Here is a 144,179-nt window from a genome sequence, read left to right as displayed (position 1 = left end):
ATTCAAATAAATGTATATAAAAATCAAACTTTCATTAAATCACACATGTAAGATACTCAATTAAAGCTACACTCGTTGTGAATCCAGCCAACATGTCAGATTTTAAAAAGGCTTTTCGGTGAAAGCATAAGAAGCTATAACTCCAATACCTTGACTTTGTTGTCCTTAAGCCATTTTGCCACAACTTTGGAAGTATGCTTCTAAATGCTAACCTTGTAGTTGGGTGAATTTTGGCCCATTCCTCCTGAGAGAGCTGGTGTAACTGAGTCAGTCTTTTAGGCCTCTTTTCTCTCACACGCCTTTTCAGTTCTGTCCATAAATATTCTATGGGATTGAGGTCAGGGCGTTGTGATGACCACTCCAATACCTTGACTTTGTTGTCCTTAAGCCATTTTGCCACAGCTTTGGAAGTATGCTTGGGGTCATTGTCCATTTGGAAGATCCATTTGCGACCAAGCTTTAACTTCTTGACTGATGTCTTCAGATGTTGCTTCAATATATCCACATAATATTCCTCCTCATGATGCCATCTATTTTGTGAAGTGCACCAGTCTTTCCTGCAGCAAAGCACCCCCACAACATGATGCTGCCACCTCCATGCTTCACGGTTGGGATGGGGTTCTCCAGCTTGTAAGCTTCCACCTTTTTCCTCCAAACATGATGATGGTCATTATGGCCAAACTGTTCTATTTTTGTTTCATCAGACCAGAGGACATTTGTCCCCATGTTCATTTGCAAACCATAATTTGGCTTTTTTATGGTGGTTTTGGAGCAGTGACCCCCTGGATTTGTGATCCATTTTTGGTTGATGATATTACTAGATATTATCTAGCGTGTCCTGCATTGCATATAATCTAACTGAGCATTCAAGTATCTAAGTATCTGCAGGGGTTCCTCCAACAGCACTTTTGTGCGTTTTGCCAGCAGCTCTTCGTTGTGCGTCAAGCATTGCGCTGTTTATGTCTTCAAGCCTATCAACTCCCGAGATGAGGCTGGTGTATCCGAAGTGAAATGGCTAGCTAGTTAGCGCGCGCTAATAGCGTTTCAAACGTCACTCGCTCTGAGCCTTCTAGTAGTTGTTTTCCTTGCTCTGTATGGGTAACGCTGCTTCGAGGGCGGCTGTTGTCGTGTTGCTGGTTCGAGCCCAGGGAAGAGCGAGGAGAGGGACGGAAGCTATACTGTTACACTGACAATACTAAAGTGCCTATAAGAACATGTAATAGTCAAAGGTTAATGAAATACAAATGGTATAGAGGGAAATAGTACTATAATTCCTATAATAACTACAACCTAAAATGTCTTACCTGGGAACATTTAAGACTCATATTAAAAGGAACCACTAGCTTTCATATGTTCTCATGTTCTGAGCAAGGAACTGAAACATTAGCTTTCTTACATAGCACATATTGCACTTTTACTTTCTTCTCCAACACTTTGTTTTTTCCTTATTTAAACCAAATTGAACATGTTTCATTATTGACTTGAGGCTAAATTAATTTTATTGATGTATTATATTAAGTTAAAATAAGTTCAGTATTGTTGTAATTGTCATTATTACAAATATTGTTTTAAATCGGCCGATTAATCGGTGTCGGCTTTTTTGGTCCTCCAATAATCGGTATCGGTATCAGCGTTAAAAAATCGTAATCGGTCGACCTCTACTACACGGGAATATAAAAGTTATATATTTTTGTGATCCAATACATAATATAGCAAGTAAAAAATAATCAAGCTTGCAACACGCATCTGATTATTCATTATGAATAGGTTTTATTTCTTCGTTTTAACCAAAATGTCACAAATTATTGAACACAACATGAGCAGATTAACTTGGTCAAAAGAGTTCAAACATTTCTTTATTAAAGACTATCAGAAAGAATGTTGGTACTTACTTAATTTGATCCAAAGCCATGAATAAGTGAGTCACTCAACTTTATGCTGATAAATTAGAGGTCGGACGATTAATCGGAATGGACGATTAATTAGGGCCGATTTCAAGTTTTCATAACATTCGGAAATCGGTATTTTTGGGCGCCGATTTCGTTGATAAAAAAAAGAAGTAATTTTTTTTTTTTTATACCTTTATTTAACTAGACAAGTCAGTTAAGTACATATTATTATTTTCAGTGACGGCCTAGGAACGGTAGGTTAACTGCCTTGTTCAGAGGCAGAATGACAGAATGAAAGCACAATCATTGGATGACTGTACCTAACCATAAACACCAATGCCTTTCTTAAAATCCATACACAGAAGTATATATTTTTAAACTTGCATATTTCACTAAAAGAAATCCAGGTTAGCAGGCAATATTAACCAGGTGAAATTGTGTCATTTCTCTTGCGTTCATTGCACGCAGAGTCAGGGTATATGCAACAGTTTGCGCAGTCTGGCTCATTGCAAACTAATTTGCCAGAATTTTAAATAATTATGACATAACATTGAAGGTTGTGCAATGTAACAAGAATATATAGACTTAGGGATGCCACCGTTAGATAAAATACCGAACGGTTCTGTATTTCACTAAAATAATAAACGTTTTGTTTTCTAAATGATAGTTTCCGGATTCGACTATATTAATGACCAAAGGCTCGTATTTCTGTGTGTTATTATGTTGTAATTAAGTCTATGATTTGATAGACCAGTCTGACTGAGCGATGGTAGGCAGCAGCAGGCTCGTAAGCATTCATTCAAACAGCACTTTCGTGCGTTTTGTCAGCAGCTCTTCGCAAGCACAGCGCTGTTTATGACTTCAAGCCTATCAGCCTAATGGCTGGTGTAACCGATGTGAAATGGCTAGCTAGTTAGCTGGGTGTGCGGTAATAGCGTTTCAAACGTCACTCGCTCTGAGACTTGGAGTAGTTATTCCCCTTGCTCTGCAAGGGCCGTGGCTTTTGTGGAGCGATGGGTAACGCTGCTTTGAGGGTGGCTGTTGTCGATGTGTACTTGAGGCTAAATTAATTTTATTGATGTATTATATCAAGTTCAAATAAGTGTTCATTCAGTATTGTTGTAATTGTCATTATTACAAATATTGTTTTAAATCGGCCGATTAATCGGTATCGGCTATTTTGGGCCTCCAATAATCGGTATCGGTATCGGCGTTGAAAAATCATAATTGGTCGACCTCTATGACAAATCCTCACTGGACTCTCTTTCATTCCGTTTCTTCTTCACATCAGTAAAGGACTCCGTGTGTCAGAAACTCACTTCATATAGAGGAGCTATCACTCTTTCACACACTTAAATAAATCCAGTTTGTTATTTAGAATGATTTATTTCATTTTTTCGAGGGAGAGAAACCAAAACACCACAGTGCCTATTTTTAGAAAATCGTCAGTCCACATGTCAAGTGTAATTCCTCTATTGTATTTACCCAAGTCTCTCTCAACTCCAGGACCACCTGATGCAGGACTCTAGTGCCAGAGAAGAGAGACTCTCGGACTGAAAACACTCCATTAATTTACGAAAAGATAGTCCAGTTTAGACTACCAATAGATCAGTGTTCTAACTCTCCCTTGTGATAATGTGGTGCAATGACAGAACAATGCAATCTGCCACCATCTACCACAAACGGTCGCAGCATAAGCTCAAAACTTTTAAAGGAAGAACCACTGTACTTTTGACCAGAGCTTTTGACCAGAGCACTATGGACCCTGGTCAAAACTAGTGCACTATACAGGGAATAGGGTACCATTTGGAATACACCCAGACAGACAGCTTACATAAGCTTCTGAGTCAATGCAATATTCAACACAGCAAAAGCAACATGTACTTGCTCCTATGCAAATATATTATGAATTCATGATTCTCAAAAGAACTTTTCCTTTGAAAGTTTGAGCCATTTCTACCAAGATACTTCATAAGATGTCAATGCGCATTTCATGGGGCATCTTCTATTATACATTTTCTATTATGAATCAAACTAATTCAAACAAATGAATCATTATAAAAATACAGATACGCTTAGATGCGCTGGGAATCAAATAGGAATATTTTGAAGATAAATACACAACGCCGTGGACGAGAGGACTAGAGTTAACGCTCAATAGGAGTTCTTTTTCAGTTCAACATCTGTTGAGAATCTGTGGAATGTCACTCCTGAACACTCATGAGCTACGTGTGCTATGTGTGCTATGTACATTTAGTCGGGAGCAAGAAACTTGTTATTTGGCCATTGGCCAGTTGTACTGCAAGGACTTCTGATTGGTCAACCCCAGGCTAGGGTGAGGGGTTATAAATGGCATCTTATTCCTTTGTTCGGTGGAGAAAAGCTGAAGAGAGGGGAGACTGAACATCTACCTCCCAGCGTAACATCTTGATTTGCCCTTCTCAAATAAACCTATTTTTCTCCCTCTGATTTGCTCTGGATTTTGTGTTATTGAAGAATAACATCAATTGCTAACAGAGGGGAAGTGGGTTCCATACCGTCTTTAGACTTTCTACGAACGTTAAAACATGAAATAACAAACAGTACACCAAGTCTCTTCCCTGGGTTATTTATTTAACCTTTATTTAACTAGGCAAGTCAGTTAAGAACAAATTCTTATTTACAATGACAACCTAGGAACAGTGAGTTAAAACCTCCCGAAGCTAGGGGGCACTATTTTTATTTTTGGAAGGATAACGTTCCCAAAGTAAACGGCCTATTTCTCAGGACCAGGTGCTAGAATATGCATATAATTGACAGCTTAGGTTAGAAAACACTCTAAAGTTTCCAAAACTGTAAAAAATATTTGAGTCTGTGAGTATAACAGAACTGATATTGCAGGCGAAAGCCTGAGAAAAATCCAATCAGGAAGTGACTCTTATTTTGAAAGCTCTGTGTTCCTATGCATCCCTATTGACCATTGAATGGGATATCAACCAGATTCCTTTTTCTATGGCTTCCCTAAGGTGTCTACAGCCTTTAGACATAGTTTCAGGCCTTTATTTTGAAGAATGAGCGTGAACGACCACATTACGTAAGTGGTCAGGTGGGGGCTCTCAGAGTGATTTTTGCTCAAAAGAGAGAGTCGGCCATTGTTCTCCCGGTCCTCGTGAAAAGCCAACTGTCTTGGCGATATATTATCGAATAGATATTTGTAAAACACCTTGAGGATTGATTATAAAAAACGTTTGCCATGTTTCTGTCGACATTATGGATATAATTTGGAATTTTTGTCTGCATTATCGTGACCACTATTTCCGGTGGATTCCTGGGCATAACGCACCAAACTAACGGAGGCATTTGGATATAAAAAATATATATTTTTGGAACAAAAGGAACATTTGCTGTCTAACTGGGAGTTTCGTGAGTGAAAACATCTGAAGTTCATCAAAGGTTAACGGTTAATTTGATTGCTTTTCTGATTTTTGTGACCAAGCTTCCTGATGCTAAGTGTACATAATGCTATGCTAGGCTATCGATAAACTTACACAAACTCTTGTATTGCTTTCGCTGTAAAGCATACTTAAAAAATCTGAGATGACAGGGTGATTAACAAAAGTTTAAACTGTTTCGCTATATTTCACGAATATTAATATTTTCTAACCGTTGCGCTATGCTGTTCAGCATTGCTGATGACAAATATACCGGATCTGGGATGGGTAGTTCTAAGATTAACTGCCTTGTTCAGGGGCAGAACAACAGACTTGTAATTTGTCAGCACAGGGATTTGATCTTGCAACCTTTTGGTTGCTAGTCCAATGCTCTAACCACTAGGCTAAGCTGCTGCCCCAGCTTTGAACCTCATCCCTAGAGACAAATAAATCACTATTTAGACTCTTGCTGAGGAAATATTGTGTCTTGTTTACTCTGTCAGATGAGCTCCTTATCAAGTAAACCCCCCCCCCCCACACACACACACACACACACACACACACACACACACACACACACACACACGCACCTTCTCTCCCACTTTCCCTCCATCCCCCAATCTCATCTCTTGACTGAGGTGTTCAAACACTACATTGTTTTATGTTTTATGAGTATGTTCCTGGCTGTGATAATTTGGGGCCAATAAAATATATCCTATATCCTAAGTCTAAACTTCTACTTTTGCTGTAAAATTTTAAGATAAGGGAGAATTACTGCTTGACCTCTATTCCAAGCATGTCAGTTAATCCTTACCCTAATGTTAACCCTTTAACCTAACTCATAGCCCTAAACTTAACCGCTAACCATAACCCCTAGCCTAGCTAACAAACATTAGCCACAAGCCAATCCTGCTTGAACCAGCAGCAGATCCTATAGTCTGATAATGTACAGGTTGCATTTTATTATTTGGGATGCTATGGAATTGCAAAGCAGATAAAAGTAGTAATAGTTGCAAAGTTGCTAATTAGCAAAAAACGCTAAAGTTGTCCATGATGAGATTCAAAACACGCAACCTTTGGGTTGCTAGATGTTCTTGTCATACGCCCGACCAACCACCTTACTTTTGTTTTTACCTTAAGTAACCTTCGTTCTTATGTAACCATACCAAATGTAACATATCATACTACTTTGCAATTACTATCTTACATCTAGTCTATGAGACAAGGTTGGCTGGTTAGGCATATTCTAAATGATCAAGGATACAAACAAAAAACCAAAGCTGTGTATGGGACAGGTATTTATACTGGGTGTAAGGATGTAACAGAACTCAAGAGTGTATTAGAAATCTCCTGGCTGTTTCAGCAGATTATCACAGTTTGTTGTTGGTGTAGTAGCAATTATGAACACTGGAATAATGGATACAGATGATAAGATCAGACTAAAGTAGTTATACTAATCAAATACATTCTTTGTGAATAATATAGACGTTCACCTCACAATATTCAGACAAAACATTTATCCAGACTAAACATTATGTGGTAACCGATTAAGCTACACAATTTTATGTGCATGTACTTTATGGTTTGGAAAGCAGTCATAACAAATGACAATCAAAAACATGAAGATAAAGTTATCTTGAAATCTCTGGGATCACCAAAATGATCATCATTCTTCCTCCAAACTGTCCCCATGTCTCCCTGCTCTGACTCAACAGTGGCCTACAGAATACCTTTTTTTTTAAACGTTGCTATAAATACACTGCTATTAATTTTCTCTGCATCATAATCTTGTTCACGGTGCGAGAGATTATGGCTGAAGGTGACTAATTAAACTTAAATCATATCTCTATTCAATTTTCTCTGTGTGCTCCAATTATTTATTCCTCCTCCAGTTGTTTTATAATTGAGTAAAGGAAATTGGGGATACGGAAGACACGGATGGCCGCCTCCATATTTGTCACACCGTGGGATTATGCAAATTAGTTGTGGTGTGATGGTGTCATTCAGAAGTCAGACAGACAGACAGACAGACAGATTAATCAATAAAAAGGAAACCTACACACTCTTACAGAGGTGAACATTAGTAAGATATACTGTAAGTAAGAGAAGTCCATTGGCCATTCGAATGTCCCGTTTCAACCATGCAAATTTCTCTCCAACTTTGACATGCCTTCAGAATTCATGACTGATAGCCCTCATTTTGTCTGTACAACATCCAGTCTTACAGTTTTTGTCAGTATAGGAGCACCACGGCAAAAAGAAAGACTCGCCAATAGGTTCTACCTCCCCTCCCCCCACTGTGCCCTGTAATTACATCTGTAACCCTGTACATGTGACCATTAAACTCTCTATTCTCTAATCGAATCTCAATCAATCTGACAAAATGGAGCTCAGAAGGTGAAGCAGATGGTCAAAGGACTGGTTGGATTAATACCACTATAGCAAAAGATTTTAGGACATGATTATGTCTTACAGAAATAAACCTGCCCAAACCATCTTCTATCCTTTCAATATCTTTCTTTTGACACACACACACACACACACACACACACACACACACACACACACACACACACACACACACACACACACACACACACACACACACACACACACACACACACACACACACACACACACACACACACACACACACACACACACACACACACACACACACACACACACACACACGGCAACACTACAATAACAAACCCTCCAAAACAAAAATGGCCTTAATATATACTACAGCTTTTCTACATTTTGTTAATGATTTTGATAACTTCTTCTCATCTTTCTGTCGCTTATATGATATAATACAAAAACACTCTAATGCCAGATCCAGACCATTGGACTTCAGTGGAAGACTGCCAGTGAGTGTGTGGGAGCTAATCACTACCCCTTATTTTCTGTCTGGGTTTCTCCATTGATCCTCTGAGTCATTAGAGAAGGTAAATCTGGGGAAACAAAGTGTGTGTTTGAGATTAACTACATTGCAGTCCGGCTTCCCAAGGAGTGCTCAGAATCACGTGATCTACAAATCACATTGCATCCCAAGGAACTACTCATTATGTGATTAAGATCACCTTACTCAAACTGATCTCTTCAAACACACTAAAAGGGAGGCCTACAGGTGGCCATCTATTCCCAGGAGTGGCTGGACAGATGATTAAACCAATAAGGCACAGTAAGTGGGTTTCTGGGTTAGGTAGTCCACATTGTAAAACCAAACCACTGTCTATTTGAGGCATTGTCTTAGACTACAATTCAGATGAAAAAGGGAGTTATGTGGGTATCGAGGAAGCTGATTGCGTATGAAACTCTTCGTACTACAAAGTAGAAGTCTTTCTCTGTTGTCAGATGTGTAACTTTAGGCAGCATCTTGTTACCTGTCTTGTCCAAAATCTTCAGCATCCACTTTGAACACATTGCTATACTGTACCTTGTGTACTATAGTCATTATTTAAAATGTTGATATGAAAATATAGCAATAAAGGCTGGTCTGGGGCTCGACAGTAATATCAAGTAATCTGTGTATTGGCTTCGAGACCGAGTGAAGACTGAAAACAACGTTATCCAAGTCTGAAACAATAAAAAAGAAGTCTCAAGACCAGATTTGTGACTGAGACCAGTCTTAAGTACTCCAACACTACTATAGTGCATACAATACAACAACCTAGTGAGGTACATGAAAGCATCTCTCTGATTTCACAATCATTAACAGTGTCACTTTTGAATCTACTTCATTTATTTTACCTTTATTTAACTAGGCAAGTCAGTTAAGAACAAATTCTTATTTTCAATGACGGCCTAGGAAAAGTGGGTTAACTGCCTGTTCAGGGGCAGAACAACAGAATTGTACCTTGTCAGCTCGGGGGTTTGAACTTGCAACCTTCCGGTTTCTAGTCCAATGCTCTAACCACTAGGCTACCCTGCCGTCCCAAAGTGTCGTTAGTGTCTTCTCATCATGTTAAGTCTATCAAAACATATATAAAACCCAGAAAATGTATTAACTATGGAGCTCAAAGACATACTGTATCTTGCAAATGATGCTGAGGCAGACAGAATCTGAGTTCTCTTTAATGCAACTTGGTCATTCATGTACTTTCTTATAGAGTGTACAATCTGACGGAATAAGGAAATTATTAATGAAATGGGATATTTTATTGAGGGTCCCTAGAATATACTGTAATTGTAACACACGAGGAAGGATTGATTGCATAACTCATTAAGAGTAGGGGTGTTAACCCCGGTGTCCTGGCTAAATTCCCAATCTGGCCCTCAAACCATCACGGTCACCTAAGAATCCCCAGTTTACAATTGGCTCATTCATCCCCCTCCTCTCCCCTGAAACTATTCCCCAGGTTGTTGCTGTAAGTGAGAACGTGTTCTCAGTCAGCTTACCTGGTAAAATAACGGATACATTTTATTTATTTATTTAAATTCACAAATCATACACATGGACAGCCTACATTGATCTACATAAATGCTGTCATGGAAATGTTGATTCCAGATCTCATTTTTTTTTAAGTACTGGCAAATCTTAAGGAAATAGGATTCCAGATCTCATTAAAAGAAAGTACCAGCAAATCTCAGTGTGAATAGTTGAATCACATATCTCTCTATGGAACCTGCAGTACTGTACCAATGTCCTCTAGCGCATAGCCCCGATAGCAGCATCAACACCTGCAATCTCATTTTTATTCCAGGCTTCATGCTATAGACTTCCAACACGGCAGTATCTAACAAATCCCAGAGCTTAGAATCCATCCCTTAATCACAGCCTGGGAGTCTGAGACAAAGCGTTTCAGAATGGAGAGATTCAATTCTGGAAGATTTGCTCTGTCATTTTGCATTCAAAAGGTCTAATGTACAGCAAAAAGCTATATAGAAGCTATAACTTGTAAGCAGCATCCCAAATGGCATCCTATTCCCTACTTTTGATCAGGGCCCAAAGGGGCTATAGGGAATTATATAGGGAAATATATAGAGAATAAGGTACCATTTGGGACATACAGTGCATTCAGAAAGTATTCACACCCCTTTTTCCATGTTTTGTTGTGTTACAGCCTGAATTAAATGTAGATTTTTTTTGTCACTGGCCTACACTCAATACCCCATAATGTCAAAGTGGCATTATGCATTTCGATTTATTTTAACAAACTAATTCAAAATGAAAAGATGAAATGTCTTGAGTCAATAAATATTCAACACCTTTCTTATGGCAAGCCTAAATAATTTCAGGCGTAAAGTTGCATGGAATTACTCTGTGTGCAATAATAGTGATTAACATTATTTATTAATAACTACCTCATCTCTGTACCCCACACATACAATTATCTGTAAGGTCCCTCAGTCGAGCAGTCAATTTCAAACATAGATTCAACCACAAAGACCAGGGAGGTTTTCCAATGCCTCACAAAGAAGGGGACCAATTGGTAGAGGTGTAAAAAAAAGCAGACAATGAATTTTCCTTTGAGCATGGCAAAGTTCTTAATTACACCTTGGATGGTGTATCAATGGTCACTGTGGATGGTCAGTTTAATGGCTATGAGAGGAGAAAACTGAGGATGGATCATCAACATTATAGTTACTCTACAATACTAGCCTGACAGAGTGAAAAGAAGAAAGCCTGTACAGAATAAAAAATATTATAAAACATGCATCCTGTTCGCAACAAGGCACTAAAGTAATACTGTAACAAAATGTTGCAAAGCAATTCACTTTTTGTCCTGACTACAAAGTGTTATGTTTGGGGCAAGTCTAACACAACACATTACTGAGTACCACTCTCCATATTTGCAAGGATAGTGGTGGCTGCATCATGTTATGGATATGCTTGTAATTGTTAAGGACTGGTGAGTTTTTCAGGATAAAAAATAAATGGAATAGAGCTAAACATATTAAAAATCAGTCTACTTTCCACCAGACACTGGGAGATTAAATCCACTTTCAGCAGGACAATAATTTAGAAGGTAAAGCAAAATCTACATTGGAGTTGCTTACCAAGAAGACAGGGAATGTTCCTAAGTGGCCGAGTTACAGTTTTGACTTGAATCTACTTGAAAATCTATGGCAAGACCTGAAAATGGTTATCTAGCAATGATCAACAACCAATTTGACAGAGGTTGAAGAACTTTGAAAAGAATAACGGGCAAATGTTGCACAATCTAGGTGTGGAAAGCTCTTAGAGACTTACCAAGAAAGACTCACAGCTTTAATCGCTGCCAAAGGTGCTTCTACAAAGTATTGACTCAGCGGTGTGAATACTTATGTAAACTGGATATTTCTGTATTTGATTTTCAATCCATTTGCAAAAATGTCTAAAACCATGTTTCCACTTTGTCATTATGGGGTATTGTGTGTAAATGGGCAAGAAAAACAAATATTTAATACATTTTGAATTCAGGCTGTAACACAACAAAATGTCAAAATGTGAATACTTACTGAAGGCACTGTAGTCATAAGATCTAGCCTAATGTAACTAATACGAGAGCTCTCAAGTCCCACATATAATTCTATAGTAACTGTAGTATACTGTAGAATACTATACTAGACACTGTACTACCACTTGATCATGTGTAGTACTTAACATAGAATGTATTTAATTAGCATTTAGCCCTTCTCATTCTCCTAACCCACCCTCCAACCATAAGTGAAAACCTACAGTACATGCCAAGTATAGACCCTACAGGTTATAGAAAAGAGCAGAAGCTCTGAACTATCCGTTCAGACCTCATTTCTGCCTACCTTCTGAAGGAGAAAGGCTCCACTTCTATGTTAAATATAATAAATCAAAAACACTACAGTAAATACTTCAGTAATGTCTTTAGAAACACTATAGTAAATACTACAGTATAATACAGCCTGCAAAAACACTGCAGTATATACTACAGTTTTCTTTTACAACATTATTTATACTAGCGTTAAATGTGAATATTACAGTATTCTACAGTATACTACAATAAATCAAGTACATTTGTATTTGTCACAAGAGCTGAATATATTCAGCAGAGAAAACAGTCTATGACTTGGGTGGCTGGAGTCTTTAACAATTTGTAAGGCCTTCCTCTGAAACCGCCTGGTGTAGAGGTCCTGGATAGCAGAGAGCTCGGGCCCCAGTGATGTACTGGCCTTTATACATTACCCTCTGTAGTGCCTTGCGGTCAGATGCCAAGCAGTTGCCATACAAAGTGGTGATGCAACCAGTCAAGATGATCTCAATGGTGCAGCTGTATAACTCTTTGAGGATCTGAGGGCCCATGCAAAATATTTTCAGCTTCATGAGGGGGAAGTGGCATTGTCGTGCCCTCTTCACGACTGTGAATTGCAATTGATAAAATGCAATTGTGTTAGTTGTCCGTAGCTTATGCCTTCCCATACCAGAACCCCACCGCCACCATAGGGCACTCTTTTCATAACGTTGACATCAGCAAACATCTCACCGACACAACGCCATACACGCTGTCTGCCATACAGTTGAAACTAGGATTCCTCAGTGAAAAGCACAATTCTACATCGTGCCAGTGGCCATCGAAGGTGAGCATTTGCCTACTAAAGTCGGTTACGACGCCAAACTGCAATCAGGTCAAGACCCTAGTGAGGACGACGAGCACTCAGATGAGCTTCCCAGTGACGGTTTCTGACAGTTTGTGTAGAAATTCTTTGGTTGTGCAAACCCACAGTTTCATAGCTGTCCGGGTGGCTGGTCTCAGACGATCCCGCAGATGAAGAAGCCAGATGTGGAGGTCCTGGGCTGGCATGGTTACACATGGTCTGTGGCTGTGAGGCCGGTTGGAAATACTGCCAAATTCTTTAAAAAGACCTTGGAGGCGGCTTATGGTAGAGAAATTAACATTACATTCTCTGGCAACAGCTCTGGTGGACATTCCTGCAGTTAGCATGCCTGCACATTTTAGAGTGGCCTTTTATTGTCCCCGGCACAAGGTGCACCTGTGTAATAATCATGCTGTTTAATCAGCTTCTTGATACACCTGTCAGATGGATTGATTATCTTGGCAAAGGAGAAATGCTCACTAACAGGGATGTAAACACATTTTAGGGAAATACATGTTTTGTGTGTATGGATCATTTCTGAGATCTTTTATTTCAGCTCATGAAATATGGGACCAACACTTTACATGTTGCGTTTATATTTTTGTTCAGTATAGAATGAGAGACCCGAGAGAGGTGACGTGTTGAGAGCACAAATGAAAAACATCATATCACAAAGAAACTGGCTCTAAATCATCAAGCCTATTGAGAGTTAAGAAAAGTGGGGATATTCATTGGGAAAGATAAGTCAAATCCATTGACAGAATGAGAGAAGGGAACACACAGAACAGGGAAACACAGTGAATTGAGATAAGCATCAAAAACAAAGGTTTGATTCCATCCCCTTTGTTCCATTGTTAACAGGTGGTGACTGTCTAGCCCGGCTATGATGGAACACTGAATTCTACTAACTGAGCCTCTAGTATTGGTATCTAGAATTTTTGCTCGAATAACCCCTTTTAATGGCACCGTATAACCAGATTTTATTTTTAAATATACGTTAATGCTCATCTAGGGACAAGCACGGGAAATTAGTGTGGGTGAAAATGTGTGACTGTTGTGTATTCAATGTGTCAATTGGTGTCATTGTATCTGTCTTTATTCAAAATAACATTTTAATTAAATGACATTTCAAAATGGCTTCTTCAGTTTGATCAAAATATTCAACTCTGACACAGAAAGCGGTGATTGGCCTAGGCCCGAGACAGATGAGGAAGGGACGCTGTTGAGGTTACCATAGAGATAACGGGAGGGGGAAGCAGAGAGGAACTGAAAACACCTGATGTTTACTTGAGAGGGGAAAAACAAGGTGCCCAGGGCAATAGCTCAGACCAAGACAAATACCCCAGGCCCTTGTACCCATGTGTGTGGTTTAAATGAATGCTTAATGATACTACGCACCCTCTTAATAAAAAAAAGTGTTTTGTATTTCCAAGGCCAATCCTAAACAGTTAACAAATATTAACGTTCATCTAACTCACAGAGCAAATATGTAATATGAATCCTGAAGATTTACTTTATTGAAACTTGAAACCTGATACGGTTTGTGTTTGAAGTATATCGTGATTGCGAGTTATACAGACTTTTTACAAGTCTCATTATTCTCCTTCTGATGCATATTGTGGCTTGTGTGTAATCCGTCAGTGTTGTAGATAATGACATTGCATTTTCCACTCCTGAACTTTACAGCGCTCTGACCTTTTCCATATCCATGACAGTGCAGCACGCGAAGTGAAGAGGATAAAATGTTTCAGCGACATCCTTTCAGAATCACATCAGAATCAGAATCACATTCCAAATCAAATCCGAGGAAGTTGGGGGGTTTTCTGCAATAAGCATGGGTAAACAGAACCTTTTACAACAATCTAAGCTGTAACACTTTCATAGACATGATTTAAGAAAACAGAATTGTAGAACATAAAGTAGATCCCAACTTCCCACTCTTTTTTATTATCCTGCCCCTGCTCCCAAACAAATCAATCAAGCCTCCTCCAAGACCCTTTCTGCTATAAGATGTAGTTTTTCCCCGCTGGTCCCAGTATCCATGGTAACAAGGGTGATACCAACCCACCCCCTTGACCAGACCCGGGGAGGGGAGCACCTTTTTTTTTCTTGGACATTGTTCCCTTCACTTGAATGGATTGCCTCTAATTCATCTCAGCATGGCATACAAAGGCCAAGGAAGAGTAAGGGTCTTGGGATTAGACCAGAGGTGGGCAAACTTTTTGACTCGCGGGCCACAATGGGTTCTAAAATTTGACAGAGGGGCCGGGCCAGGAGCATTTGGAGGGAGTGTTTGGGCCGGATATACTAAAGCATTAAATGTAGTGTGTGCAAACCTCATAGCACAGTAAGAACACTACAACCCAATTTATTAACTGTCTTTCAAATGTGAAAAATAGCCCTTATCAGTTAATAAATTTGTCTCAAGGAATATGCAAGATATGGCATTTACATACTATTTCGGAGATACTGGGAGGAGGAAATGTAAATAGATTAAAATAACATACGCACTGTGATTTATCAAGATTGCGTCTGTTTTTAATAAGTTTCAATCGAAGGTGCAAAGTTAAAGAAATCAACATTTATTGAAAAATGGAATCACTTTCAACATTCAAAACATATTATTACACAACGAAATACTCAAGCTCAATAATATCTACTTGTGTTAAACTCCGCAAAATCATGGATGGATTGTCCTGACCGCTCGCTCTACAAACTCGCCACGGACGCCCTCGCCTTCACGCGCAAACAGTACACGTGTATCGTTGCCAAGCACACAGACATAGGCTGTATTAAATATCGGCTGAAAATTTAAATTTAAATTAAGAGCGATGTGCGGCGTGTTAATTAAGCTACTGTACCGCTGCTGTGCGTAAATGCGCATTGCTCTTAATTAAAAGACGCACTTCCAAACTTTCCATATGCATTTTTTCATAACACAGCAGAAAAACTCACCATTTCAGTGGGAACAGTGTTGTTGGTCTCCCTTTTTGCCAGTGCATCAAAGTCTGGAGTTAGTTTTGTTGTGGCAATTCTCAGGACAGATCTGAGGTGTTGGTCAGTTAACTTGGATCTGTGATGGGCTTTGTTGATTTTCATGACGCTAAACGTCTGCTCACACACGTAGGTCGAGCCAAACAACACCAGCATCTTCTGCGCGGTCCTCCGGAGGTTTGGAAACGCGGTCTCGTTAAGTGAAGCGTAAAAGTCATTCAGTTTAAGAGACTTGAACTTCTCCTTTGAGACGGAGTCAGACTGAAGATCGATCAGTTCCAATTGCAGCTCCTGCGGTGCTGATTCGGGGTCTTGTGACAGGGGACAGGACACCAGTTGAAGTGACTTGTCAATTTTTTCAAAATCACAGAACCGACGGCAAAATTCTCTGTGCAGATCGTCCAGTGATTTGCAGTATTTCTTCGCATTTCGGGCGGCCTCTTTCTGCACGGCTAGTGTGGGGAAATGTGCGAAAGATTTGTTTGACATTTGCTATCCTTATTAAACACTCGGCATTCGCTGTCCACTTTCCTTCTCTTTGGTCCGCTCATTTACACAGAAGGGCTTAATGGTGACGTGAAACGAAGTGAAAATTAAAGTGAAATAAAGAGAAATACGCGCCACTTCAACAACGGTCAATGTGTTTTGAGTGCGCCATCTATTGGGGAAACGTGGGCATTGCAGGGAAAGGGGAAAAAATGAGGTTTTTACTATAATTTGGACAAGTTCGGCGGGCCGGATTAAAAAGCCTAACGGGCCGTATGTGGCCCGCGGGCCGTAGTTTGCCCATGTCTGGATTAGACCAACGCAGGCAGAGCGCAAAGCCTTACAAGTAGCCTCGTAGGTTGAGGGGTCACAGAGCTACTAGTTGACTTGCGAACATCCACAATAACATTGGAATTGCTTTTGAAGAAGTTCACTCTTGTTTTAAGACGAATGGGTAAACTTCAACATTCAACATTGTTGCCAAATGCAAACATACTGTACGTATGTATGTATACCGCAATTAATGTGTTTTCAGAGAGATTTGGCAGGTGTTTTAGTGAAAAAAAATAGAGTTGTTTTTGTATGGTAATACTATTTTCACACAAAACAATACCGTAAATCTTAGATGGGCTCATGTAGTTTAGTAGACTTTACACAATTTACAATAAATTCAAAGCAAGCCAACAAAATCCATTGATGGCATTTGGTAAACTTACATTATCAATTGGTGGCAAGGCGGAGTCAATTAGAACGTTGAATAATCACTGTTAATTGTATTCAATTAAGGACATGTGAATTAATTATGTCATGTGCAAGCCAAATACAAGCATATGGATTATTTTAACAGGTAGATATTTGGAAAAAATGTAACCACCTGTATTATTTTCTGACAACAAATAAATTAATATATAATATGGTATGCTCACACATGACATGAAATGTGCATTGTTAGCTAAGATACTAAGCTACAATATCTATATCCTGTGACATGTCCTATCCATAGAATTAGGAATCAGTGTTGGATGGAATGGCCTATGCTGTACCATTCACATAGTAGGCTACAACATGTTATAAAATAACCCTAAGAACGACTGAACGAATTTAGGCTGGCAAGTACAATGAAGGCTAAAACAACCTTATGCACAGACATCTATACAAAGAGCGAATAAACGTTGCATAAGAATAACTGTTTAGAAGCACTGACTTGCATGAATGATGCCATTTCACACATCTTCACAGTTGCATTGAGTTACCTACTTAATTGCAGACTAAATAAGCAAATAATAGACTGATGAACCACTTACCCGAGAGAGACAGGAGGGTAAAATGCATACTAGGCCATCTGCACGGATAACGTTTCAGGTAGTTAGTCGTACTTTTCAGAGACAGAAAAGATGTGTAATTGTTCTTATTTGGTTGTTAGAGCAGCGACGGATTCCTCTGTTCGCTACGTCGCGTCGAGGGAAGAGAATCTATTGAAGGGCGGCAGAGGCGACAGCAGTAGCAGCCGCCGGGCAGCAAAGCGACAGCATGCACAATCTCAAACGTGATTGGCTCAGGTGAACACGGTGTGTCCTCCCGTATCTTGCTCCGTGAGGCGCGCGACACACACGGCCGGTGAGAAATGTTATTACAATTTGGTGCAACGAGTCTTGTTGCGGTTATTGATGTTTTATTACGATGTAATAAGCATATTTTGAACGTCAACATTTTGACACCGTATTTGTTAGCGATGCACTTTTGTTTTCCAAACGACGTATATGTAGTTTGCAAACAGGAATCTGCAATTGTATTAGTCAGATTTTCTTGAAGAAAATCACCACATGTAGGGCAAACATATTATAGGCTAGCTACTAATGTCTTTGAAGGTGACTATTTTGGTGGAGGCCACGAAGATGAAGGGAGTGCCTGTCTGGAGATGGAGAGGAAGAGAGTGGACCTGAAGAGAAAGAGGATGCTTGGGAGCATTTAAGGTCAGGAGTAGAACATTTCTATAACTATTAGTCTTTCAATTCTGACCCTGAACCCTTGGAATGGGGAATATTTAAGATTAATAAAGTTGTTATTCAATTTAGAGGGATTAACACAATGCTTAGCATATTTATATGTTTTCTCTTTCTATAGTACACATTATTTCCAGTGTTCTGGTTGTGCAAGGTATGGGTTGATGGACTTGATGCTGTATGTTATGAATTAAACTCATGCTGCATCTGTTGATAGTGATTGACGCCAGACTGGTGTTTGAAGGACCAAGGACACTGATTTTGTTGTATTCTGTGAAACACTGTGATTCTGTAGCAGCTGACGAAGTTGTTGACTTCCAAGCCTCCCAGGCTGTTGTTTATAGGACATTTGGTGCTATGTAATTAGGATATAAGGGCCTTCTCTGCTAAGGCCAAATTAGACATTTTCTCTGCTCCTGTGCTGGGGGTGTCACCCTGTTGCAACCTGTAATTAAAACGAGATGATTTTGATTGATTTGACTGCTCTCCTTTTTGTTCACCTGGAAATTTCCATTGGACCCCTCACCTTTGACCCGAAGATGAACCTTATCTCCCCAACTGTATGTCCGTTTTTTTTTCTTCCCAATGACTATGGGCTGTCACTGGACCTCTGTTTGGTCCCTAAGGGTAAGCCACCTTGAAGGCTGGACCTCCAATTTTAAGTTCCAAGGAAAAAGGTAGGCTACACCATACATCCAATTATTTATATATACAGTGGGGCAAAAAAGTATTTAGTCAGCCACCAATTGTGCAAGTTCTCCCAATTAAAAAGATGAGAGAGGCCTGTAATTTTCATCATAGGTACACTTCAACTATGACAGACAAAATGAGAAAAAAAATCCAGAAAATCACATTGTAGGATTTTGAATGAATTTATTTGAAAATGATGGTGGAAAATAAGAATTTGGTCAATAACAAAAGTTTATCGCAATACTCAATACTGTAATATACCCTTTATATACCCTTTGTTGGCAATGACAGAGGTCAAATGTTTTCTGTAAGTCTTCACAAGGTTTTCACACACTGTTGCTGGTATTTTGGCCCATTCCTCCATGCAGATCTCCTCTAGAGATGTTTTGGGGCTGTTGCTAGGCAACACGGACTTTCAACTCCCTCCAAAGATTTTCTATGGGGTTGAGATCTGGAGACTGGCAAGGCCACTCCAGGACCTTGAAATGCTTCTTACGAAGCCTCTCCTTCGTTGCCCGGGCGGTGTGTTTGGGATCATTGTCATGCTGAAAGACCCAGCCACGTTTCATCTTCAATGCCCTTGCTGATGGAAGGAGGATTTCACTCAAAATCTCACGATACATGGCCCCATTCATTCTTTCCTTTACACAAATCAAATCAAATTTTATTTGTCACATACACATGGTTAGCAGATGTTAATGCGAGTGTAGCGAAATGCTTGTGCTTCCAGTTCCGACAATGCAGTAATAACCAACAAGTAATCTAACTAACAATTCCAAAACTAATATCTTATACACAGTGTAAGGGGATAAAGAATATGTACATAAAGATATGAATGAGTGATGGAGCAGAGCAGCATAGGCAAGAGGATGTAGTAGATGATATAGTACAGTATATACGTATACATATGAGATGAATAATGTAGGGTATGTAAACATTATATTAGGTAGCATTGTTCAAAGTGGCTAGTGATATATTTTACATCCTTTCCCATCAATTCCCATTATTGAAGTGGCTGGAGTTGAGTCAGTGTGTTGGCAGCAACCACTCAATGTTAGTGGTTGCTGTTTAACAGTCTGATGGCCTTGAGATAGAAGCTGTTTTTCAGTCTCTCGGTCCCAGCTTTGATGCACCTGTACTGACCTCGCCTTCTGGATGATAGCGGGGTGAACAGGCAGTGGCTCGGGTGGGTGTTGTCCTTGATGATCTTTATGGCCTTCCTGTAACATCGGGTGATGTAGGTGTCCTGGAGGGCAGGTAGTTTGCCCCCGGTGATACGTTGTGCAGACCTCACTACCCTCTGGAGAGCCTTACGGTTGTGGGCGGAGCAGTTGTCGTACCAGGCGGTGATACAGCCCGCCAGGATGCTCTCGATTGTGCATCTGTAGAAGTTTGTGAGTGTTTTTGGTGACAAGCCGAATTTCTTCAGCCTCCTGAGGTTGAAGAGGCGCTGCTGCGCCTTCTTCACGATGCTGTCTGTGTGAGTGGACCAATTTAGTTTGTCTGTGATGTGTATGCCGAGGAACTTAAAACTTACTACCCTCTCCACTACTGTTCCATCGATGTGGATAGGGGGGTGTTCCCTCTGCTGTTTCCTGAAGTCCACAATCATCTCCTTAGTTTTGTTGACGTTGAGTGTGAGGTTATTTTCCTGACACCACACTCCGAGGGCCCTCACCTCCTCCCTGTAGGCCGTCTCGTCGTTGTTGGTAATCAAGCCTACCACTGTTGTGTCGTCCGCACACTTGATGATTGAGTTGGAGGCGTGCGTTGCCGCGCAGTCGTGGGTGAACAGGGAGTACAGGAGAGGGCTCAGAACGCACCCTTGTGGGGCCCCAGTGTTGTTGTTGCCTACCCTCACCACCTGCTGGGCTGCCCCTCAGGAAGTCCAGTACCCAGTTGCACAGGGCGGGGTCGAGACCCAGGGTCTCGAGCTTGATGACGAGCTTGGAGGGTACTATGGTGTTAAATGCCGAGCTGTAGTCGATGAACAGCATTCTCACATAGGTATTCCTCTTGTCCAGATGGGTTAGGGCAGTGTGCAGTGTGGTTGGGATTGCGTCGTCTGTGGACCTATTTGGGCGGTAAGCAAATTGGAGTGGGTCTAGGGTGTCAGGTAGGGTGGAGGTGATATGGTCCTTGACTAGTCTCTCAAAGCACTTCATGATGACGGAAGTGAGTGCTACGGGGCGGTAGTCGTTTAGCTCAGTTACCTTAGCTTTCTTGGGAACAGGAACAATGGTGGCCCTCTTGAAGCATGTGGGAACAGCAGACTGGTATAGGGATTGATTGAATATGTCCGTAAACACACTAGCCAGCTGGTCTGCACATGCTCTGAGGGCGCGGCTGGGGATGCCGTCTGGGCCTGCAGCCTTGCGAGGGTTAACACGTTTAAATGTTTTACTCACCTCGGCTGCAGTGAAGGAGAGACCGCATGTTTCCGTTGCAGGCCGTGTCAGTGGCACTGTATTGTCCTCAAAGCGGGCAAAAAAGTTATTTAGTCTGCCTGGGAGCAAGACATCCTGGTCCGTGACTGAGCTGGATTTCATCTTGTAGTCCGTGATTGACTGTAGACCCTGCCACATACCTCTTGTGTCTGAGCCGTTGAATTGAGATTCTACTTTGTCTCTATACTGATGCTTAGCTTGTTTGATAGCCTTATGGAGGGAATAGCTACACTGTTTGTATTCGGTCATGTTACCAGTCACCTTGCTCTGATTAAAAGCAGTGGTTCGCGCTTTCAGTTTCACGCGAATGCTGCCATCAATCCACGGTTTCTGGTTAGGGAATGTTTTAATCGTTGCTATGGGAACGACATCTTCAACGCGCGTTCTAATGAACTCGCACACCGAATCAGCGTATTCGTCAATGTTGTTGCCTGACGCAATACGAAACATGTCCCAGTCCACGTGATGGAAGCAGTCTTGGAGTGTGGAATCAGCTTGGTCGGACCAGCGTTGGACAGACCTCAGCGTGGGAGCTTCTTGTTTTAGTTTCTGTCTGTAGGCAGGGATCAGCAAAATGGAGTCGTGGTCAGCTTTTCCGAAAGGGGGGCGGGGCAGGGCCTTATATGCGTCGCGGAAGTTAGAATAACAGTGATCCAAGGTTTTGCCAGCCCTGGTGGCGCAATCGATATGCTGATACATTTTAGGGAGTCTTGTTTTCAGATTAGCCTTGTTAAAATCCCCAGCAACAATGAATGCAGCCTCAGGATGTATGGATTCCAGTTTGCAAAGAGTCAAATAAAGTTCGTTCAGAGCCATCGATGTGTCTGCTTGGGGGGGAATATATACGGCTGTGATTATAATCGAAGAGAATTCTCTTGGTAGATAATGCGATCTACATTTGATTGTGAGGAATTCTAAATCAGGTGAACAGAAGGATTTGAGTTTGTGTATGTTTCTGTGATCACACCACGTCTCGTTAGCCATAAGGCATATGCCCCCACCACTCTTCTTACCAGAAAGGTGTTTGTTTCTGTCGGCGCGATGTGTGGAGAAACCCGCTGGGTGCACTGCATCCGAGAGCGTCTCTCCAGTGAGCCATGTTTCCGTGAAGCAAAGAACGTTACAGTCTCTGATGTCCCTCTGGAATGCTACCCTTGCTCGGATTTTATCAACCTTGTTGTCAAGAGACTGGACATTGGCGAGAAGAATGCTAGGAAGTGGGGCATGATGTGCCCGTCTCCGTAGTCTGACCAGAAGACCGCCTCGTTTCCCTCTTTTACAAAGTCGTTTTTTTGGGTCGCCGGCTGGGATCCATTCCGTTGTCCTTGTTGAAAGGCAGAACACAGGATCCGCTTCGCGAAAGTCATATTCTTGGTCGTACTGATGGTGAGTTGACGCTGATCTTATATTCAGTAGTTCTTCTCGACTGTATGTAATGAAACCTAAGATGACCTGGAGTACTAATGTAAGAAATAAAAATGTAAAAAAACAAAAAACTGCATAGTTTCCTAGGAACGCGAAGCGAGGCGGCCATCTCTGTCGGCGCCGGAAGTTAAGTTGTTGCAGTCGTCCTGGTCCCTTTGCAGAAAAACAGCCCCAAAGCATGATGTTTCCACCCCCATGCTTCACAGTAGGTATGGCATTCTTTGTCCTCCAAACACGACGAGTTGAGTTTTTACCAAAAAGTTATATTTTGGTTTCATCTGACCATATGAAATTCTCCCAATCTCCTTCTGGATCATCCAAATGCTCTCTAGCAAACTTCAGACGGGCCTGGACATGTACTGGCTTAAGCAGGGGGACACGTCTGGCACTACAATGATCCCAAACACACCGCCCGGGCAACGAAGGAGTGGCTTCGTCAGAAGCATTTCAAGGTCCTGGAGTGGCCTAGCCAGTCTCCAGATCTCAACCCCATAGAAAATCTTTGGAGAGACATCACATCACTGCTCTAGAGGAGATCTGCATGGAGAAATGGGCCAAAATACCAGCAACAGTGTGTGAAAACCTTGTGAAGACTTTGAGAAAACGTTTGACCTCGGTCATTGCCAACAAAGGGTATATAACAAAGTATTGAGATAAACTTTTGTTATTGACCAAATACTTATTTTCCACCATAATTTGCAAATAAATTAAAAATCCTACAATGTGATTTTCTGGATTTCTTTCTTTCTCATTTTGTCTGTCATAGTTGAAGTGTACCTATGATGAAAATTACAGGCCTCATCTTTTCAAGTGGGAGAACTTGCACAATTGGTGGCTGACTAAATACTTTTTTACCCCACACCTCGAGGCACACTTATGACTTCATGCTGGCGTTTTACATGCCAAACAGTTATACAGAATGGATCATTCTATATTACAGTAACATATCTAGGCAAACAAAGAACATATGCCATACAAAGAGTCTATCCTTATGAATAATAGATCCGGTGAGTGAGCACTTACACTGTTAATGTCTGATGACCACAGAAGGACTGTTAACTGATAGGCTTTGACTTTCTGAAATTGTACAATCAAAAAGGACAAACAATAGAATCTGAGGATTGAAAGAGTTGAAAACTGACCAGGAGCGAGCAAAGTTTAATTGCTGACAAGTTGCAGAGCGACAGCAATTTATTAAGCACAAATCAGTTCCACCAGCATTTGCTTTTACTTTTGTAATGGCTCTGAGAAGACAGTCACATCCATTCTGTTTTTTAACTAATCAGTTAGATTCTGTGACGCTTAAGCCTTTTGGGTGTTGCAGGTAGGTGATTCTAAAATAAAACGCTTTCCACTTGGAAAAGCCTCAATTCAAAAGATGTTGCACTGGAATTGTAAAAAAAAAAAAAAAAAAAAGAACAAATATTCCACTCAGTTTTAAGATGTGCTTTAGTTATATACAAGATGCTTCCATAATGAATTATCTCCTTTATCAATAGAAAACAACCTAAAATGCACGTTGGTGTAAGCTTTTCTTAAAAAGGTGACACCAGAAAATATATTTTATTTATATACTGTAGCTAAGCCTTCTCAATACCAGCCACTGGTGGCAGCACCACATGAAGCCAAAACATCCAAATCTGTACACACATCATACAAAGGCACCGAATGCAAAGACATTGTGAAAATATCAAATGCCTGCGCTCGATTATTGCAAACATACAAAAACACCAAAAGGAGCCATTTATGAAGAAAACATTTTATTATTTTCCCCCAAAAGACATTGCACAACATTCAGAAACCTGTTTTTGAACTCAACATCTGTTAATCAGCATGAGAAAAATGCCCCATGTCTTCATTCATATACCCTATAATAGATCTAAGATAAGAGGAAATTACAAATATATATATATATATCTATGCTTACATCATGTCATTGAACAACAGATTGATGTACAATACACACACGCTGTTGTACAGCAGGAACGGTACTGTAGGTACAAGTAGAAGACAGGAACCCCAGTGGGCAAAAGTGGTTACAATACCGTCATTATGATGTCTTTTGTGAACATTATGGTCAGGTTCTAAAGGGAAGGTGTTCAGATATAATTTTACCAGATAACCAAAATATGGCGTCATGAAAAAGAGGTCTTCACCTGGTTGTCATCTGGCTATCTAACATTTCAACAACCAGAATATATCATTATGAAATCCCATGCCATATTTTGCCTGCAGGGACGAGACAGCTGGTCTGTGGTCCTTTCGAAGGAAATAACTATAGTATTCAGAAAATAACTATTCAAAAGGTTAGAAGCTCAAGAAAAGGATGCTGGTCTTTCCTATGTACAAGAAGTTAAGTCCACTTTCATTTAGGTTTCTTCTCATATACACAGTTCTTACACAAGTGTTTTTTTTGTCTCATAGTACATAAATGTGCGATATTATATACTTGAGAGAATAACGTTTTAAAAAGTGACTGCAATTGGAAAGTCAAGGGAATCACCCTATTTCACTGTCACATTGTGCTGTTTGCGCCATTAACTAGCATAGAGATTGTCGTTGTACAATGCCAAGACTGAACTTTTGTTGCTCTGATTCCAAAATGCAAACATTTACGTTCTCATTTAGCATATAGGTTAGTTTTAAAGCAGATAAGTATCACTCTTTAATTAGCAGCTAAATCGCTAGCTGTTTACTCATATTTACCCCCCTTAAATGCGGCAAAAAGGATTCGACTCACACGGCGAGGTAATAGTGAAATGGAACAATTGAGTGGTTTATGTTGGTTTGGAGTGTATGCAATGTAGGTATGTTTGGTCCATTCTTTATCCATCTACTGCTATGTGGTCCTGAAGCTGGCAGTGTGAGGGGTCTGTGTTTAGCTGAAACACCAGACAGAGCGAGAGACTTGTACAGACATAAAACAAGGCACATCAAGTTCACGCGGTAAGGCTGGTCCTTCAATTTCTCTGGAATTACAAAATGTTCAATTCAATAATTAATATTGTCCATCATATACCCATGATTAAAGTCAAACACAAATGGTTAACACTACTTGAACATCATTACTGCAACATAATAGCACCATAAACGTGACATTGACACTTCTTATAAAATGCCCAGCGGCGCTATTCATTACAGTACAATGACAAACAGTGAAAACCAACCATCTAATCTACGCTATCGAATTCCAAAGCTGCGGTAATCCATTTCCTACAGTCATACACTGGGTATAACAGGTGTCACACAAGCTTATGATACATCATGTAAATTTAATGATGCCTATCATTAGTGTTACTTCATCGATGGGTGGCCAAACTTTTACAACAAGTGGAGATAAATTATCCAACTGGATGCAGAGCCAAATAGAGGAAGGACATTTTGTCCCCAAAATGTCTCTGCGGTAACGAGCTACAACATTAATAAGCTGGAGTAAAAAGGCCATACACTTTTCAAAATGTATTTAACATCTCCGTGCTCTCACTAGATTTGTCAAATCAACCCCAAAAAGTGAATTTCCCATGAATCGAAAAGAACTGCAACAGTTCCAAGTAAAAAAGGGAACGAGAGAAAGAGTGCCACTTCACGATTAGAACAACGGTCAATGGATTTCCTTGTTCAGGAAGAACAAGAAAAAAATAGTAGAAAACAGAACTTACAGTTTATCAACCAAGAGATTGACAAATATTTTTGTTTTTTAATTAATTCTTTGTCTTAGTGTTGCTTTGCCTAAAAACCTTTTACAATCCTGAAGAAAAGTGGGAGGAACAGAGGCAGACAAGGAGCGGAGAGCGTTTCCTGTTGCTTCACAGTAATTCTGGAGCCTCTCCAGAACAAACCAGTGGATTTTTTTGGGGGGGGGTGGGTCGGTTGATTAGTGCTCCTCCAGCCAAGATGGCGTATCCCCGCCGGGCATTTTCAACTTGATGTGGAACTGCTTGAGCGTCTGATCCAGCTGCTGCTGGTTTCCTGCATAGTATGCCGCAATGGCATTGTGGAAGAGGATCAGCTGGTTGTGCAACACTTTCACCTGGGAAAGGTGGCGGAGAAAGAACAAAGAGGACATGAGCACTCACACCAGAGTAATCAAACACATACTCAAATTGAATGCCTGTTGAAGAACTGTGTAATGGACAAGTTTGTTTTGATACAGCAAATATCCCAGTAGACTTTTCAAGACTTTTTAGAGATTTGGCCAACCTGGTCTCAGAGCATTATATATTATTCTGTACGTAAATCAGAGACATTCCATTTAATATGACATGTCACTTATGGTATGTATTCATCTGTGGCTGTCCATTACCCATTTCGTATGATATGTTACGAATTACAATTTTAATTTTTACCTTAAGTAACCATACCAAACGTAATATCTTACAATTTGAGTGTCCCAGATTTGGTTTTACTATGTTAGGTCTAGTCAATGAGACCAGGCCGACTTGGCAGTAATGATGAATATTTTCCTAAAGATGTATCTAGTTTTAATAGTGGGAATAATTCATATTTATTCAGAGAATCCCAGGAAATAATGCAAAAATTGAAGATGCACATTTAAAACCAAGATATGGTCACTGTGCCAGGGTTCAGCCTAAATAAGAAGGGCTCTGCAACACATTGTCGGCTTGGCTACGCCACTGTGTAAAGATTTCAGAGCAAATTAAACTGATATTTAGTAATGATAGTTACTTTATCTTTGATCGCCAATGACATTGTGAATCAGGCCGTTCATAAATTCAGAGCGTTACCATGTTCCTCAATTAATTCAGCACATTTCAGTAGTAGGCTCTCGACACAGTTCACACTCAGGACACACCCTGAGTATAGTGTTATCGAATCATACAAACGTTGTAACAGTCAAACAAAAGTAAAATGACCAAACTTGCTAAGCTTGCTAGATAACCTTCAACAAATGACAGAATATCTAATTTGGCAAAAGCAAGTTGATTCAACAGATCATCTCCCCATTATTCATCAGCTGAAGAGTGGAAATTGTTTAAATATTAAAGTATTTTAACAAGGACCAACCCTGTTAAAAAAATATCCATATCTACTCTCATATTGTTTGTTGATCACACATTCTCAACCGAAGCTTTCATATAGTAAGCAAGCACGAGGCAGTGCAGAGAAGCGGGGGAATTGACACACACAGGCAAGAGACGTGCTTTGACAATACAATCTATGAATTACAGAATAAAGTTAGGAATTTTCATGCGAAACAGGTGTCAGGATTTTGGTTTCAGTGGGAATGAATAGGAAAATAGCCTAAGCTCTAGGTGAAAATATAATTTCCCCTCATGCCTCTCTGAATTGTTAGCAGACTTAATGTCTGTGACAGAGATGCCCATGTAGTAAATTGGGCATAGGCCTATAACATTTGTGACTGTCTAAAGAGTCACAATGACAGCTCAAAGCAGCACTCATTTTATAGGCTATACTGTGCTGTTTATTAACTGCATTCGGGTTGAATGTGCGGTCCGGCAGTGTCAATTAGGCATGTGCTTTGAATTTATGATGACTTTGTGTGAAGAAAATATGCCAGGCTAAAGAAAGCTTCCCTGCTTGGATAATGTGATATTCTATGCGCATGTAGTGTATTTTAACCTCTTTCAGCTATGGGGCACTATTTTTATGTTTGGAAAAATAACATTCCCAAAGTAAACGGCCTATTTCTCAGGCCCAGATGCTAGAATATGCATATAATTGACATATTAGGATAGAAAACACTCTAAAGTTTCCAAAACTGTCAAAATATTGTCTGTGAGCATAACAGAACTGATATTGCAGGCGAAAATCTGAGGAAAATCAAACCAGGAAGTGGCTTCTATTTTGAAAGCTCTATGTTCCATAGCATGCCTTTGCTCCATTTAAAGGGATATCAACCAGATTCCTTTTCCTATTGCTTCCTCAATGTATCAACAGTCTTCAGATATAGTTTCAAGCTTTTGTTTTGAAAAATGAGTGAGAAAGATAGCATCAAGTCAGTGGATAAGCTGGGTGTTCGCATGAGTTTTGCTTGCGCAACAGAGTGGGGCAGCCTTTGTCTCTCCCTCTCCTACTGAAAAAGAGTTGCAGTTGATATATTATCGATTATACTGTACATTTTAAAAACAACCTGAGGATTGATTATCAAAAAAACATTTGACATGTTTCTGTGGACATTACGTATACTATTTGGAATTTGTCTGCGTTGTCGTGACTGCTCGAGCCTGTGGATTTCTGAACATAACGCACCAAACAAATGGAGGTATTTTGGATGTAAAAATAATCTTTATGGAACAAATGGAACATTTATTATGTAACTGGGAGTCTCGTGAGTGAAAACATCCGAAGATCAAAGGTAAGCGATTAATTTTATTGCTTTTCTGATTTTCGTGACCAAGCTACTTTGATGCTAGGTGTTCATAATGTTTTGTCTAGTGAGCGATAAACTTACACAAACGCTTGGATTGCTTTCGCTGTAAAGCATATTTTCAAAATCTGACACGACAGGTCGATTAACAAAAAGATAGGCCGTGTTTAGCTATATTGCACATATTTTTAGTAAAAAAAAATGTAAGGTGGCGCTCTGCAATTCTGCAGTTGTTGATGAAAATGATCCCGCTAACGGGATGGGTTGCGTTATAAGGAATTACATTAATGCCACATTGGGGAAAAATATTGTAATTTCCAAGGTTATTATTTCGGGAAATGTGAAGAGTGTTCCCGAGACAGTCCCGGGATCCTGGTTACTCATGTTAATCCCTTGACAGCAAAGGTTCCAAGACAATTACATCCTAGTAAGGATGCAAAATTTGGTCAAATGTATTCTGTACTAGCCCTTGAAAAGACCAAGAATACTCATGTCTCCTGAAATGGCAGCAAAAACTAGCTTCTGAAGTACCTTGTTCTCTTCCAGGAATTTGAGCTTGACGGAGACGTCGTTGCGCATCTTCTCATACTTCTCGCGGTGGATCTGGAACTGTTGCTGGGAGTGTTCTATCTTGGGCAGCGTGGTGGCATCCCGCGGGCCCAGGTTCAATTCCTCCAGGTCTGTGCGGTACGCGTCGAACTCAACTCTACAGGGGGTGTCAAAAACCAGACGAAAGTCAAATACATACTCTTTCTTTTCACTTGCCAACGGTCAACGTTTTTCCAGACAACGAGGAGCTGGTTATACAACACAAACAGATCTGGGAACAAGCTAGGGGTAGTAACACAACCAACAGTCAAACAAAATCCTACAAAACATTGATGAACCCCCCCCAAAACACTAACTCGGACATGGCAATTTCCTAAACTGAGTCAATTTCAGAAAATGACTAGGAATAACGTATGCTGTCAAAATGTTCAAAAAAGAGGATGCACGTCAATCAATGAGTAACAGTAAACCAATTTAAACTGATATTCTCATTACCTGGCAATTTCATACTGTTTGATGTTAATCATAGTGTCCTCAATTGTTTTGTCCACCAGTGTGTTCACACTGGCAATGAAGAAGTTAATTGCTCCCAATAGGGTCTCCCCATTTTTGGACAAAAGTTTTTGAGTGTCAGCATTGTAGCCAAACTCCTCCTGAAAGACAAGATTGCATCACACACTTTTTAGACAATTCAATAAGATAATACAATTGTTCTATGGTAGTTATCTGAGCAAGCATAGTATCATTGAATATGATCAAAATACTAATTCCCTGAAATATGATGCATTTCCAAAAGAGATTAATGGATATTGAGTGACCTCTCAATCAAATAAAATTGTATTGTCACATGCGCCGAATTACAAGTGTACCATACCATGAAATGCTTACTTACAAGCCCTTAACCAACAATGCAGTTAAGAAAACAAATTTTAAAAAGTAACAAAATTAACATAATTAAAGAGCAGCTGTAAAATACACTGCTCAAAAAATAAAGGGAACACTAAAATAACATCCTAGATCTGAATGAATTAAATATTCTTATTAAATACTTTTTTCTTTACATAGTTGAATGTGCTGACAACAAAATCACACAAATTATCAACGGAAATCAAATTTATCAACCCATGGAGGTCTGGATTTCGAGTCACACTCAAAATTAAAGTGGAAAACCACACTACAGGCTGGTCCAACTTTGATGGATTGTCTTTAAAACAAGTCAAAATGAGGCTCAGTAGTGTGTGTGGCCTGGGCATGCTCCTGATGTGACGGATGGTCTCCTGAGGGATCTCCTCCCAGACCTGGACTAAAGCATCCGCCAACTCCTGGACAGTCTGTGGTGCAATGGATGGATGGAGCGAGACTTGATGTCCCAGATGTGCTCAATTGGATTCAGGTCTGGGGAACGGGCGGGCCAGTGCATAGCATCAATGCCTTCCTCTTGCAGGAACTGCTGACACACTCCAGCCACATGAGGTCGAGCATTGTCTTGCATTAGGAGGAACCGAGGACCAACCGCACCAGCATATGGTCTCACAAGGGGTCTGAGGTTTTCATCTCGGTACCTAATGGCAGTCAGGCTACCTCTGGCGAGCACATGGAGGGCCCCCAAAGAAATGCCACTCCACACCATGACTGACCCACCGCCAAACCGGTCATGCTGGAGGATGTTTCAGGCAGCAGAACATTCTCCACGACGTCTCCAGACTCCAGTGCTCAGTGTGAACCTGCTTTCATCTGTGAAGAGCACAGGGCGCCAGTGGCGAATTTGCCAATCTTGGTGTTCTCTGGCAAATGCCAAACGTCCTGCACGGTGTTGGGCTGTAAGCACAACCCCCACCTGTGGACGTCAGGCCGTCATACCACCCTCATGGAGTCTATTTCTGACCATTTGAGCAGACACATGCACATTTGTGGCCTGCTGGAGGTCATTTTGCAGGGCTCTGGTAGTGCTCCTCCTGCTCCTCCTTGCACAAAGGCGGAGGTCGCGGTACCGCTGCTGCTGGGTTGTTGCTCTCCTACTGCCTCCTCCACGTCTCCTAGTGTACTGGCCTGTCTCCTGGTAGCACCTCCATGCTCTGGACACTACGCTGACAGACACAGCAAACCTTCTTGCCACAGCTCGCATTGATGTGCCATCCTGGATGAGCTGCACTACCTGAGCCACTTGTGTGGGTTGTAGACTCTGTCTAATGCTACCACTAGAGTGAAATGACCGCCAGCATTCAAAAGTGACCCAAACATCAGCCAGGAAGCATAGGAACTGAGAAGTGGTCTGTGGTCACCACCTGCAGAACACTCCTTTATTGGGGGTGTCTAGAATTTCCACCTGTTGTCTATTCCATTTGCACAACAGCATGTGAAATTTATTGTCAATCAGTGTTGCTTCCTAAGTGGACAGTTTGATTTCACAGAAGTGTGATTGACTTGGAGTTACATTGTGTTGTTTAAGTGTTCCCTTTATTTTTTTGAGCAGTGTAATAACGAGCCTATATACAGGGGGTATTGGTACAGAATCAATGTGTGGGGGCACCGGTTAGTCAAGGTAATATACAGTGCCTTGCGAAAGTATTCAGCCCCCTTGAACTTTGCGACCTTTTGCCACATTTCAGGCTTCAAACATAACTATATAAAACTGTATTTTTTTGTGAAGAATCAACAACAAGTGGGACACAATCATGAAGTGGAATGACATTTATTGGTTATTTCAAACTTTTTTAACAAATCAAAAACTGAAAAATAGAGCATCATGAAGAACAAGGAACACACCAGGCAGGTCCGAGATACTGTTGTGAAGAAGTTTAAAGCCGGATTTGGATACAAAAAGATTTCCCAACCTTTAAACATCCCAAGGAGCACTGTGCAAGCGATAATATTGAAATGGAAGGAGTATCAGACCACTGCAAATCTACCAAGACCTGGCCGTCCCTCTAAACTTTCAGCTCATACAAGGAGAAGACTGATCAGAGATGCAGCCAAGAGGCCCATGATCACTCTGGATGAACTGCAGAGATCTACAGCTGAGGTGGGAGACTCTGTCCATAGGACAACAATCAGTCGTATATTGCACAAATCTGGCCTTTATGGAAGAGTGGCAAGAAGAAAGCCATTTCTTAAAGATATCCATAAAAAGTGTTGTTTAAAGTTTGCCACAAGCCACCTGGGAGACACACCAAACATGTGGAAGAAGGTGCTCTGGTCAGATGAAACCAAAATTGAACTTTTTGGCAACAATGCAAAACGTTATGTTTGGTATAAAAGCAACACAGCTCATCAAGCTGAACACACCATCCCCACTGTCAAACATGGTGGTGGCAGCATCGTGGTTTGGGCCTGCTTTTCTTCAGCAGGGACAGGGAAGATGGTTAAAATTGATGGGAAGATGGATGGAGCCAAATACAGGACCATTCTGGAAGAAAGCTTGATGGAGTCTGCAAAAGACCTGAGACTGGGACGGAGATTTGTCTTCCAACAAGACAATGATCCAAAACAAAGCAAAATCTACAATGGAATGGTTCAAAAATAAACATATCCAGGTGTTAGAATGGCCAAGTCAAAGTCCAGACCAGAATCCAATCGAGAATCTGTGGAAAGAACTGAAAACTGCTGTTCACAAATGCTCTCCATCCAACCTCACTGAGCTCGAGCTGTTTTGCAAGGAGGAATGGGAAAAAATTTCAGTCTCTCGATGTGCAAAACTGAGAGAGACAGACATACCCCAAGCGACTTACTGCTGTAATCGCAGCAAAAGGTGGCGCTACAAAGTATTAACTTAAGGGGGCTGAATAATTTTGCACGCCCAATTTTTCAGTTTTTGATTTGTTAAAAAAGTTTGAAATATCCAATAAATGTCGTTCCACTTCATGATTGTGTCCCACTTGTTGTTGATTCGTCACAAAAAAATACAGTTTTATATCTTTATGTTTGAAGCCTGAAATGTGGCAAAAGGTCGCAAAGTTCAAGGGGGCCGAATACTTTCGCAAGGCACTGTATACATGTGGGTAGAGTAATTAAAGTGACTTAGGCATAGATAGAGTAGCAGCAGCGTAAGGGGGAGGGGAGCAATGCAAATAGTCTGGGTAGCCATTTGATTAGATGTTCAGCAGTTTTATGGATTGGGGTTAGAAGCCGTTTTAAAGTACTTTGTCCTAGACTTGGCGCTCCGGTACCGCTTGCCATGCGGTAGCAGAGAGAACAGTCTATGACTAGGGTGGCTGGAGTCAAACAATTTTTAGGGCCTTCCTCTGACATAGAGGTCCTGGGTGGCAGGAAGCTTGGCCCCAGTGATGTACAGGGCCGTACACACTACCCTCTGTAGTACCTTGCGGTCAGAGACCGGACAGTTGCCATACCAGGCAGTGATGGAACCAGGATGCTCTTGATGGTGCAACTGTAGAACCTTTTGAGGATCTGAGGATCCTTGCCAAATCTTTTCAGTCCCTTGAGGGGGAATAGTTTCTGTTGTGCCCTCTTCACGACAGTCTTGGTGTGCTTGGGGCATGTTAGTTTGTTGGTAATGTGTGTACTACCCCCTTCACAGGACAGCGCGAACTGGCTCTATCCTGAATAGGAAGAGTGGGAAGCCCCGGTGCACAAAATAACATTTTATTTTCTATTGTCCAGTCTGAGATATGGCTTTTACTATGCAACTCTGCCTAGAAGGCCAGCATCCCGGAGTCGCCGCTTCACTGTTGACATTGAGACTGGTGTTTTGCAGGCACTATTTAATGAAGCTGCCAGTTGAGGACTTGTGAGGCATCTGTTTCTCAAACTAGACACTAATGTACTTGTCCTCTTGCTCAGTTGTGCACCGGGGCCTCCTACTCTTCTATTCTGGTTACAGCCATTTTGCGCTCTTCTGTGAAGGGAGCAGTACACAGCGTTGTACAAGATCTTCAGTTTCTTTGCAATTTCTCGCATGAAATAGCCTTCATTTCTCAGAACAATAATAGACTGACGAGTTTCAGAAGAAAGGTCTTTGTTTCTGGCCATTTTGAGCCTGTAATAAAACCCAGAAATGCTGATGCTCCAGATACTCAACTAGTCTAAAAAAGGCCAGTTTTATTGCTTCTTTAAAATCAGGACAACAGTTTTCATCTGTGCTAATATAACTTCAAAAGGGTTTTCTAATGATCGATTAGCCTTTAAAAAAATTAGAAACTTGAATTAGCTAAGACAACGTGCCATTTAAACACAGTAGTGATGGTTGCTGATAATGGGCCTCTGTACACCTATGTAGATATTCCATGAAAAATCTGCCGTCTCCAGCTACAATAGTAATTTACAACATTAAATGTCTACACTGTATTTCTGATCAATTTGATTTTTTATTTTAAAAATGGACATGAACATTTCTAGGTGACCAAACTTTTGAACGGTAGTGTACATTTAATCATAATAAAATTCCCATCAAGGGTTTCCAATTGAAAGCTCATAGATCAAATAACAATTCAGACAGTAACATTTAACTTCCAACCATGAGTTGTGCTTTCTTAAATCTAGAAACATGTTTATTTAAACCTTTAATACAAATGGAAGTCTTAACTCTTAACAAACCAATGAACGTCTAGGCCTAAATGTCACAGCAAATAAACAATTTGACAGACTTACTCATTATAAAACAGAAGGCTGTTAAAAAAATCTAAGATTAAACGTCGCAGTGCTACCATCTTAAAACAGAACATTGTAACACACACACACACACACACACACACACACACACACACCTTTCATTAGGCAGCAGTTGGGGATGTGCATAAATCCCATTACAATAAAGAAAGAACATGAAGTTCAGGACTCACCCAGTTTACTGTTTACAATTGCCTTTAAATCTGACAAGGGTTTTAGGTTGCTATCATTTACGCATAAGCAAATACTTAAAAACATGTATTTTGCGCCGAATTAAACAGGTGTGGAATTCACCATGAAATGCTTGATAACAAGCCAATTCTAAACCATGCAAAGTTAAAAAGTAAGAAAATGTGCTAAAAAAAAGGTAATATTAACACAAAATAACAACATCAAGACTATGTACAAGGAGTACCGGTACTGAGTCAATTTGCAGGGGTACGAGGTAGTTGAGGTAATGTGTTCATGCAAGTAGGGATAAGAAAAGTGACAATCTGGATCAGGGGTTGGAACCGGTTCAGGGAACATAGTGGGGCAAAAAAGTATTTAGTCAGCCACCAATTGTGCAAGTTCTCCCACTTAAAGATGAGAGGCCTGTAATTTTCATCATAGGTACACTTCAACTATGACAGACAAAATGAGAAGAAAAAAAATCCAGAAAATCACATTGTAGGATTTTTGATTAATTTCTTTGCAAATTATGGTGATAAATAAGTATTTGGTCAATAACAAATGTTTCTCAATACTTTGTTATATAGTGTTTGTTGGCAATGACAGGGGTCAAACGTTTTCTGTAAGTCTTCACAAGGTTTTCACACACTGTTGCTGGTATTTTGGCCCATTCCTCCATGCATATCTCCTCTAGAGCAGTGATGTTTTGGGGCTGTTGCTGGGCAACACGGACTTTCAACTCCATCCAAAGATTTTCTATGGGGTTGAGATCTGGAGACTGGCTAGGCCACTCCAGGACCTTAAAATGCTTCTTACGAAGCCACTCCGTTGCCCGGGCGGTGTGTTTGGGATCATTGTCATGCTGAAAGACCCAACCACATTTCATCTTCAATGCCCTTGCTGATGGAAGGAGGTTTTCACTCAAAATCTCACGATACATGGCCCCATTCATTCTTTCCTTTACACGGACAGTCATCCTGGTCCCTTTGCAGAAAAACAGCCCAAAAGCATGATTTGAGTCCCTGGCGGTGTAGTGTGTTACTGATGGTAGGCTTTGTTAATTTGGTCCCAGCTCTCTGCAGGTCATTCACTAGGTCCCCCAGCGTGGTTCTGGGATTTTTGCTCACCGTTCTTGTGATCATTTTGAACCCACGGGGTGAGATCTTGCGTGGAGCCCCAGATCGAGGGACATTATCAGTGGTCTTGTATGTCTTCCATTTTCCTAATAATTGCTCCCACAGTTGATTTCTTCAAACCAAGCTGCTTACCTATTGCAGATTCAGTCTTCCCAGCCTGGTGCAGGTCTACAATTTTGTTTCTGGTGTCCTTTGACAGCTCTTTGGTCTTGGCCATAGTGAAGTTTGGAGTGTGACTGTTTGAGGTTGAGGACAGGTGTCTTTTATACTGATAACAAGTTCAAACAGGTGCCATTAATACAGGTAACGAGTGGAGGACAAAGGAGCCTCTTAAAGAAGAAGTTACAGGTTTGTGAGAGACAGAAATTTTTCTTGTTTGTAGGTGACCGAATACTTATTTTCCACCATTATTTGCAAACAAATTCATAAAAAAAATCCTACAATGGGATTTTCTGGATTTTATTTTCTCATTTTGTCTCTCACAGTTGAAGTGTACCTATGATGAACATTACAGGCCTCTCATCTTTTTAAGTGGGAGAACTTGCACATTGGTGGCTGACTAAATACTTTTTTTGCCCCACTAACTGAAAACTGTAAAATAACTAAATGTTTGGGAGGAACAGAACCAGAACAAAAGTGATCTATACTGTTACTGGGAACAAAAACACTATTTTAAAAGCATGGAAACGGGTTAATAAATAACCTTATTTTACATTCCGGTCATTTATCTCCAGTCCCACAAAAAAAAAGCAACAAAGCACCTATGAGTGACAGTGAGGGCTTTGCAAACTTATTATAGTGTCTGCCTGCCTGCCAGCTGAAATTCTTTACCAGTGTGTGTAGGCTACCTCCCCTCCCTCCGAAGCATGCAGTCTACTGTAGTTATTGACGTTAAAACCGCAATTAAAAAATTAGGGAGGGGGATTTTCAAATTAGGGAACAATGGATTAACTTTTTCAATTCTGGTTAAGGATACTACCGATGTCACATTTTACATTGGATTTATTAACTACAAAAGTATTTTTTATTTTAATTCTGGTGCCACTCCACACACACTAGCTCTGGTCTAGCGCTTGAAAACTCTAGCCACATTATGGAACTGAGAGTCATGATCAAAGGCTAGCTCTGGTCCAACGTTAGTTAACCTTTTGAAACTCTGGGGGTGCAATTTCATTTTTGGATGAAAAACGTTCCCGTTTTAAACAAGATATTTTGTCACAAAAAGATGCTCGACTATGCATATAATTGATAGCTTTGGAAAGAAAACACTGAATTTTCCAGAACTGCAAAGATATTGTCTGTGGGTGCCCTAGAACGGGAGCTACAGGCAAAACCAAGATGAAACGGCAACCAGGAAATCAGCAGGATTTTTGAGGCTCCGTTTTCCATTGTCTCCTTATATGGCTGTAAATGCGAGAGGAATGATCCTGCCCTTTCTGTCGTTTCCCCAAGGTGTCTGCAGCATTGTGATGTATTTGTAGGCATATCATTGGAAGATTGACCATAAGAGACTACATTTTCCAGGTGTCCGCCCGGTGTCCTCCGTCGAAATTGGTGCGTCATTTTCAGCTGCTGGTATTTTTCCATGCGATTCTGAGGGGAAAGCAGGCTTCCACGAACTGCATATCAATGAAGAGATATGTGAAAAAACACCTTGATTCTAAACAACGTTTGCCATGTTTCGGTCGATATTATGGAGTTAATTCGGAAAAAGTTTGACGTTTTGGTGACTGAATTTTCAGTTCGTTTTGGTAGCCAAATGTGATGTACAAAACGGAGCGATTTCTCCTACACAAAGATTCTTTCAGGAAAAACTGAACATTTGCTATGTAACTGAGAGTCTCCTCATTGAAAACATCCAAAGCTCTTCAAAGGTAAATGATTTTATTTATTTGGTTATCTGGTTTTTGTGAAAATGTTGCGTGCTAAATGCTACGCAAAATGCTAAGCTAGCTTGCAATACTCTTACACAAATTATTGATTTGCTATGGTTCAAAAGCATATTTTGAAAATCTGAGATGACAGTGTTGTTAAGAAAAGGCTAAGCTTGAGAGCAGGCGCATTATTTTCATTTTATTTGCGATTTTCAGAAATCATTGACGTTGCGTTATGCTAATGAGCCTGAGGCTTTATTCACGATCCCGGATCCGGGATGGGGAGTATCAAGAGGTTTTAAGCCAACTCTGAAGTTCAAAGACATTCAAACTTTCTTCAAAGACGCCGCTCCTTCGTAGATATAATTTTGTGGGTCTAATTCAGATCATGCATGTCATAACAACATGCCCATTGCTTCATGCCCAGCGCTCTCCTCGCCCTTCACTACACTTGTCTGTCCAATGCATTTACATATCTTGCCCCCTCCATAGCAAGCTGCTCTATCCACTGGTGAAGTAATTTAATGTAAAAAAAAAAATATACAATGATTTCAGAGGTTTAAAAAGGAACAGAAAGAACCTATATAAACCATTACTTTTTGGTGGTTCGAACTGGTTCATAACTTCATTTTGCTGGTTGGAACAGTGGAACAAAAGAAAATACGGTTCTGTTCAGAACAAATCGATTGGGAAATAATTTTGGTTCCAACCCCTTGTCAGGATGGATAGATACACTGCTGCTACTCTGTTTATGTGAAGAGTGTGAAAGTGTGTATTGGTGAGTGTAGCGTCAATATGCATGTAGGCGTGTTTTATGTGTATTGAGCGTATGCAATGTGTGTGTGTGTGTGTGTGTGTGTGTGTGTGTGTGTGTGTGTGTGTGTGTGTGTGTGTGTGTGTGTGTGTGTGTGTGTGTGTGTGTTGGAGTGCCAGTGTAGTATGTGTGAGTGTGCATAGAGCCAGTTCAAGAGAGTCAGTGCAGGGGGGAAAAAGGACATTTGTTTAGTATTTCATACTATTTCAGTGTACATCAATAACGCATTTACTACAAACAATAAATGATGCATCATGTATGAAACAGCTAAGTCACATAATAGTTCTGGCTTTGCATGAAGCGGTCTGTCTTAAATCCATTTTATATAGAGACAAATTAAAACAATTTATCAAAGGCTTTTAGTGCGTTTGAGAATTCAACACAAGTGAACCCACTCAGAATCATCCACACTGAGGCAACCTGAAGCAGCTCAAGTAAAAAAGGGAGAAAATCACTGACTGATCTGACAGGTGAAAGCAAAATAGTGGAAACCTATCCAGTTCTTTCACCTAGCTATCAAGGGGTTATGAAAAAATTAAAAAGCGAGGAAAGGAAGTCATTTCAGAGTATTGACAAAGAACCAGCGAATGAAATGGCCATCCTTACAAGGTATGCCCCAAACCACAGATCTAGGAAGAGGTTACTTTACCCCCAATCCTAACCTTACATTAACATTACGGGCATAAAGAATTTAAAAATATCCTGTATCAAGTGGTTAGTGTCAACTACTTCAACCTACTCCAGCTTCAGGTTCCTCGGTAAGGTCAAAGAAAAAATTAAAAGAGTGTCTGACTCACATGGAGCTCCGGCGACTTGAGGCCGAGGTCAGCGAAGGCGTCGCCCAGCTGCCGCTGAGTCTGCATCATCTGGGTGAGCTGGTTGGCCAGAGTCTGGGTCAGCTTGACCACGTGCTCGTACTTGCGCTTGTTGTCGCGCAGCACTTCAATCTGCCCCTCCAGCTCCAGGTCCACCGTCCGTGAGCCGCGGCCCAGCTTCTCCGACAAGATCTGCCTGGTGCACTGCGGGGAGAGAAGTGTTAGCATTCCTAATGTAACTGACCAAAGGAATGGAACGATTTAGCATTAGCATTCTAAAATAACAGACCTTGTGTTTCAAACAAGTTAGCGTTAGCATATATTATCCCAGTGTAACTGACCTAAAGCTGTGATCACATTCAAGGCAATATCTTTAAATGGATATTAAAAATATGTATGTAGTGTTGTGTATTATCACTGCATCAGATGTTCTACAGCAACCCTTTTGTTTCATTCTTTTGTAAGTGTACAATAAAGCAGGGGAGCCATCAGTAAACATTCACAGCACAATGGGGAATAATGGACAGATGAGATCATAGGTAGCTCACCAATCCAACTATGGCTATGAAAAGCTGTGTGTGTGTGTGTGTGTGTGTGTGTGTGTGTGTGTGTGTTGAGATGCCAGCTGCAGATGCCAGCCAGTTTGAAAAGTGAAAGGAAAAAGGGGTAGTTTACCTGTCCAAGTCAGAAATGGATTGTGGGAGGGAGGGACTAAGGAGATAGAGGTGTGAAAAGCAAGGTTGAGAATATGTGAGTGAGAGAAGGAGGGGGCAGTAGGTGCTGGTGGCAAGTATTACTTTGTACGTGTTGATGCTCCACTTCCTCACTAGGTCCAGTTTCTCCATGGCCGGGTTCTTCAAGTCATCTGCCAGGACCACCGGCCCGCTATGTGGCTGCCCTTGCATAGTGCCTGAAGAGAAAGGCGACTGTCATGAATGTTGAGAGAGGCTGTATCTGTTAGCTTGGAGCTCTGGTAAGATATCATAAAGTGTTAAGAGAATATAAAACATAGATGTGAAACTATGGTGAATCAATCATAGGATTGATTTGCAATTTCAAGTCGTGTCAGACTGGAACATGGAGACACTGAGTCAAAGTTAGATGCCGACTATGATACTTTGACAATTATCTTCTTCAGCTAAAATACCACAAGAATTATTCTCTTCAGCTAAAATACCACAAGTATATACACGTTTACCTGCAGGGGAAATACAAGCAACTGCAAGGAGTTTAATTTAGAGTAGAAGGGACAACCTGCAAGGAACTACGGGAGCCCAGTGATGCAAGGAGGATACAGGAGTTAAGCAGGGATGCTGATTAAAACTCGGGTGAATCTGTGGAAGGCTTGGTTGGTCCTAGCAAGTGTGTGTTTGTGAAATGTTGAAACAAGACGAGGACCCTTACAGCCAGCTATGGGAGAAATGTAGACAACCGTCAGAATTAGTTGCCAGTAGCCTAAACTCAGCTGTTACGAACCAGAGACCGTCAAGTTGAGGCAGTCACATCCTTCACAGCTAGAAGCCAAAGGTGAAATTGAACAAATAAGGAGAGAGAGGGGAAGGACGCGAAGACAGAAGTTGAAAGACATGGGCGATGGATTTTCAAGGAATGACAGAACCTTGATAAAAAGAGAGCCAGGGAGAAAATCCCAACCAGAAAGAAGAGAGGGAGCAGAAAACAGGTCCGTATTTCTCATCTCTGTTGCTGTAGGTACCTTTCTGTATCTCAGTCTGACTATCGCTGATGGGCCGCGCCAGGCGGCTAGCCAAGGCTGAGCTGGGAGCTACAGGTGCCACGGGAGACGTGGGCTGGCTTGCCAACACTGGAAACAGCAGGCAACAGTGGCGATTGATTAGTAAGTCAATTCATCAACACCCACCTATCTAGAGCTGTCAAATGGAACCTCCCATGGGTCCTCCTTGGATGTTCCTTTAAAATGGTACTATAAATGTAGCAGCACACCACTAAGACCAAATAAGGGGTGTAATCTGGAGATGACAGGCACATAACAGTACCACTGGACTAAAATGGGATCCAATGGGTTCAGTGGCGCAACGCGGTTCATATTGTACCAAGTAAAGACTCCTAGAGCAATTGGACTACCTGACATCACATTGGACAATGTACTATACCTGCACCTTGACATTTGGTTTGATGTTACTTCTCAGTGAAAACTCCATGGGATAAGCCTATGCTCAACTTTTAATGAAAAGCATTGGGATGTTGCTGTAAAGTGACAGTGTTCCATCATTATGGCCTTACTGTCTTCATAGACTTGCCTTTGGATGCGTTTATGGGTTAGCCAGTTGAGATGTGACAGATCAGGTTTACATTTACATTTAAGTCATTTAGCAGACGCTCTTATCCAGAGCGACTTACAAATTGGTGAATTCACCTTCTGACATCCAGTGGAACAGCCACTTTACAATAGTGCATCTAAATCATTAAGGGGGGGGGGGGGTGAGAAGGATTACTTATCCTATCCTAGGTATTCCTTGAAGAGGTGGGGTTTCAGGTGTCTCCGGAAGGTGGTGATTGACTCCGCTGTCCTGGCATCGTGAGGGAGTTTGTTCCACTATTGGGGGGCCAGAGCAGCGAACAGTTTTGACTGGGCTGAGCGGGAACTGTACTTCCTCAGTGGTAGGGAGGCGAGCAGGCCAGAGGTGGATGAACGCAGTGCCCTTGTTTGGGTGTAGGGCCTGATCAGAGCCTGGAGGTACTGCGGTGCCGTTCCCCTCACAGCTCCGTAGGCAAGCACCATGGTCTTGTAGCGGATGCGAGCTTCAACTGGAAGCCAGTGGAGAGAGCGGAGGAGCGGGGTGACGTGAGAGAACTTGGGAAGGTTGAACACCAGACGGGCTGCGGCGTTCTGGATGAGTTGTAGGGGTTTGATGGCACAGGCAGGGAGCCCAGCCAACAGCGAGTTGCAGTAATCCAGACGGGAGATGACAAGTGCCTGGATTAGGACCTGCGCCGCTTCCTGTGTGAGGCAGGGGCGTACTCTGCGGATGTTGTAGAGCATGAACCTACAGGAACGGGCCACCGCCTTGATGTTAGTTGAGAACGACAGGGTGTTGTCCAGGATCACGCCAAGGTTCTTAGCGCTCTGGGAGGAGGAAACAATGGAGTTGTCAACCGTGATGGCGAGATCATGGAACGGGCAGTCCTTCCCCGGGAGGAAGAGCAGCTCCGTCTTGCTGAGGTTCAGCTTGAGGTGGTGATCCGTCATCCACACTGATATGTCTGCCAGACATGCAGAGATGCGATTCGCCACCTGGTCATCAGAAGGGGGAAAGGAGAAGATTAATTGTGTGTCGTCTGCATAGCAATGATAGGAGAGACCATGTGAGGTTATGACAGAGCCAAGTGACTTGGTGTATAGCGAGAATAGGAGAGGGCCTAGAACAGAGCCCTGGGGGACACCAGTGGTGAGAGCGCGTGGCGAGGAGACAGATTCTCGCCACGCCACCTGGTAGGAGCGACCTGTCAGGTAGGACGCAATCCAAGCGTGGGCCGCGCCGGAGATGCCCAACTCGGAGAGGGTGGAGAGGAGGATCTGATGGTTCACAGTGTCGAAGGCAGCCGATAGGTCTAGAAGGATGAGAGCAGAGGAGAGAGAGTTAGCTTTAGCAGTGCGGAGCGCCTCCGTGATACAGAGAAGAGCAGTCTCAGTTGAATGACTAGTCTTGAAACCTGACTGATTTGGATCAAGAAGGTCATTCTGAGAGAGATAGCGGGAGAGCTGGCCAAGGACGGCACGTTCAAGAGTTTTGGAGAGAAAAGAAAGAAGGGATACTGGTCTGTAGTTGTTGACATCGGAGGGATCGAGTGTAGGTTTTTTCAGAAGGGGTGCAACTCTCGCTCTCTTGAAGACGGAAGGGACGTAGCCAGCGGTCAGGGATGAGTTGATGAGCGAGGTGAGGTAAGGGAGAAGGTCTCCGGAAATGGTCTGGAGAAGAGGAGGGGATAGGGTCAAGCGGGCAGGTTGTTGGGCGGCCGGCCGTCACAAGAAGCGAGATTTCATCTGGAGAGAGAGGGAGAAAGAGGTCAGAGCACAGGGTAGGGCAGTGTGAGCAGAACCAGCGGTGTCGTTTGACTTAGCAAACGAGGATCGGATGTTGTCGACCTTCTTTTCAAAATGGTTGACGAAGTCATCTGCAGAGAGGGAGGAGGGGGGGGGAGGGGGAGGAGGATTCAGGAGGGAGGGGAAGGTGGCAAAGAGCTTCCTAGGGTTAGAGGCAGATGCTTGGAATTTAGAGTGGAAGTAAGTGGCTTTAGCAGCAGAGACAGAGGAGGAAAATGTAGAGAGGAGGGAGTGAAAGGATGCCAGGTCCGCAGGGAGGCGAGTTTTCCTCCATTTCCGCTCGGCTGCCCGGAGCACTGTTCTGTGAGCTCGCAGTGAGTCGTCGAGCCACGGAGCGGGAGGGGAGGACCGAGCCGGCCTGGAGGATAGGGGACATAGAGAGTCAAAGGATGCAGAAAGGGAAGAGAGGAGGGTTGAGGAGGCAGAATCAGGAGATAGGTTGGAGAAGGTATGAGCAGAGGGAAGAGATGATAGGATGGAAGAGGAGAGAGTAGCGGGGGAGAGAGAGCGAAGGTTGGGACGGCGCGATACCATCCTAGTAGGGGCAGTGTGGGAAGTGTTGGATGAGAGCGAGAGGGAAAAGGATACAAGGTAGTGGTCGGAGACTTGGAGGGGAGTTGCAATGAGGTTAGTGGAAGAACAGCATCTAGTAAAGATGAGGTCGAGCGTATTGCCTGCCTTGTGAGTAGGGGGGGAAGGTGAGAGGGTGAGGTCAAAAGAGGAGAGGAGTGGAAAGAAGGAGGCAGAGAGGAATGAGTCAAAGGTAGACGTGGGGAGGTTAAAGTCGCCCAGGACTGTGAGAGGTGAGCCGTCCTCAGGAAAGGAGCTTATCAAGGCATCAAGCTCATTGATGAACTCTCCGAGGGAACCTGGAGGGCGATAAATGATAAGGATGTGTGTGTGTGTGTGTGTGTGTGTGTGTGTGTGTGTGTGTGTGTGTGTGTGTGTGTGTGTGTGTGTGTGTGTGTGTGTGTGTGTGTGTGTGTATATATATATTAGTGCCTTGCGAAAGTATTCGGCCCCCTTGAACTTTGCGACCTTTTGCCACATTTCAGGCTTCAAACAAAGATATAAAACTGTATTTTTTTTGTGAAGAATCAACAACAAGTGGGACACAATCATGAAGTGGAACGACATTTATTGGATATTTCGAACTTTTTTAACAAATCAAAAACTGAAAAATTGGGCGTGCAAAATTATTCAGCCCCTTTACTTTCAGTGCAGCAAACTCTATCCAGAAGTTCAGTGAGGATCTCTGAATGATCCAATGTTGACCTAAATGACTAATGATTATAAATACAATCCACCTGTGTGTAATCAAGTCTCCGTATAAATGCACCTGCACTGTGATAGTCTCAGAGGTCCGTTAAAAGCGCAGAGAGCATCATGAAGAACAAGGAACACACCAGGCAGGTCCGAGATACTGTTGTGAAGAAGTTTAAAGCCGGATTTGGATACAAAAAGATTTCCCAACCTTTAAACATCCCAAGGAGCACTGTGCAAGCGATAATATTGAAATGGAAGGAGTATCAGACCACTGCAAATCTACCAAGACCTGGCCGTCCCTCTAAACTTTCAGCTCATACAAGGAGAAGACTGATCAGAGATGCAGCCAAGAGGCCCATGATCACTCTGGATGAACTGCAGAGATCTACAGCTGAGGTGGGAGACTCTGTCCATAGGACAACAATCAGTCGTATATTGCACAAATCTGGCCTTTATGGAAGAGTGGCAAGAAGAAAGCCATTTCTTAAAGATATCCATAAAAAGTGTTGTTTAAAGTTTGCCACAAGCCACCTGGGAGACACACCAAACATGTGGAAGAAGGTGCTCTGGTCAGATGAAACCAAAATTGAACTTTTTGGCAACAATGCAAAACGTTATGTTTGGCATAAAAGCAACACAGCTCATCACGCTGAACACACCATCCCCACTGTCAAACATGGTGGTGGCAGCATCGTGGTTTGGGCCTGCTTTTCTTCAGCAGGGACAGGGAAGATGGTTAAAATTGATGGGAAGATGGATGGAGCCAAATACAGGACCATTCTGGAAGAAAACCTGATGGAGTCTGCAAAAGACCTGAGACTGGGATGGAGATTTGTCTTCCAACAAGACAATGATCCAAAACATAAAGCAAAATCTACAATGGAATGGTTCAAAAATAAACATATCCAGGTGTTAGAATGGCCAAGTCAAAGTCCAGACCTGAATCCAATCGAGAATCTGTGGAAAGAACTGAAAACTGCTGTTCACAAATGCTCTCCATCCAACCTCACTGAGCTCGAGCTGTTTTGCAAGGAGGAATGGGAAAAAAATTCAGTCTCTCGATGTGCAAAACTGATAGACATACCCCAAGCGACTTACAGCTGGAATCGCAGCAAAAGGTGGCGCTACAAAGTATTAACATAAGGGGGCTGAATAATTTTGCACGCCCAATTTTTCAGTTTTTGATTTGTTAAAAAAGTTTGCAATATCCAATCAATGTCGTTCCACTTCATGATTGTGTCCCGCTTATTGTTGATTCTTCACAAAAAAATACAGTTTTATATCTTTATGTTTGAAGCCTGAAATGTGGCAAAAGGTCGCAAAGTTCAAGGGGACTGAATACTTTCGCAAGGCACTGTGTGTGTGTGTGTGTGTGTGTGTGTGTGTGTGTGTGTGTGTGTATATATATATATATATATATATATATATATATATAAATGCTAAAAAAAGGGAACACTAAAATAACATCTTAGATCTGAATGAATTAAATATTCTTATTAAATACTTTTTTCTTTACATAGTTGAATGTGCTGATAACAATCACACAAATTATCAATGGAAATCAAATTTATCAACCCATGGAGGTCTGGATTTGGAGTCACACTCAAATTTAAAGTGGAAAACAACACTACAGGCTGATCCAACTTTGATGTAATGTCCTTAAAACAAGTCAAAATGAGGCTCAGTAGTGTGTGTGGCCTCCACGTGCCTGTATGACCTCCCTATAACGCCTAGGCATGTTCCTGATGAGGTGGCGGATGGTCTCCTGAGGGATCCCCTCCCAAACCAGGACTAAGGCATCCGCCAATTCCTGGACAGTCTGTGGTGCAACGTGGTGTTGGTGGATGGAGCGAGACATGATGTCCCAGATGTGCTCAATTGGATTCAGGTCTGGGGAACGGGCGGGCCAATGCATAGCATCAATGCCTTTCTCTTGCAGGAACTGCTGACACACTCCAGCCACATGAAGTCTAGCATTGTCTTGTATTAGGAGGAACCCAGGGCCAAATGCACCAGCATATGGTCTCACAAGGGGTCCGAGGATCTCATCTCGGTACCTAATGGCAGTCAGGCTACCTCTGGCGAGCACATGGAGGGCTGTGCGGCCCCCCCAAAGAAATGCCACCCCACACCACCGCCAAACTGGTCATGCTGGAGGATGTTGCAGGCAGCAGAACGTTCTCCACGGCGTCTCCAGACTCTGTCACATATGCTCAGTGTGAACTTGCTTTCATCTGCGAATTTACCAATCTTGGTGTTCTCTGGCAAATGCCAAACGTCCTTCACGGTGTTGGGCTGTAAGCATTTAAATTTATTGTCAATCAGTGTTGCTTCCGAAGTGGACAGTTTGATTTCACAAAAGTGTGATTGACTTAGTAACTCCAAGTGTTCCCTTTATTTTTTTGAGCATTGTGTGTGTGTGTGTGTGTGTGTGTGTGTGTGTGTGTGTGTGTGTGTGTGTGTGTGTGTGTGTATATATATATATATATATATATATGTTGGAAGTAGAAGCCTAAATGTTGTTGTCCATTAGTTTACTCCAATTAGAAGAGGGGTGGTAGGGTTAGGGAAAACTAATACGAAGGGGAAAAAAATACATATACGTACAAAAGTTTGGGGTCAGTTGTTTGAAAAGTTTGAAATGTCCTTGTTTTTGAACGAAAAGTGTACACATTTTTTGTCCATTCACCACTCTGCGCACGGAACCCGCTAGCGGGCTGAAATTCCACAACATACTGCGATCGCTACATAAATAGTCATTAAAAATATTTTTTTAAATCAGCCGTTACCAGCTACACAAAAAAAATAAATTCTATCTATATATACACGCACACACAGAGAGAGAGAGAGAGAGAGAGAGTAGAAGTCGGAAGTTTACATACACCTTAGCCAAATACATTTAAACTCAGTTTTTCACAATTCATGACATTTAATCCTAGTCAAAACCTCCCTGTCTTAGGTCAGTTAGGATCACCAATTTATTTTAAGAATGTGAAATGTCAGAATAATAGTAAAGAGAATGATTTCAGCTTTTATTTCTTTCATCATATTCCAAATGGGTCAGAAGTTTACATACATTCAATTACTATTTGGTAGCATTGCCTTTACATTGTTTAACTTGGGTCAAACGTTTCATGTAGCCTTCCACAAGCTTTCCACAATAAGTTGGGTGAATTTTGGCCCATTCCTCCTGACAGAGCTGATGTAACGGAGTCAGGTTTGGAGGCCTACTTGCTCGCACACGTTTTTTTCAGGTCTGCCAACAAATGTTCTATAGGATTGAGGTCAGGGCTTTGTGATGACCACTCCAATACCTTGACTTTGTTGTCCTTAAGCCATTTTGCCACAACTTTGGAAGTATGCTTGGGGTCATTGTCCATTTGGAAGAACCATTTGCAACCAAGCTTTAACTTCTTGACTGATATCTTGAGATGTTGCTTCAATATATCTACATCATTTTCTATCCTCATGATGCAATCTATTTTGTGAAGTGCACCAGTCCCTCCTGCAGCAAAGCACCGCCACAACATGATGCTGCCACCCCCATGCTTCCCGGTTGGGATGGTGTTCTTCAGCTTGCAAGCCTCCCCCTTTTTCCTCCAAACATAACGATGGTCATTATGGCCAAACATTTCTATTTTTTTTTCTCCATCAGACCATTGGACATTTCTCCAAAAAGTTTGATATTTGTCCTCATGTGCAGTTGCAAACAGTAGTCTGGATTTTTATGGTGGTTTTGGAGCAGTGGCTTCTTCCTTGCTGACCGGCCTTTCAGGTTGTGTCGATATAGGACTCGTTTTACTGTGGATATAGATACCTTTGTACCCGTTTCCTCCAGCATCTTCACAAGGTCCTTTGCTGTTGTTCTGGGATTAATTTGCACTGGGATTGATTTGCACTTTTCGCACCAAAGTACGTTCATTTCTAAGAAACAGAATGAGTCTCCTTCCTGAGCGGTATGACAGCTGCGTGGTCCCATGGTGTTTATACTTGCGTACTATTGTTTGTACAGTCGAGCGTGGTACCTTAAGGCATTTGGAAACTGCTCCCAAGGGTGAACCAGACTTGGAGGTCTACCATTTTTTCCCCCTGAGGTCTTGGCTGATTTCTTTTGATTTTCCCATGCCATGCAAAGAGGCACTGGGTTTGAAGGTAGACCTTGAAATACATCCCCAGGTACACCTCCAATTGACTCAAATGATGTCAATTAGCCTATCAGAAGCTTTTAAAGCCATTACATTTTTCTGGAATTTTCCAAGCTGTTTAAAGGCACAGTCAATTTAGTGTATGTAAATTTCCCATCTCAACTGTATATATTTATGGGATTGGAAATGATGCAGACAATTACTGATGGAAGCCACAATCTGCAATATTAAAGCTTATCTACCTCCCCCCCAAAAATAACAAACATTTAAATAAAGTGTACTAGGTACTCTAGAAAAGGAAAAACCCTGCACTCATTGGATAGTCTTCACATAAAAGTTGCTGCTGCTGCACGCCATTTCTTGGTAGTCTGGTTACAGTACCTTTGTATGGTCCTGATTCAATGATGCCCTCCATCATCGAGGCAAAGTTGCCGGAGCTGATATGGCTTTCTGACAGGTTCAGGTCACCGTAAGAAGGGTCCTAAAGTCAAGGAGGAAAAATGCATCGGTCAGAGGATAGGTGTTCACATTGAATAATACCCCAGTGGTGTAAAGTACTCAAGTAAAAATATTTTGAAGTACTAAAGTCATTTTTTTGCGGTATATATATAATTATATAAAACTTTCTGTACTTTTTAAAGAAAATTCTGTACTTTTTACTCCATATATTTTTCCCTGACACCCAAAAGTATTCGTTACATTTTGAATGCTTTGCAGGACAGAAAATGTATCCAGAGGACATCCCTGGTCGTCCCTAGTCACTCAACACGAATGATTTGTTTGTAAATTATGGCGGAATGTTAGTGTGACCCTGTCTATTACAAAATAAATTAATACATTTAAAATTGTGCAGTCTGGTTTGCTTAATATGTGGAATTTTAAATTATTCATACTTTTACTTTTGATACTTAAGTATATTTAAAAACTAATACTTTTACTCAAGTAGTATTTTACTGGGTATCTTTACTTTTACTCAAGTATGAAAATCAAATACTTTTTCCACCACAGGAATACGCTCATGAGTTTGACGCATTCTCACGGTTTACAGAAACTGAACAAATGCAGAATTGAAATGATCAAAAATGTGCCCATACACAGACAACATCAAAAGTGTCAAGACTGTCACAAAATGTAACTACAATCATCACTAAAGATGAAAAATACTCCTTACAACTGAAGGACTTCAAGAAATAAGTGTCCTGCACAGGTTTTATGAGCATAGATTTTCCCTTTAAGTACATTCTGCTTGCTTCCTCTCAATCACCACGAATCACACCAGTCAACACAAAACTATTGGCTGATGTCCAGTGTAAGAGATCAAGTTGCAACCATCAGGCAACACATTGGAATTTACATTAAAGGGAGAAGACAATGAGCATGAATCCTAAACGTCATGACAATGTGCTATAAATAACATGATTTGTATTTTTATACTTGGCTCTAGTTTGTCACTTACCCAAAATGTAATTATGGGGCTAGGAGAAAACTATCTACGGGTTTGTTTTAAAATCCACTGCCAACTTAACTTTTGCCACTGCTGACAGGGAAAATAAAATAAGTGTAAGCTCAAGCTCCCGATGTTCAGAGTGTGTGGCCCAAACACCTCAAACCAAGGAGGAGGTACACTAAGGAATGGTAAACAGTTGGGTGAGCAGAGACTCGAACCCACATTGCCTTGGGGCGTATGGTCCCAAGTCGGGAGCGTTACTGCTGTGCCAGACTCCGGCAGAGATTTGTAACTATCATTATGGGAAATATAGCATTACTGCTTGCCCCTTATTACATCATATAGCCTAACAAAGTACAGCATTATCCCTAAACATAAATAAGAAAGCAAGACCCCAATGGGGCGATGTTCTGTGTGCTTACAATGGTCACAAAATCTTTACTGTCAGTGACAAACAAAGGATCTCTGGGATTTGAAAAGAATGTGACCAATTTTCACAATGTCGGTCTTGACATTTATGCAAATACCATGTACCATCTGTCTGCATGTTCTAATGTGGATTAGTATGACATTCATCAATCAATATAGAATAAACATGGGCCTAGATAGAGAGCACATTGTCATCTCTGTAGGAATTCTTCAAATGTTTTCTTTAAAGTACATTGTGGACCACCCACCAGTAGCTAAACAGCAGCAACAATACCACATGGACAAGAATAGGCCTATGGTTTGATCCATTACATACGTAGGATTACATGTGTACCGGTTAGGCTTGGGTGGTATAACGTATACTCTGATATTTTGAAATGGCCACAGGATGGTTTTTCAATAGATTTTAATATTTGTAGCTACTTTAAAGTAAATACCTGCAGTCGACTTGTGCAATACGTTAGGAGATGAAGCAGATCGCATTCTTCATTTCACCTGTCGCATTATTTTACATAGTTTACAATAGTTCCCCAGAACAGTTGAGCCGGTCACGTGTTTGTTTGTAAATAGTACAATGGGAGAAAGCAGAAGGTGAGTCCAGCTTTGTATTGTCAGGGGTCGCGTTTTATATTGAAAGTCAACTGTTTTTTTTGCTTCAATAGAGTGATCAGGGACATGCAACTATAGTTTTCCTTCACAGAAAATACACTGAACAATTTTTTTGAAATGCAACAAATGAGTTTTACTGAAACAGTTCAAAAGGAAAATCAGTCAAGTGAAATACATCCATTTGCCTCATTCAGCGCGATCCATCTGTAGATTGTGGCATATGTGTTGTCCCATGCCTCTTTAATGATTGTGCAAGGTTGCTGTCAATCCAGAGCATCCCAAACATGCTCAATTGGTTACATGTCTATTGAGTATTAAGTCCATGGAATAAGACATTTTCAGCTTCCAGGGATTGTGTTCAGATCCCTACAACATTATCATGCTGAAACATGAGGTGATGGCGGCGGATGAATGGCATGAAAACAGCTGCAGCATCTTGTCATAGCATCTCTGTGCATTAAAATTGCCATCAATAAAATGCAATTTTGTTTGTGATCCATAGCATGTCATCTGGCCAGTACAGTTGAAACTGGGATTTATCTGTGGAGAACACACTTTTCCAGTGTGCATCAAAGGTGAGCATTTGCCCACTGAAGTCGGTTACAACACCGAAATGCAGTCAGGTCAAAACACCGGTGAGGACGATGAGGGTCTGCGGTTGTGAACATACTGCCACATTCTCAAAAACGACATTGGAGGCGGCTTATAGTAGAGAAATTAACATTCAATTTTCTGCCAAAAACTGGTGGACATTCCTGGACATCTGTGTGACAAAATTGCACATTTTAGAGTGGCCTTTTATTGTCCCCAGCACAAGGTGCACATATGTAATGATCATGCTATTTAAACAGCTTCTTGATATTCCACACCTGTCAGGTGGATGGAATATCTTGGCAACAGAGAAATTCTCACTAAAAGGGATGTAAACAAATGTGCACAAAATTTAGCAGCCTTTTGTGCATTATAAAAATCAGGGATGTTCTATTTCATTTCATGAAACATTGGACAAACTTTACATGATGTGTTTATATATTTGTTCAGTCGTACACATTCGGCAGAGAATAGCTGCATTGTCATCAGATGACAACAGAAGTGCAACGCTATTTGGCTGGCAGCCACACAAGTAAATTCGCTTATATTTTTGCAAAAACAATGCATGGCCATCATATTTCTAATGTTGATCATGAAAAGAATGTAGCCAGCTACATTTCCTAATGTTTCGCTTAAAGTTAATCTTGAATTTTACTGGAGAAAAGTAGGTTAGTTACACCAAGAATAGTACCGAAGAAAAGCGCTGTCTGCTTATAGAATGCCCATTTGTGAATTCGCATCTGAGTGGAGAAGTACAATTGAAGAACAAAATTAGATGTGTTTACAAAACGCAGCAAGAAATATATGGGTTTGATTTGAAATCAAGAATTCTGCATTAACTAGTAAGTTAACGCAACCCCTGAAGTTTCTCAGTGAGTTACTGAATTATGGGGCATCATATTGTGCCATGTTCGCAAAGTTTGAGAAGTCAAAAGTTTTTTGGACGAGTTCTGTACAGCTACCACTGCGATCTTTTGATATCCTTGTTTTTTCTACTGTGTCTACTGTGTTTTTCTGTTCTCAGCCAGTCTGCTCCTACCCATATTCTCAGAGGAGAACAGGCAGGCCCTTTTCCCTAGCGACTCCAGACTCCACACAGACACAGCGTGTATACATGCTGCTTTAAAACCAGTACTGTTATTCCTTCAGCCAAAAATGCATCAAAACCTTGTTCCTTTGCACAATGTTTCTCGTTCACACGCACTTGTAAATGTCCAAACTCACAGTATATAGGAAGGAGCTACCAAATGGTATGCATAACTTTGTAATACCCTTGTTAAAACCAAGTAGAGTTTGTTATAATTAATTGGTATGACATTTTTTTAAGTGATCGAATTGCTCCTGAATTGTAATGTCATTAATGCATTTCTTTTGAAGAAATAATTATTTTATGTACAAGTGAATAGGTTGGTTTACTTTTAAGTAAAGGTTTTGAGCAATAGCTTGTTAAGCTGAGGCCAATGGGAGACTTGACCTGGTTAACAGGAGGTCCGGGGGAAAAAAAGATGGAGACATTACAATAAAAATAGAACAAAACCCATACCTAACGGGGTTTGAAGAGAAATACTGATTTTATTTTAAGAGTTATTATTATTTTGTTAAGACAGACTTAGAGACTGAAGCTACCGTTTCATTGTGGAGATATGACAGCCTAGAAGTTAGTATTGTGCGAGACCAGGAGAGAATTGCTTGTGGAAGATAGCTGTGTTTGCTGTGGATATTGTGAGGACACATGCATGGAACTGCTATCCTTCGCTGAGGAAATATCTATGAGTAGTGCGTAACCACAACGGTGGGGTGCTTCGGGACTTTATATACATTTTTTTTTTCTCCAACGCGTGCCAACAGGTTAACGCACGCTTGCAAGTAATTTGGACAAGGGTTGTGCACGGCTCATGGGGGTTTATTTTTAAAGTCCTTTTTTATTTATATAGTCCTTTTTACATCAGCAAATGTCAAAGTACTGTACAGCAACCCAGCCTAAAACCCCAATGCAGATGTCGAGGCACTGTGGCTAGGAAGAACTCCCTAGAAAGGCTGGAAACTACAAAGAAACCTTGAGAGGAACCAGGCTCTGAGGGGTGGCCAGTCCTCTTCTGGCTGTGCCGGGAGGAGATTATAACAAAAATCTATCGGACCCTAGCCAGTCAATTACGATCCTCTCGGGTATATCCTGCCATACACAACCTGCCAAAGTCTTAGTCCAGGACCTGTGGCACACCAAGAGGGACTGGGATGACCAAGTGGAACGATGGATCTGTTGGGAAACAGTTGTCGGAGCTCTCTAAAGGCCAGATGTCAAGGTGTTATGTGCCCACCTGTGCTGACTAACTGGGATCCAGCTTGGAACTGCATGTGTTCTGTGACGCATCTGAACACGCTTATGTGGCGGTTTCTTATCTCCGAGTGGAGGATAAGGCAGGCCACACCCATGTCTCCTTTGTCATGCTTAGGTCCAGGGTCGCACACAAGAATGGGTTGTCAATGCCTAGGCTGGAACTCAGCGCTGCCCTTTCCGGAGCCCAGCTGGCCTCCACCTTGCAAGCCGAGCTCACCTTACCAATCCAAAGGGTCATCTACTGGAATGATTCAACCAGTCCTGCAGGTATAAGGTGTCCGTCGGAACTCGCATTGTGGAAATCCAAGACCTAACAGAAGTCAATGACTGGAGGTATGTTGACAGTGTAAACAATCCTGCTGATGACATCACTTGTGATAAAACCCTTAAGGAACTGGCTGGAGCTTGGGACCACCATTCTTGTCCCAACCAGAGAACGAGTGGCCGACAGCACCCAGGCCGCAACCAACTGAAGCTCATGAGTTAAGGAAATCCGCCCAATGCTACAGCATCTCTATGGAGCCAACAGCACTCCCTGACCCAGCACAATCCGAAACACTGCTGGATGTGATTGCCGCCACAAACCAGACCTCAGATGGGGTGGCATCCATACCCACCTCCCTTGCTGCACAGATACTACTCCTACAGTATGCACAAGCAGTCAGCTTCCCTGCGGAACTAAAAGCTTTGAAAGCTGGTAGGTAAGTGGCTAAGGACAGCAGTCTTCTCTCACTTGCCTCAGAGTACAACCACATCTTCAGAGTGATCAGTCAGAGGGAGGCTGCACCAAACAAGTCCTGGATCCCGATGCTATCACTTGCAGGTGCCTTGGTGGAAGAGTGGGGTAACATCTCAAAGCAAGAACTGGCAAATCTGGTGCAGTCCATGAGGAGGATGCACTGCAGTACTTAATCCAGCTACTGATACTGTTACTTTTAATCCCCCCCCCTTGTTCAGGGACACATTATTCAATTTCTGTGGAACTTGTTCAGTTTGTCTCAGTTGTTGAATCTTATGTTCATACAAATATTTGTTGTATTATTTGTTTTGTCTTCTTTGGTGGATTAAACTGAAATTGCAACCAATCACAGACAGTTGTGATACAGCAAACCTAACTTCGAATTCTCCCCCTACCCTCCTAGGCAAGTCTACTGTCCAGCTACCTGCTAATAGCCATAATGGCACTGTACAACGTGAAAGAGTATTTTCCAGTAAACAACAATTTGTTCACCTTTATTAGACAACTTTGTTCCAATATTTCTGTAATTCAGTGATATTTATTCCCATAGTAATTCGTTATGGATCCATAACTAAATAAACATAGGCATTTTGAAAGACTATTTAAAAAAAAAATTTTTTAAGAAAGCATAAAGATGCCATATTTAGTTACATTGTTTTAGTTTGAATGTGCAGACTGGCACAAAGAACAGTGGGAACGTTTCCCTAGTCAACACCATTATTAGTGCAATGCCCCTTAAAGTGTTGCTCTGTGCTACCCAGTGTGGCGGGGTGGGGGCCACCCCCCATGGGCTAGGTCCGTCTTCTGTGCGCAGCTCTGAGGCCCATCCCGTGCCCCCATGTCTTGAACCTCGGGCGCTTTCAGTGGATATAGCCGGAGAACTGCACCACAATGGGATATTGTCCTGCTAATAACAGGGTTAATAATATATATCTATGAGAATATCCATGGGGCTTTTATAATTCTAAATTAATAAATCAACACTTTGTTTAAAAAAAAATACATATTTTATAATTAAATTATCTCCAAAATAACAAAATGAGCGAGAAAAAAGGCCATTCTTGAACATGGGGTGAGACATTGTTACTAATTTGTAAATAAAGCCAGTTTGTTATTTATAATGATTTATTTCTGTTTTTAGAGGGAGCGAAACCAAAAACCTACAGTCATCTCATGGGTCTCCCAGTCAAGGCCAGCACGGGTACTGAACCAGCATCTGTAGCAACACATCTTGCACTGCTATGCAGCGTCTTAGACCGTTGCGCCACTCAGGCGCTGTACAACGTGACTGGTTGGGAGTGGGCTACAGTAAGAGCAAAAGAATCCTAACAAAATAAAATCAATTATCAGTTTCTATTTAGGTTTATGTCACCCATTTATTTTCAGTTAGAGACACTGTAGGACCCAAAAGTATGATCAGTGCTCTAACTCCACCTTGCGCTGGTCTGGAGCAATGAAGTGGTGATGCAGGGTAACATAATACACTTAAACTTTTAGTGGAGCAACCACTGTGTGTGAAAGCTATAAACCAATCCACCTATAGAAGTAAGAAAATATTCCTGCAAGTTATACAAATATTGATTAAATGTGTTTGGGAACAGTACTGGGTGAATTGTAGGAGAGTTGTGTGAGCGTGGAAATAAGATATAGAAATGTGCATAATAAGACAAATGAAATTTGGATAATACGCGTTGAGATAATGTTATCTTGGGGTTCTGTCCATCACAGAATATCTCGGGGTGGTATTGAGAGAGGGGTGTTATTTTAGAAAGTAAAGGCAAGTCTATAATTTCTGGAAGTCTAGAGAACGTGAAGAGCATTATTTCTGTGACCAGCAAGGCCGTGTCCGGAAACTTTCAGGGGGGTTTTCCCGCTGGGAGATTACTGAGCCAATGAATTGGTTGATGTGAGTACCTAAGAATTTCTAACATTATTTTTGGATTATGTAAAGATATGAAAATATGAAATGTATGTGTGCATAATCGATTACTAGAGGATTGATAAAGTAATACTGGGAATATAATAAGACGCAACTTAAACAACCCATACGTAGACATACGTAGGTATTGGGCTGGTCCCTGTAATGGAGCATTTGACAAAAATGAGATTTAAGCGTTAAACTGTCTACAAAGTCTGGGCAATTGTCTCAAACTGATTGGAGTGTGTCCACTTTTGGTTAACTTTCCCTAACGATTTAACTATAACACACTTATTCGAATTTCTCCGTTCTGGTACTACATTTGAAATAAAACAGCCCTTAAGGCCTGAATATTTGTTGTTTTTTCTTCCCAGTATGAGAGGAGTTACTATATTTATTGAATAAACCTTTTTCCATGCAGTTAGAGCGAATTAAGATGGAATCTCAACGTAACTTATGTCATACAAAGCCAAAGGTATTCATCATACTAATTATCATTGCAGGATGAATGTGAGGTAGTAAAGTAATTGAAATGTGTTGCATGAGAAAACAAACAATCTGGTTATATTAAAAAGGGGACATGCGTAAATGCTAACAAAATAACTTTTTGGTCAGTGTGGTGTGTGTAACCTTTATTTACAATGACAGCCTACCCTGACCAAATCCGGACGACGCTGGGCCAATTGTGTGCCGCCCTATGGGACTCCCAATCACGGTCAGATGTAATATAGCCTGGTTTCAAACCAGGGACTGTAGTGACGCCTCTTGCACTGAGATGCAGTGCCTTAGACCGCTACATCCATGTGTTAACTATTTAACTGAAATAGAATGCTTAAAAAGGAGGCAGAAAATGTTAAATATCGGTATTGTTTTTTTTTGGGGCAGGGCAAATATCGGATATTGGCCAAAAATGTCATGTCGATGCAACACAACTGACAACCAATTATCCTCCTCAGAGAGTGGAGGAGAATACCTGCTGCCTGATCCTAATGATTACAACTACAATCATGTAGCTACAGTGGCAAGCTATATGACATTAAATCCTTTATTGAATAATTGTATGGTACTAGGTATAAGGTTAAGACAATCTTTGACAAATAGGCCTAGACTATCATTGCTGGGGAGATAATTTGGTAACCCTTTACTTGACACCCAGTGTCATGGTCATAGCCATGACATGTGTCATGACAGCTGATATTATGACAGGTTACGACAAATTATACGGTCATGACCCCTATATTTAGTGTTGTGACATATATTGTGTTATTTTATGGTGGGTTATGACACCTGCATAAGTGTCAAACCACACATTTATTCAAATTATATATTTTTACAGCCAAGAAGTTTAAGTTGGTTTGAAAGTTTATAATTTAAATCCTTTGTTGTAGTAATGAACTGTTTTTTACGGTCATGTTTTTTCATCATTTTTTAAATAACTTACAGAAGATATACTTTATGATACGGTCATGACGCATTATGACCATCCTGTCATTTTACATGGACTAAGAAAATACACTAACAATGTCAAGAAGCATTATGACCAATCAATCATATAAGCCAGATAAGCCTATCACATACATGTCTTTAAGACCGTCATTAGTCAAAAAGAGGGCGTCTTGTCCTACTCCTGAAATCTGCGCTTGCATTCATCAGCAACAGCGCATTGGGGTAGGTGCATGTCTGACATCAATGTGTGCGCAATATAATTTATAATATTATAACATACAGTCATGACACAATTATTAATTTCCACAAAGTTTGCTGCTTCAGTGTCTTTAGATATTTTTGTCAGATGTTACAATGGAATACTGAAGTATAATTACGAGCATGTCATACGTTTCAAAGGCTTTTATTAACAATTACATGAAGTTGATGCAAAGAGTCAATATTTGCAGTGTTGGTCCTTCTTTTTCAAGACCTCTGCAATCCGCCCTGGCATGATGTCAATTAACTTCTGGGCCACATCCTGACTGATGGCAGCCCATCCATCCATAATCAATGCTTGGAGTTTGTCAGAATTTGTGGGGTTTTGTTTGTCCAGCCGTCTCTTGAGGATTGACCACAAGTTCTCATTGGGAATAAGGTCTAGGGAGCTTCCTGGCCATGGACCCAAAATATCGATGTTTTGTTCCCCGAGCCACTTTTGCCTTATGGCAAGGTGCTCCATCATGCTGGAAAAGACATTGTTCGTCACCAAACTGTTCCAGGATGGTTGGGAGAAGTTGCTCTCGGAGGATGTGTTAGTACCATTCTTTTTTCATGGCTGTGTTCTTAGGCAAAATTGTGAGTGAGCCCACTCCCTTGGCTGAGAAGCAACCCCACACATGAACAGTCTGTTATTCAAACTCAATCAGCATGACAGAGTGATCTCCAGCCTTGTCCTCGTCAACACTCACACCTGTGTTAACGAGAGAATCACTGACATGATGTCAGCTGGTCCTTTTGTGGCAGGGCTGAAATGCAGTGGGAATGTTTTTTGGGGTTTCAGTTTATTTGCATGGCAAAGAGGGACTTTGAAATTAATCTGATCATTCTTCATAACATTCTGGAGTATATGCAAATTGCCATCATACAAACTGAGGCAGCAGACTTTGAAAATTAATATTTGTCATTCTCAAATTTGGCCACGACTGTACGTACTGTTGATACTTAGGCTATGGTGTAATGTAATGGGTTGCCTTGTATGGTAGCTTTTGTGGGTTGACACTCATGTAGGCGTCATAACCAGCAATAAAATAACACAATATACCATATGTCACAGCAGGTCCAAATATATGCGTTATGAACATGGGACTATGGCGCTGGGTGTCAAAGTATTTCTTGCCCAATTTATCCATCATTACACTTGTGGATTTCCTATTTTTAACAAGAGCAATGGAAGCCAAGCCATCTGTGCTTTACGAATGACTATAGAAATTATGCCAGTCAGTGCAGGGCTATTCATTATGTGGAGGCTGGTGTGGCTCTGACTTGGGCAAACTGCTGATTTCGACATGTTCCAGGAAGTAAAATAAACTCCTTTTGTAAAGCTTGGCTGTAAGCTCTAGTAGCATTGTGTATCCACTTGCCCAATCGAGCAGTGCATTGTCCCACTGGCTCCGATTGCAAAGTTGCTTAAGCCTAGCTATTCATTCTGTCCCGTTATTATCTCGCAATAATGTGGTTCCCTTCCAAATAAAAAAACTCAAGCGCAAACTCAGTTTTGAGAAGCAGTGAGTGCATGTAATTATGTGTAGTCTGGTGAGTGAGTGCAGTGCCAAAGGGGATGCTCTTTCCAGCCTTTACCCTGAACACATCTTCGTGGCTCTCCTCCAAGTCTCCATTGCTGGTGACCGATATCTCTGCCGCAGGGCTCCTGTGGACCTCCTCATCCATAGTGCTGTCCTGCAATCACAAACAGATATGGTAAGATATTAAACAGTGTTTCATACATTGCATGAGACTTAGCTCAATTTCCTCGTCCAAGTGTGCACGAGTGAAGCTGTAGGCCTATGCTTTTAACCTAAAGTTTGTCTATAAGAGTAAGTAGAGGGCTCTCAAAAGAATTTGATAACTATGGGCTGCCATCTTGTGGTCACTGCCACCAGAAATAATGAACAATACTGCAGGATGTTATCTCAATGTATTAGGATGGTTTTTAAAACAGTCTCGAGCTGAGTTATTGCATAAAAGGCGATCAGTCAACCTTCAGAGAATTACACAAGTTACCTCACATGCAAGCTCACCTGACCACTTCATAGAACAAGAATAATAGGAAAACATCAAATGTTTTTTAGAGCACTGAGGATGGAGAGATGTGGTTTAGTGAGGAAGGGGGCCGAGGTCAGGTTAGAGGACAGTTTATGGCCCACATCTCTTAATTACCTGCCTAGCAATAAAGATGTAATGTTTCGAGAGAAGGAGACCACCCAAATTGGGGTGTAATATATGTATGTATGCATGTATGTACGTACACACATACATGCACACACAGGTGTAAATTGGTTTGTCTTATGCAGCTGTATGACCCAGTGGGTGAATAAACTTGGTTTGAGCGTGATTAAACGTCTGAGTTTAACTATGTTTATTTAGAACCTAACAACCAAATTAACCATTTCTAATCTACATAAATAGAACTGGAATCAACACATGATCCTTCGGTTGTTCCAAAGATCCAACCATTCTCCATGGCAATGCTTTTTACGTGGGCCTCTCCAAGACCATTCCAGGTCTCCCATAGTTATCAGGGCAAAACAAACCCAACCATCTCCTTAGTCCTTTAGGAGTAGACTTTGTGTTATGACTAAAGAACAGATTCTCAAATTGCCTCATTATCTCAGACAAAGCAGAACTATCTGGGTCAAGCAGAGTTATTGTACTGCTTCATGACTCCATGGAATCTGGGCAAGGCAAATTCAACAAACACAAGGGTGAAGCCGCTGTCAGTAAATATACAAAAAAAAATGTCCACATACCAGACCAAACAAAAGTTCCAGTTGTCAAAACAGATAGGGCTAAATGTCTGTCTGGTATGATATTGTTAAGAAGAGAGTCAAAGGGCACCCCTTCAAGCCATTTAGATACTTCAGTCACATGTCGTCACCCATAGGGAGAATATGTAGGACTGTGAAAAGCAGCACATTCACACCTTTTCCCACAGAACCACACTGACTGTCTGAGTCACTGTCTGAAAAGGCTAAAAATACAGATGGGCGTACTTGCTAAAGCAGCAACACCAACCCTGTTCATGCAGCAGGAAATGTGTTGGTCAATTAAGCATGAATCTGTGTGTTTAAATGCTTTGCTTAAAGCATGGGTCAAGGACAGCTACAATTTTAAATACCTATTCATTGAAACACTAAGATTCATCAATTCCAAATTCTCTATTAGGAAATAAAAAAGTATTATTAGGCTAAAGTCTGTAGGTAGAAAACCTTGTGACATTGTCATCATTGACCCATAAGGAATTACTGGTACGGTGGTTAATAATTTGATGCCGGCTATAAATGTTAATAGCATAGGCAGCTGTATTACGTCAGTAAGTCAGGTGTTGACACATTAACTTAAAACACGACCATAACTTCCTCTTGCAAGTTGGACACAGTAGAATGGTGTTCACGCATCACACTTTTTAAAAAAAGCCTGGATGACAAAAACGTAGCATTTTTAGGGCCAGGATACCCAACTTGGCATAGCTACGGTGGAAGGCTAACACTTTTATAGCACCCAGTCAGTGTAAAGCTAAGTCATAGCAGCTATATTATCTGCATTTCTGAAACCAATGTGGTAGGAGGTTGGCACTTGGCATGGTCCCCTGCCATTGTCAAGGGTTTATTATTACTTGGAAATACCAAAGTCGAACATGAACCTTGCCCCTCAGTTGCCTTGGACTTTTGTCTAAATAATGCAGATAGCCGCCACTAGATAACTAGCCAAGAAAGGCTAGCACTAGCGTAAATGCTTGTGTTAAGTGCAGGTAAGCGTAAATGCTCCATTCACAGACCATGCTAACGAGATCAAGCAGTGCTAATGTTAACATCAAAATGAGAGGATGAACCAAGCCCTTAAGAAGATTTAAAATGGCATCACAGAGTGAGCCAAAATCAACTGGCGAAAGGGACATGTCTGCTTCATTGGAACCAGATGAGATCAAGTTCATGAACTAAGAGGCTATCTGGAGGATACACATACAATTTGTTGCTGCCTAAATATGGAGTTCAGTAGCCTGGAAACTAGCTGACAAGTTGGGGGAGGGAAGGATAACAGCAGCAGCCTCCTGATCAGCTGAACTGAGGGAGGAAACCAAGGCTCACTTCTTAAAGAGCAGGGCAGAACGTAAGGCAACCGGGGCTTACTAGCGAGACGGGTAAAGTGATTGCATAGTATGTGATGACTTCACGCAGCCCATTACAGAAATTGAGTGCATAAACTATTGCCTCTTTTTTTGATAGAAAGGCTGTTATTATGAAGCCACGACACTTCCGGAGGGCATCACTACCTGAAGCACACTCCATTATGATGCACAATTACTCATTTGACATTGACAACGACCCAAGTGAATCTGCATCGAACTAACAGCTTGGAGTGGTTGAATACAGCAGCAGGGGATCTGACATTGACTGGGAACATCGAGGTAGCTGTGCAAATCACTCTGCCTACAGCAATTACCCAGCCATGTGACAGGCCTATTCAATTCAGGGTGTTGTATCCACACACACAGGAAACACTGGGTGGGATTCTTATACACCGCTCGCGACACGTGTATTGCAAAATAAATGTAGAAATCTATGTTATTCAATTATTGCACCCACACTGCTCGCGCACGCCAATGAGCGTCTGTGTTGCCAAGGGCTAAAATAGAACTCCTTTCTATTTCTGGCACAGTTCACACTGCAAGTCCTGCCTCTCCCATCTCCTCATTGGTTATAACCAAGTGGGTGATTGAAAGACGAACTGTGTTGCCAGTCGGTGTAGTAATACTATGAATGTTTAGATGCCAATCACCATATATGTTCAAAGATGAAAAAGCCTGGAAGGAGGAGAGATGACTAGAAACGAGTCGGTTGACCATTTTATCTGTGTCGGAGTAGAGGTCCTTGTGCATTTCAGGTAAAATAACAACTCAATGTTTCTATCCCAGGACAAATTAGCTAGCAACAGCAAGCTTGCTAAATAGGACAAATTAGCTAGCAAGTGCAAGCTAACATGCTAAATTGCCATAAAGGTTTAATGCTTTTCGACTTGTTCCCAAATTAATGTAATTGGTTCAGAGATTGTTTTGATATTTTGACCTGCGTGTTATCATCGCATTTGGTGTAGGGGGACAAAATAAATGTATGCACGATGGCGTACACGCGCAGCCGGTTTGGGTTCCGTGTTACAATTGCTGGGATCTGTCACACGTACAGGCCACACCATGGCTAGGATGGGACAATAGTGTCACTACTGCATAAAGGTGGCTGCTGGTATGCTGAGAGTCGAGGGCAAACATAACATCATGGCATGTACCTGTAAACACAACTCAATTAAAATACAAATTTAATTAAACAATTGTATTGGCATTAGAATGCATGCAGGGGAATTCACAGGAAGCATAGGCCATCACCAGCATTTTCACTGGTGCTACCAGACAACAACTAACCAGGAAATATACCTTGTAAAACTAAGATGGTTACGGAATATTTAAACCAACAACACAAATGCACTAGCCCAAACACCTACTAGAGTTGCACCAAACAGACAAATTTGAAACGTAAGGGGAAAGCACCAACAAAAAAAAGGGATCAACAATTAAAGGAAATTTAAAATCAATAATTATTGATTCAGAGCATTAACTCAAGTTCATGTTGTATTTTGTTAAGAAATGGTTCATAAGCTATATCAGCATTGGCTATCATAAAAATAACAATATCCTGAACTATGGTGTAATGCTATCCATGTTTTTGTAACATAGCAACATGAACCAGAGTGCTAGAATTAATGATTCCCAGAGCTGTTCTCTGCATTGAAGATAAATGTCACCTTTGTATGAGTATCTTCATTTTTCTTTTGTTCCTTTGGTGTAGTCACTGTATAGCAATTTTCCCTTTTAGCACCGGGATTGTCAGAATGTGCATTGCCACTAGTGTTTGGAACATCATCATCATGCTCAGCATTCACACTGGTTTGTGTAATTTTGTTGCTCTGAATATTATCATTTTCAGCATTATTGTTGTCATTTTGAACATCACTGTCGTTTTCTGCTCTGTCATCATGAGGCACTTCATCATTGTTCAGTACATAGTCAGTACAATCAAAGCTGTGAGCATCCTCCTTGCTCGCTCTTCGAAAGTCCTCAGTATTCTCAGCCTCCAAAGATGAACCCATTTGCATGTCCTGGGCTGGAGCCTTCCTGGACTCAGCCTCAACAATGACTTCAGACATTCCTGAAAATAAACATAGGAGGGCATGAATAGGTCCCTGCCAGCCACCACATTTAATAACGTAGAGGGCATCGATCCAGGCAGCTGCATTGTAGGCAAACACCTCACGACGCAAGATAACCGTCCTTTCAAGTTATTGATTTGCTGGGGGAAAGAATGTAGCCTAAACTCGCTTGCTTGTCTGGTGATTCTGTTTTACTAAGACTTAACAAGGAGTAAATAAGTGTGATGATATTACACAGGCTGACTATTGTTAAGAAGAAATACTAGGACTATTTTAAATGCAACTCCAAAGAGTGGCATAAAGAACCTGGGCCACTATTCCAAAGAGACAAATGTCAATGCACATTCTTGCATTCAATGGCAAATAACAAATTAGGTGAATAGCTATGCTGCTGGATAGGCTAGTTCATCACCACACAATCATTGTTTGTGCAGGGATCTTGACCAATGTCTGCAGGGGCGATTCCAGGCAAAAGCGACATAAGTGGTCGCTTAGGGCCCCCAGCTGCCAGTGGGCCCAGATTGATTTTGTTAGTCATTTTCACTCATATCACAACATGGCATAAGTCATTACAAAATGCGTATAATTGTAGGAAATTACCTTTCAAAATGCAAAAATGTCTTTCCACCCCATTGGAAATAGTGGCAGAATTGCAGGAAATTACCTGTAGAACTGCAAATGCGAAACTGGTTATAAAATTACAATGTTCTCTCCACCGGACCCCATCGCAAAATGTGAAGAATTGCAGGTCACGAACTCTTAAAACTAAAATGTCTCTCTTCAGTCAAGAGGAAGGCCACTAAAATGTTTTGAGGTGCAGGGCCCCTCAACTAAATCTCATTTAGGGCCCCCAAATGTCTAGAGCAAACCCTGCATGTCTGGAGATGGAGGGAGGAAGCATCCACTCTGACATTCAAAAAAACTTGAAGGACTAGAGGGTCTTGCCGATCATTTTCTATAACAACTTCATGACTGTTAAACATAATCTCTCTTCCTAGTGGAGGAAGGTAAGTAATTTGAACCTTAGGTGCACCTGTAGTATACAAAATATTAGGAACACCTGCTCTTTCCATGACAGACTGACAAGGTCAAAGCCATGATTCCTTATTGATTTCACTTGTTAAATCCACTTCAAACCAGTGTCGATAAAGGCTAGGAGACAGGTTAAAGAAGGATTTTCAAGACTTGAGAAAATTATTGTGTATGTGTGCCATTCAGAGAGTGAATGGGCAAGACAAATTATTTAAGTGCCTCTAGAGGGTGTCAAGAACTGCAACGAGGCTGGGTTTTTCAGGCTAAACAGTTTCCTGTGTGTATCAGGAATGGTCCACCACCCAAAAGACTTCCATCCAACTTGTAGGAAGCATTGGAGTCAACATGGGCGAGCATCCCTGTGGAACGCTTTCGACACCTTGTAGAGTCCATGCCCTGACAGATCAAGGTTGTTCTGAGGACAAAAGGGGGGCAACTCAATATTAGGTAGGTGTTCCAAAATGTTTTGTACACTCAGTGTTTAGGCCTACTAATCGATGACTTTGAACATTCCTGCTTTGTAGGCAAACATAATTGTTCTTTCTGATCTCCTGGTAATACCACAAAACTGTCTCCAACTGTAAAACAGTGCTTCCTGTAGATAACCAAATATTAGACCATATACACGTCATGGAAAACAATAAAAAAAATTAAAGGTGACAATTTTTTTAAACCATTTAGACCTCTGAACAGAACAATATACTCTTCCTCAACATTTTACTCATGACATTGAAGTCATGTTTTACTTTAAAATGAGGGTGCTGATGAATCCTGTTAAGTGAAGGTAGCGATTGGCATGATGACATGAACCAAATATATCCAAATGAGGGGATGAGGAAAACTTTTGGTAACAACTGGTTATGTTGGATATCAATCAGTCAAATGTATTTATAAAGCCCTTCTTACATCAGCTGATGTCAAAGTGTTGTACAGAAACCCAGCCTAAAACCCCAAACAATGCAGGTGTAGAAGCACGGATGTAGTTGTTATTTGGATATTTAAAATCAACCAATTCAAGCGTGATCAGAATTGATGTAAATGACATTTCATGTTGAACACTTTATTCCATAACAGGGGGCGTTGTTGACCTAAATGTCTGACTTTAGTGGTATATGTAGGCCTATATAGAGAATAATGAAAGCAACAGGGAAATTTCGTTTGGCCTGGCCCGTTTCCCCGGGTGGGTGGAGATTTTTGGGAATCTCCAATGGAGTGTCGAAAAACATACAAACTGGGCCATGCAAAACCTGCCGGACTAAATGTCACAATGGACACGTAAATGGTAGTCAGGTCAGTAGTTTGTCAACATAAAAAAAAGAGGACATGCTAATTAGTAGCCATCTATAACGTTCTAATTTATCGAATGAAAATAAAACTATTGGCTAACTTAATTTTAATTGATTGCGAGCTGGCTTCACTGCTTACCCTGGCGTTCCATTCTTACAAAGCAACACTCACTTTGGATTTAAAATAGTAACTAACCGCTACATAGCGAACGTTATATGTCTTAGTTAACTAGAAACATTAAACGTAGCTGGCTAGATAGCAGGTACAGAAACAGTTGCATTTTAGCTGTAACGTTACTGTTAACTATGAATGACAATGTCGACACGGTCAGTCAGAAGAACGTAACTAACATGTTGCTTAACGTTGGCGGTGCCACTTTCTGCATTTGTCCAGCTGAGTACAATCGCCAAACGCGGAAACAAGCGGTGACACGAGAGCTAACTTTTTAGAACTAGTCACGGTAACGTTTACCTACCTAACGTTACTAGCTTTCTACACACAAATGTCATTGGTAGTCCCATAGGACGGCGCACAATTGGCCCAGGGTCGTCCGAGTTAAGGGAGGGTTTGGCCAGGTAAGCCGTCATTGTAAAGAACAATTGTTCTTAACTGACTTGCCTAGTTAAAATAAAATTAATAAAAAAGCTAGTTAAGTCACATGACACGGTCATAGACCGTCACTGCTAGCTAAAGCTAGTTAGCTAAACTTAGCTAGTTAGCTCGCTTGACTGCTTGTTGTTGTGCTGAAAAACTCAAATATGCAACTGATAATGTACCTGCAGCTTTTGTCCGGACCTTTATCTCTGTGTTTCTTGGTGCAAAAGGTTCCACTCCCGGGATTTGTGAAGAAAATACAGCTAGCTTACTACTTACTCACTATATAAAATGTAAATCAGCACCCATTGGTTCCCTGATGCCCCTGGCCTGTGTGAAGCTACCCATAATAAGGACGTCAGTGGAATTTGCGGTTCGTATTCAAAATAAAAGTTCCCCACTGAAACTGATCCAAACGGATACAAATAGTGGAATATTATTAGATCATGCGAAACAAGGTTGGAATGTTATAACTTAACAAATAAATACAATACATAATTAATTTGACAAACAGTAAACAAAAAAACAACAGTTCAAATAGCACTGTGTATGTATTAGACTGCATACTTGCATTAGGGACGTACATACACTGAGTGTATAAAACATTAGGAGCACCTTCCTAATATTGAGTTCCATCCCCTTTCGCTCTCAGAACAGCTTCAATTCATCAGGAATGGACTCTACAACGTTTCAATAGTGTTCCAAGGGGATGCTGACCCATGTTGATTCCAATGCTTCCCACAGTTGTGTCAAGTTGTCTGGTTGTCCTTTTGGTGGTGGACCATTCTTGATTCACACAGGAAACTGTTGAGCGTGAAAAACCCAGCAGCATTGCAGTTTTTGACACACTCAAGCCGGTGCACCTGGCACCTACTACCATACCCATTTCAAAGGCACTTAAATATTTTGTCTTTCCCATTCACTCCTCTGAATGGCACACATACTGTGAGGGGAACGGCACCGCAGTACCTCCAGGCTCTGATCAGGCCCTACACCCAAACAAGGGCACTGTGTTCAACAAGGGCACTGCGTACACCCAAACAAGGGCACTGCGTTCATCCACCTCTGGCCTGCTCGCCTCCCTACCACTGAGGAAGTACAGTTCCCGCTCAGCCCAGTCAAAACTGTTCGCTGCTCTGGCCCCCCAGTGGTGGAACAAACTCCCTCACGACGCCAGGACAGCGGAGTCAATCACCACCTTCCGGAGACACCTGAAACCCCACCTCTTTAAGGAATACCTAGGATAGGATAAAGTAATCCTTCTCACCCCCCCTTAAATGATTTAGATGCACTATTGTAAAGTGGCTGTTCCACTGGATGTCATAAGGTGAATTCACCAATTTGTAAGTCGCTCTGGATAAGAGCGTCTGCCAAATGACTTAAATGTAAATGTAACATACACAATCCATGTTTCAATTGTTATCCAATACACACAATTGAATGACTGGTGAGGTGATTTCCCACAGTCAAAGTCCTGCAATAAGAGCTATGATGATAATATTTGTGTAAATTCTTTGGAAATGTAATCTGTGGGTGTCACTGTGTAGGCTGATACCCAATACAGTGCATTCGGAAAGTATTCAGACCCCATTAACTTTTCCAAACTTTTAAAAAAAGTTAGCCTTATTCTAAAAAAAAAATCCTAATCTATTTTCACACAACACCCTATAATTACAAAGTGAAAACAGGATTTTAGAAATGTTGCAAAACTATTAAAAGTAAAAAAACAGAAACACCTTATTTACAGTACATAAGTATTCAGACCCTTTGCTATGAGACTCCAAATTGAGCTCAGGTGAATACTGTTTCCATTGATCATCCTTGAGATGTTTCAACAACTTGATTGGAGTCCATTTGTGGTAAATTCAATTGATTGGACATGATTTGGAAAGGCACACAAATCAAATCAAAATAAAATGTTATTGGTCACATACACGTGATAAGCAGATGTTATTGTGGGTGTAGCGAAATGCTTGTGTTTCGAGCAACGACAGTGCAGCAATATCTAACAATTTCCCAACATATATCAAATCAAATTTATTTATATAGCCCTTCGTACATCAGCTGATATCTCAACGTGCTGTACAGAAACCCAGCCTAAAACCCCAAACAGCAAGCAATGCAGGTGTAGAAGCACAGTGGTTAGGAAAAACTCCCTAGAAAGGCCAAAACCTAGGAAGAAACCTAGAGAGGAACCAGGCTATGTGGGGTGGCCAGTCCTCTTCTGGCTGTGCCGGGTGGAGATTATAACAGAACATGGCCAAGATGTTCAAATGTTCATAAATGACCAGCATGGTCGGATAATAATAAGGCAGAACAGTTGAAACTGGAGCAGCAGCACGGACAGGTGGACTGGGGACAGCAAGGAGTCATCATGTCAGGTAGTCCTGGGGCATGGTCCTCCGAGAGAGAGAAAGAAAGAGAGAAGGAGAGAATTAGAGAACGCACACTTAGATTCACACAGGACACTGAATAGGACAGGAGAAGTACTCCAGATATAACAAACTGACCCTAGCCCCCCGACACATAAACTAATGCAGCATAAATACTGGAGACAGGAGGGGTCAGGAGACACTGTGGACCCATCCAAGGACACCCCCGGACAGGGCCAAACAGGAAGGATATAACCCCACCCACTTTGCCAAAGCACAGCCCCCACACCACTAGAGGGATATCTTCAACCACCAACTTACCATCCTGAGACAATTGCTGAGTATAGCCCACAAAGATCTCCGCCATGGCACAACCCAAGGGGGGGCGCCAACCCAGACAGGATGACCACATCACTGAATCAACCCACTCAGGTGACGCACCCCTTCCAGGAACGGCATGAGAGAGCCCCAGTAAGCCAGTGACTCAGCCCCTGTAATAGGGTTAGAGGCAGAGAATCCCAGTGGAAAGAGGGGAACCGGCCAGGCAGAGACAGCAAGGGTGGTTCGTTGCTCCAGAGCCTTTCCGTTCACCTTCCCACTCCTGGGCCAGACTACACTCAATCATATGGCCCACTGAAGAGATGAGTCTTCAGTAAAGACTTAAAGGTTGAGACCGAGTTTGCGTCTCTGACATGGGTAGGCAGACCGTTCCATAAAAATGGAGCTCTATAGGAGAAAGCCCTGCCTCCAGCTGTTTGCTTAGAAATTCTAGGGACAATTAGGAGGCCTGCGTCTTGTGACTGTAGCGTACGTGTAGGTATGTACGGCAGGACCAAATTAGAGAGATAGGTAGGAGCAAGCCCATGTAATGCTTTGTAGGTTAGCAGTAACACCTTGAAATCAGCCCTTGCTTTGACAGGAAGCCAGTGTAGGGAGGCTAGCACTGGAGTAATATGATCAAATTTTTTGGTTCTAGTCAGGATTCTAGCAGCCGTATTTAGCACTAACTGAAGTTTATTTAGTGCTTTATCCGGGTAGCCGGGAAGTAGAGCATTGCAGTAGTCTAACCTAGAAGTGACAAAAGCATGGATTAATTTTTCTGCATTTTTGGACAGAACGGTTCTGATTTTTGCAATGTTACGTAGATGGAAAAAAGCTGTCCTTGAAATGGTCTTGACATGTTCTTCAAAAGAGAGATCAGGGTCCAGAGTAACGCCGAGGTCCTTCACAGTTTTATTTGAGACGACTGTACAACCATTAAGATTAATTGTCAGATTCAACAGAAGATCTCTTTGTTTCTTGGGACCTAGAACAAGCATCTCTGTTTTGTCCGAATTTAAAAGTAGAAAGTTTGCAGCCATCCACTTCCTTATGTCTGAAACACATGCTTCTAGCAAGGGCAATTTTGGAGCTTCACCATGTTTCATTGAAATGTACAGCTGTGTGTCATCCGCATAGCAGTGAAAGTTAACATTATGTTTTCGAATAACATCCCCAAGAGGTCAAATATATAGTGAAAACAATAGTGGTCCTAAAACGGAACCTTGAGGAACACCGAAATTTACAGTTGATTTGTCAGGGGACAAACCATTCACAGAGACAAACTGATATCTTACCGACAGATAAGATCTAAACCAGGCCAGAACTTGTCCGTGTAGACCAATTTGCGTTTCCAATCTCTCCAAAAGAATGTGGTGATCGATGGTATCAAAAGCAGCACTAAGGTCTAGGTGCACGAGGACAGATGCAGAGCCTCGGTCCGATGCCATTAAAATTTCATTTGACACCTTCACAAGTGCAGTCTCAGTGCTATGATGGGGTCTAAAACCAGACTGAAGCATTTAGTATACATTATTTGTCTTCAGGAAGGCAGTGAGTTGCTGCGCAACAGCCTTTTCTAAAAATTTTGAGAAGAATGGAAGATTCAATATAGGCCGATAGTTTTTTATATATATATATATATATATATATACTTTTTTTATATACCCAATACACACAAATCTAAGTAAGGAATGGAATGAATAATATATATATATATATATGAACGAGCAATGTCAGAGCGGCATAGAGTAGAATAGTATAGAATACACTATATACATATGAGATGAGTAATGCAAGATATGTAAACAGTAAACATTAAAGTGACTAGTGTTCCATTTATTAAAGTGGCCAGTCTATGTATATAGGCAGCAGCCTCTATGTGCTAGTGATGGCTATTTATCACCTGTCTATATTAGGTCCCACAGTTGACTGTGCATGACAGAGCAAAAACCAAGCCGTTGTGGTGACCGAGAACCCAATGTTCACTCTGACAGAGCTCCAGAGTTCCTCTGTGGAGATGGGAGAACCTTCCAAAAGGACAACCATCTCTGCGGCAGTCCACCAATCAGGCCTTCATGGTAGAGTGGTCAAACAGAAGCCTCTCCTCAATACAAGGCACATGACACCCTGCTTGGAGTTTGCCAAAACTAGACCATGAGAAACAAGATTCCCTGGTCTGATGAAATTAGAGATTGAGCTCTTTGGCCTGAATGCCATGGGTCACGTGTGGATGAAACCAGGCACTGTTCATCACCTGGTCAATACCATTCCTGATATTTCAGTTTTTTTATACTTAAGCAAAAATGTCTAAAAACCTGTTTTTGGAAAAAAGTGAAGGGGTCTGAATACCTTCCGAATGCACTGGATCTTTATGTTCCCAATGCAATTATGCAGTCTAATACATCCACAGTGGGATTAGAACAATTTACATAACGACATTCCAACCTTGCTTGGCATTATCTAGTCCAAATATGACATTATTCCACTATTTGTATCCGTTTAGATGAGTTTCATTTGGCAACTTTTACAGTTGCAAATTCCACTATTGTGGATCATCCTTGTTGTGGCTAGTTTCACACAGGTGTTTCTTCATTAGCTTTTATGTTGGCACAAAGTCACAATGTCAAAATTGACAACAGAAATGTGCTTTTTGGACTTAATGTAAGGTTAAGGCATAAGGTTAGCAGTGTGGTTATGGTTACGGTTAGGGTTAGGGTTAAAATCACATTTTAAGAAGATAAATTGTAGAAATTGGCGGGTTTTATGACTTGTGGCAATAGAAGCTAGTGTCAACCCTGTTTGAGCTCAGACCAGACCCAGAAAAGGACACTGTGGCCCCGTCCAAAGTTACCCTCGTATAGGGCCAACCAGGAAGGATTATAACCCCACCCACTTCGCCAAAGCACAGCCCCCACACCACCAAAGGGATATCAACAGACTACTAACTTACTACCATCAGTACCATCTGGAGCAATGTCTCATAGTGATTATTTTGAAGGTCTATGTCCCTAGAAATAGAAAATGTGTCCTAGTATTTCAGCAGTGGTAGCTCTCTGTGTGTTATCACTCTTTCTTTCATCCCTCCATCCCATTCATTTTTCACATAGGATTTTACCCTAGGACAAATGATGGCAGTAGAAAACAAGTTATTACACATTCATTCACTAACCTTTTGACCTTTGACCTTCAGGCTACATATCAGAAATTGCATATATAAATTGCTTTAAAAAATAAACAGCTAATACTTTTATAAAAATCTTTGTTTTTCAACCTTTAAGAACAAAAAAGGTAGCCCTATTACATCCGCTGAGTCTAATTACAAAACTGTAATAAAGCCATTGCCCTGCACATTTTAAATGGCTTTTCAAAACAGGATTGAACTGAAAAATGTGATTTGGGAAATTTCAAGCAATGACTAGTTGCATTTGTGAGAGGGAAGTCTGTAATAAATGTGTTTTTCCAGCAAGCAGCACAAGAAAGCCTCTACACAGGGCAAAGAGATGGACTATATTGATATTATATATGACTTAATAAAAGTTAACAATGTTATTTGGGTAAGAGTCAATTCAACAGAATAAATAAATACAAATACTAGATTTTAATTGGACAGTTACTTTAAGACATACATTATATTAGGACCATTTAGACTGAAGTACTGAACTTGATTTATATTCTTTTTGCAGAGCTTTGGGCAGGCCAGGCTGGTGGACCCCAACCCCTCTGTAAGTCATTGTCATGTCAGTGAGGAAACTGAAATCCAAAAATACACACCTAAAATGTCTGCATGTCTGTCTGTTTCACGATATGTAACAATAAGTAACTGTCCAATTAAAATCTAGTATTTGTATGTATTTATTCTGTTGAATTGACTCTTACCCAAATAACGTTGTTAACTTTTATTGAGTCATATATAATATCAATATAGTCCACCACCAAGTGCATATTTCAAAGTATATGTGCACCCAAGGAAAGAAAGCTAAGAGCAATTGAATTGTCTCTCTCTCTCTTTCTACAGGTCTGTAAGATGTAAGGACGCACCCCTGTCAAGCAAAGGCAGCGGTAAAGAGCAGGCTGCTGCTGAAGCTGCACCAACTGCTGGAAAATACTCAAATCAAGGTTTTGAATGGATGAAGGACATATAGTGCCATCGGAAAGTATTCAGCTCCCTTGACTTTTTCCAAATTTTGTTAGGTTACAGCCTTATTCAACAATGTATTAAATTGTTTTTCCCCTCATCAATCTACACACAAGACCCCATAATGGCAAAGCAAATACATGTTTTATAATTTTTGCTAATTCATTAAAAAAATAAGAAATATAACATTTACATAAGTATTCAGACCCGTTACTCAATACTTTGTTGAAGTGCCTTTGACAGCGATTACAGCCTTAAGTCTTCTTGGGTATGACGCTACAAGTTTGGCACACCTGTATTTGGGGAGTTTCTCCCATTCTTCTCTGCAGATCCTCTCAAGCTCTCTCAGGGTGGATTGGGAGTGAAGCTGCACAGCTATTCTCAGGTCTATCCAGAGATGTTAGATTGGGTTCAAGTTCGGGCTCTGGCTGGGCCACTCAAGAACATACAGAGACTTGTCCTGAAGCCACTCTTGCGTTGTCTTGGCTGTTTGTTTAGGGTCATTGTCCTGTAGGAAGACAAATCTTCGCCCCCAGTCTGAGGTCCTGTGTGCTCTGGAGCAGGTTTTCATCAAGGATCTCTCTGTACATTGTTCCGCTCATCATTGCCTCGATCCTGACTAGTCTCCCAGTCCCTGCCACTGAAAAACATCACCACAGCATGATGCTGCCACTGCCATAATTCACCGTATGGATGGTGCCAGGTTTCCTCCAGACGTGATGCTTGGCATTCAGGCTAAAGAGTTTAATCTTGGTTTCATCATACCAGAGAATCTTGTTTCTCATGGTCTAGTTTTGGCAAACTCCAAGAGGGCTGTCATGTGCTTTTCACTGAGGATGGCTGCCATCTGGCCACTCTACCACAAAGGCCTGATTGGTGAAGTGCTGCGGAGATGGTTGTCCTTCTGGAAGGTTCTCCCATATCCACAGAGGAACTCTAGACGAAGGCTCTTCTCCCCGGATTGCTCAGTTTGGCCGGGTGGCCAGCTCTAGGAAGAGTCTTGGTGGTTCTAAACTTATTCCATTTAAGATTGATGGAGGCCACTGTGTTCTTGGAGACCTTCAATGCTGCAGACATTTTTTGGTACCCTTTCCCAGATCTGTGTCTCGACACAATCATGCCTCGGTGCTCTACGGATAATTCCTTCGACCTCGTGGCTTGGTTTTTGAAGAAAGATGACAGTGCCTTTCCAAATCATGTCCAATCAATTTAATTTACCACAGGTGGACTACAGACCAGTGGGCCCAGCAGGAGAGGGTCTGAAAGAGGGGGCGGGGAGAGATGACGAGTAAGATCTACTGCTCAGTGCTCACCACCAGAAATATCCAGTATACTTATGAGAAAGTGTAGAAAGAGAAAGCTGAGATGTAGGTAAGAGCTTTCGGATGCAGAAGATCTTAGGCGTGCCTCCAAGCAGACCAAGGCTGAGAACGCAAGGGCAGAGACGGAGAAAGCTACCCTCCAGGAAATTATTCACACACTTAAAGAAGATGAACAAGGATATAAACGGTGAAGCCAAGTTAATGCAATGAACAATCTGTCATGACCTAGTGCAGATCACTTGACTGAAATGATAAATACTTGCCCACTCCCCCTTGAGGACACATAATTGCATATACCTGTAGCATACAAATTGCCACTTGTATTGATGAACAGGAGTGGTTATGAATGGGATCATGAATGGTCACTTCTGGTGTTTCTTCCAATTTTGGGGATGCAGTCAGAAAACCAGTCTGTCATTATCCATCTCCCCAGCACTAACGGAAAAAAACATCATTTCCCATGAATCCTCAAAGACAGAGGGGGGAACGTACTGTTGCAACGCAAGCTCGAGCAGCCAATTCCCGTCCAGTGGCCATATTGAAATCTCAAGTCTATCAGGACTCTGAAGGTACTGGGTTGACTGTCTAACTGGACGTCTTTAAAATATCGTATTTTTATAACAGAGTGATTTGAGCCAGACATTCCACCTGAGACTCTGCCTGTACTGAACGGCAAGTTGTCTCTGACATTTGTGGGAAAATGAGTCCAACCGATGCTAAACGAGGAGCTAAACGCAGGAAGAACAAGCGGGGCGGTGGCAGCAGTAGCACTGTCTGCAGTACCAGTGGCAAGGCCGGGGTTTCAGCCACGGCCTTGAGTCCTCAAGCCACGGCAACACCCGTGTCTACCATGGGCTTTCTGACACCAGGGAGCTCTGGAAATGGGAACATGGTCTCTATAACAGGCCTGAACGGAGAGGTGAGAATATACAGTCGACGTATTGAACACTAACGTTAGATCGCGTTTACACATAATCGAGACATTTGAGGCCTGACATTCTTCAGTAACGTTAGCTAAGCCACTGAGGTAGCTAGTTAGTTAACGTTAACTCGGGAAATGGCAACCCGACGTTGACAACAGCCAACAAGTTCGTTTAGCTGGCTAACCACGTTAGTAAACTTTCCAGGTAAGGTAACGTGTTAGTTATAACGTTAGCTACTTGGTCAACTTGAACATAAACTAGCCTGGCTGACGTTTCTAGCCATCTTGTTCTAGCTACTCGACAAACACAATGTTGACAGCCCGAAAATAGCATAATTTGCTTACTCCACAGTCGTTATCTTATTAGCTAACTGTTCGCAACGTTGTGTGAGTGGATGTTTGTTACTTGCTAGATGGATAACTTAGTTTACACGCTAGATAGTTAGCTAACGTTAGCTATGACCAAGCTGACCATCGACACTGCACTGTGCCCTTAAACTGAATTGTCTCTTGTAACTGACTAGCAACTAGCTAACAATTTCGCATCAATTTGTACAGCCAGTTGGCCTTCCATTTCTTGTCTGATGTTTTCATATTCACAATTTTAGCAGGAGTAGTGGCTCACCAGACTAACGTTACAGGAAGTCTCAGTCGAGTCTGTCAGTGTCATCGGATTTGCCTGCTAAGTAACAGTAGGCCTATAGTTTGTTTACTCGAACCAATTATTTCATAGGTAGGTCATTACTTGTTAGGTCGTCCGCAGCGTTTACAGACAACTGCAAGACTACTGTCACACAGCCAAGCCAGCCAAATAACTTCCACAACCACGATCCTGCAATGTACCAATGGCATAGCTAACATAACAACATTACATACTTTGCTGTGAAATGGCATATTGAGTGTCTTGCTTTACTCTCGGTTTCTTACCACCTCTCCATATATTGTAGCTATGCCTTGTCAGTCTCTCTATATCACAACAGTAGCCAGGGAAACAACATCCACTAATCACCAAAGACTAGGCCTATCATGTGTACCTCACATTGGCTACTACTAGGTTTACCATCTTTAGGGCTGAAGGACTTTCTCATATGATGAGCCAATATTCCCAAACAAATCCATAATGCAGACTTGTTAATAACTTGCATACCTAGTCACTGTCTAAGCAAATCCAAGGAAAGTCTGATTTGAGCTAAATGCAACGTATTGCACTCATTCAAAGATTGAGTTTCATTAGAATAACTATCCTATATGCCAGACATTCTCTCCATCATATACATTCAGTAGGCCCCATCTCTTGCAGGACCAGTTATTGGTCAAATTATTAATCTTGATGGTTGTGTACTCAAGGAAAGAGAAAGACAGCTGCCAAGAGATGCTGGCTAGTGTACTTACTTTACATGGCATCTGCTACCTGTCTTGGGAAGGTTTGGGGTCAGTCCCACTCAAGACATGCAAAGCAGCTAGGCCAGGCTACTTATTGTGGAAGGAATTTGCATAGATCTGCTCAGCATTTACACTAGTCTGGACTATTATTTTCATCTAAGAAGTAATATAATTTTCCTCATAACCTTTTGTTTACCTCATCAATGTGTTTTGATTAATTATTCAGATGTTTACACAATATTTGCATAATGCATACATACACTGCATTTGATCTATCAATTCCAAATCAAGACTACCCTCCGCATATGTAAAGATCAGCTGTTGAAGACAGAAACAGCAGGTGAACTTGCTGGCCTCGTCAATATACTGCTGCGCTGAGCATTAATATGAAACGTAATATCTGCATATGTTCCTTGCAATTTTGCCAGGACACATCAACTGCTTTGTGTTTTATTTGTAATTCAAATAACATAATTCGGAGACAAACCTTAATTGTGTGTGGCCAAGTAGCCCCCAGCCAGGTCAAGTGCTAACATGCTTCAGATAGCCTTGTAATTGACGCTTGGCATCCGTGCTAATGAGAGGGGTGACTCCGGCGGTGTTGGTTCATGTCGGGCCCTTTGTGTCCTCCAGGTCCCTATGAACGGTAACGTTACACCACAATTTTCGGAGGGGCCGGTGAATTCCGACTTCTCTGGAGTCCTTCAGGTAATACATCACTCACTGTCTCCGCAGCTACTCCTGTTAGGCCTACGGTAACAGATCAGCATCAGTTTATCTGCTGTGAGTATCACTGTCTGTGTGAACTGAAAAGCCCCGGGGTGGCGTTCAGTAGGCACAAAATGTATGAAAAAAATGGAAATGGCCCATCCTAAACTTTAGGACAAATAACTCTACCATTCAGTTTACAATTAAACATTTGTTCCACCTGTTTGTGCTTACTGCTCGTGACATTCTTAATTAACTTTAGAACCTGCAGGTGTAGGCTTCATATTGGAGGACTAGTTAGTAGCTACTGGTTACTGCCACTACAGTAGTGCTACACACTCGTCTAACTGACATCCACTCCGTCTCCAACCACCAGACCCCGTTCACATTTGGCCTGAGTCAGAGGGCCCCATACTCCACTACCGGTGACCGCTGCCTCCTGTGCCGGAGTGAGCGCAAGCCAGACAGCACCCTCCATCCTGACACGGTGCTCCCCGGGGCAGGGCAGAATGGTATGGCACAGTCCCCCAGCGCACTGCATCTGCCCCTGTGGGTGTGCTCCGACTGCCGGCGCACGGTAGAGAAGGAGGACCGCCACTCCTCCCTGGAGCAGTCACTGGTGGTGAGTCACCACAGGCTGGTGGAGGGGTGTGGGTGGAGGGAGGGAGAAGCAGGTTGGTGAAAAGGTGATGCTGGACCAATGAACTGAATGACAAAGGCTGTTTAAATGGATATTTGTGTGCAGTTAGTGGATAGCCAAATGCCAGATAGATGCAGGCAGGCATTGGTGTAACATAACATATACATTTTGTCTAGGCCTTTCAAAGTGTGTTGCATTATGGGGATGAACATTTTCTGACTTGCACCTCCAGGTCGACTGCAGGAACTTTCCCAAAACCATGTGATCAAAGGTCATGCAGTTTTTTTTTTTTATGAATTCGCCTTCAAGTCGCTGCAGTTGCTTCTTACCAACTCCACCATGCAGCCATCACCTGCATTGTGGGAGGCACTATTTGTCAACCGATCATTAGGGTGTTTTTGGTTGACCCGTGTGAACGTGACCAACTACATGCTGAAATTTGAACCAGCTTTACTGCTATTCTACAGAAACAGGAGATACAAACAAAAGTGACATTTGAGAACTCTAATCAATACATTTTACACATGTTAATATTTTCATTTTGTGAGTGTGATATGGGGGTATAGACATTTTTATAAAGACAAACTTTTATTAACAATAGCAGACAGTTCCATGTTGATCTGAGCCTTGCTGTTGCAGATACCTTTCCCGACTTTACTCGCTGACTTTCGTCTACTATCGGCTTTGTTAGCGTTACTGCTCGAACACATCCATAGAGTCGGCGCAGAAGCGTGATGGCATACTAAAGGTAGAGCACAACAAGGAATAAATAGGTAAGGAGACAGAGGGCTTGCAGCCGACTGACTAATCTACAAATTACCTTGCCATAAATAACTACTCATTATTATTTGTAGATTAGTCAGTCAACATTTACCCAAATGCATGACAGATTTGATGATGTCGAAAACGACCAAAGAGAGGGACACCGACCCGTACCATACACACACACGCAGAGAAAGTGGGAGAAACAGGCAACAGGTGGAGGTGTAACAAGGAGCAGAAACACCTGAGTCCTGAACAAACGCACACGTTGTATAACGTTACAGTTTCCCTCTCTGATGACTCAGCATTATAGTCTTTGGCTCCTCCTTTCCTATCAGCGGGAGATAATGACCTTAGACTGAAAGCCACACCAGTGTTTAGATGTCTCTCGTGCTAATGACTTCATGTTAATGGCTGTTCCGCGTACACTGTCTTGCCTCACTTGTAAGAGCCACTCTGTTGGCGACGTCTAGCGGCTAATTGAATTCTGAAGTTGGGGAGAGCCCGACAATTCCTGGAGTGCCCCTCTGGCCTGGAATGCGCTTATTTTTCTTTCCATCTCTTTTTTCTGCTATTTGCTTGATTACGTTCTCTAATTTCTGGAATTAATTGCAGCTAAGTTCTGGAATTTTGTCTCTAGTCAAGTATAACGAGCATCGACTTCTATGTGCACTTTGCTGCGATTAAATACTTCAGAATACAAACCTAAGGTGACAGTTGGTAAAGTTATGTCACTATTATGGTCACGCTTGGTTGCATTATCACTGCTGTTTTGCACTTTCTGATGCTCTGTAATTTTTCATTCCCCCAGAGCCAAGACTTCCTGTTGCAAATGCCTGTGGGTAATGGAGGCTTGGGCCAAGAGCTGCCCGACACAGGGGGCAGACTGACCAATGGTGGCACACCCCCAACCCTCCCCACTCTCCCCGTCCCAGACCTCACCACCCCTATGACCGCTGACACCGTGTGCAGTTGTGAGGCCTGCAACGAGAGACGGTGAGCTGGATGGACACATTTGTGGTGGTCACTAGACAACCACACTAGGAAAGGACGAAAGTGTCTATCGTTTGACATATTGAGCTAGCCTAGTATATCAGCTATGTGTTCAGGGAGTTTCAAGAAGCCGCCACCTGTGCTGCCATCCTTTCTAGCATTGTCAGATAATGACTAATCTAATCCACCAGCCGGCTCTCTCTCTGTCGAACAGTCTGGAGTGGACGACCAATCCGCTGGTTTTATTGGCTGATCTCTGTCCATCAGCATCTTTTCTTTTTCTTTCAAATACTTTAACTCACTTGATTGATTACCTGTTTGCTAAAACTCTAATAGGTCACCTAATTTCAGTTTGTGACAAAATAAGCTAAACTTAGCAAAAAATGTCCTTTTTCATGACTCTCGTCTTTCAAAGATAATTTGTAAAAATCCAAATAACTTCACAGATCGTAATTGTAAACGGGTTAAACACTGTTTCCCATGCTTGTTCAATGAACCATAAACAATTAACCTCTAGCGTCGAGCAATCCCCTATCTGGGAGCGTAATCATAGCCTCAAGCTCATTAGCATAACGCAACGTTAACTATTCATGAAAATCGCAAATTAAATGAAATAAATATATTGGCTCACAAGCTTAGCCTTTTGTTAACAACACTGTCATCTCAGATTTTCAAAATATGCTTTTCAACCATAGCTACACAAGCATTTGTGTAAGAGTATCGATAGCTAGCATATAGCATTCAGCAGGCAACATTTTCACAAAAACAAGAAAAGCATTCAAATAAAATAATTTACCTTTGAAGAACTTCAGATGTTTTCAATGAGGAGACTGTTAGATAGCAAATGTTCAGTTTTTCCAAAAAGATTATTTGTGTAGGAGAAATTGCTCCGTTTTGTTCATCACGTTTGGCTAAGAAAAATCCCAGAAAATTCAGTCATTACAACGCCGAACTCTTTTCCAAATTAACTCCATAATATCGACAGAAACATGGCAAACGTTGTTTAGAATCAACCCTCAAGGTTGATCAACCCTCAAACCTTCATTTTTTTCATCTATTCGATGATAAATCATTCGTGGCAGTTGCCTTTCTCCTCTGAACCAAATGGAAAAGTGGACGCAGCTGGAGATTGCGCAATAATTTCGACGGAGGACATCAAGCGGACACCTGGTAAATGTAGTGTAAAATGGTCAATCTTCCAATGATATGCCTACCAATATGTCACAATGCTGCAGACACCTTGGGGAAATGACAGAAAGTGTAGGCTCATTCACAGCCATATAAGGAGACATTGGGACACAGCGCATTCAAAATCTGGGGCATTTCCTGTATGAAATTTCATCTTGGTTTCGCCTGTAGCATTAGTTCTGTGGCACTCACAGACAATATCTTTGCAGTTTTGGAAACGTCAGTGTTTTCTTTCCAAAGCTGTCAATTATATGCATAGTCAAGCATCTTTTCGTGACAAAATATCTTGTTTAAAACGGGAATGTTTTTTTATCCAAAAATTAAAAGAGCGCCCCCTATATCGAAGAAGAACATGCACCTGTGGAACGGTCGTAAAGACACCAACAGCTTACAGACGGTAGGCAATTAAAGTCAATTATGAAAACTTAGGACACTAAAGAGGCCTTTTTACTGACTCTGAAAAACACCAAAGAAAGTTGCCCAGGGTCCCTGCTCATCTGTGTGAACGGGCCTTAGGCATGCTGCAAGGAGGACTGCGGATGTGGCGAGGGCAATAAATTGCAATGTCCGTACTGTGAGACGCCTAAGATAGCGCTACAGGGAGACAGGATGGACAGCTGATCGTCCTCACAGTGGCAGACCACGTGTAACAACACCTGCACAGGATTGGTACATCTGAACATCACACCTGCGACCAGAAAGGATTGGCAATAAGTGCTCTTTTCTGACAAGTCGCGGTTTTGTCTCACCAGGGATGATGGTCGGATTCACGTTTATCGTCGACGGAATGAGCGTTACACCGAGGTCTGTACTCTGGACCAGGATTGATATGGAGGTGGAGGGTCCGTCATGGTCTGGGGCAGAGTGTCACATCATCATTGGACTGAGCTTGTGCGTTACAGGGAAGACATCCTCCTCTGTCATGTGGTACCCTTCCTGCAGGCTCATCCTGACATGACCCTTCAGCATGACAATGCCACCAGCCATACTGCTCGTTCTGTGCGTGATTTCCTGTTGGATCGGAGGTTGAGGGCTAGGGGCTATTTCCCCCATAAATGTCCGGGAACTTGCAGGTGCCTTGGTGGAAGAGGGGGTATCATCTCACAGCAAGAACTGACAAATCTGGTGTCCATGAGTCCATGAGGAGGAGATGCACTGCAGTACTTAGTATCTGGTGTGGCCACCAGCAGCATTGACTTTTGATTTTGACCCCCCCCCCCTTTGTTCAAGGACACATTATTAAATTTCTGTTAGTCGCATGTCTGTGGAACTTGTTCAGTTTGTCTGTTGTTGAATTGTTGTTATTGGTCATGTTTGTTTCATATAAAGCAGTAAAAAGTAATATGTGCTCAGTATTAGTAAGGTTTTAAGCCAAATAGTTCTCTATGCTGCAGCATAATCTGTTTTCTATTGCGCACATATGATCGACAGTTGTTGGTCTGAACATGTCTCTGGAGCCACTGAGACAGAGGAGCATGTATCAATCCTTCACTGCAATTCATTGATTTATTGCGGCCAGCAGTTCAAACAAAATAAATGATTCTCAAATCAGTAAAGTCATTTAAAAAAGAATGACTAGTTCGCAAACTGCAGATAACTACCACATATTTCCCTGTTATCTCTTCGGTCACAGTGATCTGGCTCTGCTGTGGTGGTTGTTCGGACCAGAGTATGTGAGCGAAGCTGGAGCAGATGTGGAGTGTGCCCAGTTTGACTGGCACAAGATTCCCAAAGGCTGGAGCGTCGGCCTTCTCTCCAGCTCCAATTTCGCTTCAGTAGCGCTCATTTCACAAACTCGGGGCACGCCAGGCCCAGGATGCATTCGTAGTCTCCTTGTGTGCTGCTGCTATAGCCCCTTGCTTTAGCTACTGTGATGGAGTTCACTAAATATTTTCATAAAGAAACTGATCAATCAAGGTGACTTACAAAGATGAGGAGCAAGAGAGGGAGTCGATGATGTAGTGTCCACAACTAAAGAATCTTTGTTGAATCTGAAAAGACACATCCCAAAAGCATGATAGTGTACTTACTACGTGTACACAGTGGTAGAAAAGGAACCCAATTGTCATACTTAAGTGAAAGTAATGATGCCTTAATAGAAAATGACTCTAATTACCCAGTAAAATACGACTTGAGTAAAGTGTAAAAGTATTTGTTTTTAAATATACTGAAGTATTAATAATTTCAAATTCCTTTATATAAAGCAAACCAGACTGCACCATTTTTTTCTTTCTTTTTAACCAGGGGCATACTCCAACATAATTTACAAATGAAGCATGTGTGTTTAGTGAGTCCGCCAGATCAGAGGCAGTAGGGATGACCAGGGATGTTCTCTTGATAGTGCGTGAATTGAACCAACATTCATGGAGTAAAAAGTACATTTTATTTTCTTCAGGAATGTAGTGAAGTAAAAGTTGTCAAAAATATAAATAGTAAAGTACAGATTAGAGGTCGACCGATTTATGATTTTTTTTTCAACACCGATACCGTTTATTGGAGGGCCAACAAAGCCGATACCGATTAATCGGCCGATTTTTATTTATTTATTTTTTTTTTATTTTTTTTTTAAATATTAAGGAAAATGGATTTGTAATAATGACAAATACAACAATACTGAATGAACACTTATTTTAACTTAATATAATACATCAATAAAATCAATTTAGAGTCAAGTAGATAATGAAACATGTTCAATTTGGTTTAAATAATGCAAAAACAAAGTGTTGGAGAAGAACGTAAAATTGCAATATGTGCTATGTAAGAAAGCTAACGTTTCAGTTCCTTGCTCAGAACATGAGAACATATGAAAGCTGGTGGTTCCTTTTAACATGAGTCTTCAATATTCCCAGGTAAGAAGTTTTAGGTTGTAGTTATTATAGGACTATTTCACCCTATAACATTTGTATTTGACTATTGGATGTTCTTATAGGCACTTTAGTATTGCCAGTGTAACAGTATAGCCCCCGTCCCTCTCCTCGCTCCTCCCTGGGTTCGAACCAGCAACATAACGACAACAGCCACCACATCGAAGCAGCGTTGCCCATGCAGAGCAAGGGAAACAACCACCCCAAGGCTCAGCGAGTGAAGTTTGAAACGGTATTTGTCCGCGCTAACTAGCCAGCCATTTCACTTCGGTCACACCAGTCTCATCTCGGGAGTTGATAGGTTTGAAGTCATAAACAACGCAATGCTTGACGCACAACGAAGAGCTGCTGGCAAAACGTGCGAAAGTGCTGTTTGAATGAATGTTTACGTGCCTGCTTCTGCCTACCACCGCTCAGCCAGATACTTGTATGCTCAGTCAGATTATATGCAACTCAGGACACGCTAGATAATATCTAGTAATATCATCAACCATGTGTAGTTAACTAGTGATTATGACTGACTGTTTTTTTATAAGATAAGTTTAATGCTAGCTAGCAACTTAGCTTGGCTTACTGCATTTGCGTAACAGGCAGTCTCCTTGTGGAGTGCAACGAGAGAGAGGCAGGTCGTTATTGCGTTGGACTAGTTAACTGTAAGGTTGCAAGATTGGATCCCCCAGCTGACACGGTGGAAATCTGTCTTTCTGGCCCTGAACGAGGCAGTTAACCCACCGTTCCTAGGCCGTCATTGAAAATAAGAATGTGGTCTTAACTGACTTGCCTAGTTAAATAAAGATGTAAAAAAAATACATTTTTTAAATCTGCAAATCTGCGCCCAAAAATATCAATTTCCGATTATGAAAACTTGAAATCGGCCATTCCGATTAATCGGTCGACCTCTAGTACAGATACCCCCAAAAACTACTTAAGTAGTACTTAAATACTTTAAACCTTAGCATGCCTGTACATGCTAAGAGAAAGGAACGAGTTGGGTAGATAACTAAGTGCGTCATTGTAGCAAACTATTTACAAACAAAAAATCTAATCTCAAACTTTTTGTTCTCTTCTCTGTACAATAGACCATCCTTTTTTGCTTTTAATTTGTATTTCATTCTTAGTACGTCGCATCCTACAGCTGAAGTCGGAAGTTTACATACCTCTTAGCCAAATACATTTAAACTCAGTTTTTCACGATTCCTGACATTTAATCCTAGTAAATATTCCCTGTTTTAGGTCAGTTAGGAGCACCACTTTATTTTAAGAATGTGAAATGTCAGAATAATAGTAGAGAGAATTATTTATATCAGCTTGTCTTTCTTTCATCACATTCCCAGTGGGTCAGAAGATAAAAACACACAAGTAGTATTTGGTAGCATTGATTTTACATTGTTTAACTTGGGTCAAACGTTTCGGGTAGCCTTCCAACAGCTTCCCAAAATAAGTTGGGTGAATTTTGGCCCATTCTCCTGACAGAACTGGTGTAACTGAGTCAGGTTTGTAGGCCTCCTTGCTCGCAAAAGCTTTTTCAGTTCTGCTCACAAATATTCTATAGGATTGAGGTCAGGGCTTTGTGATGGCTACTCCAATACCGTGACTTGGTTGTCCTTAAGTAATTTTGCCACAACTTTGGAAGTATGCTTGGGGTCATTGTCCATTTGGAAGACCCATTTGCAACTGCAACCTGGCCTAGATAAAGCAAAGCAGTGTGACAAAAACAACACAGTTACACACAAACAAACGTAGAACAAACAGAAAAATCTATGTAGTTTGCAAATGTAGACAAGTTAGGAGCTAGGCAATAAATAGGCCCTAGAGGCAAAAATAATTACAATTTAGCATTAATACTGGAGTGATGGATGTGCCGATGGTGATGTGCAAGTAGAGATACTGGGGTGCAAAAGGGTAAGTAACAATATGGGGATGAGGTAGTCGGGTATGCTATTTACAGATTGGCTGTGTACAGGTACAGTGATCGGTAAGCTGCTCTGACAGCTGATGCTTAAAGGTAGAGAGGGAGACTCCAGCTTCAGAGATTTTTGCAATTTGTTCCAGTCATTGGCAGCAGAGAACTGGAAGGAAAGGCGGCCAAAGGAACTGTAGGCTTTGGGGATGACCAGTGCAATATACCTGCTGGAGCGCGTGTTACGGGTGGCTGTTGCTATGGTGACCAGGGAGCTGAGATAAGGCGGGTCTTTACCTAGCTAAGACTTATCGATGACCTGGAGCCAGTGTGTTTGGAGCCTAATATTTAGTGAGGGCCAGCCAACTAGAGTGTACAGGTCTCAGTGGTGGGTAGTATATGGGGCTTTGGTGGCAAAACGGATGGCATTGTGATGGACTACATCCAGTTTGCTGAGTAGAGTGTTGGGGGCTATTTTGTAAATTACATCACCGAAGTCAAGGATCAGTAGGCTAGTAAGTTTTACGAGGGTATGTTTGGCGGCATGAGTGAAGGAGGCTTTGTTGCGAAATAGGATGCCGATTCTAGATTTTAATTTTGGATTGGAGATGCTTAATATGAGTTTACAGTCTAACCAGACACCTAGGTATTTGTAGTTGTCCACATATTCTAGGTCAGAACCGTCCGGAGTAGTGTTGCTCGTCGGGCGGGAGGGTACGGGCAGCAATCAGTTGAAGGAGCATGCATTTAGTTTTACTAGCAGTTAAAATCAGTTGGAGCCTACGGAAGAGTGTTGAAGCTCGTTTGGAGGTTTGTTAGCACAGTGTCCAAGGAAGCGCCAGATGAATACAGAATGGTGTTGTCTGCATCGAGGTGGATCAGAGAATCACCAGCAGCAAGAGCGACGTCTTTGCTATATACAGAGAAAAGAGTCTGCCCGAGAATTGAACCCTGTGGCACCCCATAGACTGCCAGAGGTCCAGACAACAGGCTCTCCGATTTGACACACTGAGCTCTATCAGAGAAGTAGTTTGTGGACCAGGTGAGGCAGTCATTAGAGAAGGGCTATTGAGTTTCCATTTAGAATGCGGTGATTGACAGTCAAGCTTTGGCCAGGTTGAAGACGGCTGCACAGTATTGTCTTTTTTTGATGGCGGTTATGTTGTTGTTTAACCTCTTGATACTCCCCACCCCGGATCCGGGATCGTGAATAAAGCCTCAGGCTCATTAGCATAACGCAACGTTAACGATTTCTGAAAATCGCAAATAAAATGAAAATAATGCACCTGCTCTCAAGCTTAGCCTTTTCTTAACAACACTGTCATCTCAGATTTTCAAAATATGCTTTTGAACCATAGCAAATCACTAATTTGTGTAAGAGTATGCTAAGCTAGCTTTTGAGTAGCATTTAAGCACGCAACATTTTCACAAAAACCAGATAACCAAATAAATAAAATCATTTACCTTTGAAGAGCTTCGGATGTTTTCAATGAGGAGACTCTCACTCAGTTGCATAGCAAATGTTCAGTTTTTCCTGAAAGAATCTTTGTGTAGGAGAAATCGCTCCGTTTTGTACATCACATTTGGCTACCGAAACGAACCGAAAATTCAGTCACCAAAACGTCAAACTTTTTCCGAATTAACTCCATAATATCGACCGAAACATGGCGTTGTTTAGAATCAATCCTCAAGGTGTTTTTTCACATATCTCTTCATTGATATGCAGTTCGTGGAAGCCTGCTTTCCCCTCAGAATCGCATGGAAAAATACCAGCAGCTGAAAAAGACGCACCAATTTCGACGGAGGACACCGGGCGGACACCTGGAAAATGTAGTCTCTTATGGTCAATCTTCCAATGATATGCCTACAAATACGTCACAATGCTGCAGACACCTTGGGGAAACGACAGAAAGGGCAGGCTCATTCCTCTCGCATTCACAGCCATATAAGGAGACAATGGAAAATGGAGCCTCATCATGCCGTTTCATCTTGGTTTTGCCTGTAGCTCCCGTTCTAGGGCACCCACAGACAATATCTTTGCAGTTCTGGAAAATTCAGTGTTTTCTTTCCAAAGCTATCAATTATATGCATAGTCGAGCATCTTTTTGTGACAAAATATCTTGTTTAAAACGGGAACGTTTTTCATCCAAAAATGAAATTGCGCCCCTAGAGTTTCAAGAGTTAAGACCTTGACCGTGGCTGAGGTGCACTTATGACCAGCTCGGAAACCAGATTGCATAGTGGAGAAGTTACGGTGGGATTGTTAACTTGGCGTTCTAAGATTTTAGAAAGGCAGAGCAGGATGGATATAGGTCTGTAACAGTTTGGGTCTAGAGTGTCTCCCTTTTTGAAGAGGGGGATGACCGCGGCAGCTTTCCAATATTTGGGGATCTCAAACGATATGAAAGAGTGGTTGAGTAGGCTAGTAATAGGGATTGCAACAATTTCGGTGGATCATTTTAAAAAGAGAGGGTCCTGATTATCTAGCCCAGCAGATTTGTTGGGATCCAGTTTTTGTAGTTCTTTCAGAACATCAGCTGTCTGGATTTGTGTTAAGGAGAAGTGGGTGGAGTCTGGACAAGTTGCTGCAGGGGGTGCTGAGATGTTGTCCGGGTTAGGGGTAGCCAGGTGGCTAAATGATTGATTATCGTAGATTTATCTGTACTGAGAGTGTTTCCTATCCTCAATGCAGCTGGGAGGAGGTGCTCCTATTCTCCATGTTCCAAAAATTTTGGGAGTTAGTGAAGCAAATTTCTGCTTGAAAAAGCTAGCCTTAGCTTCCCTAACTGACTGACTATATTGGTTCCTGACTTCCCTGAAAGGTTGCATATCTCGGGGGCTATTCGAAGCTAGTGCAGAACGCCACAGGATGTTTTTGTGCTAGTCAAGGGCAGACAGGTCTGGATTGAACCAAGGGCTATATCTGTTCTTAGTTCTATGTTTTTTGAATGGGCATGCTTATTTAAGATGATGAGGGAAGCACTTCTAAAGAATAACCAGGCATCCGGATGAGGTCAATATCCTTCCAGGATACCCGGGCCAGGTCGATTAGTAAGGCCTGCTCGCTGAAGTGTTTTAGGGAGCGTTTGACAGTGATGAGGGGTGGACATTTGACCGCTGACCCACTACGCACGCAGGCAATGAGGCTGTGATCGCTAAAATCCTGGTTTAATACAGTAGAGGTTTATTTAGAGGGAAAGTTGGTCAGGATGATATCTAAGAGGGTGCCCATGGTTACGGATTTAGTGTTGTACCTGGTAGGTTCCTTGATGATTTGTGTGAGATTGAGGGCATTGAGCTTAGATTGTAGGACGGTCGGGGTGTTAAACATGTCCTAGTTTAGGTCACCTAACAGTACGAACTCTGAAGATAGATGGGGGGCGATCAATTCACATATGGTGGTCAGGGCACAGCTGGGGGCTGAGCGGGGTCTATAACAAGCGGCAACTGTGATAGACTTGTTTCTGGAAAGGTGGATTTTTATAAGTGGAAGCTTGAATTGTTTAGGCACAGGCCTGGATAGTAGGACAGAACTCTGCAAGCTATCTCTGCAGTAGATTGCAATTCCGCCCCCTTTGGCAGTTCCATCTTGTCTGAAAAAGTTATAGTTAGGGATGGAAATTTCAGGACTGTATGCTAAAGCAGTGAATAAAACAATCTTAGGGAGGATGCTTCTTATGTTAACATGCATGAAACCAATGCTTTTACGGTTACATAAGTCAACAAATGAGAGCGCCTGGGGAATGGGAGTGATGCTGGGGGCTGCAGGGCCTGGGTTAACCTCTACATCACTAAAGGAACAGAGGAGGAGTAAGATGAGAGTACGACTAAAGGCTAAAAGATCTGGTCGTCTAGTGCGTTTAGAACAGAGAGTAAAAGGGGGCTGGTTTCTGGGCACGGAAAAATAGATTTGAGGCATAATGTACAGACAAGGGTATGGTAGGATGTGAGTACAGTGGAGGTAAGCCTAGGCATTGAGTGACTGAGAGAGGTTTTGTCTCTAGAGGTACCATTTAAGCCAGGTGCGGTCACTACATGTGTGGTGGGTGGAACATAAGGGCTAGCTAAGGCATATTGAGCAGCGCTGGAGGCTCTACAGTGAAATAAGACAAAAATGACTAAAACAGCAATAGACAAGGCATATTGACATTAGGGAGAGGCATGTGTAACCGAGTGATCATAGAGTCCAGTGAGTAGCTAGGCGAGCTGGAGTCGCGGCGATTCAAACACCAGTCCCTCCTGCTGACTTGTTTTACTGTGGATATGGATACATTTTTACCTGTTTCCTCCAGCATCTTCACAAGGTCCTTTGCTGCTGTTCTGGGATTGATTTGCACTTTTCGCACCAAAGTACGTTCATCTCAAGGAGACGGAATGCATCTTCTTCCTGAGTGGTATGATGGCTGCGTGGTCTCATGGTGTTTATACTTGCGTACTATTGTTTGTATAGATGAACGTGATACCTTCAGGCATTTGGAAATTGCTCCCAAGGATGAACCAGCCTTGTGGAGGTCTACAAAAAAAATTGTTTTTGATTTGTTTTTGATTTTCCCATGATTTCAAGCAAAGAGCACTGAGTTTGAAGGTAGGCTTTGAAATACATCCACAGGTACACAGAATTTTCCAAGCTGTTTTAAAGGCAGTCAACAATAGTGTATGTAAACTTCTGACCCACTGGAGTTGTGATACAGTGAATTATAAGTTAAATAATCTGTCTGTAAACAATACTTGTGTCATGTAGACAGTAGGTGTCCTAACTGACTTGCCATAACTATAGTTTGTTATTATTAACCTCTACCCTACTTTTTTCAAATTCCACCTGAAGACATACCCAAATCGAACTGTATATGCATATTCTTGGTACCACTTGTGTAAATGTGAATTGAATGTAGGAGAATATAACCCAATAGATCTGGTTTAGATAAACATCTTTTTTTTCATTGTATTTTTTCTTTTTATTGCTGTATCTTTAAAATTAACAAGATTAAACAAACATTCAGATAGGATGATGGGGACAATTTCAGTGAAAAATATAAGAGAGCAACAGTACTCGTGCAAAGTTTCAGAATGATAACTTCCAAAATGAGTGTGCTACATGACATTTATCATGAAGCCACCCAGGTGACCCACACAAGTGGCCCAAATGTACTCAAGTGGCCAAATTGGTGAAGGTATACATTTTGAAACAAATAACTATATACAAAATGCCAAAATGGTAGTCTAACACCCCCCCCCCCCAAAAAAAAATATATATATATATATACATTATACATTTATATATACATTTACAAAATATCATGGGTAACTATTTACACACTTTCAGTATTTGGAAGACACTCAGTCCTCTATCAAATCAAATGTATTTATATAGCCCTTCCTACATCAGCTAACATCTCAGTGCTGTACAGAAACCCAGCCTAAAACCCCAAACAGCAAGCAATGCAGGTGTAGAAGCAGTCATCATGTCAGGTAGTCCTGACGCATAGTCCTAGGGCTCAGGTCCTCTGAGAGAGAGAGAGAGAGAGAAAGAGAGAATTAAAGAGAGCATACTTAAATTCACACAGGACAAAAAACTACTGCAGCATAAATACTGGAGGCTGAGACAGGAGGGGTCAGGGATCAGGAGACACTGTGGCCCCATCCGATGATACCCCCAGGCTGGGCCACACAGGAAGGATATAACATCACCCACTTTGCCAAAGCTCTACACAATATTGTGCTGCTGAGGTATAATAAACAGATATACAGTGCCTTGCTAAAGTATTCGGCCCCCTTGAACTTTGCGACCTTTTGCCACATTTCAGGCTTCAAACATAAAGATATAAAACTATTTTTTTGTGAAGAATCAACAACAAGTTGGACACAATCATGAAGTGGAACGACATTTATTGGATATTTCAAACTTTTTTAACAAATCAAAAACTGAAAAATTGGGCGTGCAAAATTATTCAGCCCCTTTACTTTCAGTGCAGCAAACTCTCTCCAGAAGTTCAGTGAGGATCTCTGAATGATCCAATGTTGACCTAAATGACTAATGATGATAAATACAATCCACCTGTGTGTAATCAAGTCTCCTTATAAATGCACCTGCACTGTGATAGTCTCAGAGGTCCAGTAATAGCGCAGAGAGCATCATGAAGAACAAGGAACACACCAGGCAGGTCCGAGATACTGTTATGAAGAAGTTTAAAGCCGGATTTGGATACAAAAAGATTTCCCAACCTTTAAACATCCCAAGGAGCACTGTGCAAGCGATAATATTGAAATGGAAGGAGTATCAGACCACTGCAAATCTACCAAGACCTGGCCGTCCCTCTAAACTTTCAGCTCATACAAGGAGAAGACTGATCAGAGATGCAGCCAAGAGGCCCATGATCACTCTGGATGAACTGCAGAGATCTACAGCTGAGGTGGGAGACTCTGTCCATAGGACAACAATCAGTCATATATTGCACAAATCTGGCCTTTACGGAAGAGTGGCAAGAAGAAAGCCATTTCTTAAAGATATCCATAAAAAGTGTCGTTTAAAGTTTGCCACAAGCCACCTGGGAGACACACCAAACATGTGGAAGAAGGTGCTCTGGTCAGATGAAACCAAAATTGAACTTTTTGGCAACAATGCAAAACGTTATGTTTGGCGTAAAAGCAACACAGCTCATCACAATGAACACATCATCCCCACTGTCAAACATGGTGGTGGCAACATCATGGTTTGGGCCTGCTTTTCTTCAGCAGGGACAGGGAAGATGGTTAAAATTGATGGGAAGATGGATGGAGCCAAATACAGGACCATTCTGGAAGAAAACCTGATGGAGTCTGCAAAAGACCTGAGACTGGGACGGAGATTTGTCTTCCAACAAGACAATGATCCAAAACATAAAGCAAAATCTACAATGGAATGGTTCAAAAATAAACATATCCAGGTGTTAGAATGGCCAAGTCAAAGTCCAGACCTGAATCAAATCGAGAATCTGTGGAAAGAACTGAAAACTGCTGTTCACAAATGCTCTCCATCCAACCTCACTGAGCTCGAGCTGTTTTGCAAGGAGGAATGGGAAAAAATTTCAGTCTCTCGATGTGCAAAACTGATAGACATACCCCAAGCGACTTACAGCCGTAATCGCAGAAAAAGGAGGCGCTACAAAGTATTAACTTAAGGGGGCTGAATAATTTTGCACGCCTAATTTTTCAGTTTTTGATTTGTTAAAAAAGTTTGAAATATCCAATAAATGTTGTTCCACTTCATGATTGTGTCCCACTTGTTGTTGATTCTTCACAAAAAAATACAGTTTTATATCTTTATGTTTGAAGCCTGAAATGTGGCAAAAGGTCGCAAAGTTCAAGGGGGCCGAATACTTTCGCAAAGGCACTGTGTGTGTGTATATATATGTATATATGTATGTATGTATGTATGTATGTATGTATGTATGTATATGTGTATATATATGTATGTATATGTGTATATATATGTATGTATATGTGTATATATATGTATGTATATGTGTATATATATATATGTATGTATATGTGTATATATATATGTATGTATGTGTATATATATATGTATGTATGTGTATGTATATATATATATATATGTGTATGTGTATATGTATATGTATGTATATGTGTGTATATGTGTATGTGTATGTATATATGTATATGTATACATTTCATCACTTTTCCTTACATCATTTCATGACATTTCATTACATTACATTTTGATATATTGCTTCTAAAATTAAAAATAAATCACTATTTGAAATTTATTAATTTCAAACAAGGGCATTAGCATGAGAAGAACTTACCAGTCCAAAACAGTGACATTGTTCCTCTTCTGCAGGCACCGTTACAGATTATACACACTGGCTACAACGGTGTCCTCTCCGTTCAAAAAATATTCCTCCACTTGGGAGTCGCTAAATGAATCGTCCTACAACACTCTGTCTCACTTTTCTGATCAATTTCTTATAAAATTGCGTGTACATCTGTATATCTAGACTTAGATTTAGCTTTCCCTGACATAGTCGCCATACTGATTGATATATATAAACGGCTGAATCTGCGCGTTTACCAAAACAACGCTGTGCGTAAAATGTGTAGCTCCTTCCGGAATAAAACTTCAGTAACGAATGACTCTCTTTACGCCGGAGTTTACGACATGGGTTGGTCTTCCAACACACAACCATTGCATATTGCCGTTTACCTCAGCTCATTGGCTATCTACCCAACTAGATTTCAAGAACCTCAGTTGTCATTGGGTTAAAATACAGTCAATCAACGAAACAGTTGTCATTTTCATTGGTGCACAGTGATGTCATTACTTGTTGTCTACAAATCGGTTTCTTTCAGTTAGTACGTCCCGCGAAATATGTGTTACAAACAAACCAGTTGATTACAATGAAACCAAACATGATTGGAAAAGTAACTTTTTGTATGGGTTTATTTACCTGGAATGTGTCGTCGTCAAATGGAATGAGACGAAATTCACGACACAAGCGGTTCACAAAATGTTTTGTGTTTGGCTATAAAAACAGATTTTTATCAAACATAAGATCATTCATTGTGTAACAATGAGCATTGAGATTGCAAACAGACGAAGATCGTCAAAGGTAAACAATTTATTTTAAAGCAGTATGTGATTTTGTTACGCCTGTGCTGGTTGAAAGTGTTTTTTTACATTTTTATTTTATTTATGAAGCTCTATCCTTAGATAATCGCATCGTATTCTTTCGCAGTAAATAATTTTTTAAAAATCTGACAATGCAGTTGGATTAGCAAGATTATAGTCTTTCGATACATGTGAGACACTTTTATTTTCATGAATGTTTAATATGACAATTTATGTAGCAATCACCGTATGTTGTGGAATTTCAGCCCACTACCGGGTTCCGTGCGAGAGAGGTTAACAAGAAATGTGTGGTGGTTGAAAAATTAGTTTTAATGACTCCAACCTAAGTGTATGTAAACTTCCGACTTCAAATGTATATGCACAAATTATAAACTAATGATTTGATACAATGGAGTGTTTACATGAGGGCTTTGTGTCCCTACCAGACTACTGTGTTGCACTCACAAATGCTTCAGTATATATTTCTTGATAGGCTTGAAATAATTGGAATAACGTAGCCTAAATAATTCATTTTCGTTCTTTCTTAGGCTCCCTGTCTGGCGTGTTTCTATGCTGTTTAATATGACATGTAACATATTTGAAATGATGCTTGCGTCTCACATGAATTTTCATGTTTATGAAAATAGTTTTCATTCAAATCCATATGGTTTTGTTTTAATGCTTAACAAATTGCTTGGTCCAGGTAGTCACAAAAATAGTTTGTTGTTGGTTAAATTGTGATTTTGAAGAATAGAGTGAATTTTGTTGAGGTTTTTAGATGAGCGGTAGGAAATCGCTCAGCTTTGCTCACATGCTGTGGTTCAGACCTTCTTTTCACATGCTTCGCTGGCTCTGGTGTTCCAGCACAACGCTGCACAGAGTGCAAAACAATTTGCCCCCACTTTCATGTAAAACATTTGGAAATAGTTATGCACGGCCTTTAACTATGGTTTTTGTTGGTAAATGAGATGGTTTCCTGTTCATTGTTCTGCCTGTCAGTCATTATCTGTCAGTAATCAACCATCGGCTTACGGGGGGGATAGTTTGTTGTTTGATTGGGCTGTTTTTCATGGTAACAGTGATCCTAGGTGCAAACCCTCTTTTGATTGGACACTTATGCGGTAAATGTGTGGAGATTGGTTAAAATTGCGAGCTCACGCATAAATGAGTGGATTCGTTGATTTTTGTGTTGAATTATACAATCACAGAACAGTGGAATCCTGGAGGGACTGGATATCAACCCTTTAAAAGGTGGAACATGGATGCACAGAATCACTAATACTTCTACTATATGGATATTCATATAGTAAAGGAAGTAGCAAACGCTCATTTTTGTTTTCTGTTGCAAAATGTTTAACTGTTGGTTGCCCTAATGAACATGACCCTGGGTCCCTTGTCTAAGAGCACCCAGTGTCCTCTCACTGATGCATCACAATTACCTCTTTGACCTTCACCCCCTCCAGGGAGATTTCGGCCGAGTCAGAGCGCGAGTCCCAGCTGCTGCAGAACCACTGGTCGGAGGTACGCTACCTAGTGCGGTGCATCTACCGCCAGACAGGCACGCCGCTGGCCGACGACCACGACCATCCCCTGGACCGTGACAAGGAGGGCATGAAGGAGCTGGTGGACAGGTAAGAAGACCCAGCTAGAGAAAAGGCAGCATGTCTTCCACCCTCTTTCCCTCAGTCTGCCTTCTTCCTTTCTCCCCTCTTTCTATTCCTTCCATCTTTCTTTCCCTCCGACTTTCCTTTACACTCTCATTTCTACCCTCCATCTCTCGCTGCTTCCTGCCTCATTCCTTTCTTTCCTTTTGCCCTCCATGCTCGCTCCCATCCCTACCATCCTCTTTTCACTTCCATCTTCAAGGTGATCAGTTATCTGACAAGAGTACCAGAGTAATCATTGAGGAGTGGTTACCTCACTTTCCCTTATTCAATTTTGCCAGATAAGAGATTACCTTCAGAAAATGTTAAGTCATTTCAGAGGCTAAACCTTCCTCTGCTACTACTTGGGGCTAGGCCATTTGTTACGTCATTCCAGGAAAACTAAATCAAACTCAAGTAATTTGAAAGTGTTGGAGATGCATTTGACCCAGGTCTGACCACCATAGATAATCACTACAAGTATTCGCATATTGTACGCTGGGTCTTATGATATCCATCTTTCTCACCTCCTGTTCAGGCTGTGCGAGAAGGACCCGTATCAGCTCTACCAGAGGCTGGAGCAGCAGGCCCGCGAGTACGTCCTAGAAATGAAGGTGCACCTGCTCAAGCACCTGTCGAACGGCTCTAAGGCTGCGGCGGCCGCCGCCCAGGTCCCCCCGCAGGCCCACCGGTTCATCTCGCTGCTCCTGGAGGAGTACAGCGCCCTCTGCCAGGCTGCGCGCACCATCAGCAGCTTCCTCCTCACCCTGGTGAGTCTTCCGCTGTTAGCAATAGCATCACGTTAGCAATAGCATAGTCTTAGACCAGTGGGCTTTTAAAGTCTTTACAGTAACTTTCAGGGTTTTCCTTTGTGTTAGCCTTAGTGTTAGCTTGTGCGTTAGCCTTTATCAAATAAAATCAAAGTTTATTTGACATGTGTGCCGAATACAACAGGTTACAGTGAAATGCTTACTTACAGGCTCTAACCAATAGTGCAAAAAAGGTATTAGGTGAACAATAGTTAAGTAAAGAAGTAGAAAGACAGTGAAAAACAGAAGCGAGGCTATAAAAAGTAGTGACTCATACAGACACTGGTTAGTCAGTGAGGCTGATTGAGGTAGTATGTAGATATGGTTAAAGTGACTATGCATATATGATGAACATAGAGTAGCAGTAGCGTAAAAGAGGGTCTGGCGGGTGGCGGGACATAATGCACATGAATGTACAGTTAAAGTTAATATGCATATATGATAAACAGAAGAGTAGCAGTAGCGTAAAAGAGGGGTTGGGGGGGCGCACACAATTCAGATAGTCCGGGTAGCCATTTGATTACCTGTTCAGGAGTCTTATGGCTTGGGGGTAAAAACTGTTGAAGTCTTTTTGTCCTAGACTTGGCACTCCGGTATTTTTAGGGTCTTCCTATGAAACCGCCAGTTGTAGAGGTCCTGGATGATAAGCAGTTTAGCCCCAGTGATGTACTGGGCCGTGCGTACTAACCACTGATGTGCCTTGCGGTCGGAGGCCGAGCAATTGTCGTACCAGGCAGGGATGCAACCAGTTAGGATGCTCTCGATGTTGCAGCTGTAGAACCTTTTGAGTATCTCAGGACCCATGCCAAATCTTTTTAATTTCCTGAGGGGGAATAGGCTTTGTCGTGCCCTCTTCACGACTGACTTGGTGTGTTTGGACCGTTCTAGTTTGTTGGAACTTAAAGCTCTCAACCTGCTTCATGTCAGTGGTCTAGGGTTTATGTGATAATGTTGTTGATGTGAGCCATTACGAGCCTTTCAAAGCACTTCATGGCTACGGATGTGAGTGCTACGGGTCTGTAGTCATTTAGGCAGGTTGCCTTTGTGTTCTTGGGCACAGGGACTATGGTGGTCTTGAAACATGTTGGTATTACAGACTCAATCAGGGACATGTTGAAAATGTCTGAAAACACCTGCCAGTTTGTCAGCACATGCCCGGAGCACACATCCTGGTTACCTTTTACGGTTGCCTTCGTGTTAGCCATTTTGTTAGCATCGGACTAGCATAGAGGGACAATGCCTGGTGCTGCTCAGTGTCTCTTTAGCGGTTTAGCCTGAATTTTGGCAACAACGTGAGTTATACTAGACTTGCCCCCAGTACGTGAAGGCTAATGAGTAACGTTGCCTCAGTAACTCGCACAGGATTAACATGGGCTTTAGAATCTCCACAGAACTCCTGGACAAGCCAAAGACAGTGTCACAGAATGACTCATACGTTTTGGAAGCAGCACAGATGTTTGTCTGAAAGTTGTCACCTTAGATTAGGGACAATAGTCATCAGCCTAGACAGCTGCCACTGCTGTGGTTCTGGAATATGGGTTAGCAGCCATTTAGCCACCTGACAATGGTGTTGCTCCAGTTAAGTTATACACACACACACACACACAGCGAGGTCTGGATTATTGACACCCTTGATAAAGATGATTTAAATAGTGAGCTATATTTCATGCTCAAAGAGATTTGGTTAATTTTATTATACTAATAGAATTGCTCAGAGAAAGCGATTTTGTTTACCAAGTAATATATATATATTTTTTCTCAAAGGTAGGGGTCAAAATAATTAATGTTTCAATACTTCACCTTTTGAGGATAACGGCACTGAGCTGAAATGGCCACTGCAAAATGTAGATTTTGTGACCAATTAAGCATTTCTTTGTGGATTTTGATGTGTGCTTGAGCATACAATATAGCACAGTATTTGAATTATTTTATACAGTCATTTTTGTTTATCTTTATCAAGGGTGTCAATAATTTTGGACCGCACTGTATATTAAAGACTTTTCAGAATTATTATTTTATTTAAAAAAAAAAGTTAATTAACAGTGAAAGAGGATGGTAATGGGGAGAGACAGGGAGGTTGAGTCAAACGGCCGGATACGACCCTATGCGAACACAGTAGACATGTGTGCCTGAGGCTGCGGCATTACCGCCAGGCCACATTAACTTGGTTTCCTTATTCTTTTCTTGTCTGGCTTCCACAGGAGAACGAACACTTACAAAAGTTCCAGGTGACGTGGGAGCTGCACAACAAGCACCTTTTTGAGAACCTGGTGTTCTCTGAGCCCATCCTGCACAGCAGTTTACCTGCACTGGTTGCACAGCTGAGGTAAGACTGAGTCGAATGACAAAACAGCCATTAAGAAGAGGCGTTATTAAAGTGTATGCTCCTGTGAGAATTCTTTATTTTTATTTATTTATTATAGTCTCCCTATATAATCCCTTTTGTTTTGTTCGTCTTAGTATAGCAACATCATTAAACCTGATCTATCCATTGGTATGATAAACTGATCTATCCATTGGTATGATAAACTGGCCTAGCTGTGTGTTTCCAATGTTTTCTTTAAAAAATTATGCAATTTCTGATTAGGCACGGCACGGCCTCGTACAACGAGGACATGTACAGAACCCTGCTGGAGAGCTACCAGCAGCTGGAGCAGGAGATGGCTGCCGTGGCGGCCGAGTGGCAGGAGTGTGAGAAGAGGATTGACGACTACGTCGACGAACAGGTACACACACACAGACCGAGAGAAACACATCAAATACACACACAATATGCCTGTCTCTGCTACTTTCCACGGGCTGTTCCTTGTGTGTGACAATGGAACTTAAGTGTAATTTATGTATTGTGATGTCCTGAAGGTTTTTAACAAATGTCTCCTTTGAATGGTTTCTTTTGAATGGTTTTATTTTTTTTTTCTGATGCTTAACAACTAGTTTTCTCTTTCTGGCAGCTGCTTTTTAAGGTGGAGGGCCAGAATCTCACAAATCAACGGACAGAACCACATAAGTCTTTAATTAGCAAAAATGTAAGTGGTTTATCACGCAACTCAATTTGAAGTAATAAGACAGTTACTCTAGGTATCAGCATTGGCTAGGTATCAGCATTGGCTATCTTTTCATTCCCTAATCCTTACCCATTTTATGTATGTCATATTATTTATATAGTCCAACAGAGAAAAGGTGAATAGGTGCTCTAAATTTATTAAAAAGCCGACACTTATCGACCTCCATCTGTCAAAGCGCATAATTAATGTCTACCTATTTCCAGACTTTGAAAACAAAACAACGGATGCTGAAGGAAGACTGGGAGTTCTTTAAGCAGAGGAGGTTTATAGAAGAACAGGTATGATGAACAAAAAGTCTATAGAAATAAAGTAGTTTTTTTTTTGTGAAACTGGTCGGACAGATTTTGACCGTGTACATTTTTAAATCTGCTGTACGTGAATTTTATTATTTTTCTCTTTGTAGTTAACCAGCAGTAAGAAGTCTTTAGCTGGTGACAGTAACTTTACAGACACGATGAGAATGCTCTCCTCTCGTCTCAGCATTCCAGACTGTCCAAATTGCAATTATCGAAGACGGTGAGTTTAGAGGATTCATTTTGCTTGCGATTTACAGATGGTGCGTTTGTTTCTTTGTAGCGTGTAAAGTAAAATAATCATTTTATTTGAATATATATATATATTTTTTTTTTTTTACCTATGTGGGTATTGTATGACACAAGTCCAATGAGACATTCAAACTTGTGTGTGAGTATGTTTTTAATCATCATTTATTAACCCAAAGTAAAACAAACCAATGTTTCAACCAGTACCTAGTGTTATTCAGTGACCTGAAAGGAAATGGGGTATAAAAGTGTTTAGCATCTCATGAACCACATCAATATAATATATCAACCACAAAAACGATGACCTGGAACACCACCACTGGCCACCTGCGACCCAAACTTTGTGAAACCACCTTTTAATTAACAACCATTGCTCCTCTCCCAGATGCACCTGCGACGACTGCAGCCTCTCCCACATCCTGACGTGCGGCATCATGGACTCGCCCATTGCCGAGGATCTCCACATCAAGCTGCCGCTTCAGGCCACGGAGCCCCCACAGCACCGGGACTACCTGGCCGAGGTGCACCCCCCCAGGCTCTCCTCCGGGGGCAGCTCAGCCTCCGCTTCGGCCTCCAGCTCGCCCATCACCATACAGCAGCACTCACGCCTCATCCTGCCAGAAGGGGTCGCCACCACCTTGTAAGTCCACCAGGGGTGACGTGTTCTTTGTTGTAAAAATATGTATTTATTTATTCAGCAGATAATAGCTAATTTATTTTCAAAACAAGACCTTAGTGTATCATGTAAAGCAATAAAATATCACAGAAAAAAAACATACAATAAAAGCAATACATTACAATAATGTAAAAAAATATATATATATATATTTATATATCTATCAACGATGCACATTACTAACATGAACAAAGAACAGGCTTGTGAGTTCATGGTTGTGCTGGGACGATCAACCGAAAATTATCAACACTTATCGTGGACATTATGCTGATATCGTTCATTACGATAAATAACGTATAGGGCCCTACTAGGCACGGCAAGTAGCCTAAGGTTAGAGCATTAGGTACGGGTAGTTAATGGGTCAATTTGATAGCTACAATATTCAAAGTCGGAGTTTTAAGGGTAATATTACAAAAAATAACTTGCACTTTGTTGTAAATGTATTCATTTATCATTATTGTGATTATTCATCCAATTTATCGTGATGTGGATTTTTTTTGTCCAGATTGCCCCGCTCTAGTTCATGCTACCAGCAGGATTTATCCCAATATCTAGTTGATGTTTTTATAATGTATTTATTGTGGTTATGGTTACTCTTGTGGTATATGTAGTTATAACTCCTTGTTATCGTGTATGTGCTCCAATCATGTAATGTCATTTCCTATAATCATTTTATCATGTTAACAGGGCCACTCCTGTTTTGATATTCACCTTCATTATTTTCTCTTTCCCTATCTCTCCTTCCTCCTCCTCGCAATGGTAGTGACGACGATGAAGTGCCTCCACTGTTGGGCAAGTTTGCGGACATCTACCCCATGGGCAGCTATGAGGACCCAGGGGTGGTGGCCGGCATGAATGGCCTGCACAGCGAGCTCAATGGTGGCGGAGAGAACATGGCGCTCAAAGTTGAGGTGTGTGGGTGGTTGACGGCTCCGGGGTGTAGTTTACCCTAGGTACAGATCTAGGATCTTCTTCCCCTCCCCCAATCCTGACCTTAACCATTAGTGGGGGAAATGCAAAACTGGCCCAAGATCAGCATCTGGGGAAACTTTACCATACACCGTGAGTGATGGTGCCCTTGATGCAAGTTTAACACATTTCGCTGCTGAATTTCTCTGTCCAAGTTCCTGGACTGGGACAGATTTGATTGAGGAAATGTTCTTTGACTCTTAGTTATTCCTGCTTCCTTGCTCTCTCCCATCTCTATCCTCCTCACTCTCCTCTCTCCCTCTGTTTTCTCTCATGCTCTGCCACTTCCTCCCATCTCTCTCTTTCCATTCCCCTCACTATCCCCTCTTACTCTGATTTCTCTCTCCCCCTCCAGTCTCCTGGAGGGAGCAGCAGTAGTTCGTCGGAGGGCGACGAGGAGGAGGCTGATGAGGGGAGCTGCGGGGAGCCTCCGGGCCAGCGGAGGGAGCATTCCCAAGGGAAGAGCAACAGCCCTCCGCCCTACTACCAACAGCAACAGGTACAACCACACTACACAACTAGGGCTTGAGGTAGAATTGGAGTCAGGTTAACCTACTGAGATATGGAATACCTAGAGAAAGATTCTTTTCAATTTGAATAGATTCCAATGCATGGGGAACACAGCCGATTGTGTATGTCGCCATCTAGCGTAAAATGCTCACACTGGTGCAAATGAAGTAAAACTCACGGTAGCCATCTTGTTTCTCTCTCGTTCCAGGTGGAACAGCACGCCTGTGAGTGCCACGTGTGCAACCAGGACCTGTCCTCCTCCCTCCCCCCTGGGCCCAGCTCCCCCTCTCTCTCCCCGCCGGATCCATACGCCCCCCTCCGGCCACCACCATCAGTTCTTCACTGAGGGCAACAACCAGACCCCCAACCACTCTGCCCTCCACCTCTACCCCCACATCCACGGCCAGCTGCCCCTGCATAACCTCTCCCACCTGCCCCGGCCCCTGCTGCACCCAACACTCTACCCCAGCCCCCCCCTTTCACACAGCAAGGTGAGTGAACACACACATACCACCAACAAGGGTTAAGGGTAGATGTTACCCTACTCCCAATACTGAACTTGGGTGTCCGAGGGGGCGGGGTGAATGAAATCTGACCCTGTGTCAGTGGTTAGGGGCAGCTTATATTAACTCCTGAATGCTCAACAGATACAGGCTGTGCACCAATAGTCTTGAAAGGCTTCCTTTACTTGTGTCCCTTACTGTCCCTTACCTTACTTCCCACTGCTCTGTAAGGGTGTTGATGGGTGAAAACCATTTCAATGGTCTTGAGGGAGAGGGGACAACGAATGGAAGTCATTTATGGGTATTGGGATACATCCATAGTCACATACAGATATGGCTAGCACAGTTATTGTATAATCAGTAATGGACAATGACCATGAACAAAAAATGATAATCGTCATCGTATTAGTACATTCATTTTAGGAGAATGGAACTATGTGTAGTTTGCCAAATATCAGTTTTTCATTTTTACATGAATTGGGTAAAGTTGGTAATCATTTTACGAGAGGTCGGGAGGAGAAGCTGAATTTCCAAAAGTTCCTATCAGTCAAAACCATTTGTTTTTGAGACAGTGGTGTCACCAAAGCTGTGTTATATTCATTAGGTATGTTGTAGCAAATTTTCAAAGATTCATTATAAGCTCAAAACATTATTCAACAAAACGACAATTGAGTAACAGTTGTCATTTGCATGACAATTGTTACCAAAAATTCCATTATTGTCACAGCCCTAGTTAGACACTTTATTGGCTATACTTTGTCTAGAAAAGTGATGGGTATTTACATTATTTAAGTTTAAGGATATGATTTGAGTGGTAACACCTCTCATCCCTCTTAACTGGTAATTTTGGGTGTTTTCACCTTGGGAACTTTTTATTGGTGGAGTTTGTTTTGCATGGCCCCGGGTGGGTGGAGTTTTTGCATTTTAGACCATTCCATTGGTCCTTAAGTGAAATCTCCACCCAACCGGGGCAACAGGCCATGCAAAACGAATTTGCCCATTGATACATTCCCTTCAGGGGATTTACATCATCACAAGGAAGTGATTCAACTCTGTTATACCTTTTTTTTGGTTGGATGTTTCACTGTAATTCCATGGATATGCCACGAGGTCGCACGGTATCAAATGAGCTCATATCTACTAGAGGTCGACCGATTATGTTTTTTCAATGCCGATACCGATTATTGGACGACCAAAAAAAGCCGATACCGATTGATCGGCCGATTTCTTCTTTATTTGTAATAATGACAAGTACAACAATACTGAATGAACACTTATTTTAACTTAATATAATACATCAATAAAAATCAATTTAGCTTCAAATAAATAATGAAACCTGTTCAATTTGGTTTAAATAATGCAAAAACAAAGTGTTGGAGAAGAAAGTAATATGTGCCATGTAAGAAACCTAATGTTTCAGTTCCTTGCTCAAAACATGAGAACATATAAAAGCTGGTGGTTGCTTTTAACATGAGTCTTCAATATTCCCAGGTAAGAAGTTTTTAGGCTGTAGTTATTATAGGAATTATAGGACTATTTCTCTCTCTACCATTTGTGTTTCATTAACCTTTAACTATTGGATGTTCTCATAGGCACTTTAGTATTGCCAGTGTAACAGTATAGCTTCCGTCCCTTTCCTCGCCCCTACCTGGGCTCGAACCAGGAACACATCGACAACAGCCACCCTCGAAGCAGCGTTACCCATGCAGAGCAAGGGGAACAACCACTCCAAGTCTCAGAGCGAGTGACGTTTGAAATGCTATTAGCACGCACCCCGCTAACTAGCTAGCCATTTCACATCAGTTACACGAGCCTAATCTCAGGAGTTGATAGGCTTGAAGTCATAAACGGCTGCTGGCAAACACACAAAAGTGCTGTTTGAATGAATGCTTACGAGCCTACCATTGCTCAGTCAGACTGCGCTATCAAATCATAGACTTAGTTATAACATGATAAAACACAGAAATACGAGCCTTAGGTCATTAATATGGTCGGAAACAAGACGTTTATTCTTTCAGTGAAATACGGAACCGTTCCGTATTTTATCTAACGGGTGGCATCCATAAGTCTAAATATTCCTGTTACATTGCACAACCTTCAATGTTATGTCATAATTACGTACAATTCTGGCAAATTGGGCGGCCCAAACTGTTGCATATACGCTGACTCTGCGTGCAATGAACACAATTGCCTGCTAACCTGGATTTATTTTAGCTAAATATGCAGGTTTAAAAATACATGTATATACTTCTGTGTATTGATTTTAAGAAAGGCATTGATGTTTATGGTTATAGGTACACATTGGAGCAACGATACGCACTTCATATGCGACGCAGGACACGCTAGATTAACTAGTAATATCAACCATGTGTAGTTGATTGAATGTTTTGAATGTTTTTTATAAGATAAGTTTAATTCTAGCTAGCAACTTACCTTGGCTTACTGCATTCGCGTAACAGGCAGTCTCCTCGTGGAGTGCATTGTGAGGCAGGTGGTTAGAGCATTGGACTAGTTAACTGTAAGGTTGCTAGATTGAATCCCCTGAGCTAACAAGGTAAAAATCTGTCTTTCTGGCCCTGAACGAGGCAGTTAACCCACCGTTCCAAGGCCGTCATTGAAAATAAGAATGTGTTCTTAACTGACTTGCCTAGATAATTAAAGACTAAATAAAGGTGTTCAAAATATTTTTTTAAACGGCCAAATCGGTGTCCAAAAATACCGATTTCCGATTGTTATGAAAACTTGAAATTGGCCCTAATTAATAGGCCATTCCGATTTAATCGGTCGACCTCTAATATCTACTATGAGGGATTGCAGCTTGGTGGTGCCAAGTGTTGTTGTAAAAAGCTGTCACTATTGAAAATATCTTGTGAGACTAAGGGTCCAAGCAAATATAGTTGATTCTGTGTCCTTATTGCATTTATTGGCATTACATTGGCTGTTTTTTTCAGACACAGAATTAATATGGGCTGAGGGTCCAAGCACCAAGGGCCAGTTTCCCGAACCCAGATTAAGCGTACTCCTGGACTAAAAAGCAAGATCAATGGAAAATGCTTTTTAGTCTTGGACTATCAATCAATCACATTTATTTGGCTAGGAAAAACTCTCAATAGGCAGAACCCTAGAGAGGAGCTCGGCTGGAGTCATCAGGCACACAGAACAACAGATAAGACAGGATAAATACACCAGATAGGATAGACTGAACCAAGCCCCCTGGCACAGACTATTGCACCATAGACACTGCACCCGTCCTAGGGCCGGTATGGTGGCGCACTAGTAAGCCAGTGACTCAGCCCGCGTAATTTGGGCAGAGGCAGAGAATCCCAGTGGAGAGCGGGGAGCCAACCAAGCAGAAACGGCAAGGGCAATTCGTCACTCCAGTGTCTTGCCGTTCACCTTTGCACCCCTGGGCCAGACTACACTCAATCATAGTAAATAAGAATTTGTTCTTAACTGACTTACCTAGTTAAATAACAGTTCAATAAATAAAAAATAGGACCTACTGAAGAGATGAGTCTTCAGTAAAGACTTAAAGATTAATACCGAGTCTGCGTCCTTACATGGCTAGGCAGACCAATCCATAAAATGGAGCTCTATAGGAGAAAGTCCTACCTCCAACTGTTTGCTTAGAAATTCTAGGGACAATAAGGAGGCCTGTGTCTTGTGACTGTAGCGTACGGTAGGAGCCCATGTAATGCTTTGTAGGTTAGCAGTAAAACCTTGAAATCAGCCCTTGCCTTAACAGGAAGCCAATACTGGAGTAATATGATCAAATGTTTTGATTCTAGCCAAGATTCTAGCTGCCGTGTTTGGCACTAACAAAAAGCATGGATGAACTTTTCTGCATAATTTTTGGACAAAAAGTTGTTGATTCTTTTTAAGAAGATGGAGAAAAGCTGCTCTTTAAAATATTCTTGATATGTTCTTCAGAAGAGAGGTCACGGTCCAGAGTAACGCAGAGGTCCTTCAGTTTTATGAGACAACTGTACAACCATCAAGATTGTAAGATCAAACGGAACTATTCTATCCTGTTCCTAGCCTCTCCCCCCTTCCCCCACATCGAGCCACACAGGGCCCAAGCAGCAGGCCTTCAGCCCTTCCCTACCGGACCACGTCTACCAGAACTGCTTTGGCGGAGGCGCTGGCGACTGGAACAGCTCGCTGCAGTGCCTCTCGCTCAAGTTCGAGAACATCTGTGACGCTGCCATGATGAAGAATTGGAACCCATCAGTGCTGCTGCAGGAGCCACTGCCAGGTGAGAACATACCTATTCATCTAGCCCATGGACGACCAACCTTCCTCCTGGAGAGCTAGTGTAGGGTGAAATCGCTCTTTGACGCTGGTACTTGGTCTGTTTAGCATTTTCTGCACTAATGGTTACAGTTAAGATTGGGGGAAGGAAAGCTGATCCTAGATCTGTGTGGGAACTTTACCACGGAGCTAGCTACCCTACTGCAGACTTTCACTACAAAACCTAATATAGCCCGCCTGATTCTACTAACCAGCTGCTTACACTGAATAATGAATCTTAATTAGCTAAATCAGGTGTGGTACAATGGGGGTGGAGCAAAAGCCTGCATACCAAGTAGTTCTCCAAGAGAAGGATGATTATGCCATCCCTGATGTAGGCTAAAGGAGGAGGGGCTTATTTTATTTCAGCTCCCAGCTCCATTGTCTGCAACTACATGCCTGATCTTGTTGTAAGAGTCTCATTCCACTCCCATTTCAGCCTCCTTCCCCCAGCTCCTCCTCCTTCTGACTTGGTCTCTGTAGTTTACACAAGGAGGGGTCCTGACAAGGTTCAGTGTACTATAGTAGAATTGTTCCACCCTCGTGCTATAGAATTCAATGTACTCTTGAACTTTGTGTACAGTGACAGTCATCCTTATTGTTTGTCCGATGTTCTTTCTCGCCCGTCTAAATCTTTAGACTTACACAGGATCTTACACATGCGACGAACTCTTGTTTTTCAAATGTTTTTTTGCCAGGCCATCCTTGTAAATAAGAATTTGTTCTTAATTTACTTGCCTGGTTAAATAAAGGTGAAATAAATACAAATAAAATGTTTGTCTTCATCTCCAGGGGACATGCTGGGATCACCCCACCACCCCGGCGTGCCCCTCCCCTCCTCGGGCTATGGGGACCATGCCCACACCGCCTCGGCCGAGTCCACCCCCTTCACCCGCCCCCCCCCTCGCCGTCGGAGCAGCAACAGCCCCTGCCCAGGGAGAGGAAGAACACCGCCAAGAAGAAGTGTCTCTACAATTTCCAAGATGCCTTCCTGGAGGCCAACAAAGTGGTGATGGCCACCTCTGCCTCCACCGCCTCAGTCTCCTGCACGGCAACCACTGTCCAGTCAAGTAATAATCACATCCAAGTTTCATCTAAAAGACCCAACTCCTTAGGTAAAACTGAAGAGGAGGAGGAGCGCAGCTTTGGGCGAGCCCGATGGCACACTGCTACACTCCAATATCCATACTAACACACTACCACATGCATACGTTTGGTTAATTCTAAAGGCATGCTTCATAACCGAACTAGTGTGCTCGCGTACTCCCTTAAAAGATCTTCATTTGAAATATTTCATAAAAGCAGCAGTAGTACTGTTTATCCAATTTGAGACTCTGTAGTCAGAATTCATCTAAGAACTCAAGAAATCCGTCCATTAATTTTGAAGTTCTTAGTCGTGCAATTTTACATTTAACTAAGTTGTTTGGTGCAGCATTTTTCAATTAAAAGGTATGTTGTAGAAGGACAACAAAGACTTGAAGAATACCTACTGTTGACCAATCACCAACAAAGGGGCGTAGACTTCGGCTTCTGACTTCGTTTTGCCTCAATGAAAAAAATAATAGTGCCTGAACAAACAGTCCAAAACAAACTATCACAATGTCTTCATAATACACTCTTGCATGCAGAAGCTTTAAGAAGTATGTTAATGTGGGTATTGGAGCATAGTCTAAAGTCGCTTCATCTCCATGTCTTGTTGATCTGTACATACAGTGGGGCAAAAAAGTATTTAGTCAGCCACCAATTGTGCATGTTCTCCCACTTAAAAAGATGAGAGGCCTGTAATTTTCATCATATGTACACTTTAACTATGACAGACAAAATGAGAAAAAAAATCCAGAAAATCCCATTGTAGGATTTTTAATGAATATATTTGCAAATTATGGTGGAAAATAAGTATTTGGTCACCTACAAACAAGCAAGATTTCTGGCTCTCACAGACCTATAACTTCTTCTTCAAGAGGCTCCTCTGTCCTCCACTCGTTACCTGTATTAATGGCACCTGTTTGAACTTGTTATCAGTATAAAAGACACCTGTCCTCAACCAGTCACACTCCACACTCCACTATGGCCAAGACCAAAGAGCTGTCAAAGGACACCAGAAACAAAATTGTAGACCTGCACCAGGCTGAGAAGACTGAATCTGCAATAGGTAAGCAGCTTGGTTTGAAGAAATCTACTGTGTGAGCAATTATTAGGAAATGGAAGACATACAAGACCACTGATAATCTCCCTCGATCTGGGGCTCCACGCAAGATCTCACCCCGTGGGGTCAAAATGATCACAAGAACGGTGAGCAAAAATCCCAGAACCACACGGGGGGACCTAGTGAATGACCTGCAGAGAGCTGGGACCAAAGTAACAAAGCCTACCATCAGTAACACACTATGCCGCCAGGGACTAGTGCCAGGCGTGTCGACCTGCTTAAGCCAGTACATGTCCAGGCCCGTCTGAAGTTTGCTAGAGAGCATTTGGATGATCCAGAAGATTGGGAGAATGTCATATGGTCAGATGAAACCAAAATATAACTTTTTGGTAAAAACTCAACTCGTCGTGTTTGGAGGACAAAGAATGCTGTGTTGCATCCAAAGAACACCATACCTACTGTGAAGCATGGGGGTGGAAACATCATGCTTTGGGGCTGTTTTTCTGCAAAGGAACCAGGACGACTGATCCGTGTAAAGGAAAGAATGAATGGGGCCATTTATCATCAGATTTTGAGTGAAAACCTCCTTCCATCAGCAAGGGCATTGAAGATGAAACGTGGCTGGATCTTTCAGCATGACAATGATCCCAAACACACCGCCCGGGCAACGAAGGAGTGGCTTCGTAAGAAGCATTTCAAGGTCCTGGAGTGGCCTAGCCAGTCTCCAGATCTCAACCCCATAGAAAATATTTGGAGGGAGTTGAAAGTCCGTGTTGCCCAGCAACAGCCCCAAAACATCACTGCTCTAGAAGAGATCTGCATGGAGGAATGGGCCAAAATACCAGCAACAGTGTGTGAAAACCTTGTGAAGACTTACAGAAAACATTTGACATCTGTCATTGCCAACAAAGGGTATATAACAAAGTATTGAGACTTTTGTTATTGACAATACTTATTTTCCACCATAATTTGCTAAATAAATTCATTAAAAATCCTACAACGTGATTTTCTGGATTTTTCTCTAATTTTGTCTGTCATAGTTGAAGTGTACCTATGATGAAAATTACAGACCTCTCTCATCTTTTTAAGTGGGAAAACTTGCACAATTGGTGGCTGACTAAATACTTTTTTGCCCCATTATACATGACAAAGTGGGGGGGGGGGGGGGGTGCTTACGGCTAGCAGTCACGAGCCCCAAGGCTGCGTTTCAATGGCCTGAATTAGCTTCTTCTCATAGACATCTCCTTGATCTGTACTGATGTCACAGGAAAGCTGCCTGAGAAAGGGAAAATGTTTGCATTATTGATTGTAATGTAACATGTTCCAAATACACAATAGACACGCAGAGGTCAGAATATACCTGATGACCCAAAAACATGGGTGTGACTTAGTGTTGATAGATTGTAAATGTATTTCCTTCATTGGGGCATTTGAGATGACTTCATGTAAATTGTCTCCGATCTTCACTGACCAGCTGCTGAATGTGCATCATTTCATATGCATTTTTTTTTCTGTCTCTGCCAGGTGACGTGTTTCACAATATAGGTAAAGAGGACCATAGGCAACAACCTGGCCCTATTGCCCCTAGGAACAGCCCCACGGGCCTGGCCTCCCTCCCCCCCCTCTCATCTGGCCCAGCCCTGCCACCTGCGCCTGGCAGCACCGCCCAGCACCACTACCCCAGCATGGGCTCGCAGCCCTTCCTAACGACGGCCACCCCAGCCCCAGGCTTCATGGAGGCCCACCACCAGGGCATGTGCCTGTCCCCAGCCGAGCCGCCTGCCTCTGCCCCAGCCGATGGGGCCATTAGCGCCCCGCCCAGCGTGTGCAGGTCATTCCCTTGTTTAAGTTTCCTTTTATCACAAATCTAAGATCAGATTAACCTACTCCTGATACTAACATTGACCATTCGAGTGTTGATAAAATATCAATGCCTGAGTGTACTGCAAGCTTTATTTTCAAAGCCTTTTACATTTTAATTCAGCTCGTGTCATGCTAATTTTGCTTTTTGCGACCTGCAGAAAACGTCTTGGAAGACGATGACCTAAAAATGTATAATCCTCAAAAGTTTCAGCGAGAAAGCTACGCTACTGTCAATAGAGCTCGGTGCTTTTTAAATCGGAATTATTAGGTTACAAAATCTGACATTTTGGATATAATGATATTGTAATGACCCTGGGTTTATAAGCGCGGATATTGACTCTGCCGCTCGAGCGTGCTTTTGCGGCACAGTTGATAGGGCGCTGGACTTCGGGCTTGAAGGTCGAGGGTTCGAGACCTGCTCCCTGCTGTTTCATTTCATTGGTGTCGGAAGTGGGATCGGACCTTGCATCCACGACTGTGCGTGTGCTTGGCCGGTGAGCCCGTTCCTATAAGACGTTGAGTCGCAAGCTATCGTAAGGATGCGCTCTTTGAAAAGAGCGAGTCGTGTAACGAATCTGGGTTTATAAGCGTGGATATCGACTCTGCCGCTCGAGCATGCTTTTGCGGCACAGTCAATAGCGCTCTGGCCTTCGGGTTCGAACCCTCGACCTGCTTCCTGCTGTTTCATTACAATATGTTAGAGAAAAAACACACAGAACGATTCAGAACAGGAAGAATCATATTTGTCTTGGTAAACTATAAAGAAGGCAAATGTCATCACGAAAGTGCGTTTTCACCTACTCTGGGCAGAGTAGGTAGACACCCTAGCCTGTATCAGTGGTTAGGCATTGGCATGTCAGTCTTTTTTTTTTTTTTCTCCATTAACTTCTCTGGGATATGCGTCCCACCTCGCCAACAGCCAGTGAAATTGCAGGGCGCCAAATTCAAAACAACAGAAATCCCATAATTAAAATTCCTCAAACATACAAGTATTATAAACTTCTTGTAAATCCAGCCACAGTGTCCGATTTCAAATAGGCTTTACGGAACACTTAACGATTGTTAGGTCAGCACCTCGTCACAAAAAACCATACAGCCATTTTCCAGCCAAGGAGAGGGCTCACAAAAGTCAGAAATAACGATTTTAAATTCATCACTAACCTTTGAACTTCATCGGAATGCACTCCCAGGAATCCCAGTTCCACAATAAATGTTTGTTTTGTTCGATAAAGTCCATCATTTATGTCCAAATACCTCCTTTTTGTTCGCGCGTTTAGCCCAGTAATCCAAATGCTCAATGCGCGATTGCTTAGTTCAGATGGAATGTCAAAAAAGTTATATTACAGTTCGTAGAAACATGTCAAACAATGTATAGAGTCAATCCTTAGGATGTTTTTATCATAAATCTTCAATAATGTTTCAACCGGACAATTCCTTTGTCTTTAGAAATGAAAAGGAGGTATACTCTCATGGCCAAGCACATGATTTAGCTCATGGCATTCTGCCAGACACCTGACTCAAACAGCTCTTATTCTCACGCCCTTCACAGTAGAAGCCTGATACAAGGTTCTAAAGACTGCTGGCATCTAGTGGACGCCTTAGGAAGTGCAACTTGACCCCATAGACACACAAACTACAAACCTCAGATTTCCCACTTCCTGGTTGGATTTTTTCTCAGGTTTTTGCCTGCCATATGAGGTCTGTCAGTATAACAGAAATCATTCAAACAGTTTTAGAAACTTCAGAGTGTTTTCTATCCATATCTCTAATTATATGCATATTTTAGCTTTTGGGCCTGAGTAGCAGGCAGTTTACTCTGGGCACCTTATTATCCAAGCTACTCAATACTGCCCCCCAGCCTCAAAGACTAATATTGCCCATTTAATTAAAGTCTGATCCTGTATCAGTTGATAAGGCAAAACTTCTACCTACTTACCGCTTCATGGCTGATGCTTTGAGTGGGCTTCTACACAGCTAGGTCTTACTCATAACCAGAACATTGGAAGCCCATTGCTCCCTTCTATACTTCATAAAATGGATGAGCTACATGCCAACGTTAAGTTCCAATGGGCATACTGAGAGGCCAACCTGATCTGTCTTACTGAAACATTTCTATGGCAACGAGTCATTCAGAACTAACTTGCTCCGGGTCAGGCTAACTCCATTTACCTTGAATGAAGTGTCTGAGCTGTGGTTTGAGGACCAATGAAATCATAATCCCTCCCTCTCTGAAAGATTGTCATCATCCCCTTTAATTGAAGAAGATGACTGAGTAAATATTGTATTTATTATTTTGTTAACTATAGTAATGTTAGAATACCTAGCACATTATACATTTATTAATGACAAAATGCCTTTGAAACTTCACACCTTTGTATGACCTAGGCTAATACAATTATTTTAGGAGTGGGGGTGGGGGGGGTGGGGGGCTGCTGTTGAAATTGATCAGCACACCAAAGACGACATTAAAGCTACGTAATAATTTTTATTTTATTTATCCGTAATTTTACCGGGTAAATTGACTGAGAACACGTTCTCATTTACAGCAACGACCTGGTGATTAGTTACAGGGGAGAGGAGGGGGATGAATGAGCCAATTGTAAACTGGGGATTATTAGGTGACCATGATGGTTTGAGGGCCAGATTAAAAGAGACCGCACTTCTAACGGCCTATTTCACACCTTAGCCTGCTGAATTTGCAAGAAAACTCTAAATTTTAAATTTGATTTGGGCACAAATAAAAATGTGGCACTGAATCGCATTGTCTCAATCACGAATTCGGTGTTCGTGCTACATCCCTCATAGAGTTAGCGACAGGCAGTCGAGCAATATCCACTGTCGTAGTACGAATGAAGTCTCAGCTGGAGTGTGAAGCTAACTGACGTTGGCTAGCTCTATAAAAGCCTGAGTAGATCTAGCTTGCATTGTAGTATATTGTACCACTCTGGAATCGCACTGCTCATCAGATGTGGCGCTACTATCCCTCTTCTTCAGACCAAAGTACCTGCCCTGTGAATTCGGTCAGTTCTTTATCATTCTTGTCTATGTACTACTCACAGCCAATGTTACTTGCACTGCAGATGTTATCTCTTCTTGTGTGCAGCGCATAGTCAAAATCACCCAGACTCCCCGATTTTAGTAAAACTGGGTGATTTCAACAGCTGTACTCTCAAAAAGATTCTTCCTTATCAGCAATATGTTACATGTGCAACATGGGGTAGTAAAACACCAGTCTATTCAGAAGGCTCCTCTAAGCACTGCGGCTCATAATGCAGTCCACCTCATACCAGCCTACCGAACTAAACTCCAGAGAGGGAATAGTCTATAAATCAGTCAAACAGTGGAATGAAACATCCAGGACAGTGCTGCGAAACTGCTTTGGCAGTACAGATTTGGACTGTTCTCAGAAAATGTCACACTGGATGAGACTTTAGAGGCTTTGTCTGATTATATACATTTTTGTGAGGATACAGTGGTCTCTTCATAAAGTGTTTTCAAATCATATTTCCTGCATTACAAAGGAACCGGAAATAACATTAAATTCGAAAAATAAATAGCATTTTCCTCTGGTAATAGGGATGGAATCAAAGCATATTCAGCTGAAGCTGAACAGACCAATAAAATAAGCAAAAAGGGTTACAAAGAAAAGGGTGAAGGACTATTCCAGGATGGAAATATGAGGGGTACTTGGAAGGGCCTAAAACCCTCTCTGGACTACCAACTAACCACACTGAGCTCAATGTCCAATCAAAAGAACATTGCATAGATTTTTCCAAGAGTCTGAACACTTTTTATTCTAGGTTAGATAGTCTGGACTTCAGTACTGAGGAGGATGAGCTGTTGTGTGAATTTTTATCTTTAGCTCAAGGGAAGCTGATTTGGTTATAGAGGAAGCATATGTTGATAGGGAGTTAAATCAAATGTCAGTAAACAAAACTGTCCCAGATAACATCAGCAACTGAATTCCTGCCACAAGGAATTGTCAGGTGTGTTCTGTGAGCTGTTAAATCGCTCACTGAGGGAGCATACGGTACCAGCCCTGTGGAAACCATCCATCGTACTCCCAGTGCCCAAGAAGATCCGCTCTGCTGTCCTCAGCAATTTCCAACTTGTTGCATTAACGCCTGTCATAATGAAAAATCTGGAGTGTTTGGTTCTCTCCCACATACAAACCCCCTTCAATTTGCCTATAAGCAATGGGGTGGACGATATTCTTGTGTTCCTACTGTACTACACCTTGCTAAGTCCTATGCCTGGATGGTGTTCTGGCCTCTTCCAGTGTTTTTAGCACTATACAGCCATATCTAATGGGTCAGAAACTTTTGAATATGAACCTAAGTCCTAAACTCATTCTGTGGATTTTTTTTTAAATATATTTTTTGTCAAATAGACCACTGTTGGTGAGATTCAACTGTGAATGCAGCATAGGGCTCAACCATCTCTCCTGTCCTGGTTACACTATACAGAGGACTGTAGGAGCACCTGCCCTGAGAGAACATACAGTACATAAAATACTCAGATGACACTGCTAATCTTGGCACACCTGATTCTGATGACCTGATTCAGTCCACGGTGGACAAGTTTGACCTCTGGTGCTGAAATCCAAAGACCTAATCATGGACTTTAGGAACCGGCCGTCTAGCTCCAAGTCAATCACCATCAGTACAATAGTTAACAACAAGCTGAACTTAGGAGCGAACTTTGGGACAGTGTTATCTAAATACCAATCCAGAATGTACTTCCTTTGTAAACTTAGAAGGCCTGATGTAAATCTGTTTGTCCTTTTACAGATTGTTTTATTAAGCCCGTCTTAACATTTAGTGTAGTTGCCTGGTTTGGCTCCCTCACATGGGCAAGTCAGAATACCCTAGAGAGTTGTGCAGGTCAGTGGTAAGATTGTCGGGAGAAGGTAAAGGGCTCTCCTATATTTACAAAGAGCGCACACATAAGAATGGTAAATAAATAATTATTTAATCTTACACATCCACTGGACAACCAATATGCAGTACTGCCATCGGGGAACCGGATCAGGTCTTTTACCTCTTAAAACCAAGAGCGCGACTAACATTTTGTATCGGTATCCGTACACCGTTTAAGTGAAAAATGTATTTGTCTAACTTACAGTATGTTTATCTTGTAAATCACAGCTCTTTAATGAAGTAGATATTTATTGTGCCCCACATTTATCTTGCGTATACCTTGTAAGCATTTGTATCAGTCGTGTGTGAATGTTGCTGGTTATATGTTTACTATAGATCTTTGTCTTATCCGACTTGTCAGAACTGAGGTTCCTTCTGGTAAAACAAATACATTCAATTGGAAGCACTTTATTTGACAGTACAGAAAGTTCCGATATTTATTGGGTGAAATTCACCTACCGGGGCTTCAACGACTACATATTGGCATGACATTGACATTTTGACCTTGGCGTTTGACCCCGTCTAGTGACCCCGAATGTGAGGGCCACCGTTGTGAGGGAAACGGGGCGTACGACCACCAGGGCTACGATGGGGAGGAGAGCCAGGACGAGGACAGCTGCTCGGAGCACAGCTCCTCCACCTCCACCTCCACCAACCAGAAGGAAGGGAAGTACTGTGACTGCTGCTACTGCGAGTTCTTTGGCCACGGCGGGGTGAGACATGCACACATACGCTTATACTCATGTACTAATATGAGTATATTACTATGTATCAACTTGCAGAAAAGTCAGAAACAGAAGTCTGTAATAGTGTTTACTGATATAGACTGACATTATGTAGAATACAGTATGTAAATCTTTACTAGAATGGCCTGCTGGACACTGTCTTGAGAGCTGGCACTTTCAATAGAACTTTTGATTAGGTTCCCGACACATTTTACATTGTATGGGGGTAACTCACCTCAGATAGTATTGAGGGCTCTGATATTCAAACACAATTCAACTCGAAACTACCAGAATAATCTAACACTATTTCCTTGTTTCCTCCCCTAGCCCCCGGCGGCGCCCACCAGCCGCAACTACGCGGAAATGCGCGAGAAGCTGCGCCTCCGTCTGACCAAGCGGAAGGAGGAGCAGCCCAAGAGGGAGGAGCAGCCAGCCGTGGTGGAGCGTGACAGCGCCGCCGATGGCATGGAGGACCCCCGGCGGGTGGAGGACCCCCGGCGGGTGGAGGACCATCGGCTGGTGGAGGACCCCCGGCGGGTGGAGGACCCCCGGCGAGTGGAGGACCATCGGCTGGTGGAGGACCTGCTGCAGTTCATCAACAGCGCCAGCGACAACAAGCCTGCCTCCAGCTCCAAGGCCGCTAAGCGGGCCCGCCACAAACAGAAGAAGGTAGTGATTTAATGAGTTTTACAACATTTTGAAGGTGTTTCAAGTGTTACCCCTTGTTGTTTAGACGACAGTGTTGTGATTAAAGTGTCACTTTAAAGTAATAGTTCACCCCTGGCATTTTGACCTCAAAAGTGGTCTATAGTTGCGCTGATAATCCACACATGTTTTAGTATTTGATTTTGGGCTGAACTCACCCTTCAAGGTTTAATTTTAACATTGGTGCAAAGGAATTAGTTGAAAAGGGGAGTTGGTTCAAGCCATTGTTTTTTTTGTTATAAAATAAAGCAAAGGACCAACTGGATATGAACTGTATGTGTGTCTGTCTGTGTGTGTCTCAGATGGAGGAGAAGGTGCGTCTGGAGGCGGAGGTCCGCGAGCAGCAGGAGCGGCGGCGTCGGGAGGAGGAGGAGGAGGCCTTTCAACGGGAACTCCTCCGGCTGCAAGAGTTGCAGCACCTCCGCGCCGCCAAGAAGAAAAAGGATAAGGCTAAGGAGCTCGCCACCCCCCTCCCTACCCCCGTACCTCAGAACAACCCCCAGCCCCTCAAACAGACGGCCCAGAACGTCCTGGAGAACCTCCGCAACGGCAAGAGCCAGCTCCTGCACAGCCTCATGCGCCTCCCTGGCCACAAGGATCCCCGAGTGGAGCACCGACCCCAGCCCCGGTCCCAGCCTCCCCCTCACAGCACAGCCCAAAGAGCAGCAGGGAGAAAGCCCTTACTCCGGCCCTTTTCACCCAAAATGCCCCCAACTCCGCAGCCCCCTTTCTTCTCAACGGCTCCTCCGCCGCACGCCAACCGACGGAGGCCAATGGCAAAGCCAAGCCAAAACAGCAGCAGCCAATTGGGCAATCCGCCAGCGAGACAATGATGGTCAAGAAAATGCCAGAGGCGACCACCACCAATGGTACACCACAACTACCACCAGATGTCAAAGTGACCCGACCCAGGCCTCCCGCAGAAGATCCGGTCGCACCTCTGGCACCGGGACCCAGGAAGGAGGAGAGGAGCAACGGGAAAAGGCAGCACCATCAGCAGTCGGCGAGCCAGGCAAAAGAGGAGAGGAGCGGGCCCTTGAAGGAGCCCTCCCCACCCCCTGCCTCACAGACGGCGCAGCACCAGCAGAACGGCAAACTCCTCAGCGCAGAATCCCCCCAGCCCAAGGCCAAGTCCAAGAAGAACAAGAAAAAGAAGGCTGACAAGATGAACAACTCAATAGGTCAGCATGCTATGCTCTGCTAGGTTATGTTATGCAGTTTTATTTATCCCTGTAGGATGGTTAGTTTCTGGGCTGCAGAAGTGCAGCATACAACATCCAGACATAGGGACAATGTGAAACATACATTTACAATTGTTAACTTGGCATTTTGTGACCGAGTGATCTCTTATTGCAGATGACGTTTTCCTGCCCAAAGACATTGATCTGGACAGTACTGACATGGACGAGACTGAGAGGGAGGTGGAGTATTTCAAAAGGTACAGGCCTAATTCTATTCACTCAAATGACTCTTGCTTTGCATTGACTCCATAAAGCTTTGTTTAAAGATAAAAATGCTTAAACGATCCGTCCGAAAGCTTAGCTGCGAAGTATTGAAATTGAATCTGGCTTGAAGTGAAGCTGGATGGTTTATAAACTCAGCATACAAAATAAACGTCCTCACTGTCAACTGTGTTTATTTTCAGCAAACTTAACATGTGTAAATAGTTGTATGAACATAAGATTCAACAACTGAGACAAACTGAACAAGTTCCACAGACGTGACTAACAGAAATGGAATAATGTGTCCTTGAACAAAGGGGGGGGGTCAAAATCAAAATTAAGGCAGTATCTGGTGTGGCTACCAGCTGCATTAAGTACTGCAGTGCATCTCCTTGTGGACTGCACCAGATTTGCCAGTTCTTGCTGTGAGATGTTACCCTACTCTTCCACCAAGGCACCTGCAAGTTCCCGGACATTTCTGGGGGGAATGGCCCTAGCCCTCACCCTCCAATCCAACAGGTCCCAGACGTGCTCAATGGGATTGAGATCCGGGCTATTCACTGGCCATGGCAGAACACTGACATTCCTGTCTTGCAGGAAATCACGCACAGAACGAGCAGTATGGCTGGTAGCATTGTCATGCTGTCAGGATGAGCCTGCAGGAAGGGTACCACATGTAACGCACAGCGTTGAGATTGCCTGCAATGATGACAAGCTCAGTCTGATGATGCTGTGACACACCGCCTCAGACCATGACGGAACCTCCACCTCCATATCAATCCTGCTCCAGAGTACAGGCCTCGGTGTAACTCTCATTCCTTCGATTATAAAAACGAATCCGACCATCACCTCAGGTGAGATGAAAATCGTCAGTGAAGAGCACTTTTTGCCAGTCCTGTCTGGTTGAGCGAAGGTGGGTTTGTGGCCATAGGCAATGTTGTTACGGTGATGTCTGGTGAGGACCTGCCTTACAACAGACCTACAAGTCCAGCCTCTCAGCCTATTACGGACAGTCTGAGCACTGATAGAGTGATTGTGCGTTCCTGATGTAATTTGGGCAGTTGTTGCCATCCTATCCCTGTCCCGCTGGTGTGATGTTCCGATGTACCGATCCTGTGCAGGTGTTGTTACATGTGGTCTGCAACTACGATCAACTGTCCGTCTTGTCTCCCTGTATTGCTGTCTTCGGCATCTCATAGTACGGACATTGCAACTTATTGCCCTGGCCACAGCTGCAGTCCTCATGCCTCCTTGCAGCATGCCTAAGGCACGTTCACACAGATGAGCAGGGGCCCTGGGCATCTTTCTTTTGGTGTTTTTCAGAGTCGGTAGAATGGCCTCTTTAGTGTGCGAAGTTTTCATAACTGTGACCTTAATTGCCTACCGTCTATAAGTGGTTAGTGGTTAGTTAGTTCCACGGGTGCATGTTCATTAATTGTTTATGGTTCATTGAACGAGCGTGGGAAACAGTGTTTAAACCCTTTACAATGAAGATCTGGGAAGTTCTTAGGATTTTTACCAATTATCCTTGAAAGACAGTGTCCTGAAAAGGGGATGTTTTTTTGTTGTTGCTGAGTTTATGCATAATCTATTATGTGAATCAATTTGTCATTAAATCCCCCAAATATTAAAACAAATGACTTGTATTCCTAAGCTTATGCTTGTGGGCGTGGAGAGAAAGTGTGCACTCTTTCACCACTTCCCATAAATACAAAAGCATTAGATTGGTGGAGTCCTTTCAAATCAGTGAAGGGAAGTGAACAAATGCACACTTCAGGAGGAAGGAGAGATAATTGGTAGTTAGCTTGAGCGTACTTCCCTTCTCCAAATGCCCCTAGTGGAAAATTTTGCTTAAGAGTAGATCTTTAACTCCCCATCGCTCTCCCTCCCCCCCCAGGTTCTGCTTGGATTCCGCCAGGCAGACCCGACAACGGCTGTCCATCAACTGGTCCAACTTTAGCTTGAAGAAAGCAACGTTCGCCGCCCACTGATGGAACCTCCCGTAGGGCAAAGAAAAAGAGACTGGCAGGAAGCAATCAGCACCCCCCCCCCCCCCCCCCCATGCAAACTGCTATCACATTACCCCGTCATCACCTAGCCCTGCTGTGCCCACCCACGCTGCCTTGTTCCTTGTTGCTGTGCGGTTCTACCATGAACCCATCCTCTGGTCTGATCCTCAAGCAGAACTCTTGAGAGAATTGTTTTTTTGTTTTGTTTTTTCAATTAAATGACACAAGAAAAATTACAAAATGCTACTTTCTACTTGTTTTTTTTAATTATTATTGCTTTTTTTTGTGTGCTTTTAGTCTGAGGGGCGTTTCTCTTGACTTAAAGCCATGTTCTGAAATGTTCTTTTTTGGGCTGATTCATAGTCAAAAGATGCTTACTATGTATGCTTTCTGAAATCAGACACACATGGAAAAAAAAATTGAGAAAAAGAGATATATCTAATGAATTAAACTAAAGCCTTTCATTCAGTTACTGTGGCTTACTATCCCCTGGTTACCCACGATTCCTCGCACGGCATCTCATTCAGTTAACTGACAAGGGAATGGGCATGGTCTGCCGCACTCTCCCCTGCCCCAACAACCTTCACTTCACTGAGAGGAGCTTGGCTTAATACCTGACGTTAACGTTCTTTAACGTTAACGTTCTTTTTTTTTTTTTTTCAGTTCCATTTAACAAAACCGATAAGTAAAAGTGTACCCTTTTTTTTTCTATTTTTGACTTGTATCCAGCTTGTATCACAATACTTTCAGAATGAAATTGAAGAAAAGAACAATGCACACTATCAATCTGTTATAGAGTGTATATTGTATTAACACTGAAGCCAAACTGGCTACCTTTTAACATATTGTTAAGTAATATTAAAATCTTATCTTTCTTTTTTGAAAGATGGAATACAGTAGTATGGCAGGATGTGTGTCTTGTCTGTGCTTATTTCCTTGGTGGTGCATCTTTAATGCAGTGTGTGTGTGTGTGTGTGTGTGTGTGTGTGTGTGGGGGGGGGGGGGGTATATATTTAGTATAGTTTCATTTAGGGGTATTTTGTTTTATTTTACATTTTCCCCAAATGTATAGGGAGATCCATTCTCACCTTTGTACCTAGATGGATCTCCTCTGGTGGTGATTGTAAATCATGTCCATCTGCACATTATACACCGAAATAGATTCTAGAGAGCTGTAGGCTAAGGCGATACTGTCGCACTATCATCCCCTCGATACTGAGTGATTTTAACTGTTCACCATTACCGTCCTCCTCAAGGTGATTCATATTTACTGGTTGTGCTCTCAGGGAATGTTTGGCATTTAAAGACATCACTGATGCTTCTCCATTTGGGGTGTGCAGCCACACTATACTACAGGACAGTGAGTCACGTGGAGTACCGTGTGCTTTCCTGGATCTCTTACCACTGATTGTACCAATCGGTAGTGGAGCTATGACTGAGTCCTCTGGGACCCCATATTCTCGTAGCAGTGACTGAAAAGGTAAGGGGCTGACTTGACTATCATGACAGTCAGTGGTGAAATGTGAGTTATTTGCCCTCAGTCCTCTAGAAGAACATAAGTCGCTCTGGCTCTTCGATACTTACAGAACTCTGGGGAAAACGTGGTTGATGATGGTGTTATCAAATGGACAGTTTTCCCTTGGAGGGTAAATGGTTGATGTGTGTTTGTGGAATGACGTGGTAGTCTGGTAGAAATGAAGGTCCTAGATGCCCACATACCAAACTAATGTATGACACTGTTAGCGTTGTCTGTCCCTCTTATTATATTCTTATTAAATTATATTTACTCTAAATGTAATCTGTGTGAATGTGCCTTCAGAAAGTATTCACACCCTTGACTTTTTATACATTTCATTCTGAATTTAACATTGATTTAAATTTAAACAAATTGTCACTGGCCTACACAAAATATCCCACAATGACAGTGGAATAGTTTTTTGAAATGTATTACAAATTAATTAAAAATGAATAGCTGAAATATCTTGAGTCAAGTATTCAACCCCTGTTTTATAGAAAGTCTCAAGTTCAGGAGTAAAAATGTGCATGGACTCACTGTGTGCAGTAAAAAAAAATAAGTGTTAATTGCTCAAGGATTTCACCATGAAGCAAATGGTGACCTTAAAATATTTAGAGTTTATTTGATGTGATAGACGGGATGGATCAACAACATTGTAGTTGCTCTACAATACTAACTTAATTGACAGAGGAAAAAGGAAGCCTGTACAGAATAACACGTTACAAAACATGTATCCTGTTTTCAACAAGGCACTAAAGTAATACTGCAAAAAATGACAAAGCAATTAACTTTTTGTTAATACAGTGTTTGTGGTGATTCCAGTAACACATTACAGAGTACCACTCCATATTTTCAAGCATAGTGGTGGCTGCATCATGTTATGGGCATGCTTGTAATTGTTAAGGACTGGGGAATTCTTCAGGATAAAAAATAAACAGAATGGTGCTAAGCACAGGCTAAATCCTAGAGGAGAACCTGATGCAGCCTGCTTTCCACCAGACACTGGGCGATGAATTCATCTTTCAGCAGGACAATAACCTAAAAAACAAGGCCAAATCTACGCTGGAGTTGTTTACCAAGAAGACAGTGAATGTTCCTGAGTTAGTTTTAACTTAAATCTGCTTGAAAATCCATGGCAAGACTTGAAAATGGTTAGCAATGATCAACAACCAATGGTTATCTAGCAATGACAGAGCTTGAAGAATTTTGAAAAGAATAATGGGTAAATCATGTACAACCCAGGTGTGCAAAGCTCTTAGAGATTTATCCAAAAAGACGAACGGCTGTAATCGCTGCCAAAGGTGATTCTAACATGTATTGACTCAGGGGTGTGCTAATTTAGAAAAATGTATAAAAACATGTTTTCACCTTGTTGTTATGGGGTATTGTGTGTAGATGGGGGAGAAAAAACAATTTAATCAATTTTGAATTAAGACTGTCACACATCAAAATGTGGAATACCTCAATGGGTATGAATACTTTCTTAACATACCTAAAATGAATGCAGTGCACATTCATAGGGGGCCCAGAAGGATGTGCTCTTGAAATGACAAACCACATGATTTTTAGCCCCCAATGGCAACCCCCATTCATTTTATTTTCTCTTTCAAATGACACCTACAAAAAGGGACCTTTTTGAGTCTCTCTGTCATCTTCTGAACTTACTTTGTTTTTTGTTTAGCATCCTGCCAAGCGCCATAGTGCGCGGTTGAGCAAGCACCCTTGATGTCACATGACACCAAGCGAGATTTGTTCAACAGTGCTTGATCATCTGAGCTAATTTCCATATGAATAGCTAGACAAACTAGTTATTAGGTAGATTAGCTCTCTGTTTTACTGTATGAGGTACTGCACATTTGCACTAAGGGTTCACATAGGAATGAGGTCACAGTCACACAATAACCAGTATGTACTTCCTGTGAGGCAGACTTCCTGTGAGGCAGACTAACACCTACTTAAAACTGACAGGTATAAGGCTTTATAACTTGTTATAAGCATGTATGAGCCTTTTTGATGTCGTATTATAAGGATAAAAAATATATTATGTCAATCTTTGTAGCAAATTTTCAACTGCCTCAAATGACTAATGGGCCATACATGTTTATGACCGGTCTTACAGTGCATTATAATCGCATTATAATGCATTGTAAGTAAAGTGTTCTCATAACATTACATACTCATCAAATATAGTTTTTCCCCCATAAACTTAATTCTTAAAACTACCTACCTCCTTTAAAGAGTATCTTAAATAAATTCCAAAGCACTTGTCCTTTCCTACTGATGAAAACTACTTTGTTGAGGGTAAATGTACTTCCAACGATTGTCATATGTTGTCTCACCGAGTTTAAGATTAAGATTAATGCACTAATGTAAGTCACTCTGGATAAGAGCGTCTGCTAAGTGACTAAAATATAAAACAAGTTGGAGTGACTTAATCAAACATTTCAAGAGAGGAAGAGGAATTGAATAACAATGACCTTAACAGTAGGACATTCTCCCTTATTGCTTGCTTCCTCATATTTTTCAAGGATCAACTGTTCTTCTCACAGATGGGTTTCACAATGAATAGTCACTATTCATACACATTTGTCAGATGAAAGAAATGCGGGAAATTTTCATCGGAGAGAAGTAAAAACATGGATTGAAGAGACAGAACAGCTGAAATTAGTCATTGTTTATTTCTGTAATGAATAGCTGACCGACTGACTGCCTGCCTGTACAGTGTGTTTCTATCAATCACCAATGATGTAAGAATGGACATCTGCTTTTGAGTAAGCGAGGGCATACAAGAAAGACTACCTGAACTAGACAAGGACATTAACATTTGCTCTGGTATTTGTGAAACATAATTTAAGTTACTGTAAATTATACAATAATACATTGATGAAAGTATTATTTATTTCCTTTTTCAGGAATCCCTCGGTGTCCAAAGTTCACGAAAATGAACATGTATGATACATAATATATGCCATTTAGCAGACACTTTTATCCAAAGCAACTTACAGTCATGGGGCGGCAGGTAGCCTAGTGGTTAGAGCATTGGACTAGTAAACGAAAGGTTGCAAGATCAAATCCCCAAGCTGACAAGGTAAAAATCTGTCATTCCACCCCTGAACAAGGCAGTTGTTCCTAGGCCATCATTGAAAATAGGAGTTCTTAACTGACTTGCCTAGTTAAATAAAAGAAAATTAAATGTATACATTGCGTATGGGTGGTCCCAGGAATCAACGCTAGAACCCCGGCGCAATTGCCATGCTCTAACAACTGAGCCATACTGGACCACATGTATGTATCTTATTCTACATTTTTTATATAGCTAAAATCATTTTTAAAACCCTATCTGCATCACTATTACTTTGAAGAAACCTGACAATCCTTGGCTTTGGCCTCCGCTTTGGTCTCTATCCCTAGCCCATGATGGCTGGGTTAACAAATATCATGGTGCTATTGAGTCTTTAGTACACAGGGCAGGGCTCTAACTATGACAGGGGCGAGAGGCAATAGGGATATTAGAGGGGATCAGACCTGAAGGTTGTCTGTAGCTTGTAATCGGCTCATTATTATACTCTACAATGGCGTTTTGTACCAGCAAGTGGAAAATCACTCTAAGCCAATGAACTGGCCTTTCTTATAAAATAAAAAAACAAAAGAAATTGGCAAAAATATCAACCACCTCCACCCCCCTATAACTAATAATGATCTACAGCTCCCAAGTATAGAGCTGCCACGCTCCACTTTCAAGTGAACCAGAGCGCATAGCAAACAGTACGTGTTGGGAATTCCCTTTATGGGAATTTCCCATTATTTTTGGATACACATGAGATGAAAGGCCACATTTATCCATTCTGTAGTCTGTCTAGATAAGTGTCAGGCTAAGTTTTCCCATTGCTGAAAAAATGCATGACTTGGACAGATCTCGTAGACACCCGGTTAATGGAAACCTACTAGTGGCGCCAGAAACTGTTTTGCCACGTCATGTGACTTGAAATTCATGGATTTGTAAATGTAGGTGGTCAGCCATTGTTTCTATTAAAAGGATGCTGAGTTCAGCTAAAGGGATTTGTGACACCATATTTTTTCCACTCCATGCAGGTGGGCTGTGTGTTCACATATAGACCAACCATGCAGTTGTGTAGGTGTTTGGGGGGGGGGGAATTCCTGTCAACCCCAACCATAGCTTATTTGGGGGCTGTGTGTGTGACACTACGTGTGTGGGTCTTATGCAACAGTCAAATAAGGATTGCTGTACAAAGCTACAATCTGAAACACAACCAATTGAATTCTTGAATTAAACTTCTCATAGAATCACCCTCTTTTTACTGAACAGATGCAAATGTGTGAGAATGATAGGAACTGGTCCAACCACAAACATCTTCCCCAGACTGCATATGAGTATGTGAGCATGCGGCGTGCTATGTCATCTTGAGACTGTGGCTGAGTCTCACATGCATTACTTTTGAGGGAATAGTGCACTATATAGGGAATAGAGTGCCATTTGGAACACAGTCTGTGACTTAGCTCTTTGGAGGACTTTGAAACTTCTGATGGAGTTTCTATCTCTTTCAGCTGCTGTAGTCCCTTGACACAATTAGCGAGGCCTTTCTTGTAGGTCACAGTTCCTATAAGTGAGGCCCCATTTGCATCTGTATAGCAAGTGACCTCGTGTCTGTACTCTCTATATAGGACATAGTTATTAAAGGCTGTTATGGACACTTTTTAGAGTTTAGAGTTTAAAATTCTATTGAACTGTCATTGTACAATATTACAACAGTAATACCTATTACAGACTTAAAGAACATATTGTATATACTGTATGTGACACTATAATCCTCCGTAGGCAGTCATAAGACACTGTATCAATATCAGCCATAATTCATTAGGCTAAATCGTCAATAGAAATGTAGAAAGGTACAAAAACAAAGTAACACCTATACCTCTTTGAATTGCTAAATAATTGAGTAGGTTTTTAAATTGTGTTCTAATCATACCAGAACACAGAACAGTGTGACATGGAACTCTCTCTCTTTCAAGATAAACTAGGACTCCAATAACAATGGAGCGTTGCAATATTAAAGCTGATCTACCCACTAAATAAAATTTAAAAAACAATGGAGCTTAATGATCCAGTGATCTGCTACTTTAAGTGTCTCTATCACGGAAATACATGGACAATACACACACACACACACACACACACACAAAGACCTTGTTTGGTGCTTCATCTGCCACCCCTTTAAATAGCGACTTTATAACAGGGAATGCCCAGTTCCCTGTGGCCATATTGTACCCGTAACAACTGGTCCTGGACTTGTGTTGTTTAGCTCAAAATTACTTAATTGAGAACTACTCTGAAGACAACTGATGCCAAATCAGTAGTTAGGAGCAGGATGTAACCAGAGCCTCTGTCTCACTGGTCTCTAGTCCACTTGCTGTGTTCACTTCAGCCACATAGGACAGCTGGGAATGTGGCACTGACACACACTGACACACAGCCCATTCAGGCTACTCTGGGAAGGGGTTTTCCAAAGTGTGTACAAACATACACACAGTCAGACAAGAAACGTACAGTCACACAAATGCGCACATACGAGCACACATACAGACACACACGAATGCAGATACAGACGCGCGGACACATGCACACACACACACACACACTTTGGGTCCTGTGGGACCTGAGTTTCAATGGTTAATCTATGGTCAGAGCCTCTCGCTGTCTCACACTCTCACTCCTCCTGACTCTGCACCCCAAACTATAATTTGACAAGCAGTTATCCACCAAGCAAACAAAAATCCAGCAAAAGTTCCTCAAGATGAGATGTTGCCTGGTTTGCATCACAAACACTCCACATGATTGGTCAAACAGTTTTTTTATTACAAAAATATCCTTTCCATTAAACAGGTTAAAACAGATAATCACATGTTTATAAATCAATGGCTTCTAGAAAAATAAAATTTGTGTCAGTTCAGAGGTAATTTCTACTAATGTAGTTTCAAATGTCAGATCTGAAATGGCACTTTTTTTTAAGGTGCCATGTTATGGAGAATTTGTCTCCCACACTGTCTTATCTTACCAGGATGTGGGAAACATACTGCTTTGGTGTGCCAGGATTCAGACGACATCTCAAAACAAGATGGCGATGTTCATTTTGACCCAGCACTGTAAAGATTTGCCAATTTGAAAAAGCCCCACTAATAGGAAATAAATATTCAATCGTATATAATACTGTGAATATATATTTCCAGGCACATCGGTGAATATATATAAGTTCAATTGAAAATAGATTACTTACACAAAACATGTCAACAACATCAAGATATACAGTACAACAAATAGCACCATGGTAACGAAAGGCAACGTTCATACATTATCTTAAACCAGAAAGAAGCTTATGCATTTCAAATCCAATAAATGCATCTGTACATTAACGATTACTTTGGTAAACAGGTTAGGAAAGTGCAACAGATTAACAATTTGATGCTGGAATATTGAATTGAGGTTTGTGACATTCAAATATTGCAATTAACATCCAATTTTCCATCTAGATTTTCTACAGACCAAGCAATCAGAAACACACCCATGCAGTATCATGTGATAATTGACATGGATCATGTAGTCAAACATGAGTGGCTTTGCACTGGAAATCGCTTCGGCTTGCCAAAAAAAGCTATTTCACAAAAACTTTATTTTACACACTTACTTTTTCCACTGGTATTTATCAGGTACTTACTAGGAGCTCAACCCATTCGAATGGTGGCCAGTGGTGTTTGTTGTTACGAATTCGAAAGAAACAAACAGGTAATTCAAAGTCATTACTGTGTTATCATTTTACCATGTAGTTTCATGGTAAATAGCTGGTCTTTTATGTACTGTAAAATAAAGTTCTACCAATATTTCTCCCACTACAACCACCAAGCTAGTACTGACACTCCAACTCTGCATCGATAATCTATTAGATTCTGTCCTTTAACAACCAAAAAACATGGTAGCGTCTGAAGCCCATGTAGTACCTCCCTGTTTCAGTCCGTTTTCTTCCATTTTAGTGCCTAATGAACACAGCTAGTCAGTTTCTAAGCTCCCCGGTCCCAACCCTTCTTAGGGTGAATGTAGTGCTTTTTTTCAGTGCTCAATTATCATCAGTTAGTGATATTTGTCTTAACACCCCCGTGGGGTGGGCGGGGTAGTAACTCATAGCTTGGGAGTAGGGCAAAGTTGTCCCTAGACACTGATCTTGGGTCAGTTTTGCATTTTCCCCACTTTTTGGTTTTGTTTGGGGAACGGAAGCTGATCCTATATCTGTACCTAGAGGAAACTTCACGCCGGAGCTCATAGTCTGGCACACTCCTCGCAGTGATTGAGGTACTCCACCGCATGTGCGTCATCATACGTGGTGAAGCATTGTGGGCATTGGAGATCCGACGAACCCTGACACTTTGTCCAGGTGGGACTGGGTGCTAATACCGCCGATGCCGCCCCAGGCGATGTCCCGCTTTGAAGTTTTGTCGCAGGTGGATCAACGCTGTTCCTCAGCAGTGGTTCGGCCGAGTCCGTGCTCATACGTGGGGAGATCCGGTGTCCCATATGGACTCGGAACGTGGAGTCGACATCTCTAGTAGGGCTCTGGAATAGAAATGAATGATGATCATGAGTAAAAGTGTTCCTTCCCATAGCCAAACTGGGCATAGTAGCACTTTGAGGATAATGTATGAAACACTTCATACAAATAAAATTATCACTATATCATTATTTAGGAAAGTGCCCTTTATTGTTCCCTAATGTGATGGCTGACCAATCAGCCTGTTACCAACCCTTAGTAAACTTTTTGAAAAAATTGTGTTTGACCTGATACAATGCTATTTTACAGTAAACAAGCTGACAACAGACTTCCAGCACGCTTATAAGAAAGGACATTCAACAAGCACAGCATTTACACAAATGACTGATGATTGGCTGAGAGAAATTGATGATACAAATATTGTGAGGGCTGTTTTGTTAGACTTCAGTGCTGCTTTTGACATTATCAATCATAGTCTGCTATTGGAAAAACGTATATGTTATGGCTTTACACCCCCTGCTATATTGTGGATAAAGATTTACCTGTCTAACAGAACAGATGTTGGTCTTTAATGGAAAGCTCTCCAACATAATCCAGGTAGAATCAGGAATTCCCCAGGGCAGCTGTCTAGGCCCCTTATTCTTTTTCAATCTTTTTTTTAAGGAGTGGATCAGCTTAATATTGCGGAAAGAATGTTGCTTACAATGTAATTGTCTGCATAATTTCCAATCCCCCATATTTTTATTTTTTATTTTTTATTCTCATAGCTTCTACAGATTGTAAATTAAAAATAAACATGTTTGCTAAAATAATTATTATATTATTGATTGATTGACTATGGCTTTTCACATCTGTAGCATTAGTTCTAGGCAAATGTTGCAATTCTTCAGCCATTCCTGGACCTGTGACCAAAAACGAGCTACATATGGACAATACCAAAATAAATGATCTAATAACTCTGCCTCCTCACAGCAGAATCTGCAGAGCTGGGAAGATTGTATCCCCCATATATGTAACATTCTATTAGTTGCAAGAAATTTGTATAGTAATTTAAATTGAAAAATTTGAGGTTTTGAATCTGGCGTTGTTTTGCGTATCAATTCATAAACCATGTGCCATGGAATGGGTACATCAAAAATCTCCTCCCAACTATTTTGCAATTTATATGGCACAGCTGTCAGTTTTTATTTATCACACTTTTCTTTAACCATTTATGTTCTTTAATACAGGGCCGACATACAAGTTCCTTACTTTTTTCCCCTTCTACTTGCCTCTTCCATTTTTATGGTAATGCTGCAATTAATTGGTTGTAATTTTGGGTAGAGCAGACATTTCCATATGTCTGTGTTAGCTGCATGTGTGACATAACTCCACCAGTCCTATTTATGAATTCATTCACTAAAATTATACTTTTTTTCTTCTTTGATAAATACATTTTTTTTAGCAATTAAGTATATTTTAATTTAACCACAATATTTGTTGTACTATTTGTTCCATCCTTTCAGGTGGATTAAACTGAAATTGCAACCAACTTTCTAAGGCTTGTTTAAAAAATAAAGATATTTTGGAGATTATTTCCTTTTCAAACAACCGAAAGTGAGCAGGTGTAAAATGAATAAAGGGGAAAAGGATCTTCCTGAATATAGGATGAGACATTCGTACCAATTAACTAGAGAACTAGTTTGGATTTAAGTATAACTTTTGTATGACTGATGCCTTAAGTGAGAAGTCTAATGCTTTTATATTTAATTATTTCTGGCCACCAAATTCATATTCGTTATATAAATAGGCCCTTTTAATTTTATCTGGCTTGCCGTTCCAAATAAAATTGAATATTTTTTGTTCATATAATTTAAAAAGCAGGTCACTCGGTGTAGGCAAAACCATAAGCAAATAGGTAAGCTGTGATATAACTAAAGAGTTAATCAGGGTGATTTTTCCACAAATTGACAGGTATTTTCCTTTCCATGGTAGCAAGATCTTATCTATTTTTGCTAATGTTCTATAAATATTTATTGGAGTGAGATCATGTATTTATTTTGGGATTTGTATACCGAGTATGTCCACATCTCTGTCAGACCATTTAATTGGTAAACTACATGGTAATGTAAAATGTGCATTTTTTAGTGATCCAATACGTAATATGGTACATTTATCATAACTTGGTTTTAATCCAGAGAGGATAGCAAAAGTATCTAGATCCTCTAAGAAGCCGTGGAGAGACTCTAATTGTGGTTTTAAAAGAAAACATGAATCATCAGCGTACAATGACACCTTCGTTTTTAAGCCATGGTTTTCTAATCCCTTAATATTATTGTTTGATCTAATTTTAGCAGCTAACATTTTGATGGCAATACTAAATAGATATGCCGATAGTGGACAACCTTGTTTAACTCCTCTAGATAGTTTAAAACTTTCTTATTTACTATTTTACACCTAGGGTTACTATACATACCCATTTTATGAGATTCCCCAAAATTGAAATGTTCTAGGCATTTATATATAAACTCCAGTAGCACTTTATCAAAATCATTTTCAAAATCAGCTATGAAAACCAGGCCTGGTGTCCCCGATATTTCATAGTGTTCTATTGTATCCAGTACTTATTATCTCCAATGTGTCATCCATGTAAAAAAAACTGTCTGATTAGGATGAATAATATCTCACAATACTTTCTTAATTCTATGTGCCAAGCATTTTGCTAGGACTTTTGCATCACAACACTGAAGTGTAAGAGGTCTCCCATTTTTTAAATATAATAAAAGTGTCCCATACAGTAAGGGGATCTGCTGTACCTATGTTATGTCTAAAAAAAAGTCAGTTATAAATTCTTCTGTCCTAGTTCTAAACAATTTATCATCTAGTAGGCTTTGATTAAATTTCCAATATCCTCGCCCATGTGGAAATTCTGTGAGAGTAATATATATGCCAATTATGTGATGATCCGACCGCATTCTGTCCCCTATCAACACTTTTAAAACTTTTGGTGCCAGAGAGAATGGTATAAGAAAGTAGTCAAGGCGACTAGCTTGATTAAGCCTCCGCCATGTATATCTCACTAGGTCAGGGTATTTAAGTCTCCATATATCCACTAATTCAAATATATCCATGACATTCATGATTTCCTTAAGTGCCAGAGGGTGATAGTTTGTAGTGTGATTTTCTTTCCGGTCCATAGAGGTATTTAAGACCGTATTAAAATCTCCCACCATAATAATAGAGTCTAGTGTTGCTTGTAGAGTTGATAAAGTCTTATATATATTTTCAAAGAAGCTTGGATCATCATTATTTGGACCATATAGGTTAATAAGCCATATCTGTTTATTGTCCAATAACATATTTCAAATAATCCATCTACCTTGAGGATCTGTTTGGACAATTTGCACATTTGGATCAAAATTATTGTTAATTAAAACCATTACCCCTTTTGAATGTCTTTACCCATGGGAGAAGTATATTTCGCCCCCCCCAGTTCTTTTTCCACAAAACTTCATCTAAAACTGTTGAATGGGTTTCCTGTAAACAATAGATATTACATTCCTTCTCTTTTAGCCAGGTAAATACTGATTGTTACAATTATAACTGGCTATTTTTTCAATCTTTACTAATGACATGTAAAGCCAGTGTGTCTATGTATGCGGATGACTCAACACTATACACGTCAGCTACTACAGCGACTGAAATGACTGCAACACTTAACAAAGAGCTGCAGTGAGTTTCAGAATGGGTGGCAAGGAATAAGTTAGTCCTAAATATTTCTAAAACTAAAAGCATTGTATTTGGGACAAATCATTCACTAAACCCTAAACCTCAACTAAATCTTGTAATGAATAATGTGGAAATTGAGCAAGTTGAGGTGACTAAACTGCTTGGAGTAACCCTGGATTGTAAACTGTCATGGTCAAAACATATTGATACAACAGTAGCTAAGTTGGGGAGAAGGCTAAAGTGCTGCTCTGCCTTAACACCACTATCAACAAGGCAGGTCCTACAGGCCTTAGTTTTGTCGCACCTGGACTACTGTTCAGTTGTGTTGTCAGGTGCCATAAAGAGGGACTTAGGAAAATTACAATTGGCTCAGAACAGGGCAGCATGGCTGGCCTTTAAAAGCACACTGGGAGCTAACATTAATGATATGCATGTCAATCTCTCATGGCTGAAAATCGAGGAGAGATAGACTTCATCAGTAATTGTTCTTGGAAGAAGTGTTGACAACATGAATGTACCGAGCTGTCTGTTTAAACTACTAGCACATATCTTGGACACCCATGCATACCCCACAAGACATGCCACCAGATGTCTCTTCACAATCCCCAAGTCAAGAACAGACCATGGGAGGTGCACAGTACTACATAAAGCCTTGACTACATGGAACTCTATTCCACATTAGGTACAGTAACTGATGCAAGCAGTAGAATCAGATTTTAAAAAACAGGTACCAATACACCATATGGAACAGCATGGACTGTGAAGAGACACACACAAATGTACAGACACACGCATACAAGTGCTAGCACACATATTGTAGCATTATTGTATGGTGGTATTATACATTTTGTATTGTATTATGTAATGTTTGCTGCCTTGGCAACAGACAATGGGGATCCCTAATAAATACAAATACTGTATCTTATTAGCCGTTAGCTAACTGTATGAAGAACATGTCTGTCGAAACATCATTGTATCATCAATCCTCAATAAATGGCAAATAGGGGACGGACATAAAAGCTTCCTTTTCATGGATATTTTTTGTCTCCTGTAACACATTTGTATATTGATGTATGTTAGTAATGACTGTGTGTGTGGCCTTACCTGTGCCTGTGTGTGTAGCTGCTCTTGTAGTTGAGATACTTCCTCTTGCAGGTTCTGGATCCTGCCCTGCGCTCTCTCCCTGTCTGCCCGCTCTGACTTAAAGTCATCTGTGTAGATGAGAACCTGTGAAGGAGAGAGTGAAAGGGTGATGGTGTGTGAGAAAGAGAGAGGGTATGTTTCTGATTCAACTGAATAGGGTGGAACTGTATGTGAGAGAGAAGAGAGAGGTTTCTGGATTCAATGGGGTTTTCTTTAAAGACTGTGCTATGTGATGCGTGGATTCATGTGTACAGAGAGAAAGAGAAGGAAGAGGGAGGGCAGGAGTGGGGAGACAGAGGGAGAAACAGAGTGAGTTAGAAAGTGAAAAAGAGAGAAAAAGAATGTGAGAGAGACAAAGAGAAAGAAAGAGAGAGGTGTCAGACGATCCTACACCACACTAACCTGTTGCTCTAGCGTCTGGATACTGTCCTGGTATCGTCTCCTGTTCTCATCCAACTGTCTCCCCAACCTCCCACAGTCTCTCATCTTTTCCTCCAGTAGGCCGTTGAGCCTGGCTATCTCCTGCTGAAGCAACCCAGCGTTGGCTGAGGCCAACTCAGGTAACAAGCCCAGGCCAGCCCCAGGCTCTTGTGTAGGCCTGGGCCCTAGCCTAGGCCCCACACCTGGAGCAGGGCTGGAGGCAGCAGCCAGGGCACTAGACTCATTCAGCCTCTGACACAGGCTCCTCACAAACTCTTCCCTGCTCGAGTCATACTTTTGCCATTTGGAGTTCAGACCTTCCACCTGGGAAAATGAAGGAGGGAGGGGAAGAGGGAGACATTAGTCCCAAACATGTACACACAGCTTCTCACACACACACACACACACGGCTGTTCAACTTTGGTTCTTTCAAAAAATATATAGAATATTTAACCTTTATTTAACTAGGCAAATCACTTAAGAAAAAATTCTTATTTTTACAATGACAGCCTACACCGGCCAAACCTGGACGACGCTGGGCCAATTGTGCGCCGCCCTATGGGACTCCAAATCACGGCCGGTGTAGTGATACAGCCTGGATTCGAAACAAGGTGTCTAAAGTGACACCTCTAGCACTGAGATGCAGTGCCATAGACCGCTGCGCCACTTGGGTTCTGATAGCCCATTTGCTATGACAATGTTGGATTACTACAGTCTGCAAAAACACTAGAGTAATTACTATAGTATACATACACAACAGTTTACTACTGTACATACTACAGTATACTACAGTCATGTATATTAAATACTACAGTATTCACTGTTGTGTTTTCGCAGACTTTAGTCCTTAAAAACACTACAGTGAATACTCCAGTAAAGTCTGCAAAAACATTACAGTGAATACCATAGTATACTATAGTATTTTTTCATGTAGGTAGAAGGGAGTTTCTACAGTGTGTTCCTACTTACATATGCCACTCTTTGCTTTAGCTGTTGGTTCTCTTCTTGGAGTTTGCTGACCAGAGTGTCACCACGACCCGCTTCCGTATTATCCGACATCTGACCATGAAAAGGGGAAACAAGAGCTCAAAATGATACTGTTTAGAAATACAACAGAAACAAACACTAACAACTTGGCTGAAAAGCACACAATGGCAGAGACAGAGAGATTCCAAACTCTGTAGTTACACAAACCTCTTTTGGTTTTAATTCTTGATTTTGAAAAAGCTTTTCCCAGTGAGCACATACGTATTTTCAATGTATTTTGCTGATGGGGATGTTGTTTGGATGTAGCCACTGCTGTTCCAATCTCTCAGTTGGAGTTCAGTGCTTGATTGTGGGCTTTTGGGTTCGATTCCCGCATAGGCCACATATACTGAATATAACATTCAGTATATACAGTTTGTGGATATGAGTTAGCTCTTTACACTCGTGCCCTTCTATGGGTTCAAAATAGCGGATTTGGGTGATGATAAACACATAAATTGGAATGCAGCGGCTGTAGACTAACATGCTATATGTGACGTCAAAGCGCAAGGTCTCTGCTTCCCAGCACAGTATTGGTTTTGACTGACGGCGGTTCTGAACATGAACAAGAAGTTACCCCCATATCTCCCACAAATTGTGTCATCTGAGTGAGGGAAATGCTGTCAATAAAGAGTACTCTTATGTACTTTGAAAAATGAGACGTTAACGATTATACTACCACTTTGGTGTCACACAAGCAAGCCAAACACCCGTTAGTTCAAATGTGCACTTTCCCATTTCATATCACAGAACTCATGTAATATGAACTCATGCAATGCCAACGTTTATGATCACTAAGCTGATGTACAGTTACAAGATGTCATGGTGTATTGTGAAGACATTTGCCGGGAACTCGGGATTCTATTCTAGTCACACCAAAATGACAATTTGCTTTTCTGAATGGCCTTGTGAAAGCACCGTAAGATCATATTTCGTAACTTAGCTAGCCATGTTCGCAATAGAACACACTTTCAAATGATGCCCACCTGACCAGATTGCGATTTTAAATGGACCATTTTTGGAATGCGTAAACAACAACAGCAATTGTGTAAAGGCAGAGATCCAGGACTGAGTTCCAAAGAAAACAACTACTGTACAAGTCTGCTTGCTCTGGTTCTTCAACGGTACAGCTAGGAGCGCTCAAAATATCACCTTATAGTTGAAGACTCTTCTTTGAGTCATAAAAGTGCACTGAAATTAAGTAGGAACTGTGCACACTTTGGAGAGGTGTGTTGCCACATGGAGACACCAGTTAGACCTCTCACTAGTAATTTCTTTGTCTTATGTTGCACCTACCCCAAATGACCATGGATATCCTTATCATGCTACCAGAGTATTTTCAGAGTTCATTTTATTTATTTTTATTTAACTAAGCAAGTCAGTTCTTATTTTACAATGACAGCCTAGGAACAGTGGGTCAACTGCCTTGTTCAGGGGCTGAACGACAGATTTCTACCTTGTCAGCGCAGAGATTTGATCGAGCAACCGGTTACTGGCCCAACGCTCTAAACACTAGGCTACCTGCCGCCCCCAATTGTGGCAAACAGAACAGTAAATGTAATACACACATAAAATCAACACAATAATGTTTGGATTCAGTCTTGTGTCAGATTAACTGTTTTGTCATCACCTTTAGTCTAATAATTAATTTTCCCATAATCTCCAAACTGTTCCCTTTTGATTGCTACCAGGGTTATGCATACTCTTTCCACGTTTCTTCTGTTAAAAACATTTCAATTTAGTCCTATCTATATAGGCCAATTCCTACGAGTGTAAGGGGTTAATTGTAATTTGCATTGGATAAAAGCGCTTGATAACCATACTACTACACACTTATTTTAAGCTTGGTGGGTCGAACCCTGAATGCTGATTGGCTGACAGTCGTGGTATATCAGACCGTATACCACGGGTATGACCAAACATGTATTTTTACTGCTCTAATTACGTTGGTAACCAGTTTATAATAGCAATAAGGCACCTCGGGGGTTTGTGGTATATGGCCAATATACCACGGCGAAGGGGTGTGTCCAGGGCCAATCCGCGTTGCGTCGTGCATAAGAACAGCACCTAAGCCGTGATATATTGGCCATATACCACATCTCCTAAAGCCTCATTTCTTAATCATACAACCTTCATACACACCTCTTTTGCCTTCTGCTGCATTTTCACCTCCTCCGTCACTCTCTCTCCTCCCTTCTTCCCTCCTTCTAGTCGACCCAGTAACTCTTGACACACCCTGACTGTGGCTCCCAGTTGGCCCCGGAGCTGGTCGGCCTCTTCAGCCAGTGAGGTGCACAGAACTGCACGGGTGGCCTGTGCTCGGTCCCTCTCGGCCAAGGCAGAGCGTAGCCTCTGGATAACCTGGTCCTTCTCGTGGTCCGGTTGACGGGTCACAATCTCCAGCTCTCGTTCCTTCTCCCTCAGCTGCTGTCGCAACCTCTGTATCTCCTTCAGGGGTGAGAGAATAGAATAGAATAGGTTTGAGTGTCAAATGTGAGTCAAATTCCAAAGATACTTTTCAAAATTATTATTATTTTTGATGGACAATATAGCTTTTTGTAGTGTTTAATTGTATTGAACTATGACTTATGTGATACAGTTTTGTGTTTGTTTCGTGAAGTTAAGGTGAAACAACACTGTCACCTGCACCCCCGCCACACATTGAAATGGAAAAGAGAAGTTATTGCTATAGCAACATCCTCTATGCACTGCAAGGTGGTTTTGAAGCAGGGATATTTCATTAAGCCTAGTTGGCAAGTTTGGTGGTTGGTTAGGCCTACATTAGTAGTATTTCCAATAGACCTCAGTTGTGAACTAGTGTAGGGTTAGGGTTATCTCAAACCAAGTGCATATAGGCATGATGTAGGCTAGTGGCTATTTTCAGAGAAGACAATTTACAGTAGGCCTAAAATACCCTTCTTTCATAATGTGCAAATTGAAAATGAAAGAAAGGACATATGTCATAAAGGATCGTTTTTAATAATTGACGTTGAAATTTCAAGTAGGGCTATAACCCAATGTTAAAAGGCACAACTATGTTTCACAGGGTTAGTCTAAATATTAAAATTCCACATGATACACAGTTCGAACACATACAATTCAGTAAATTCTACTCACTTCTTGGCTCAACTCTGCTTGGTGAGCCGTAGTCATTTCTGTGTCTTTCCATTTTTGCTTCAGTTTGCAGATTTCTTTGCATAAACTTTCCAGCAAAGATTTGGACGGTGCTATGACAACATGGTCATACCCTTCCACATTGATCCAGGTATTCTCGTATTTGCCCAACCTAGCCTTTAAATCTGCGATTAAATTGTCCCGTTTGTAGATTTTCTTACTTAATGTGTCAATCTCCAGCAGAGTTTCGTGGTAGAAAGTATTCAATGTATTGCAGCTCCTTATCTTTGCTTTCAGTGTATCATTATCCAAATGGACATCCTTCGCGTTCCTTATTCCAGTCATGTTCCTTATTCCAGAGGTATCACCTTTGCTTCTGATAGATGGGGATTGGAAAAAATCTTCAATATTCCATCAATTTCTTAATAAATTATTTTGCTTATTGGTTCGATAGAGTTCGTGTTCGTAGTTTATGCAACATGTCTTCAAAATTAGACTGGGGAGGATGTCAACTATGTAGCCTAAAGGATGTGGCTCATCTGAATTTGGAAAGAAATAATTCCGACAACTGCAGGGGATTTCCTAGAGGGACTTCCCCTAAACAATAGGCGGACTTTTCTTGTACTTTACTTTTTAACAACGTCGGGTAAATTGACAACTCCTTTCCGAGTTGTTCAAACATCCATTTCAGTAACAATCTAAATAATATGATTTCGTTAAATGTCTAATAATAAAGTAGACTGGACTAAATTGACAGTTTGACAGGAGTAAATTTTAAAAAACGCAGCTGATATAACTATTTGCACATGCGTACAACATTTCCGGTAACATACTAGACGACCTCCCTCTTGTGATTTGCGTAAATCCACAGATCATGCAATTCTGGTTTTGACGGTTTCTAAACATATGGCCTTTGCTTGAGTAATCCGCCTTGGTAAAAAAAAAATCCGCGAAGCAACTCTGTTTTATCGGATGGAATGTAAAATGAGTTGCCAGTAGCTCTATTTTCCTGAATGAATGACAATTCCGAATACTTTCATGAAAGGTTGTCTGCTATTATGTAGGCCTAATCTGGTGTGTTTAATTCATTTGTTTACAAAACAGATGTTTTATTCAACATTATGGAAAAGCGTCAGTTGTAAATGTGCCAGCAGTGGGACGTAGGCTAGCCTATACATGAGTTTACCCGTAGACAATGAATTATCAACCTCAGATCTACCTAGCCTACAATTGGGATTTTGACCAAAAGTCTGTGGCCAGTACCTGTATCGTACCCGCGACCTTCGCGTTATTAGCAGGACTGAGCTGACCGGCTGGGTGAAATCAGCAATGGAATGTTGTAGTATTTAAATCAAACTTGTATCCATCCTGCAAGCCCAGTTCGTAATGATACATTGTAACAACCGCCAGGTTGCACCAGACGCAAAACAAATCATGATTCAAAAAAAAAATCGTCCGCCAATTTCAAATGTATTTTCCTTGTCGATGTAGACCACTGACCTAAAGAAAGTAAGATCTGAGTGGTTGACAGCTCATCACAATTTTCTAGGCACTGAGGGCCTTAAGTACATAAGTAAAACTACTTTGAAGTACTACCGAAGTAGTTTTTTGGAGTATCTGTACTTTACTATTTATATTTTTGCCAACTTTTACTTTTACATTCCTAAAGCAAATAATGTACTTTTTACTTCATACATTTTCCCTGATGCCCAAAAGTGCTCGTTACATTTTATAATATAACATATAATAATATATCCCATTTAGCAGACGCTTTTGTCCAAAGCGACTTACAAGTCGGCTGGGGCCACTACTTTTTACATATGGGTGGCCCTAGCGGGAACAGAAAATGGTTCAATTCACATACTTGTCAATAAACATAAAAACTAAATTGTGCCATCTGGTTTGTTAAATATGATGAATTTTAAATGATTTATACTTTTATATTTACTTTTGATACTTAAGTATATTTTAGCAATTCCATTTTCTTTTGATACTTAAGTATATTTGAAACCAAATACTTTTAGACTTTTACTCAAAGAGTATTTTCACTTTTACTTGAGTCATTTTCTAATAAGGTGCCTTTACTTTCACTCAAGTATGGCAATTGAGTCCTTTTTCCACCACTGCCCAAGGCCATGAGCTCA

The 144,179-nt window shown here is 41.6% G+C and overlaps 3 protein-coding genes across 7 annotated transcripts; 1 reads left to right on the top strand and 2 right to left on the bottom strand.

Moving 5' to 3' along the window:
• Window positions 1–24,644: 24,644 nt before the first annotated feature.
• On the bottom strand, window positions 24,645–68,967 carry LOC135507833 (arfaptin-1-like). 5 transcript variants are annotated; one of them, XM_064927519.1, is made up of 11 exons: window positions 68,500–68,626; window positions 66,306–66,377; window positions 65,301–65,704; window positions 61,086–61,184; window positions 50,111–50,210; window positions 41,949–42,056; window positions 41,032–41,144; window positions 40,217–40,438; window positions 30,295–30,452; window positions 29,782–29,956; window positions 24,645–26,931 (listed from the first exon to the last, which is right to left on the bottom strand). In XM_064927519.1, the coding sequence occupies exons 1-11, from the start codon at window positions 68,609–68,611 to the stop codon at window positions 26,776–26,778; spliced, it is 1,719 nt and encodes a 572-aa protein (XP_064783591.1). In that variant the 5' UTR covers window positions 68,612–68,626; the 3' UTR covers window positions 24,645–26,775. The 5 variants fall into 5 exon arrangements, with proteins under 5 accessions (XP_064783591.1, XP_064783589.1, XP_064783587.1 ...); XM_064927517.1 differs by lacking the exons at window positions 41,949–42,056; window positions 68,500–68,626 and adding an exon at window positions 68,801–68,967; XM_064927515.1 differs by lacking the exon at window positions 41,949–42,056.
• On the top strand, window positions 68,446–124,459 carry LOC135507832 (protein FAM193A-like). The gene is given in 27 exon segments (XM_064927512.1): window positions 68,446–68,599; window positions 75,327–77,687; window positions 79,707–79,781; window positions 80,158–80,403; window positions 81,995–82,179; window positions 98,200–98,367; window positions 98,918–99,149; window positions 101,390–101,514; window positions 101,776–101,914; window positions 102,140–102,214; window positions 102,457–102,531; window positions 102,657–102,769; window positions 103,181–103,435; window positions 104,235–104,382; window positions 104,796–104,939; window positions 105,159–105,208; window positions 105,210–105,441; window positions 109,492–109,708; window positions 110,536–110,622; window positions 110,625–110,858; window positions 113,414–113,720; window positions 119,198–119,384; window positions 119,724–120,065; window positions 120,404–120,740; window positions 120,743–121,282; window positions 121,458–121,539; window positions 123,441–124,459. Coding segments are annotated over 26 exon segments (4,908 nt in total). The 5' UTR covers window positions 68,446–68,599; window positions 75,327–77,468; the 3' UTR covers window positions 123,535–124,459.
• Window positions 124,460–130,922: 6,463 nt separating this feature from the next.
• On the bottom strand, window positions 130,923–142,623 carry LOC135507831 (TNFAIP3-interacting protein 2-like). The gene is made up of 6 exons (XM_064927511.1): window positions 142,039–142,623; window positions 141,064–141,369; window positions 138,865–138,954; window positions 137,878–138,219; window positions 137,437–137,559; window positions 130,923–132,689 (listed from the first exon to the last, which is right to left on the bottom strand). Exons 1-6 carry the CDS (start codon window positions 142,378–142,380, stop codon window positions 132,396–132,398), a joined length of 1,497 nt encoding a protein of 498 aa, XP_064783583.1. The 5' UTR covers window positions 142,381–142,623; the 3' UTR covers window positions 130,923–132,395.
• Window positions 142,624–144,179: the final 1,556 nt, after the last annotated feature.

The sequence above is a fragment of the Oncorhynchus masou genome, chromosome 21, assembly GCF_036934945.1.
Source record: "Oncorhynchus masou masou isolate Uvic2021 chromosome 21, UVic_Omas_1.1, whole genome shotgun sequence".
Classification (NCBI taxonomy): Eukaryota; Metazoa; Chordata; class Actinopteri; order Salmoniformes; family Salmonidae; genus Oncorhynchus; species Oncorhynchus masou.
This window is presented reverse-complemented; position numbering and strand designations above follow the sequence as displayed.

Excerpts from the sequence above, each read along its gene's own strand:
- LOC135507831 (XM_064927511.1), bottom strand. The coding sequence starts at position 142,380 with ATGACTGGAATAAGGAACGCGAAGGATGTCCATTTGGATAATGATACA. Across the intron at positions 138,955-141,063 it reads TGCAGCAGAAGGCAAAAGAG|ATGTCGGATAATACGGAAGC; the intron begins GTGTGTATGAAG and ends TTTCATGGTCAG. Across the intron at positions 137,560-137,877 it reads TCCAGACGCTAGAGCAACAG|GTTCTCATCTACACAGATGA; the intron begins GTTAGTGTGGTG and ends TCTCCTTCACAG.
- LOC135507833 (XM_064927519.1), bottom strand. The coding sequence starts at position 68,611 with ATGACGGCTTACCTGGCCAAACCCTCCCTTAACTCGGACGACCCTGGG. Across the intron at positions 29,957-30,294 it reads AAACAGTATGAAATTGCCAG|AGTTGAGTTCGACGCGTACC; the intron begins GTAATGAGAATA and ends CACCCCCTGTAG. Across the intron at positions 26,932-29,781 it reads AATTCCTGGAAGAGAACAAG|GTGAAAGTGTTGCACAACCA; the intron begins GTACTTCAGAAG and ends CACCTTTCCCAG.